The sequence below is a fragment of the Peromyscus maniculatus genome, chromosome X (genome assembly GCF_049852395.1).
Source record: "Peromyscus maniculatus bairdii isolate BWxNUB_F1_BW_parent chromosome X, HU_Pman_BW_mat_3.1, whole genome shotgun sequence".
NCBI classification, from domain to species: domain Eukaryota; kingdom Metazoa; phylum Chordata; class Mammalia; order Rodentia; family Cricetidae; genus Peromyscus; species Peromyscus maniculatus.
In genome coordinates, this window is record NC_134875.1 from 41240919 (window position 1) to 41385097 (window position 144179).

At 37.9% G+C, this 144179-nt stretch overlaps 1 protein-coding gene across 3 annotated transcripts; it reads right to left on the bottom strand.

Moving 5' to 3' along the window:
• Window positions 1-7932: 7932 nt before the first annotated feature.
• Slc6a14 (solute carrier family 6 member 14) lies at window positions 7933-75358 on the bottom strand. 3 transcript variants are annotated; one of them, XM_076562602.1, is made up of 15 exons: window positions 37843-37995; window positions 37519-37730; window positions 36617-36782; window positions 34001-34132; window positions 31004-31165; window positions 30123-30258; window positions 27880-28012; window positions 25661-25801; window positions 20919-21147; window positions 18431-18556; window positions 16286-16404; window positions 15678-15777; window positions 15297-15406; window positions 10289-10456; window positions 7933-9302 (listed from the first exon to the last, which is right to left on the bottom strand). In XM_076562602.1, exons 3-15 carry the CDS (start codon window positions 36684-36686, stop codon window positions 9156-9158), a joined length of 1773 nt encoding a protein of 590 aa, XP_076418717.1. In that variant the 5' UTR covers window positions 36687-36782; window positions 37519-37730; window positions 37843-37995; the 3' UTR covers window positions 7933-9155. The 3 variants fall into 3 exon arrangements, with proteins under 3 accessions (XP_076418717.1, XP_042125299.1, XP_076418716.1); XM_042269365.2 differs by lacking the exons at window positions 37519-37730; window positions 37843-37995 and adding an exon at window positions 74959-75358; XM_076562601.1 differs by lacking the exon at window positions 37519-37730 and having other exon boundaries at window positions 37843-38078.
• Between the last annotated feature and the right edge of the window lie 68821 nt (window positions 75359-144179).

A 144179-nucleotide genomic window follows, 5' to 3' on the forward strand; every position in this document is an offset into this window, starting at 1 on the left:
TGGTTGTAAGATACAGAGATAACAGGCTGGTACTGGGCTCTAAACTTCCTCCATGTTGGCTAGCACTCAAACCACCCAAGGGTACTGAGTGGGTAGCTGTGGGGGGGGGGAGGGGTAAGACACCATTGGTCTTACTGAGCTATGAACTCTTAGAACCAGAATTCCAAAAGGCTGGGGAAGATATGCCCACCGGCGTAAGAGGTTTCACTGTGGTGGGTATAACTAGCTGTCCTCTGATTGGCTTTGAGGCCTGCTCCATGGGGAAGTAAGGCAGGCAGCACATGTCTGGTACTGTGAACCCTAGTAATAATCCAAGCCTGGGCAGGTTTTAGGTCCAGAAAGGGAACTAATTACTGATATTTAACAAAATTAACAAAGCACACAGAAAAAAAACCTGCATTCATGTTTTTTCTTTTTATTTATTCTTCTTTCATACAATATATCCTGACTGCCCCTCCCCTTTCTCCATTCCTCCCAACTCTCCCTCAACATCCCTTTCCCGAGATCCACTGCTTCTCCATTTCCCTTCAGAAAAGAGCAGGCTTCCTATAGATATCAACCGAACAGAATATAGCAAGATACAATAAGACATGGCACAAACCCTCATATCAAGGCTGGGCAAGGCAACCCAGCAGAAGGAAAAGGGTACTAAGAGCAGGAAAAAGACACCCCACTCCCACTGCTAGGAGTCCAACAAAAACTCCAAGCTAAACAACCACAGCATGTACCCAGAGAACCCATGTATGCACAGACCCATGCAGGCCCTGTGATTGCTGCTTCAGTCTCTTTGAGCCCCTATGAGTCCTGCTTACTTGATTCTGTGGGCACCGTTCTCCTGGTGTCTTTGACCCCTCTGGCTCCTTCAATCCTTCCTTCCCTTCCACTGTGGTGTTCCCTGAGCTCCACCTAAAGTTTGGGTGTTGGTTTCTGCATCTGCTTCCACTTGCTGCTAGAGGAAGCCTCTCTGATGATGATTGGACTAGGCCCCGAGCTATGAGTATAGAACATTATTAAGAATCATTTCACTGATTTATTTTTTCTAGTCGTGTTTGCTTCTACCCTAGGTGTCTGGGCTATCCAGCTTCTAGTTCCTGGTCATCCAGGCTGAGTTGGGCATGGGCTCCTTCTCATGGCATGGGCCTCAAGTTAGACCAATCATTGGTTGGCCACTTCCCCAAGCTCTGAACCACCATTGAGACTCATTGATCTCCCTAGGAGGAGGAAATAGAATGGAATTTACTAGCGGACTGGGACAAGATGGGGGTGGGGTGAGAGAGATGGCTGGAATTGGGGAAGCATTTCAGGGTGTGTGGAAACTGTGCAATGTAAACTTCCTTGAATCCATGAAAGTAATCCTAAAGAGGACTCGTGGTAATGGGGAATGCAGAGTATTAGCTGGCTATCTCTTGTAGCCAGGCAAGGTTTCCAGTAGCAGGTCTGGGTTGCATTCAATTAAGTTGTTGGCCAAGGGGGTTCCATGAAAATCCCCCACAAAACCCAAGGTATTGCTAAGGCAGTGGTTGGCTCTCTGCAAATCGACAGCAAGCCCCACTGCCAAGGACAACACCCACACAATTCATTGAACGTGGAGTGTTTCTGTTACAAAAAAAAAAAAAAAATTCGTCAAATGAATGATGAATGTTGCAGCAAAAGCAAGCATCTTTAAAGAATAAAGGGATGAATGTTTTTTACTTCACACGATTGATGTGTTTATAATCTGTGCTTTTCTCAGCATCATTGTAATGAAGTCCCACCCTCATTCTCTCTTTCTCTCCAACCTAATGACCTGATCCTACACCCAGTCAGGCAGTGCTGGGATGCATCCCCCTTCCAACTAGCCAGGAAGGTTCTGCCGGCGGAGAGCAGGGGTGGATTATGAGGTCTCAATGAAGAGTGCTGACCTCATCTGCAGTATATAAGGCAGGGCGGCAGGCAGCTCATGCCAGTTATCGCCAGGAGATGAAGGAGTTGTAGATCCTTGATCCTAGACTCTAGCACCTTGCCTGCTAGATCCAGCTGCTGGGGCTCCCTCCGCCTGGTGCCTGCTGGCACCCGGAAGCAACCATGAACATCGTATTCATCCTTGTGAGCAGTGTTGCCATCACTCTTGTTCTTTCATTATTAAAGATACTGCACCAGGTAAGCCGCCTAAGATTAGACTGTGCTGAGATTAAACTGGCTGAATATTTGGATGGGCATGTGATTGTAAGACACGCAGAGAGAAAAGGAACCCAGGGAAGAAGCTTCAATTGCTGCTTGCGGCCTCCAAAGAGTCCCGGCATTTGTTGTCTCTCCCGCATGAGCTTCTCAAGCTTTCAGCGCTGTACTTAATAGTGTGGTCAGTTAGAAGATAGACATGGGTCACTAATGATGTGTTCAACTTTCCAGGGGCCCTCTCACTAACCATGAAAGAACAGGAAAGCTGTAAGTGCCAGTCCCTACCATCACCGTCTCATGTTAAAAATTGGCCCCTTCTCTTCTATAGTTTCTCCCTACACCATCCCACTGGGAACTTTATGGGTACTCATAAAGTTTTCTTCTCTAAACTGAAGTGTCCTGGTATTTAAAGTCATAAGTGAAGTGTTTTCACATAGGATTAGTGACAGGGATGGTGGCTACTACTATACTTTCTAAGGCAAAAACAAGGCTCTTGGGCTTTGCAAGGTGACCTCCATATTTTTTCCTTGAATCCGTACCTGCACAAAACACACTTGTGAATCAGTTTCCTTTCAATGTATTTCTTTTTTCCTTTTATTTTATTTTATAATACCATTCAGTTCTACATATCAGTCACGGATTCCCTTGTTCTCCCCCCTCCTGCCCCTCTCCCCTTCCCCCCAGCCCACCCTCCTTTCCCACCTCCTCCAAGGCAAAGACTCCCCCAAGGACTGAGATCAACCTGGTAGACTCAGTTCAGGCAGGTCCAGTCCCCTCCTCCCAGGCCGAGCCAAGCAACCCTACATAAGCCCCAGGTTTCAAACAGCTAACTCATGCAATGAGCACAGGACCTGGTCCCACTGCCTGGATGCCTCCCAAACAGATCAAGCCAATCGACTGTCTCACCCATTCAGAGGGCCTGATTCCAGTTGGGGGGCCCTCAGCCATTGGTTCATAGTTCATGTGTTTCCATTCATTTTTAATTAATTTATTTTACATCCAGATCACATTTTCCTCCCCTCCCACTGTCTCCCCCCCACCTTCCTTCTGTCCCCACCCCTCAATTCACTCTTCCTTTGTTTCTGTTCAGAAAGGGGCAGGCCTCCCATAGGTATCAGCAAAGCATGGCATATAAAGTTGCAGTAAGACTAAGCACCTTCCCTCTGTATTCAGGCTGGGCAAGGCAATCAAGTATGAGGTGTAGGTTTCCAAGAGCCAGCCAAAGCACCAGGGATAGCCCCTGCTCCCATTGCCAGGAGTTCCACAAATAGACCAAGCTACACAACTGTCACATATGCAGAGGGTTTAGGTCTAGGGTCGAGTCCCCATGGCATTCATCCTCTGCAGCCAGTGCCCCCAGTGGAGCCTGTGCAGGTGGCTTAAAGTCATGGGCACTTGTCAATCACTGTCAGACAGACAAGCAGCCCTCTAGGCCCAAAACAGGAATGAGGAGACCCACACATTCGTTCCCATGCAGACTCCCTGGTTGGTGGTTCAGACTCTGTGAATTCCTATGAGCCAGGTTAGTTGATTCTGTGGGGTTTCTTGTGATATCCTTGACCACTCCGGCTTCTACAAGCCTTCCTCCATGTCTGCAGCAGGATTCCCTGAGCTGGGCCTAATGTTTGTTTGGCTGTGGGTCTCTACATCTGCTTCCATCATTTACTGAATGAAGGCTGTCTGATGACAGGAGAAGGCCAGTTCAGGCTACCTATCCACTATTGCTAGGAGTCTTAGCTTGGGTCATCCTAACGTATTTCTAATTTCTACGTATTAGTATGAACCAGTGAATTTGTCTAACTAGATTGTCATGAGGTAGGATTTGGAACTTGCCTGGCTGCAGTAAGCTACTTAGGTATAATAAATAAATGATAACCATATATGAAGCCACCACAGACCCATTTATTTTATTTCATTTTTTTGTATCAGCATGCAAAGTATTGGGTATCATTGTGGCATTTTCAAACAAATCATGTTGCAGTTAGTTGGTTCACCTTAGTTCTCCTCTCTCTTCCTCACCCCCATCTCCCTCCCTTCCCTGCCCCCCCTACTTTCAGCTTTTCTGTCACATGTATTCTCTTTACTCCCCTCTACTTTCCTGGGGAATCTCTTTTCCCTCCTATCTAGTTTTCTTCCTAGATGTTTTGACTTTACCTATGTTTACATACTAAGTTCTGCTTATGAGAGATAACATGCTATTTTTGTCTTTCAGAATTTGGGCCACATTAGTTAGTATTTAACCTTCTAGATACATTCATTTCTATGCAAATTTCATTTTTCCTTACATTTGAGTGACACTACTCATTTATTTCTTAGTGGACATCTGTGGTGATGTATTGTGTACCCTAATAAATTTTGCCTGAAGATCAGAGAACAGAACAAGCCACTAGATTAAACATAGATGCCAGGCAGCACACACCTTTAATCCTAGCACTTGAGATCTCATGCCTTTAATCTCAGTATTTGGGAAGCACACACACCATTAATCCCAGCACTAGGAAGGAAGTGATGCCCGGATGGAGAAAGGTATATAAAATGCAAGGAAAACAGGAACTGAATGAAGCATCCCTTTCAGTTGAAGCCCTTTTAGCTGAAGCTTTTTCAGCCCGAAGAGTTGGTGAGGTAAGAGGTGGTGCATGTGGCTTGCTCTGCTTCTTTGATATTTCAGCTTTCACCCCAGTATCCTGAATTTTTATTAAAAGACCATTTAGGAATTCGTGTTACAGACATCTATGCTGGTTCCATTTCTTAGCTATTGTGAATAGAGATAGCAAAAAGCATGAATGTGCAAAAATCTTGATGAGATATGGAGTCCTTCTGGAAGTATACTAAAGAATGGCACATCTAGGTCACATGGTATTTTAATTTTTAGAGAAATCTCAATATTGATTTCTGTAATTTACAAGTGTGCATGCCCACCAGCAGTGAACGTGGGTTACTCTTTGTCTTTGGAATTCTGTTCTTGTTTGTTTTCTTGATGGTGGCCATTCTAACTGGCATGAGATGGAATCTCAAAGTTGTTTTACTTGCACTTGCTTTGTAGTTAGAAAAATGAACTACTTTTTAAAATGCCTGTTGGCCATTTGTGCTTCTTCTCTTGAAGATGATTCATTTTACTAGCCTATTTGTTGATTCACGGGAGACTTCAGCAGTTTAAATTTGTAGTCTTTTGCAAAATCTGGATATTGGTTCCCTCTTTTAGCTGGCAAAGATTTTGTCCCATTCTCCTCTGATAACTTACTTTCTGTGCAAAATCCATTTTCATTTCATGTAGTTATATCTGTTAATTCTTGGGGCTCTTTCCTGTGTTATTGCAGTCTCGTTTCAGAAAGGTTTCTGTCTATCCCTACATCTTGACGTGTATTTCCTACCTTTCAACTTGTACCAAAAAATCAATCCAAAGTGGAATGAATATCTTAATTTAAAACTACAACTTCATTTTAGGAATCAATTCCTCTTCTCTCATTTTCCCTATTACACTCCAAGCCACCCCATCCCATAGCCAAGTTCCTATTTGCCCTATTTTGTTTTTCTTCTGCCATAGCTCCACTGAACTACATAAGTGTAATCAGGCTAATGCATGAATGGCCACCATGATCCCATTTATTTTATTTTTATTCTATTTTTTATCAGCTTGCTAAGTGGGAACTTTATGTATATTCAGTTATTTCAGGTCTAAATGCGGGTTGTTTGGTGTTGAAAATTTCAAGTGAAGTGCTTTTACATAAAAGTCAAAGGTTGCCGGGCACTGGTGGCTCATGACTTTAATCCCAGCACTCTGGAGGCAGAGCCAGAGGGATCTCTGAGTTCGAGGGCAGCCTGGACTACCAAGTGAGTTCCAGGAAAGACACAAAGCTACACAGAGAAACCCTGTCTCGAAAACCAAAACCAAAAAAAAAAAAAAAAAAAAGACATGGGTGGAATGGGTGGAGGCTACTACTAGAGTTCCCAGAAAATTTCTGTAAAAATATAGCACTTTCATATTACAAAGAAACTTCTATGGCATTTTTCCCCTCAGACTACACATAAGCAAAGCATACTTGTGAGTCAGGGTCACCCTTCAACACATTTCTAATCTCTAGCTCTTAGGGTGAATCAGTTGGTTTTTATAATTAAATTGGCATGAGGTGAGATCCAGAAATTGCCATGCTCTGATAAACCACAATGGTATAATTTCTAATCCAGATAATCACGTATAAAAGGCCATCCAAGCCATCTTCTCCAGCACCAAGTAGAAGCACTGCTTCATCCTCCCCTGGAAACAACAAGGTATACATTCCAGTCAATGCCTTCAATCACAAAATTTTAACTGGTTCCATGCAGACACTTGCTGATAAATAGAAGATATTGTTCAACATGAAAATATTAGAATGCCAGCTTGACAAACTGGATCACTTCATGTTGATCAAGGGCCTATATGGCTGTGTGAAAATAATTAAGAATCCCACTGCAAGAGTTGTGAACGATGATAGTGACAGTAATGATTAAAGCTGTGATGGGATTGAACTGATTATGTTTCTTGCAAAAGAGATATTCTTTAAAGGAGTGTGGGCTGTCCGATACAGATTCCAGATCCTTACTGCTTTGCTTACATTTTATTTCAATAATCAATTACATGCATTGGCTAGTATATTGTAGGGAAAGGGTGTAGAAGCATAAATTACAGAAAATGAAAGCCAGTTCAAAAGTTTGTAGCTGACAAAATAGCAATGATAACTTCAAGTTTAAAAATCTTCATCTACTTGATTGCAGCCTAATACTACATATGTCTATGAGTTTAACCAAAGTGAGGAGAATTACATGGAGCTGTTGCCTATTATGCAAATGACCACTTACTAGTATTATAAAATGTTTAAAATGAAAAGAAGAGCTGTCATTTGCCACCCTGCAATATATGTTTGCAATAAGTTAAGATGGTGATTAAGATCTATTTTTTCACACTTAAAGGTAGTGATACAAGTCTTTAACTACTCCTTTTGGCTAGATTTTGAAAAGCATTTATTTCCATTATATCCTCTCTCTGCCCAAATTTTCTCTACAGATTCCAAATGTCACCTGTAAAATTTGCACGCACATATGTAATTAGTGAAAACCCAACCCTCAAATAGCACCAAAAGACAATGGGAGGATGTTTTAATACAATTTGAATTACGATGAAGAAAAAAATTTCTAAGCTTTAGTCTCTCATCTATCTCACATAATATTCTATAAAATAAAGTGTAACTAAAACTTAAGCTCTTTTTTTTTGCTCATACCATTGGATCTACCCACAAAGAGCCTTCAAAATATCAACACAAGTTCATCTTATATGTGAATTATTGAGATGAATTACTTATAGGCCCATTGTTATGCCTTCATACCACCTCCTTTCAGAATCACTTACTTGTACTAATTAAAGAGACACTTTAATCAGTTTGCTCCTTTGATCTTTAATCAAAAGAAGAAGGAAGGAGGAGATTTGATGTATGAGAAATTCCCTTTTGGTACTCAGTTGCCAAGTACAAATTAGCTAGCAGTATATGGTTCTTAAAAGGCTTTTGTTTTTTGAGTCACAGGTTCCTTTTACATTTCATGAAAACAATGGATTCACTCTCCCCCAAAATGCAAATGTACATCCACAGAAAATGATACTTACAATTTTAGTCTTGTCATCTGCTAATGCTCAGCATGACTCTTGAAATGTTCCCTATCTATTTAGAGTAGATTTTGTTATCTTAAGCTGTGATTTTTTAAATCATATGTCAAAAATACATAATAAAGTACAAGGTATCATCATTTGTGAGGAAACCAGAGTATAAAAATTTTATTAATGACAATTAGTTAACAATTAACATCAATTAATATATGACTACTTTATTACTCTTAGGAAAAATTAATCCATAAAAGACAAGATTATTGCCCTTGATCTGTTAGACATATATCATTATCAAAAAATGCCAGATCAGTAATAATTTCATCCAAATCTACAATTAAATCTAGAATTCAGAGAATATAATGAACTCATTATGTTTTGAAACTCTAGAAATTGAATGAGCCATGGTTTTATTCCAAATATAACCTAAAGAAGAAAGATATTATGAAGGGTAAAATGTATTCAAAATTTCAATATTTCATTTTCTAGACTTATCCCTTTCTGGCCACCTGTTCCTCATTTTTTGTCTCATTTCACTCTAAAAAGAGTATAACTTTAAAGTTTACATAGAAAAAATTGAACTATAATAAATGGATGACATGTTTAGACATATTTGGATCGTAGGTATTCAACAGTCCTCATATCATATACAGTCTTCTCCCTACACATTTGTGACATTTCTTTTAAAAGTGATTGATTCATTTTATTTTCCATGTATGGGTTTTTGCCTGCATTGTAATACACCATATGCATACAGTGTCATGGAGATCAGAAGAAGACACTGGATCTCTTGGAACTGGGGTTACAGACAATATTAGTCACCATGTGGATGTTAAGAATTGACCCTACACCTTCTTCAAGAGCCATTGCTCTTAATCACTGAGTGATCTCTCCGGGTCCCATTTGTGACTTTGATACATGAGGTCTTTAATTGTGTAACACTTGGCTTTAACTACATAGACTTATTGTATAAGAAAAGTGCATATTAACACTACAGAAACAAATAATATCTTTAAAATCACCAAATACAAAGCATGACTATTTCCTAAGTAATCATGTCACAGGAAACCTTCAGTATACTAAAAAAAGAAATATTACAATCATATTTACAAAATGTCATTTTAAAACAGTACTGGGTGTATGTATTAACAAATAGCTAATCCTAAAGGTACACAAGTACATTATTAAACATTCATAAATTCACATTTTTATATTTCATTTTTGATTAGGTGAAAAAATACTTACAACCCTGTACTGAGCATGGCATGTACATTTCCCTACTTGATTAACGCACAAATAAATTAAAAAAGTTCCCCTACCCTACAAAATCACATTATATAACAATCATATTTTCAAAAGAGACATTTTATTCTGGTTTTCTACTGCCACTGATAGTAGGTATTTCATGGTCAGTCTCCTTTGCAGGTTCAGCCATGTCTTTATATCTCTCTCCACGATGTTTTTCCAGGTATGGGCCCCAGTTAGAAGCTGGTCTACAGCAGCTTATGATACGCTGAAATGCAACAACAACAACAAAATCTTGTATTAGAACTTAAGTGTCATCCATTTAAAAAAGCAAATATTAAGCTACACTTCTATTGTAAGTGCCTTTGCTAGCAACAATGACATAACAATCACAGGAAAGTAAAGAAGTGATAGCCTAAATTCTTAAAACGCCATCGGATAAGAAATTGTAGTCAAGTAAATTGTTATTAATTGTTAATAGAAGTATACGACTAAACCAAACATAATGAATGATTTCAGAAAAAAGGTATATGAGCCCATTAGAGTAATGATGTCACTCTAAGCAGCTTTCCTGAATTTATTTGCATCCTTGTCACAGAGGGTCAGATGGAGAGCTAAGCTATTGTGCACTGGAATATGTCTCAAAAACCGAGATAAGGGACTTCCAGGTACTGAGCCATTTATTTGGATCTGTTCTTTGATCTGCATAGGAATTTTTTGAAATTAACTCCCTAAGCCTATCTTGTCATTGTTCTAGTATGAATACTTAGCTCTATCATCCTAGGCCTCCATAGAAAAAAGATGACTCAAGGGCTACACAGGATGCAAGACAATTTAAGCTCGTTCCATTTAAATACACTATTAGTGCTTGCATTATACCCAGATAAAGATTCAAGGAAGGTTACATATAGAAGTAAATCAGTCATGTGCTTTTTGACATACACAAGGGTGATTGTACAAACACAGAGCTCACCATTGCTACATGGAATGTAATAGGGCCTGAGGATACAGTAATGTGCTTCTATAATAAACTTATAGTAAAATACAAATAGATACACAAATTCATATATATATATATATTATTACCATTTATAATATATATAATATGTCAAACATGATACTATTGGGTATAGAAGTAGTTAGAGGGAAGGAAAAGTGATTATTTTCAACCCATGTACTCTCTTATCTCTCCTGTATAATTAATCTGCATTTTATCACAAGTGCTTATATAAAATAAGAATTGAATATGCTTACCTGAAAGATGTTTCCTTCAGCCTGAACTATTTTTATAATCGCCATAATTGGTATCCAAATAATGCAGAAAATAATCATACACCAGCCTAGAGCAACTCCCCAGTCAGGATATGGAATGTCCCCATAATCAGGTCTGTGAAATTTCACCAGTGACCAGATGAGAATGGCCTAAGAAAATAAATCATTAAAAAGACCAAGTTAAAAATTAGACTTGGTGTAATAAATGAGTCATAATTTGAAATTGATCAAACAATAAAATGAAGCCACAATTAAGGATCTAAAATAAATGGTAACAAGCCAGAAGACAACAATATGAAGTGAACCAAATTTCTATTTTTGCTTTAATTTAAAGCCTTGATTTATTCATACACGATCTAATATTCAATGTATAAACCTGAGGTGTGTTTTACTGTTAAGCCTTTGATGTTTTTCTTTTGTATTATTTCATGTGTGTGGCTGTTTTGCCTGCATTTATGTCTGTGCACCATGTGTAGGCCCGGTGCCCAGAAGAGGACAGCAGATGCCTTGGAACTCCAGTTACAGTTGTGAGCTGCTATGTGGTGCTGGGAATGAAACCTGGTTCTTTCGCAAGAGCAGCCAGTGTTTTTTGGAAATAAGTTCCCCTTCTATATCTCTGGCTGACCTTGATGTAGACTAGGCTGGTTTTGAACTCAGAAATATATTCCTGCTTCTGACACTTGAGTGCTGGAATTAAAGATGTCTACCACTGTGCCCAGCCATTCCCTTTTTAACAGATAATCAAAAGTATAAAAGTTGACATAAGTTGAGTACCATATTAAGTTTTCATACATGAACATACTGTATAATGTGTATACCAGGCTAAATATTGCCTCAAACTTTACCCTTTATGGCAATTATTTTCTTAATTCCTTCTATTATAAATTTTTAAATTATATAGTACATTATTGTCCATTGTTTCCTTCCTATGCAATTATATAGAAGAATGCCTTGCTCTAATTGAACTGTAACTTAGTATCTACTCATCAGCTCCCATCTCCACTGTTCAAGACCTCTGACTATAGCCATTCTATTCTCATTTCAACTAGATAACTTATTTAGCTTCCTCATCTGAATGAGTTTCTGTAATATTTCCTTTACTATGCTAACATTCTTCCCTCCCATTCACATTAAAATCGTAATGATTTAATTATTTATTATATGGCTGAACAGAGTTCAGTGTGTACATGTACCACACTTTCTTGTTTTGATATATAGTCTCACTCCGTAGCCCAGGCTGGCCTTGAATTTACTGCAGCTTTGTTTGGTTCTGAAACCAAAGAAACCATTACACTTTAACTTCCTGAATGCATGCATTGCCAGTGTGTGCCACCAGGCCTGGTATCTGTACTAAGTACCTAATTTGCTTCATCTAGTTATCATTTGGCAGACACTTCAGCTGTTTTCATTCCTTAGCTTAGGTGAATAGTGCTGCAACATATTGACTTCATATCTTTGAATATATCCAATAGTGGAATTGTTTACATGGGTGTGGAAAAAAACCCTTGCATACCATTTTTGGAATGTAAATTTAGATCACAATCACTATAGAAAGCATTACAGAGTTTTCTCAAAACTAAATAAACAGCTACATTATCCTACACCCCTCTTGTTAATACATATATAAGGAGATAGAATTATCTTATCCAAAACCCTTTTGTGGGTATGTATACAAGGAGATTGAACTGTTAGCATGGCTTCATTCTAGGCCATAAGTTTGCCAGCATATATGTTAAAAAGTCCATTGAGAATGTACAAGTACACTTTAGAGATACATTTCTATCCTTCCTTAGCAACTGTTTATTATTCATTGCACAAGACACTACCCCCCTATAACTCAAATATAAACACGTAGTACTGGCACATGTTTACCAAAGCACTATTCCCTCCTAGGCTCTTCTTGACCAAAAACGTTTGATGTAAGTTCAAGTAGTGTGGCAAAATTGTGAGATTTTGTCTGAAATCTCAGCATTCAAAGGATGGAGGCAGGAGGATCAGGAGTTCAAGGTGATGCTCAGCTACATACTGATTCCAAGGCCATTCTGAAATACAGAAGACGCTCCCTCCAAAAAGGTGATAAAATTCAATAAGCACTTCTCAATCTGTGGGTGGTGATGCTTTGCAGTCGACCAACCCTTTCATAGGAGTCACCTAAGAACATCAGAAATCACAATTATTTGCATTATGATTCATAATAATAGCGAAATTATAGTTATGAAGTAGCAACAAAAATAATTTTATGGTTGGGGTTTACCACAACATGAGGAACTGTATTAAAGGGTCAAAGCATTGGAAAATTTGAAAAGCACTATTTTAAATGAGTTTTAGATATTTTTCAAAATTCACTAAAAATAAGTAAGGCATTTAGGAGAAGTTCTGATAGCTAATCTCTGACTTATACTATTCTTTTCCAAAAATAAAGGTATATTTTACTGTTCAGTGGATACACATCCACACATATGCATGTAGAACACACATTTAAATATTTGAAAAGAAGAGAACCAGTTGGAGCTGGCAAGGGAATTACTGAGAACAAAGTAAAATCATACATGTATACACACATACAAAGACTCATGTATTTGCTAACTTAAAATCAATTTTTCAAAAGCTACCAGTCAGGCCTTCTATGGGGAAAATCTTTTAATCCTAGCATTCAGGAGGCAGGGGCAAGCAGATTCTTGAGAGTCTGAGGCCAGCCTGATCTACATAATGAACGCCAGACTAGTGAGGGCTACATAGTAAGACCCTGTCTCAAAAAACAAACAAAACCTGTTACCAACCAGTGCTCAAGGAGTACTAGGAGTAGTACTCTCTTTGCTTTAGTCTATTTGGGTTCTCACCCAAGGAGACACAGTCTGCCAGAAGTGCTCAATGCTGTAGAGACTCAGTTCTTGAACTTTCAGAGATACATCCAATGTGAGTACTCCCCAAAAGGTTGGAGTCTAACTTCCATGAGTTTGAGATATGTTTTTATTATGAGTATATCTGCAGCTTTGGGGGATCACTTGGGAAACTGAAAGAAATCTCTGTTTCAAGCTTTTCCAGTGTTGTATAAGGTGGTTGAATTAGAATAGTAAGTAAATGAGAAGAGTAGATTAGTAATAAATGTACTCTATTCCAAAGAGAGGGAGATTAGAATGTTATCAGAAAATTGAGAAAGAAAAAATGACTCCTCTCAAGGTTGCTTAGTGGGTAAGGGAGCTTGCCACCAAGATTAAGGACTTGTGTTCAATCCCTAGAACCTAATGGTGACAAGTTGTCCTCTGACCAGGAGCACTCCTTCCCTCCTCCTCTCTCCCTGTAGGTTAAAAACTAAGTGATAGAACAGATAGAATATGTATAGATTCAGAAGATAACATGGTGAAATGGAGTGGGCTATACATAGCTACCCAGTGTGGGGAAGAGAAACAGAAGCCCAATCTAAGTGGCAAAGCACATAACTCTGATGAAAAAGTCGGGCAATCCTAATCATATCACAAGCCAACCATTCTCACAAGTCTTGTATCTGTTTATAGCATCTGGTGAAACAGTGACTCACCCTGTGTCAGCATTGGAGAGGAAATCTATTTGTTATTCCCCAAGTCTTGCAGGGCCATGACTAGGAACCATCTAGACTTAATCACCCCTCTGCAGTGTCATACAATTGACCCCATTCACTTGATAATTGCTGACACAGCCCCAAACCAAGTTCAGTGGACAAAAATGATGTCTGTGTGCCATATGGGTAACTGCAGGCAGGGTTGAAAGCTTCCTGAGGCTCAGGCCAAACTGGGTTTTCATCATCTACCCCTTTCTACCCACCACCCAAGGTGTTTGAAGTTTAGCAGGATTTCAAAACACTGAGTATACAAACTAGAGATTCTGCTCCATAGTTGAATCTGCCCATGGGCTGCAAAGCTAAGTGTAGTTAGCAAAGGCTCCTGGTACACAAAGAAGGGAAGGTTCTGAAAAGAAAGAAGTACTACTGGATGTTTCTCCCTGAACTGGCTCAGAATAAGCATACAAGGAAAGAAAGACAAGAGACTCCATTGAATCCACACCTCCAAATAGCATACTATAGATAAAAGAAAACCAGAAAAAAAGGGTGTTCTAATACTTTGTAATCTTTTGTGGTAAATATAAACAATGGAGATTTATTAAGCCATAAAAAAGAATGAAATTCCAATATTTGCAGAAAATAAGTAGAATTGGAGTTAATTGTGCTAAGCAAAATAAACTGGACTCAGAACGACAAAACATCATAATTTTCCATCATGTAGAAGGGAATACCACTCAGTGGTAAACTGCTTCCTTAGATAACATAAAGGCTTAGTTGCAGTCACCAATAGGGCCATAAACTAAAAAAGTACACATTAATATCTGAATGTTGTTTTTTAAATAATAGTTACTTAAATACAACATATGGTTGCGCAGTAGTGGTGCAGGTCTTTAATCCCAGCACTCAGGAGTCAGAGTCAAGCAGATCTCTGTGAGTTGAGGCCAGCCTGGTCTAAAGAGTAGGTTCCAGGAAAGTTCCAAGACAGCCAAAACGACACAGACATGTCTCAAAAAACAAAATAAAAATAAGAAAAATAAAAAAAATCATCTTGTTCTTACCTGGGCTTTGTATTTTCTGGCAGAGAAGTTAATAAATGGCTCACCATATCTTTCAGAGAATGAGTAAATTTATGATTTGCTTTTGTTTATCCTACTGATACTTTTATTCTCTCAGTCATTTTAAGTTGTTGATACCTTTAATTCTATAGAGAGCTCTTTATTGTCTCAAATGGACAATGTTCAAACTCATGGTGTCAAAAATAACACTACAAAGGGCATTTTAATTCAGACAGCGTGAAGGCACCAGCAGTGAAAACTACAAACTTGAAAACTATTCATCCCCCAAATTATTTACTTATTTTCCCCAATGGGAATTGTGCTCCAAGTTCTTTACTAGCATCTAAAGGTATGAGTTAGAGTGTCGATACAAAATTCATTGTATATTGGTACTTACAGACAAGAGGATGGGTGTGATGACAAACCAGCAAGCTCTCCACCAGAGCCAGAATATCCATCTCTTTGCTCCAATCATCATTTCTATGTCTTCAATGAATCTATTCCCTCCTGGAGAAAACAGTTGCAGACTATGAGCCCTTTCCTACAGGGTTCCATGGAGATTGTCATACATATTATCCTTCTTCATTTAAACGTGTTGCTAAAAGCCAACAGTGAAGCACACACCTGGGATTCCATTTCACTCTTAATGTGTTTTGCTCAACAGATCACAATTTACTATTATGTGTGTAATTAAAATTGGATGATGACATAATCTTGATGAAAAGGAATCAAATGTTACTGTATGAGACTTTTAAACCAATCTTCGATCACCACTTACCATAAATCCAGATGATTCCTGCAATTTCCAAGATAGCTGCAATCAAAATCCCCCATCCAGCACAGAAGTGATCAATCAAATGAACCCAGTAAATTCCAGCCTACCATAAAACAAAATCAAAAACAGAAAAACAAGCTCACACCAGTTATTTACAACTATATTTTAACTATTTTTCATTTTTGTAAAGTATTCATGTAGAATACATTTTGAAACAATATATGAAAAGTATGTTTCATGTATAAACCCAAATATGGGTTTAATTATCAAATTTTTTAAATAATGTACTAGGACATGGACAAAATATAAGCATTTAGAACAGTTGATTATGTAAATGGAATGTAGTATCTATGAGCTCCGTACTACCCACCAAGAAAAATACAGTTTATAATAATTTTGCTACTTGGAAAATTGTCATTACTGGGCCTCATCCTCTGAAAAATGTGTACTAGCAAAATTACAAAGGAGAAGATGGCTGAAATGTGGAAAGCATCCTAAATAGAAATAGGACCTGTCACAAAACACCCCCTTGACCCTTAGCATATTTTTTTTAGATTTAAAGGTATATTCCAACTAACATTTGTCTACAAAAGTTAAACGCTATACTGTACCTGAGTCACACAGACGAGACCAAGGAGAAACAGAACCAAGCAGCAACCCAAAGTGATGGGAACCCTCATGCGTTTCATTGCTTTGGGAAACAAATCTTGAATTGTTGTTGTAATTGTTTCTAATGGAGGGGAATATGAATTGTTACATTTCAAGTGGGTAACACTAATCACAGAATTCAGTATCTATTAATCAAATTTACACACATAAACTGGGAATATACTCTGAGCATTGCTCTTTTCTATCAGTCAAGAAGGTTCTCTCTCACACTGTTTTTTGTTTGTTTGTTTGTTTTTCAAGACAGGGTTTTTCTGTGAAACAGTCCTGGCTGTCTTGGAACTCACTCTATAGACCAGACTGGCCTTGAATTCACAGAGATTTGCCTGCCTCTGCCTCGCAAGTGCTGGGATTTAAGGCGTGCATCACCACTGCCAGGCAAGGGTTTTTCTCTTAGCCCCTGGGTTTAGTTCCCAGCAGACAGGGGAAGGGAGAGAGCAGACTGATTGCAAAACAAGGAAGAGGAGGAGGCAGGGAAGCGAGGAGGAGGAAGTGGAGGATGGGAGTAGGAAGACAGGACAGAAGATAGAAGGGCAGAGAAGAAGAGATGGGAAGAAAAAGGAGGGGGAGAAGGAGGAAAGAAGGAAGAAATAGTGTCTTCTAAACAAGGGCTTATCTAAAGGTAGAAAAATATGTAAGCCAAAAGATTTATAATAAATATGTTTGACATTTTTGAAGGCTTTGGAAATCAAGCAGAGGAACCTTGATGACTTCTAGATGAGAGTAAGATTCAGTTTTCTGTAAAGGTGTGGCAGTTAGTGGGTCATCCATGCTCCTATGGATGGCCCCACACCCACTATGTATATGGGCAGGACAAATTGGACTCAGTGGTTTATTAAGAAATGAAATTTGGAAGGATATAGAAGTGAGGATGGATCTGGGAGGAGTCAGGGCTGAATTTGACTTAAATATATTATATGAAATTCTCAAATAATTTTCAAACTTGCTTCAAATTTTCTCATTGTATACCTTCAGGAAATTTCTTTTGTATACACAGAATCATACATAAGAAGAATGCATTCATTGTGTGAAATTTGTGTTTGTGTGTGAGAGTATATACAAGCACATGTGTAGGGGTGCATGTGAACACATGTGTTCCATGTAAGTGGGCAGAGATCAATCTCATTTGTTGTTTCACAAGTGCTTTCCACCTTGCATTTTTGAGACAGTTTCTCACTGAACGTTTAGCTCACAAATGGACTCTACTGGCTAAGCCGTGACCCCAGCTCTCCAGGGATGATCCTGTCTCCATCTCTCCAGCATTGGGAATAGAGGAGTATGCCACGTTGCCCAGATTTTATAAGGATACTGGAGATCACACTAAGGTCATGATGACTGGACAGCAACCAATTTTCCAACTAGGACAACTCCCCAGCTGCAGTGTGTAGAATTTTAAAAAGAGGAAACAAAATACCCACCAATAGGGTAATATGTTATCAATTAAATAGATCCATATATCTAGTTAAAATAGCATATATAACCTTCATACTCATATGAATTTGTTACCAATGGTCATATATATATATATATATATATATATATATATATATATTCACACATCTATATATATTCATATATGTGTATACATACACACATACACATGCTCATGTGTGTGCATTCACATGGACAAAATTATTGCCTCTCAAGAAATGAGGAATTGTTAGTAAGAGTTTTGTTAAAACTCTCTAAGCAAGAACCAAGTTTTCAGGGAGAAATGAGGTTGTCCAGGGAACCGTCCCCAGGTATAGAGGGTAGGAAAGAAAAAATGGTAGCAATATTTTCATTGTTTTGTATAATGTACATTGAATTAAGAAACAAATACAAAATTCTGAATAAAGGGACCAAAAATGATTCCCTCTAAAATATCTATCTGGAGCAAATATAATAAAGCATTAACATTTGGGTTTTTTAAGTGCCAAGTCGTTAAGTATATTGTATTTTTATGTATTTAATTTTTAAGTTTAACTCATAAGATTCATTCTGTTAATAGTACCTAAAAGGAGATACTATGATAATAGAACAGGATGTTTTCAAATAAATGAAAAAGGAACAAAATATCAGAGTCATTTAACACCAGAAGTATTACTTACCAATAGATGCAAACTGAGAATCCAGACCCAATGTTAAAAGCATGAAGAAAAATAATATGGACCAAAATGGACCACCTGGGAGTTGGGCTAGAGCTTCTGGATAGGCAATGAATGCCAAATCGAAACCTAAGAAAAATGTGTGATATTTTAAATTAATTGCCAAGAAAATTTCATATTTGAACATTTTCAGAGTAATATACTTTTATAATTCCATCATGATTTGACATTGCAACCCATGACATACACACTTTACCAATTGACTTCTTGAAATGTTTTACTTGGAGGCCAGAGAGATGGCTTACTGGGTAAATGCACTTGTCACTCAAGCTTGATGACCTAAGATCGATCTCCAGAACCCACAGTGGAAGGAGAGAACAGATTTCTGAAAATTGTACTCTGATCTCCACACAAACACTGTGACATGCACATGCCCTTGCTCACTCCCTTCCTCTCTTTCTCTCCCTCTCCTCCACTCCCTCTCCTCCACTCCCTCTCTCTCCCTCCTTTTACCCATCCCTCCTTCTCTCTAATACACAGTAATAATAAATAAATATACAACATATTTAAATTGTTACACTAATGTGAATGTGTGACAAGAATTAAGCTAATAATTTTTTCATGAAAGTTGTTTTAGATTTTTTAAATCTTTCAATATTTTAATGTTTTAATTTATCAGCATGTGTGTGTCTGTGTGTGCGTGTGTTCATTCATACATTCATTTAGGAATTCAAATGCCATAGTGTGTATGTGCAAAGAATGGCCTTGGATGTTGGTCTTTGCTTTCTGTCTAGTTGAAATGTGGGCTCTTTGTTGCTTTTTTTTGCTGGATATTCCCAGATAGCTGGCCCATGAGCAAGGGTTATCTTATCTTTGCCTCTCATCTCTCCATTGGAGTTCTAGTATTACAGATTTTCACACTATACATAGATACATTACACATACATGGATTGGGAGATTTGAACTCAGATCTTCATGTTTAGATAGCAACTGCTTTTATCCAGTCCCTAATCAAATGATTGATGGAAGGTGTGATGGTACACACCTATTATCCCAGGACTTGGGATGTGGGGGGAAGGGAGAATCAGGAGTTCAAGGTCATCCTCCACCTCATACAGAGTTTGGCACCAGCCTGGGATCCATGACACCCTGTCTCAAACAACAACTGTAGCAAAAATATTGGTGAAGGAGAAGAATTTCTTAAATGACAAAAGCTTAAGTTCACCCTATTGTAAAATTTTTTTTAAAAAAATGAAATGAAATGAAATGAAATGAAATTGAACTATCTAGAAAAATACAGGTATAGAATGGAATTTTGTGGTTGTTGTTGCTTTTTGAGATGGTCTTTCTATGTAGCTGTTCTGGAAATTTTCAGGTAGACCAGATTGGCCTCAAACTCACAGAAATCTGTAGTCCTCTGCCTTCCTAGTACCAGGATTAAAGGCATACAATCCCATGTCTAGCTGGAATGAATTTAGTCTTCCACCATCTTGTCATTTGTTTACCCAGAATTATTATGAGTAATACCATTTCAGTTTACAGATACCTGCAAAGTTGTATATAATAAAGTTCTAGATGGAATCTCATTTTCTATTTGATATTACCTTTAAAAGTACTTTGTAGTTTAGTTTCTTCCAATTTCTCTATGTGACCCTCAGTTTTAAGTGTTTTCTGTTTCTCTACCTTCCCAGAGGACAGAAATAGAATTCATAGCTGGCCTCAATTTCTCTCAGTAGATGAGGCTAGACTTGAACTTCTAATCCTCCTAAAACTGTGCATGCTTGACAAGCACTCTACCAACTGAACTTTTTTTTTTTTTTTTTTTTGCGGTGCTCTTGCCCCCAAGGAAAAGTCACAACACACGACAGAATCCACTAACAAGAGTTTTATCAAGACAAAGAGAAAGGGATAGCCGTGATCAGTCCTGTGGAAGGACGAGAGAGAGAGAGAGAGAGAGAGAGAGAGAGAGAGAGAGAGAGAGAGAGAGAGAGAGAGAGAGAGTCAGAGACAGAGAGACCGGGGGAACATGGGGCCCGCCTTATAAAAGGCCAGGACAGAAGCACCTGTGCACACAGGCCCACATGGCTATTCCACACATGCGCATAGATCATGAGGTCAGGTCCGTGACTATGTGACCGTGTAACCATGGGGCATGGGTCACACAGGATGTATTACCCAGAAATGACTAGGCGGAGTCATCTCTAAGTGTCCTGCAGGGCATCATCTAAGTGTCCCACAGGGCATGCCCCACCATGGAGGTGTGGTTGGAGTTCCTATCAGTGTTCCCAATATTGTCTTCTTGAATAACTGTTCCCTAAAATACTCTTGTGTATCCAGATCTTTTAGGAACTATTATATTAAAATACATTATTTCAGATGAACCAAGAAAATACAATAACTCTAAACATAAGTACAGATGACTGTAAATTATACCAGAGTTTCACAAGTGAGCATATTCAATTAAACCTTGGGAGCATCTAGAATTATATACCTGATTTCACAACTTGAGAGACTTCCTTTTCGGATATATGTGCCATGTGTCCCAATATAGAAAAAATAGCAAAGCCGGCAAACACACTAGTGAGGCAGTTTGTCAAGCAAACTACAATGGCATCAGAGTAACAGTTGTTGTTGAACTTGTTGTAAGATGATAGCGCAACTAGGCCACCCCAAGCCACAGAAAGGGAATAAAATATCTGGGTGGCAGCATCTTTCCAAACCTGTAAGAGAAATTTTTTTAAGTTTTAAACATAGACTCTTAAATTTAACTCATATAAAAGAGTTCACAAGTAAATATGAGTGTATAATATAAAATAATGAAATGAATGCCTACATGTCAACCATCAAGAGAAAGAAAACAATGGTATGAGTTTTTTAATGTTTTAGTGTGTTTTTTTCATATTCCAGTAGTAACTATGGGTTGCAACCCCTGCATATCAGATATTTACATTATGATTCATAACGGTAGCAAAATTACAGTTATGAAGTGGAAATGAAAATAATTTTATGGTTACCACAACATGAGGAACTGTATTAAAGGGTGGCAGCATTAGCAAGATTGAGAACCACTGCTCTCTAACATTGGCAATACTTCATCAGAATTTTTCATTTGACCTAATCTAAGGGTTTTGAATTAAGAGTTTTGATTACACTCATTACTTTAAAAAAGTTAAGATTTTCTACAGGATTTTCTTTTTGTAAAATTTCTATTCACATACTTCACCATTTTTGTTTACTTTACTTGATTTCTAGGAAACCAATCTCTTGTTTCTCTCTTCTTTCTCTTCTCTCTCTCTGCCTCTCTTTGTATCTCTCTGTCTCTCTGTCTCTGTCTCTGTCTCTGTCTCTGTCTCTCTCTCTCTCTCTCTCTCTCTCTCTCTCTGTCTTTCTCTCCTTTCTCTCTTTGTTTAATAAAATGGGGTTTGTGTAGACAAGGCTGACCTGGAATACCATACATAGAGCTCACAGAGATCTGTCTGCTTCTGCCTCTAAAAATATGTGGTGGAATTTAAATTATGCATAACACACCACACCCAGGAATTCATTTTTGAAACTGAATTCTAATCTTTTCTGTGTTGTATATCTTGAGGGCTTTTTCCCCTCCCAATCTGTGGCATATTTTTTGTCCTCTTTAATTTGTGTCCTTTGATGATCCAGAGTATTTTTGTTATTGCTGTTTAATGTAGTTGAAATTGTTTATCTTTGCTTAGCTGTGTGTTTCTTCATCTGTGTTATCTGAAAACAAAGCTTAGCTTAAGGTAATAAGGATGCCATTCTGTATCCTCTAAATGAAATAGCTTTGCTTAGAATATCAGAATTTCAATTCCCCCGCAATTTGTGTTACATGTATTAGTTACACATATGCTACACATACTTTATGCTATACTTATTTCCACTTCACATTATTTTCAATTATTTAAGGATAATTGACATTACAAATTATATCAAAGACATCTTTTGCATCATCCATCCTTTCCAGATTGAAATGATTTGTTACCTCTGTTACATACCAAGCTTATTTCTTTATAAATATATTTTTGAGATTACTATTCTGTACCACCTATCTGTATATCTGTTCCTATGCTAAAACCTCATGATTTTAATTACTACAGTATTGTAGTGCTTTTTGTAATACTGTCTTGTGTCTGAAATGAGAATTTCTCCACACTTATCTGTGCTGGGAATTTGATTGGAATTCTATTGATTCTATATACCAATGTGACATTAAAACCACATTAATTCTTAGCAAGGATGTTACTAGAGAGCTCAGCCTGGCTTTGTGCTATTTGTCTAATTACACTCCTTTATCATTACTGACATTACAATTTGCCCCTCGTTCCTCTTTGTTAAAGTGCTACAGTTAAGTCAGATATTTGTTCAGGTTCATCTTTTTTAAGATTGGAATTCTTTGGATATAATATCACCCAAAAGAGAAAAATCGACTCATGTGGATTTCAAATAACAGGGTTGATTTATATTTGGTCAAAAGTGTCTTTTCAGTCCTTGTAACATCACACTAGTCAGTGGAAGGCAGATTGACTAGCATGACTGTATGCAAATAATAATAAAAATATAAAATTAAATAAAATTTAAAAATTTAAATAAATAAAAAATAAAATAACATCCAAATAATTCATCCCCTGACACTTCAATCTACCCTCTTTAACTTATCAGTAGGTACAAGCAATAACAATAATAATTAAAAAAAAGAATTGGCTGTAAGTGAATTTGCACAGTTGGTGAAATACTTTTATTATAGGACCATGTATCATTCAATAAATAACAAGGTTCTTATGTCAAAGGAAATGTTAAATGAATTTCTAAGTTTCCTTTGGATTCTGAAGTAACAGCATCATGAGGGTAAAGGGCACTTCACAAATACTCGTTATGGATTTTTGTCACAGATTTTTGTCTGTAACCTTAATGACACTAAAAATAAATGGCTTTTTATCAGATGAAAAAAAGATGATTCATTGTAGTTATAATTGTTATTATCAGAAATAATCAGAAAGCGATTTTAGTTTATTGTATACATGTCAAAAACAATATTTTTCACTTGAATATATTTCAATAGAAGTAAGTTTTCTAATGAGTAAAATATACCCAATATTTAGAATACACTTTTTATGCTAGATTATAACAAGTCTGTATGAAGGGAGATAGGTGGGTAAACACAGAGATACAGAGAGTCACACATAGACCAAGATAGTTTCATTTAGATATTACAAAATCAGGTTAGAAATAAAATATCCATCTTAGGAGATGAATCTCATGTTTATGTTGGTTTCTTAACCACTGTACTTGATATGTTATGATTTAATAGGACCTGAGGTGGATGAGTCAGATCAGTGGTGAGAAAGAATGCTAATCTGAGGAAAACTATTGTCATCACCAGCAAACCCAAAACACATGGAATGTGGTCATTTGCTATGGGGAGTGGAGGAGTAAGAGGACTAAATTGCATGTTTCACAAGGAGCTTTAAATGCAGGTCTGATTCTTTTTTAATAATACAGACACAGAAACAGAGACAGATATAAAATGCACATGAAAACGTCAAGATAGCTTCAAAGGAGTATAAAGCATAAGTGTCTGAGACTTATAAAAAGCCACTTAAAGGTATCAAAGGGGCTTTTCATCTGTGACCAAAGTTATGAGGTTTCAGGAAAATGGAGGAGAAAATGAAGTAACTATACTGTGATGTATCATCGATAGTTAAAATAATTGTACACCAGCTCACATTTACATGAGTTATCTATTTCCACGGTGTATTAACTTATTTTATCATGTTTAATAACCTAATGGAAAATGGTCTCCTAGTTGGGAATGGGTTAGTAAACAAAGTTAGAAAAGAGTAAGAACTAAGACTAATTAAGAAATGCATTAAGATGTCCTGTTATATATATTATAGTCATTAATCTCCAAGACTATAATAATAAACTATCATGGTTCTAAAATAATTAGTACTGGTGTGTATAATCACTGAGTGAAAATTATTGGGCACAGCAAAAGAAACCAAAGATCAGAAATTTATTTTCAATTTTTCAAAAGTTAAATTATAGATTTCCATGACTGAAACTGATCAATTTGACATTGGTTACCAGAAAAACTCTATAATTAAATAAATATTTGATTTTTAAGCATTTAAAAAGAAAATGTCAATGGCTGGAAGTCAGTATGTTTTTTATTTAAAAGAAAATAGAAACCTGAAACTATCCATTTTGGATAGCACTACTAATGTGCCAGGTAATATTAGCATGATTTTTTTCTCATCACTTTTAATTATTAATTTAATTTAAGTAAGTAAGCTTAATATGTGTCAAGAATTTGATGTAACTACTAAAAACATGTAAGCCTCCTTGGGCTATATTAACAGAAGTGTGATAGCTGTATAAGCTTATTGTTAATGCTCTGCACAGTTAAAATTGTAAAACATTTTATGTGCCCAGCCATTATCTGGAAATAGAGTACATTTAGAAGAGAACTATTCAGGGCCAGAGAGATGACTATGAATAACAACACTTGCTGCTAAGCCTGATGATCCAAGTTCCCTGAAACTGAGATAATGGAAGGAGAGACCTGACTCCTCAAAACTGCCCTCTCACTTCCATGTGTACAGCATGTCATGTGTGTACCATGTCATGTTCATCCCTCCAACACACAGAATAAATAATTGATATTCAATACATGTGTTTCTATTTGTGGTAGAAGTGATAGTTTTATTTCTGGAATACTTAATCCATGTCAAGCTTGTATTCTGATTCTAAAATCCACTGAGCAAAATTTGATCTTACCTTTGACATATTAACTTTACAGGGTAACCAAATGTGTATTAGACCATCAGACTTTCTCTGTTATTCTTTAAAGCTACTAAAAGATTGTCCAATAAGTCCCATAATCCTAGCTTTTAATTTGTAGGTCTTAAGGTATGAAATATTCTTTTATTTAAATAGTAAACTCCAAAAACCTGTGGTCAAATAGAATAAATTACAATAGTACAGTGAGTTGTGAAAATATTGCTAAAATTTACCTTACTTCCAATGAGAGTATTAGTGTTGTTACATACCTTGATAAGATGTGCTAGTGAATAGAAATAATTGTTTGACTGCATATGCTTTCAAAAATTACTATAGTGTAGTGTGTGTGTGTCTGTGTGTCTGTGTGTAACCAAACCTCTTATTTTTGGCATTAAGATTTAACTTCTCAGGCAATTTTAAATTCAAATTAAGTCTTACCTCAGCTTCCTTGAGTTTTGTAAAATTTGACTGTGCTCCAATGTAATATGAAATGCCTTTTGATGCACCCTCCAAAGTTGCACCTCGTATTAACAGAATGAGGAGGACCACATACGGGAAGAGAGCTGTAAAATATACCACCTACCAAATAGAGCAACTGAAAGTTAATGACACTTTAAAATCATGGTATATAATTTTTTATGAGCAAAATTAGTAGCCAGTTATAATTCGTCAAATAATTTACTCCAGGTTTCAAAAGGTAAGTCCAATGATATCAATATCAAATGTTAGCATAACTTCCTTTCTCTGTTCTCACCACTCCAAAAATGGACCCATGTTTAAAAATGCTTTGATGCAGGGAGCAGTATTTGTAAGGTTTGTGCTGTGAACAAACAATTATCAGCAGTGATCACTTGGGAATCTAGATGAAATGCTGTCCTACATGGATCCTTACAAATATCAGAGGAGACTGAATGTCTCCTTTCAGTCAACTTTTGCACTGGGATGAGAAATGTAAAACTGGTTATGTGAGTATACTCAGTTCCCAAGGACAAGGAAAATATCTTCTAGGACATGTCCAGAGCTCATGAAAGCTTCACTAAAGTGAATAGAGAGCACACTGAATACTTGTTACTTAAAGCTACCCTAAAGAGAGGTTGATAAGATAAAAATAAACACACAACTCCTCTCTTAGATAACACAGGGTTTCAGATTTATAGATTGCCCTTGAGGCTGGCTACAATAATGTGTAATTTCTTTGATCCATAGATATTCTATGTTTGATAATATGCCTAAGGAGATGATTTAAATAAGTTACCCAAGAGACCAATAAATTCCAATTGCCTGATTAAATTGCCTTTAATGGACTTTTTGCAAGAAAACTTACTACATCATAAAGGAACCAAGGGTTTAAAAATTATGTAAATGGAGCACATAGGAAAGTTTCCACTGGATTTGAAATATTTGCAGTATTTTTTCAAAGAAATCACATGTGTCATTGCATTCACAATTCAACATGCTATATATTGTACCAGGAAGACAACAAGTGTGTGCAATTATTCCTGCCCTTGAACTTTTATGTAGCCTCACTCTGATCAGTTAAAATCGTGTCAAAATACACTATTCTGGGTAGTATGCAGTTCTTAACAGGAAAATGTTTCTGTTCTTTTTTAAAGTTGTAACTAGGCTCTCTAAAATTTTTTTAAAATATGAAGGAGAAAAAGGAGAATGTTTTTGCAGAAGAGGCCCCTTCAATGACAGAGAAGAATCTTACTCCATTGGAAAAGATTAATTCAAAGGAATGGTTGCATATTATTTTTCTCTGTGTCTTCAACTGATGCTATTATCCTAGAAAACATTCTACAATGAACATCACATCATTCAAACTGCTTATTGTGGGACAGAAAATATTATTCTTTTTTAATTTTATTTTATAATTTAATTTAATTTTACATATCAGCCACAGATTCCCCCTCCACCCACCTTCCCCCCACCTCACCCCCCATTCCCATCTCCTCCATGGCAAAGACTCCCCTGAGGATTGAGTTCAACTTGGTGGATTCAGTCCAGGCAGGTCCAGTCCCCTCCTCCCAGGCTGAGCTAAGTGTCCCTGTATAAGCCCCAGGTTCCAAACAGCCAGTACATTCACTGAGGACAGGTCCTGGTCCCACTGCCTGGATGCCTCCCAAATTGATCAAGCTAATCAACTGTCTCACTTATCCAGAGGGCCTGATCCATTTGGGGGCTGCTCAGCTATTGGTTCATAGTTCATGTGTTTCCATTCGTTTGGCTATTTGTCCCTGTGCTTTTTTCATCCAATGACTGAGGGAACCGGATGCAGAGATCCATGGCCAAGCCCCAGGTGGAGCTCTGGGAGTCCGACTGACGAGAAAGGGGAGGGTTTGTATGAGCAAGAATTGTTGAGACCAAGGAGGTTGGGACAGAACATTTTAAAACACACTCTCAAGCCCCAGAATGCTGTTATCAGCTAGTAGAGTCTGAGTTTTAAGTAATTGCACAAGGCTTGTATTCATTTTTGCTTTACTTTTAACAATAGCACTTACCCTATGTATATGTGTAAAACAAGAATGTCTTATGTAGAAAGGCTTTAAAGGGTTTGAATGTTCCTATTATACAAAACTCTATTAATAATTTTATATTTGATGAAGCTACAATGAAGTTGGAGAGCAACTGCCTCACTAATATGACTTCCAACCTACCTTGCCAGATGACTTGATTCCTTTAAACAGTGCTGCTCCAACTATGAGCCAAGCTAGAAGAAGACAAAGTGCTAAATACCACACAATTACTCCAGTTTCATCCATTCCACTTGACCGCTGAAGTGTCACTTTACTGAAATACATAAGACCTTTTATAAGCACAGAATCAATTGTCTTTGTTAAAAAAAAAATCAATGGGCTTTGTAATGTGTTTCATCCAAAGGGAAACCAGTATTGTAGCTTAGTCTTGTAAGCCTCTTATTGATAGATAATGTTGTGTGAAGGGACAAATATTATTCCCTCAAAAGTCAGGCTTTGAACTTCAAGGTTACCCAAAGGCAGTCCAAATTTCAAGCACCTTGAATAAAGCATTATTTGTAATTTTTCCCAACATTTTAATCTCCTTTATGTAAAGAAATTAAACTTTTATCTGGTAGCTTCATGTGACTCAATATGGGATTTTCTAAAAATAAATTCATAAGACATTTAACATTACATTATGTATTTACTTACTAAAAAGTGGTACACAAAATCAAACTGAAATGGCCTGACGCTTCATATCTTCAAAGAATTTCTGTAAAATTCCATGATTTCCCAGAGTAACATGTGTGAAGCTATAATCTCAGTTTTGAAGCTACAGAAATAATTCAAAGTTCATAATACTATCTACTCTTCCAGCGGACCTGAATTGGGTTCCCAGCACTCACAACCACTTATAAGTCTGGCACTAAGGAAGGTCTGATTCCTCTGGCCTTTGCAGGCACACACACACACACACACACACACACACACACACACAAACACACAAAAACACACAAATAATACAAAATAAACTTAAAAATTCAGAACCCCAATTTTTTGCATGACATTTGGAAAAATATAAAGACTGAAAATATTAAAGCACCATGCTAGAGAGAAAAATTATTGATCTCCATATATATATATATATATATATATATATATATCTCCACCACATCATCTAGGAGTCTCACTATTTAGTGTATATTCAATAGAAATGATATCAGGATGTCCAAGAGACAACTACACTGCCAAGTTTATCACAGTACTATTCATAATAAACAACTTAAGTGTCCATCAAATGATGAATGGATAAAGAAAAATATAATACACACACACACACCTCACTAGAATACTATTCTTCCATATATATTTGTTTTCCTAAATTTACTCAGTTTCCTACCATTCTTTGTATAGGGTTGAGGTCATGTGGGCTTTCCCCCATCCACTTGGGCATGTCCATTGGTGTCATCCTTGTTCAGCTCATGTTTTGGCAATCATGTCATTGAGGCTTTATATGTGCAGTTTCTGACTTTATTAGGAGACATACTCTCATAGCAAACTACCCAATCCTCCTGCTTTTTACAGTCCTTTGACCCCTTTTCTGAAATGTTCCCTGAACCTTGAGTATGGGGGTGGTGGTTGATATTTTCACAACACATTCATTTTATGTTATATGTATGTGTGTTTTGCCTGCATACATGTATATGAGCATATGAGTGCTTGGTGCCCATAGAGGCTAAAAGAGAGCATTGGATGCCCTGGAACTGATGTTACAGACAGTTATGAGCCACCATGTAGGTACTGAGAACCAAAATCTGGTCCTCTGTAAGAATAGTGAATGCTCTTAACCTCTGTGTCATCTCTCCAGACCCTAATTGCTTATTATTAGAATTTTCTTATTATATCAATTTTTTGTGTGTATGCACATTCCACTGCACGTGGGTGGTAGTCAGAGGACATTTTCAGAAGTCAGTTTTTTTCCTTCAGCCATGTGGGCTCCAAGAATCAAACTCAGATCATCAGGCTTGGCAACAGGCACTTTCATGTGCTGAGCAGTCTCGCAAGCTCTATAATTCTCTAACTTTAACTTTTAACTAGTAATTATAAATAAATCACTACTTAAGAGCTATATGCACTGAACAACTAACTTGTAAAAGATATGTTGTCAACAATGAGCTAACTTTTCAGGTACTTCAATTCACCTATGATAGGTAAACATTTGAACCAAGTGAAGTATTTTTCTGTCACGGTTCTCCTTTCTTCTATTTATGGGAGTTAAAAAGAGGGAAGGTATATAGATAAAGAGAAATATGCTCAACTTACAACATATACTCATATCAAAATTATAAAATAAAATAGATAATAAAAAAGCCGACAAATATTTTACTGTGGTTCATAAAGCCTTTCAGTATCACCTGTTTAAGAAGTCAATCAATACTTACTCCCAATACTGTTCACTGGGAAGTTGTCCTGGCCGAAAAACTTCGCTACCATTCAAGCAGGTCAAGTTGTTGATATTTACCCAGCTTATGTTCATAAACATCTCTCCTGCTCCTGTACTCACATTACAGCCAGTTACTAAAAAATGATAGACATATAGATAAATAGATACACAGATAGATAGATAGATAGATAGATAGATAGATAGATAGATAGATAGATAGATAGATAGATAGATAGGGGGATTTTAATGGAAATATTTAATGGAAAATATTTAAGTTCCCATTTAAGTTGTTATTTAGTAAAGGTAGAATAAATACATTACAAATAGAATAGTGCATGTTACATTCAATGCATCAAATCTTCTCTATCACCAACTGGTAAAGCACATAATACTAACTATCCATTTAAACTGTGGTCACATTTACAGTAATAACTGCTATAGAATAAGAGGTATTGCAGTTGAGATTTAAAACTTAACAGAACTTTCAGTAGGGAAACTTAGCTAACCTGTATAGATATGCTAGCCCCTTTAAACCCTTCCAAAGCATTAAAGCTCTATCTGATGGGTATGGATAATCCCAATTATAATATCCTCCATTATTAATGCTAAGTATCTCTTATTGATATTAGCAGCACCCAGTCTTTATAGTCACTATTTAATGCTGTAAAAGATAGCACTTAAAAAAAAACACTCTCTTATTTCTTACTATCTCCTGCTCAGAACACAGGCTTCCAAGAATTATTTCTGGCTGTGGTTTTGCCTTTCATAAAAGTATACTTAAATTGGTTAGAAAATTATTTAATCATTTGAACTTATGTAGAGAATATAACAGAATTATATAGTTAGTAATATTTTAAAAGTTAAGCCAATGGAATTTACCTATTGGTGATCTGCTACAGTTATTGTCTGCCCAGGAAGAACAATTGGCCCATGGTAGTACACTTTGAAAAGAAGCAAACAAGTAGTACAGACTGTAGGCAATTATGACATTATAATAGATTGTCACAAAAATGGATATCAGGACCATCGTGATTCCCACACCTGGAAAACAAAACCGTTAGAAAGTGAAATTTGTTTTGCTGATCCATGAAAAGAGCTGAGTTGTTTCCACAAGAGCCATAATAAATGAAAAGACTGTTTCACATAACTCTATGCTGTAATTCATAAAAAAGTATGTCTGAGATGGAGGGCTGTTTCCCTCTCAATACATTTCTTCCAAAATTTAAAAGAATCTGTTGTTATTATTTTAACTGTATTTGTGCATGTGCACACCTGTGAGTATGAGCACACAAGTGCAGGTGCCTGCAGAGGCTGGAGACATTAGATACCCTGGAGCTGAAATGCCCAATGTTGATGCTGGAAACCAAACTTGGAGCCTCTGGAAGAGCAGTGAGTACTATTAACTGCTGAGTAATCTCTCCAGCTCCCTCTTTCCAAATGTGAAACAATTCTGATGACTGGCTTTTGGAAAATTTTTTCATTTGGTGAGAAAAGGTTACTATAGTTAAGGGAGGAAGACTTAGATTTAGCCATAAAATTCACAATAATCCTGTGTCAGTTATTCCACCTTATTAAGTCTTCAAATCCCTGTCATAGCAGGAAATGCAGGTATTAAGAGTTCCAATGCTAATACCCTATGGACTCATCCACCAAATTTCAAATCTTATCTGTAAAACAATGGCCAAATAGTAAAGGAAGATTCTAATGTAACATCCTTAAAGGACACAATCCACTATTGTGGATATGTTCTGTATGCTGTGAATGTGTTGCTCTGACTGATTAATAAATAAAATGCTGATTGGCCAGTAGTCAGGCAGGAAGTATAGACGGGACTAGCAGAGAAGAGAATTCTGGAAACAGGAAGGCTGAGTCAGGAGTCACCAACCAGACACAGAGGAAGCGAGATGTAAAAGTACCAGTAAGACACAAGCCACGTGGCAACTTATAGGTTAATAGAAATGGGTTGATTTAAAATACAAGAACAGATAGCAAGAAGCCTGCCATGGCCATACAGTTCATAAGAAATATAAGTCTCTGTGTCTTTACTTGGGTCCAAGAGGCTGGACACAGGGCTACAGGAGCTGAACAGAACCAGGAAAACTTTAGCTACAATTCACTATTTCTATAAGAAAGTATGGAGAAAATGCACAAATTCAGAAACAATCTGCATTTAAACTTCCAAAAATTCTGTAACTCAGTAGGTTCACAATGGAGCTTAGCATACTGATTATTCTTAAGACTAACATTCAAAGTAGCTCTCCAATCTTACAGCAAAGCATTCTATTCACCTCATTATTATATATTCCCAGTGCTTTGTTGAGACTTTTATAAATAGTTTGCAGTGACTAGTGAATGCTAAAATGATAATTAGTCTTCAGAGATAAAAGAAGTTCAATGTTTAACAATAATCAAGGCATTTTTCATCTGGACTGTTCTCCTATCAGAAGTATCCAAGAGAAAATAGTGGCCCACCCTCCAGCTTTCCTCAGTGAGGCTTTGTAAAAGATATGCAAAGATAGCAAAACGAATCTGTACAGGAAATATCTTAAAAGACAGAGCCTTGGGACTGACTTTGTGGTTAAGAATATGTGCTGCTCATCCAAAGGACAAGAGTTCAGCCCCCATATTGGGTGGCTCACAACTTCCTGTAAGTCCAACTTCCAGGGAATCCAATGCCCTTTTCTGGCCTCTACAGGCATTCACATACATGTGGCATACACTCATGTGCACATACACATAAATTAAGTTGGAAATAGTACATTTTAAAAGCAGTTGCCTTGAAGCTAAGGCACAACAGGATTAGTGACAAAATAAATCAAAAAGTGAAAATTGTCAATCATCTTTTTAGTGTCCTTTCCTAACCCTTCCTATATGTGCATCCAGGTAAGAAGAAAAGTTAACATTTGAAGGCTGAGAAGATGTCTCTGCAGATAAAGTATTTGTCATATCTATGGAGGAATAAATACCTGAAATTAGCACTTGTGTTTAAAAAGAAAAGCCTGCTGTAACAGAGTGCACATAAAATCCCAGCACTGAAGAAGTAGAGACAGGGTCTCTCCAGTGCTTGCTGTCCATTTGATCTAGCTAAACAATGGGCTCCAGGGTCAATGAGAGGCCATTTCAAAGTAATTAAGGAAGATACATGGCCTTGACTTTCATATGCTACATGCATGCACACACATTTGCATGCACACGAATATGTATATGTGTATGCACAAAATATATACAAAAGAAGCAATGCCATCTTTGCCATAGCATGTCATTTTTATATTTTAGTTGAAAGAGAAAACTGTATTTTTCATGTACTGTGTGATGCTTGAATTGTATACATATTGTGGAATGAATTAATGTTCTGATTAGCAAGCATATTACCCCAGGTGACTATCATTTTGTTGGTAAGAATACTTAATGACCACTGTCTGTATGTATGAGGTTAAAATATATGAATATAATATATTGTCTGTCATCAACTATAGAAACCATGCTGTAATTTGTTCAATTCTCCAATTTATAGATCTATAGATTATAGCTTTCTTAAATTATTTTTTCTGAGACAGGGTTTCCCTGTGTAGCCCTGGCTATCTTGGAACTCACTCTGTAGACAAAGCTGGCCTTGAACTTTAAGATCTGCCTGCCTTTGCCTCCTGAGTGCTGGGTTTAAAGGGATACACCACCATATCCAGCACATTTATTTCTCTTAACTATAACCATATCTTTTTTTTTTTTACCAATATGGCTTCTTCCTTCCTGTCCACTTCTGCCTCTGAGCATCTTCTGCTCTACTTCTATGAGGTCAAATGTGCCAGGACTTTAAGTTCTCTTTTCTTCCACAAAGTAAAAAAACAGTCATGATGATGAGAAGTCTTAAATACCAACCTTGAAACAATGGCAGAATCCTCCAAACTGAAACTGGACCTAAGCTAGCAAACTGTCCCAGTGAACACTCCAGGAAGAACAAAGGTAAACCAGCCAATGCTAGCATAATTGCATAGGGTATCAAGAAAGCACCTAAAAAGCAAAGAGATAAATATACTATTACATTTGAAAGTCTTGGGAGCAGTTTGACAAGGAGCATAATATTTTAAAGTGCCCTAATACAGTAGAATTGAAGGGATTTGGCTTGAGGTCCAAGATTTATTACTTTTTGTGAGAAAGTACTTAATTGCATTAACTGTGGGTTTCCCATTAATCAGACAGGAATGGGAAATGTTACCCAGTGAAGTTTCTACAATTACTAAAGACAATAGCTTATAAAAAGTCTGCCAGTGAAGCTGAGCGATCAGAGAATATAGAGCCAAATAGATCTGCATTAAAATGCTGGCTCTATCATCTATTAGTTATTTTACCTAGGGCAATTTACTAACCTGTGAACTTTCCCTTCTTAGAAAAGTAAGACACAATACCAGCACATCACTTTCTGTTACAAGTTCAAATACTGGGCCTCTAGCAATTGCTAATCAAATTGACTAATTTACTGATCAAACAGTGGCAACACTACAAGCATATGACATGTTTTTAGTGTTAGTTCCTCTTCCTCTCTTCCTTCCTTCCTTCCTTCCTTCCTTCCTTCCTTCCTTCCTTCCTTCCTTCCTTCCTTCCTTCCTTCCTTCCTTCTTCCTTCCCTCCCTTCTTCCTTCCCTCCCTTCCTCCTCCCCCCTCAACAATACATGGATTACTTTTAAAACTTAAGATATAAATGGTAAGTAGTGTTCAGAATGTAAATTATTGCAATTAAGTTCACAATTCTTTTAATAGTCACAAGGCTCTTTAGTCAATGTTAATAAGAAATGTGTTTGTTAGAAGACTGACCTTTTGAGACTTACTCAGTTAACTTCCATTATCACAGGAACTAATCTCCCACATAAGAATATCCAGCTCCTCCCCTTCTTTTAACTCTTTTCTTTTACTTTTTTGCCCATATTTGGTTTGTGATACTGTTCCTTAATATATTTACCAGACTACAAGCTGAAACAGAGACATAATGTTAAATGTCCCAGCTAAACAATCTAGAAGTCTTGGCAAAAGTTAGTAAAAGCAAGATGGAACTCAATGAATGAAGACGGGCTTTCCGATTATGTACGCTTTATTTATTCTGTCACAATTATCCTCAATTATTTTCCTTGCTACTCATGAATTTAAAAAGCATTTAGAGGATGTACATTATCTATTATTTAAATGGCATGATCTTTAAAATTTGAGAACCAATGTGTCATACTAACTTTTGGAGGAAACAGGAGAGAAAGAGGCAATAGCATAGGAAAAAAATAAAATATTTCATTTTCATTGTACTTAAAAATTCTCTATTAAAATTAGTTTAATTCATTTCCTAGAAAGTTGTGGTGATTATTGAATGAATGTATGATGTCAAGTTACAGGTTATGACTTATTGTAAACACAACTGTAAGGAGCTCAAAGGAGCCTTAGGACATAGACACCAAAAATATCATGATTATTGACTCATTTTCCTGCTAATTCTTAGATCAAAACCACTATCAGATGACTTAAGTCTTAGATGAGGGAATTTAAGCTACCCACACTTAAGGTGTTTAATAAACAGAGCTCCTTTCTTGAGTCTCTGAGGGCCAGTGTGAATGTTTTAATACACTCAATTAACGAGAAATGTGGTTGAAACATCACCACACACAATCCCATTGTGCCAAGAGAAAAATAATTATACTGGCAAAATTTCAATGGTGTCCAATTATGAAATACAGGCACATGTCACCTCTATCCTTCTAACAGAACCTGTAAGCACAAGTAAGTTAAAATGGTGTAAGTGAAAAGTTGTTTCCACATTACTAGAATATTGTGCAATTCATTTTCTTTCCCTTTGTGTGCCGCCTTAGTTATTTTGTGTTCTGACTGAGCCTACCTTAATGATCTACAAGGTATAAAGAGTATCATTTTTGCAACAATAAAACTACATAGCCTTGAACTAAATTCTTTTGTGTTTTATTTATATTCTACATGGCCAATAGCATTTGAAATATATGTAACTGAATAGTACAACTTAAAAAATTAATCAATAACCATTTTTGTTCACACTTAAGTTATAAAATGTCTTATTCTAACTAAACAAACAGGTTCCTTGAGCTTTAAAAAAAATCTAGATTTTCCTCCTTTTTCATACTTCTAACTCGAGCAAAGCTCAACTTGAGTCTGAATATATTTTCGAAAGTCCTAGTTGAAGACTATATGGTATCTCAAATCAACTCAGAAGAATTGCATATAACATTTTTTTCAAGTTTATGTCAGAGATTTCTGAAACATTTTCCAAACTTGAACTAGTAGCTCAGAGTCCATCAATAAATGTTTTGCTTCTTTCTCATCCTCTTTACTAACTCAAAGTATCATATACCGCTATTATATATGTATATATGTATGTGTTGTATTACATAAATATTTTCTATACATACATACACATATATGTATGTATATAAAGAAGTTATACAACATCCCACTGGAGGAAACAGAAGGGAAGGAAAAGCCTACCTCCACCGTTGGTGTAGGTCAGGTATGGGAATCTCCACACATTTCCCAATCCCACTGCATATCCAACCATAGATAGAAGATAATCTGATTTTTTGGACCAGTTACCACGGTCCGTATTTTCATCATTTTCACCAACATGGAAGTTCTCCGATGAAGCTGTCACTTTCTAAAGGAGGAAAAATTATTAGTATCGTCCCTTTCTGTTACAAATTCCACAGAAGAATATTTTCCCAAGTCCACAGACTTATAGGGAGGGTGAAAAAACACATGGGGAATTCTTCTCAAAATCAAGATTTCTCCCATCCAAGTACTAACCAGGCCCAACCCTGCTTAGCCTCTAAGGTCAGATTGGGAACATTCAGAGTGGTATAGCCATAGACAAAACTAAGAAGATTTCTACTTTTACTTAGCATTTGCATCTTAAAATTAAAGAAAGAAATCTGTAAGTATATATTTTACTGCCCTTTCAGCTAACATCATGCAAAGTTTAATGTCACCCCAACATGAAGGGCAAATGTATTTGACAAGTCAAGTGTCAAATACAAAAGTTTTGAGTATAAATTAGGAAGAGTCAACATTCCTGAGATTATAGCAGGTCACTGAGGTGTATGAAACCTAGCTTGTAATTAAATAAAATCACTCCATACACTTTTTATGTGCTGATAGCTTCTCTCCGTGTAGTAGAGCACATACATAATCAGTGTTTTCCTAAAATCACAGAATAGTTTCAAGAGACAAATTTTCCTGTCCCACCAGGTGGAGCAACTCTCTCTCTCTCTCTCTCTCTCTCTCTCTCTCTCTCTCTCTCTCTCTCTCTCTCTCTCTCTCTCTCTCTCTCCTCTCCCCTCTCTCCCTCCCTCCCTCCCTCCCTCCCTCTACTTGGGGAGGGATTCTCTTCCAACCTGTTAGCTGCTTGAGTATGGAATGCTCCTAGGGTCAGATAAGGACAGTCCATTTTTGCATTTCCCCGCAGCATATGAGCACAGTGTAGAGAAAGACAAAGAACAGCATTCTGTATGGTTCCCAAGGTACAGGGTGAGGTGCTCCTAAGTATCCTAACTACCAGCACAAAAGTTGTTTTTCACGTCGACTTTGTGGGAACATAGCAGGCATACTTGAAAAGAGTTGAGGAGAAAGAATATGCAAAATAAGAAACAGCTACAGAAAGCAAACCCCCGTTTTCCCACTCTGTTCCTCTACACTTCCAGAAGCTTACAGACCCATACCTCCTTCTCTCTGCACTTGAAGAAGCTCGGGCACTTCAATCTGTCCATGGTTCACTCACTCCCTTGACGTGCTCCGCCTTGCCTCTTCTCACAGTCTGGCTGAGCTCTGCTGGTGGCAGGTGCACACTCCCCGGTTGCTACCTGCCAAAGTGAGCCACCTTGCCCAGGGGTGGGACCATTTATGGAGGGAAGCTCTCTCCTCCCCTTCCCTGTCGCCCAGTCCTTTCAATTACCGGAAGGGACCAAAGTGAGCCTCTGGTTTTTCCCCCAGGTAATCCTGAATGTAGCAATTTCTGCTAAAGGGCTGGGCTGTGTGTGTGGTGAGTGAGCTGCGCCGACAACTTTTGGCTCTGAGCTGTGCAGGTGGCTTAGCAATCTTGCCTCCTTTCCTGGATACCTGGCTTCCTCCTAACCTTGCTTCTCAGTCAGGTCTCTGTCCTGGGGCCAAGTACTGACCTCCCCTGGTGCTGGAGCTGGGAGAGACCCAACCCATGGGGTTCAATTTGTTTGCTATGATTTTTGTGAACAGACCACACAGCTCTGGGCCTCTGATTTCCCCATATTTTGCCCCTCACTAGAAAGCTCTTCATCACGTGGGGCAAACGCTGCTCCCAGAGGGGAAAGCCCCTGAATTGGGCACTTTGAAATGTAGCCAGTTAAGATAAGATTACCCAGCTACCTCTACCTGAAAAGAGCGACTTTGAATCTATGTCTCGAGCTCCTTTCTCAGCCTTCGGGACAGTTTTGCCTTTTACAAGGATTGCTTTGTGCAGTATTTCAAAGAAGCCAAACACAAACAAATTATTGAGCAGGTTTACGGGAAATTCGAACCCTAACAAAGGACTTCACTCGGCCGAGAAAGGTGAGGCCTAGAAAGTAAACTGCAAGGAAACAGCCCAGCTTACCACAGAGGAAAGCCTTACTGTAATTCTGATCACGAGTGCAGCATCTCTTCATCAGAAATTCAAAGAATCAAGCAATAAGCCCAGGACCTGGTACCATTGCCTGGATGCCTCCCAAACAGATCAAGCCAATCAACTGTCTCACCTATTCAGAGGGCCTGATCCAGTTGGGGGCCCCTCAGCCTTTGGTTCATAGTTCATGTGTTTCCATTCGTTTGGCTATTTGTCCCTGTGCTTTATCCAACCTTGGTTTCAAAAATTATGCAGGGACGCTTGGCTCACCCTGGGAGGAGGGGACTGGATCTGCCTGGACTGAGTCTACCAGGTTGATCTCAGTCCTGGGGGGGGAGGCTTTGCCCTGGAGGAGGTGGGAATGGGGGGTGGGCTGGGGGGAAGGGGAGGGGGTCAGGAAGGGGGAGAACAAGGGAATTTGTGGCTGTTATGTAGAACTGTATTGTAAAATAAAATAAAAGGGAAAAAAAAGAAATTCAAAGAATCTACACTCAAGCTGTCCATGCCAGAGATGGTGGCAGTTCTACCAAATTGTATAAATTCAGGCAAACCGAGGAATCAGCAGAGAGCCAAACGTTCATCTATGTATAGTGCCTTTGTTCCACACTGGCTGACAAGAATTTTCCATTTGCAATAGAAATATGCCCTCAGGAGTCCAGGTGGATAGAGCAAAGTATAGGGGCCTGTAGAGAGGTTGTGAGCAGAATGTATCAATGCCTTGACCTTGGTGGTGACTATCACACAGGCTGGTTTGGGATCTTATATACACACGTGCTTACATCACACATACACCTAAGTATATGTGGAGAAATAGAAAAAGATCACACAAATGTCCCCTTAATAGTATTCTAGACTACTGGTGTGACCTAAAGGCTAAGATAAAGGAGTTATTAGCCTACCTTAGCCATAGAAGAAAAGGTGGTGTTGGGACTTTATAAAAGAGACAAAAAGCAAATCAAAGTTCACTGAACGAGCAAAATCTCCTAGGAAGGGAAGTAACCCACCATGGGCCAGTGTAAACAGCTGGTAACTAAGGAAGTAGAAGAAGAGAAATTCCTGATGAAGGGCAAATTGTCGGGAACACAATGCATATAGAATAGGCAACACTACACAGTAGAGAGCTTTCAGTCAGTATTGAGATTAGAGTAACTAAGGCACAAAATTTATGGTAAAATGTATTTGAGCGCATATACACTTTGTGGTCTATTGGGAAAGAACATTTGTCCCATTACCAAGCATGGCATTCATGACCTGGTTAACGCCTACTACATATTTGCATGTTATCATCTCTTGCCAGTCTTTGACACTAACTCTTAAGCTTGTGTGTCCTATTCTGTACACGGTGTTTCTCACCTATGTGACTTCACTTGCATTAATTTTTTCTTCTGGGAAATTCCCATCCTCTTCCATATTTGGTGAACTACTACTCAGTCATCCTTTAAACTCATGATTAGGTGTCATCTTCTCTGGACCTTTCCACAGAGATTCCCTCTGTATTACAACAGACTCTATTTAGATGCTTCTCTTCTGTATTCCTACGCTACCCTACATTCGTGTGAAATTGTGTCCTTTGAGTGCAAGAAGAGTGTCTTAAGCCTCCTTGTATTCTAAGCACTAGTGCCCAGTGCAGCTTAGCAAATTTATGTCATCTGACTAAGAGCTGTGTGTGGTAGTACAGAGAGAGTGAGGCACCAGGAGCGGGAGTTTAACGTCATCTTTTCCTACATAATGAGTTCAAGCCCTGTCTGGGTTACAGGGCACTCTATTTCAAAACAAACAAAAATGTGATTCAGGTAGGCCACTTAATGACTTTACTACCAAAGCAAAGGAAAGCAAAACTGGTGTGAAGAATTCACTCTCCAGGACAAGAGAGATGGCTCAGCAGTTAAGAGGACTTGTTGTTCTCAGATGACATAGGTTCGCTTCTCAGAACCCATATTAGGCAGCTCACAAGTCCCTGTAACTCCAACTCCAGAAGATTCAATGCCTTGTTTTCCTCTCCTAGGGCACCTGTACATACAAGGTGCCCACCCAGAGAAGCAGGCACAAACACATACATAAAACAATATGTATATTTTTAAAAGAATTCACTTCCAAGACATTGTGTAATGGAAGACGAATATTTTGTCTCCTTTTGGGTCTATCATATCAACTGATGAACAAAACACATTTGTGAATTGTGTGTTTGAAATTAGAAGGAAGATAGAAGTGGAGCTGGTGACATGTCTTGGAGGGTGAAGGTGCTTGCCAACAGGCCCGATGTCCTCAATTAAATCCCCGGGACCTAGCTGGCAATAAGGAAAGAACAGACTCCTGTCTTCTAACTTCCATATATGCATAGTGTCACACACACACACATGTATGAGCACATGCACTTGTGCATGAGTACACACAGACACACACACACACACAGATAAATAATATATGTCATGTATACAAAATGAGTGGACAAAAGAGACGGAGAACCATAGAAACTCATTTGCAGGATTATGAATGAGTAGGTGTGAGAGCTCTTAACAGTAGTATGTTTATAGTTGGAGTAACAAGAAATAAGGCTGGGGAAAGAGTGGATGGACATGGACTGTGCAAGGAAATTTTAAGCTGTAGTCCAATGGGCAATAATAATGTGATAATTACCTTAGGAGTGGTACAAGTCAAGCTCTGCTTTGGCTGTGAAAAAAAAAAACCCTAAATGAAGGTAATGACCCCTATTCACTGGGTTATGCAGGGATGAACTTTCAACTAAGGGTCAGCTCTTCCTTAACATGTACAAACCACAGAACAGAATATAATTGGCTTTTTTAAAGACTTTTTGTCAGAAATAGGAAGGTTTATTTAGAAGTAAGTTACCAGCAAGTAAAGATCAGTTTCTAACTGTAATTTTGTTCAGGAAACAAGGTTTATTTGTCTAAGAAACAAAATTTATTCACAAAAGATGGTCACAGGGCTAGAAATCTTGTATAGCATGTGAAAGGTCTTGGATTAAATTTTCAGAATCAGACTTGGGGAGAGAGAGAGAGAGAGAGAGAGAGAGAGAGAGAGAGAGAGAGAGAGAGAGAGAGAGAGAGAGAGAGACTGTTACCTAGAGCTTACTGTCAGAGAAAGTGCTATATCAATGAAGAAATGGATGGAGAATTCACACAATGCCCTCCTACAGAATATGAAGGCTAGCATGCCAGAGAAAGTTTGAAACAAAACACTAGCTAGTGATGTCCAATTCTTTACCGGTTCTTTCTAAATTCAGAAGGTAAATCTGTAAAGGTGATGATTTTTATTTTTCCATTAGCTATAGCATACCACAATCCTTTCTTAAAGTTCAAACTCACTTTGTATTGAAGTGGACAAACTACTGTCCAACTGAAAACATGTTCAAGAATCAGTAATACCAGCATATTAGAAGACTCTACATTACATTTGCAAGGTTAACCACTATCTTGACTTTTAACATTATAAATTACTTTTGACAAATTGTAAGCTTCAAAAAAATGAAAAATGATAATATATAGACTTCTTGAAAGATTTATCTTTTATTTTTATTTTTAGAACATTTCTTAACTTATTTTTATGTACATTGGTGTTTTGCTTGCAGATATGTCTGTTTGAGAGCATTGAATGCCCTGGAACAGGAGTTACAGATAGTTGTGAGATGTCATGTGGGTGCTGTCTTTATTCTTAATTATGTGTTTATGTACAGAGAGGTATGTGCATGTGTGTGCATGTACCTATCGTATTGATAGATGTTCAATACCCTTAGAGCTGGCGTTTCAGATCAGTTAGCATGTTAACTGTTCTACTTAAATAAGAAGCTAAGGACAACAACATCTTAGATTTATTGGGCATCCCTGAGGCATAGAGCTTGTTATTTTATTGGTGTTAATGATAACATGAAATAATCAAGCATCATTTGATTTTTCCATATCAAATAGAATATTACACATGAATGAAATTATATGTAGCCTCTTTCTCAGTAAGACGTAATATACTTCTCTGTGTGTAGTCTTTGAAGAAGAAACAGTTTAGTCCACACCTGTGTCTCTATCCTATGTGTGTCTCACATTGAGAATTTACAGAAGCCAACTATGAGAAGTTAAGATTCAGCTGAGGACAGTCAAATGCCTCATATGAGTGCTGAGTGCTCCAGGACAGCTAGATTTCAGCAGCTATAGCCTAGATCCAAATACAGACACATTTTACCTAAAGTACACAGAGTTTGATACCTAAGAAACACATAGATGTGCAGATAACCATCAGACACAACGCACCATTTTCCTAAATCTCTTTCTCCAAACTAAATCTTTAATGCGACCTATTTGAATTAATTCTGACAATGGAGATGATTCTGCTTTGGGGGTATTCTTTAGTAAATAAACTAGAAAGTTTCTCTTCTGTGATAGGAAAGTCCTTTTTCAGTGCAGCAATACTCATTCTTTCATTCACACTGAAACTGAATATATTCACTCTTTTAGTTGTTAGTACTAGTAAATACTTTGCCTTGACCTGGTAACTTGATGCTATTGTAATGGGGCATTAAATGCACCCCAGAAACACAGGTATTTCTCCTTTTAAATTCATTGCTGTAAGAGATGCTTGTCTCTGGTTTGCATGCACAGTACTTAACTCTGTCAGAAATATGTGCTGTGGCTTTAAATCTAGGTCCTTAAGAAAGTAGGAGGCTGAATCTCTTGATTTCCCACCTAAGGAAATCATTCATTTCATAAGTTCCATAGAAAGATTGCTCTTGTGACCTATTTGAAAAATAAACATGAGACTTTCACCATGGAACTTACTTGTAATCTTTCTACTACTAGCTTAATATGAAGAGACGAGAATAAACCAATGGATATGAGTTGCTAATATTGCATTCATGTACAATCGTTTTCAATATCTTTCTATCTGATTAGAGTTAAACTGTACCACTACATATTTTAAAGCATTGTAAAAGGAAGTGCTACAAACCAATCATGTGAAAAAACTATAGCTTTAATTTTTCATGCTTCACTGAAGCTCTTTAATGCGAAAGTGACATGCAGTAGGATGTGAATGTGGTCTTATATCTTGTTTGCCATGCCTCCAAACATCCAAGCTTCTTTTGCTACAATTGACCCCCAGAAGGCTATTTGAGGCATTCTTCATTAACGCACTTTCTGTCTTAATTAACATTATGACAGTTGATTTGTTTGTGCTTTATCACAGTCAGGCAACATTGCACCTGACAGTAACAATGTGACAATCTGTAACAATAATAACTAACTATAACCACCACCATACTATGAAACTTTTTTGAACACCTACCATATACCATACCCTACATAAGTGTTATTTTCAATCACCAGAACAGCTCGCCTTCCCAAAAGTACTAGCATTATTCCTATTTTTACAGATGAGAAAAACAGCCACAGAGAAGTGATGCAACTGTCTAAGATAGTAAAAGCTAGAAAATATTGGGCTGGCGTTCAGATCAGGTAACAAACCCTGATCTGTTCCCAAATAATTATATTGTGGTGTGTGAATGTGCCTCCTTACCATTTCAGCATTTTCTGATTATTCTCTGGCTTCTTTCCTGCCTCTCAACATTCCTCCCTGTTGTTTACTTCTTCTTCTACTGAGCTGTGCCTCACCCAGTCCTTGTTTCAAACTATTTTCCCCTTCCAGGTAGGCTTCCCTTTCAGTCTCCCCCAAAACACAAACAAATGGCAATTAGCATGCCCCACTAGACTGAATAGATTAACACCTTAATGCCTGCTAAAGTCAGGGCATCTTTCTTGGGAAACTGCTGAGGGGCACAAGGATGATCTCATGTGTAAATCCATTGCATCCATATCCTAGGTTTTGCTGTCTACAGTCAGAGATTAGATTATGAAAATAGCAGCAGGACTTCTACCTATACCCATGGGAGAAGTTACAAATAAAGTGAAGTTCAACTCTGTTACTGGCATTCATACTGTTCTTAGTATGAGTGAGATGCACCAATCATTTACTAGTGCTCTGGGTGCCCATGACCCTGTGTTACTGGGATATTGTTGTTTTCACGCCTAAGAGCTGTGATACACCTGTCCTGTAATTACACAACACCAGCTAATGCCTCAGTGTGGGTTACAGCCTGACTCACTTGTTTAGAGCTTTTGTGTCTAGAAACGAAGGAAGCTGTGTGATTAAAACTTACAGGAAAATATTACCTGAAAATACGGAAAGTTAAAAGACAGCCTCTTAATACTTTGCCAAGTCCTTTGACTCACGAGAGTCACTCATTCCAACCAGGGGCACTGAGTGAAACAGGTACCATGTGCACTATGTCTATTTGTCTAAATTAAGAAGAAAGCACTTATATTGCTATTATGTAACTTCTTTATGAAAAGAAAGCTAGGGATTGGTAAAATGCAAATTTTCTGACACAGCGCTTATTCTAACTAGATAGCCTCTAGGAAACAGGATACTACTGATACTAACATCCAGTCTTTCAAGCAGCAGTAGATACAAATACATGCTTTTTTGCTTTTTTTCTAAGTACTTCCTTAACCAGAGTATATCCACTTTCCATTTTTTTTTCTTGAGGCAGGGTTTCATGTAGCCCAACTCACCAGGTAGGCAAGGATGACCTTGAACTTCTGATCCCCCTGTCTCCACTCCCAAAGTGCGGGGATTACAGCTAGCAAGTCTTGTTTGTTCCATGCCACAGTGTTATATATTCTAGGCAAGCACACTAAGAGCTGAACTATATCCCAAGCATCAAACCCCATGTCTAATATGTAAAACACTTGCTCATCTTGACACTTTTATGTATACAGAAAAGTCCAACCTAACTTTTCCTAGCCTTTTGTGTTCCCACACCTTCTGCTCATCCCAGTCACTATTGTCTACTGGTCCACTCTGTTTTCTGAGATTGCCAGTTCCGGCTTTCCACAAAAAAAATAAGGTAACTACTCTCTACAATATGTATGCATATGGACGTGTACAATTTCTTGAGTTTATAGGGTTTGAAATCAAGCAGAGGCTTACATATACTGGGAATGCACTGCTGAGCTAAAACCTCAACTCTTCTTATTACTTAAATTTGAGACAAAGTCTCACTAAGTTGCCCAGGATGGCCATAAATTTGTTTTGTAGCCCAAATAGGCCTTTCACTTGCAATCCTCCAACTTTCCTTAGTACTTGAGATGGTAGGCATCACCACTAAGCCCAGCTAACAGTAAAACTAACTAGAAGAATATTTAGTTTCTAGTGCTTAGACATGGTTAACATTAGAGGAGAAGGAAGTACTCCATTATACTACTTTGATCAGTATGTGCATATGTGCATATTGAATTTTCAATCTGCATCTCATGGGCATTCTTTTTCCAGACAGGCTTTCTCTGTGTAGTTTTGGTGCCTGTCCCGGATCTTGCTCTGTAGACCAGGCTGGCCTCGAACTCACAGAGATCCACCTGCCTCTGCCTCCCGAGTGCTGGGATTAAAGACATGCACCACCATGCCAACATGGGCAATTCTTATAAATCAATGAAAAACACTAAGTAGCCAGACGTGGTGGTGCATACATTTAATCTAAGCACTTGGGAAGGGTAGGTGGGCTGCCCTCTGTGAATTTGAGGCCAGCCTGTATCAACAACAACAACAACAAGGTTTGAGAAAAAAAAAAAAACAGGAAAAGTTTAGCCTAGCATCACCTATAGATTAAAATATCTATCCAGGCCAGTGAGATGACACGTAGGGTAGAGGTATCTGCTACTCAAGTTTGAGAGGACTCAGGTTCAATCCCTGTGCCAGTGGTGGAAGTAGAGAACTGACTCCCAGAGACTGTCCTCTCATCTACACACGTACACTAACATTGCACACACAATGATGATGATGTTGATGATGATGATGATGCTGTTGATGAAGATGATGATGAGATATTAATTTTCAAAGCAAAATATTCAATATAAAAACCTAAAATTTTAAGTGAATGCAGTTCACCGTTTGTCCTGCTAACCCACAGCTACTGCCACAGTTCACATCTAGGAGCTTGGCAAAGTAAGGGAATACAAATTTCTCTTTGATTTCTTACTTGTCTTTTGAGAGACTCTTTCTTCTCTGCAGGGTCAGAGGTAGGGAGAGTTATTGGTACAACCTGCGCTCAACTGTCACCAAATCACTGGCTATGAATGGCTGCTCCTCAATGCCCACTGCGTGACAAATGTTCAAATAATTGGTGCACGGGAAAATTTGGGAGGGGTGTAAGCATGTAGCTTCTGCTGCATTGTTCTAGGACATCAACTTTCAACCTCTTGGGCTGGAGACAGAGCACAAAACAAACTTGTGTTTGAAAGCATTGTGAACTCTTTGAAGTTTCTCTCAGCTTCCTCATCTTATAGTCTTCCAGAGAATCTCTGACTGCTGAGAACACGTTCATTGATTGGCATCCCTCTTGGGTTACATATTAGCCAGAAGACTCAATCCTGGCTCCCTTTGGTAATCTACTGGGCCAATAGGAAACATGTGCGTGCTTTTGATGCCAAACTCAAGTTCGGGCTGTTCTGCTGACACCCCCATTCTTTATTCTGCCATCTAATATTTTCCTTTGTTTTTAATTAGCCATAGAGGAGAACTAAAAGGTCCTACTAGGTAAGCAGTGGTTAAAACAAAAACATGCCAATATCTCCTTTTATCCAGGAAAGTAGTTATCTTGCAGTTCCCTTTACCCTTGCTTGGCTTTGAAATACCAAGAAGAAAGGAAAAAAAAAAAACTATAACACATTTTACCATATAAATTCTCATATGCTCTTCCTAATAACACCATGAAATATATAGCAAAGTGGTCAGTGTCTCCTTTTCCACAGGGATAACTGAAAGTACAAGGAATCTAGTATTCTACAAGGTGCTGTGTTTTCAAACGTCCTCTCCTCAAGTGCTAAACGATGGCTCACTAACTGAGCTTACTTGCTGTTCTTCCTGAGGACCAGAGCTTGGTTCTTAGCACCTGAGTCACATTGCTCACAAAAACCTGTAACTCCAGCCTCAAGGGAATCCAGCACTCTCTTCTGGATTCCTAGGACACCTGCACATACACATACCTACACACAGACACACATATATATACATAATTTAAAATAAAATATTTCAAGTCCTTTATATTGAGTAGCAATGCCAAAAATACACTCAGATTTCTTGTCTCTATATGCCTTTTGCCTTTTGTGGGGGGAGGGTGCCGGGGGGGAGCGGCAATGATTAGAAACAGAAGTTCAAATTATACCAGTCCACTTTCTGATGTCCCTAGGAAGAATGAGGCTGATGTGTGCAGTTCTAAGTAACAGAATACCCTAGAATCTATCCGTCTAATTCTTCTGTTTCCTCAACATAACATTGTTTGGAAACTTATTACTGTTTTATTAAAATTTGATTTCATATGGTATATTTTGATCATATTGCTTCCCCTACCCCAACTCCTCCCAGAACCTCCTCAACTCCCTACCCACCAAATTATAGTCTTTCCCTCTCTCTAAGGACCAAAACCCCAAACAAACAAAAACAAATAATGTAAAAACTAACAAAACAAAAATGCACACACACACACACACACACACACACACACACACACACACACACACACACCAAACCACGTAGTCCATTTTGTGTTAGCCAACTACTTCTGAGCTTGAAACCTGTCCTGGAGTGTGGATAATACACCTCGTGACAGACACTCCATTGGAAAAAAGCTGATTTTCCCTTTCACAGAAGATATCAATTGCAAATAGCTTCTTGGTTAAGGGTGGGACATATGTCCACTTTCTTTTCTCAGTGCTGGGATTTTGTGTGTTTTGAACTTATGCAGGACCTATGCATGCTGTCACAGTCTGTCAGTTCATATGTTGAATCAATCCTGTTGTGTCTAGAAGCACTGTTTCCTTGAAGTCATCCACCATGTAGAGCTGAGGTTCTGCATTCAAGGAACTGGTACCTAGGAGTGTTGAGTATTTGCTGTACTTTCTGTCACTTGGTGATTGGGATGATTAGGAGACATCCTCAAGGGAGCACGTCTTTGCTGGCTGACTTTCTGTGGACATCATCCAAGGCTATGACTGGGGAGCTGAAGGAAGAGTGGTTCTTTTGTGGACTCTGTGCCCTACAGTCCATACCCTTTCGTTCACTCTTGCTTCCATCTCCTGTACTGCCAATTGCTCACAAATAGTCTAAGCTAGTTGGAGCATGAAACTACTACAGTGTGGCAATTTCAGGTTATAAACTATATGTCAATTAGATAAATTGATAATGTACAAACTTATTATTTAAATTAGTGAGACATGGCTTGTTGTTAATTTGTCTATTCACAAAGCTGTTGCTTTAGACTTTTCTCCAAGGCTAGATAGTTCAGACATTTGCCCTCTTCCTTCTTAATGAGCAACTATGGGAAAACTCAGTTTTTATTAAATGTATCATGGCAGACATGATAGCTCATGCCTTGAATCCTACATAATGCAGAGGGATTGCTGTGAGTCTGAAGCCATTGTTGGTCAAACTAGGCTAAAGATTGAGATCCAATATAAAGCTTATTCCCGAGTACTTAGTGGAGGAAAAACATTTCATATTCAAACAATCTAACAATCAACTGGATTTTCAATGTATCTCTCAGTTTCTGTTGCATTGTCTGTCAAGCTTCTATATTCAAAATGCTTGACTAAACTATTTTAACACCAAGCATACAGGAAAACTTTTAATTGTTGGCAACAGGGAAACATGGGTATTAGTCTTGAAACATACTTGTGTAAGGAAGTTTTAAAAGAGCCTGGCAGTGCTTCATAGCATATAGTATGTGCATTACATACTATTAAAGTTATCTTTCTGTTTATATTTTAATAAAGCAAAAGCTCAGAGTAAAACAAAACCCTCTGTAACCTCTTCACCTAAATATCCCCACTAGTATTTAGTATATATACATATACTTATACAAAATTGAAATTGTAAAAATGTCTTAGGAATGATTTTTTAGTTAGTATTATTCTTTGAGCCTTTTTGTACTTGTGGGAATTTAATTTATGCCCTTATATATGCTAGACAAGAACCCTACCACTGTGCTATATCCCCAAGAATTTATTTTTAACTTTTCTTTTGGAGAAGGGCTCTCTAAGTTGCCTAGGCTGGCCTTGAACTTGTGATTCTCCTGCTTCAGCCTTTTCAGTAGCTTAGATTACAAATTTAGACCAACTGAGAGTTCTGGTTTGAAGCTTTTGATATGTTTATATATTTTAAAGTGGATTTAAAGAATTCAATCAGATGTGTATAACATAATTTACTTGAATTATTTTTACTAATCTAGAAATCTTTCATTTTCTCAATTGATATAATATTTAAATCATTATCTTTTTAAAATTTCTATTGATTATTTCCTCAACATGTATTTTTAGAAATTTAATTAATTATAAAAATATGTGATTATTTTAAGGTTTCAAACATAAATGTAAATTACCATCCCAAGTTGTGGAAATTCCCACCACCAAAAATGCATATCAAAGTACATTGACTATTCATCACATATGAAAACTATGGGGCAATATTTTCAGTACAGTTTGGAGAAATCTTGACCATATCTCAGATTTATAAGTATTATATCAATTGGTAGGCATCCCATACTTAATCCAATTTACTACTCAGGACCATAAAGATTTTCTGCATCTCTCTCTATATTTATGGAAAATAAGCTTTTGCTGTGACCCTGAACTCTAAATAGTAGTTTTGTATCTAATGTCTCTTAGTTACAATACTGGACAACTATACACACACTCTAAATTTTCCAAAAATATAATAACAACTACAGCTCAAATTTTCTGTGAAAATCTTTACAAATGGCTATTGTGATCCCAGCATGAAAGACAAACTGCCAAAAATTATGAAAAGGGTAATGGCTTAAGTTCTGTGTACTAGGTTTGGTAAATTAAGTGAGTTTCCTTGAGTGGTAACAAATACTAAAGAGCAGTGCTTCTCAATTCACATGCATAACCCCATTTAATCTCCCCAAGGCTGTTAGGTGGAATTCCCAATACACTGCTTTGTTGATGGTGTAACTGATTCTTAGAGAACCTAAGTAACTCTAGTACAATAAAAATTACAGAGTCCCTGGTAAGATCCAAGTCAATCAAGCCCTACAACAAAACTCTTTTGACTTCAGTATAGAAAAGCTAGGTTACAGCAGAAAGAAGGACATGGCGACAAACCCCTCTAATGCTAGCACTTGGGAGGCAGAGGCAGGTAGTCTTTGTGAGTTCAAAGCCAGCATGGTCTTCAGAGTGAGTTTCAGGATAGTCATATCTGCACAGTGGGAGCCTTACTTTATAATAAAAAATGTAGAACAGATATTATATCCTATGATCAAAAATTTACTCTTCTTCCAAAATATCATACCATGTTTTGTTTGATATTTAGCCAAAACCTTTCTTCCATGGGCCAATAATACACCAGAAATATTCTAAAGATAAACTAGGGACAAGAGCAGTCTAGTCACCTAATAACCCAGTCAAAATATGTTAAAGCTGCTCTGGAAAGGATGGGATGACATATAACCAGTAGCCCCAACTTCCATGTTTTTATTAGGTCTATCTTTAGATGTGCACTTTCTTATTTTACAGCATTAAGTAAGACTATTTCTCCACAAATACCTTTGCCACAACTCACTGATGTCTAAAGAGTTCTCATAAATATCTGGAGGAAGAATTTGTCTATCTGTACGTCAGGGCATGGTATAGTAAAGATGAGGTCATAATTAATGTAATGCATGAATCATCTCCTTACAGAGCATCTCCCTTCCTCCTCCTCCCTTGTAAGGAGTGGTTTGTTCTTCAGTTGTTTGCTCTTGTTTATTTGAATAAATTATTACTAACTACTTGTTTGAGAATCCTATAAATGTTTGTGAAACAGTCTTTGAGACAACTCTTTTTTTTGTTCACAGAAGCCATCTTAGGTACACTAAAGCTGTTGGAATTTACAAGAGAGCAGCCTAGTTACAGAACTGGTATTGTCCCAGCGAAGTTCATATAAAACCATTTTGTGATGTAATTCATAATTATCCCTCCAAGAGACTGTCTCAATACTAGCGTTACTAATATTTGGGCTATTTTCCATTTATTAGTTGATTAAAATAAGTTTCAGTTTTATTGAGGTATGATGAGAAAGGGCACACATATTTGAAGTGTACAGTACTGTAAAATGATTACTTCACAAGTCAATCAACAAATTCAACACCTCATATAATGCTAATTTTCAACATGTCCTTCAAAATTCATGTATTGGAAACTTAAACCCCACACTATCAGTGTTGAGAAGTTGAAAATTAAAAGGGTGATTAGATCAGGAGAATTCCATTAGGAAAATTCTCTCAGGATTTTTTCCCTGTGAATTGACCTTTAGACAAGAATTGCAGGTAAATGAGCTCCAGAGGTAGAGCATGATGGTAAGTGCAATGGTTTCAATATGGCTTCCAAAGTTTACATGTAGGAAACATAAACTCCAATGCAATTAGGTGAGATCTGTAAGAAGAGGTTGGGTCAGGAAGTCTCAGTCATCATAAATTAATTAATGACATTCTTGTGGGACTAGGCTCTTCAAAGGATTAATTTGGCCTTGTTTCCTCTTCTTCCTCCATGTCTGATCCATCAATAAGACCTTCAGAAGATTCTGACTCCCCCTAATCGTGGACTTTACAACCTCCATAGCTGGGAACTAATAAATCACAAAATTCTGTTCATTAGAAAATACCTAATCTAAATAATTATAATAAAAATAAAATAAATCAAGATGGAGTAACAAAATAAGTAAGACATATAGTTCTCTCTGTCTCTGTTTCTGTGTGTGTGTGTGTGTGTGTGTGTGTGTATTGCTTAGTAAAGATACTTCAGATTCACTTTCAGCAAAGTTCTAGTATACAACATATAACCATATTAATGATGCTGTATATTAGTCCCTCATCATGTTTTCACCCAACCCTTGGCTATTCTATGGAAGGGATTCTCATGTGCATGTGTGCATAGGATATTTAGGCACTCTTCATTTCCCTGCCCAAAAGATACCAGCAATGCTACATCACCATCAAATTGCAAACATTGAGGTTTTTTCCATATACTTGCAAACATATCTGTAGAAAGGAGACAATGGTCCTTAAAATCTCCTCTCCCTGACTGAGAAGTAATGATCTATATAAAGAGTCTTCAGTATGTTTATGATGAGGTGTTGCCTTGGATTTCCTTGAATTTGGGTATGAGGACAGAATCAGCTGCAAAGAAGAAAATTCATGACTTGAAAAGAAAAGTTTAAGAGGTTGGAGGTTGGGGTGCAGGAGTTTCTGCTCTTTATTTAAAGTTTGAGATTAGGGGTAAAGAAGAGAGAAAGGAGTCTGTCATGATGGCACACATTTTTAATCCCAGCACTGGAGAGTCAGAAGGAGGCAGAGCTCTGTGTGTTCAAGCTAACCTGGTCTACATAATGAGTTCCAGGACAGCCAGAGTTACACAGTGAGACCCTGTCTCAAAAAAAAGTAGAACAAGAAAAGAAAAATGATTGCAAAGAATGAAAGCCATAATTCAGATAGAAGGGTTAAAGTGGGTAGGGTATAGAAGGGTTGCGTCTTACAAACTAACGTGAAATAGTTAACTCAATGCCTTACTAATATAACTGACTGGCGTTCAAGACAGACCAGTCGGAAGTTCCCTGTACTACATCAGTGAACAGGTTATTTACTGTCTCCTTTGCCTGTATTCCTTTGTGTAGGAATATTCAAGTTAACGATTTAGGACAATATTCTTGTCCTCGATTTCTTCTTCCATAAGTGGATATGAAATCACTTTCCCAAAAGATTTCATTTCTCCTTGTGTGGTTACACATGCCTATAATCCCAGAACTCAGGAGGCTGAAGCAGGAAGATCAAGAGTTCAAGGGAAGAATGGGCCACATAGACAGACCTTGTCTCAAGAAAACATACGTACATGCATGCATACATACACACCTAGTATATCTGCATTATTAGATAAAAATATATCTGAACTATATAGGAATGGTCATAAATTCACTTTCTGTAATAGTAGGAGTCTTCGTGGGAATCTCAGAGCTGTAACTTACTAACTGTGGACCAATTACTTAAGCAATCTGCTTCTTAGCTTTCTCATATGTAAAACGAGAACAAGGACATGGTACTTGTTTTACCGGATTGTTGAAAGGATTCCATACAAAATTCTTTATAAAATCCTAATCAGGTCAGATATCTCCAGTCAAGTCAACAACAAAGAAAACGTTTATTTAACTATCTTTTCCCACCTTAATGCTTTGGTTTGGAAAAAATAAATCATGCCATGATGTCTATTTTTATGAGGTAAGCCACAGAAATAAGAGCTTTCCTGGGTATTCTTTTTAATAATCAGCCCCTGTCCAAATCGAATTTAACTTTGACGTTTGCATCAGGAAAATGGCTTCCTGAATTTTTAATTTACGCACCAACATCTGAGGCATAAGTCACCGATACAGCCCAGAGTAGTCGTACTTCATAAGTGCCAGTGTACCCGGAAGCAGAAAGCCCCAGCCACTTTGGAACCACTACAAGGATTATTCAAATCTTGTGAGGTGAAAGACAGTGTAGCTGAGTCTAGCTGGCCTTTGGCCAGCAAAATCATGTTAGACCTGTTTGGTTCATGTGTGGTTGAATTGGCTTGTAACAAAACATACAATTATGAGGCCAAAATGTTGACCTTTGGGGACCACTGAGAAAAATCAAAATAAATTTAAATATCAGAGTTGGAGCTTATGTCCCTACCCTTCAAATTACAAAGTATTTATCATCCAAGGTCCAACCACAAAGTGGGCAGTTAGGAATCTGAAAGGAGAGAGAGAGAGGAAAACACCAGTTTCAACAGTATACAGATTTGATAGTGGCAAGCCTTCTTATAAATATCCGGGGTGGGGGTGGGGGGTTGATTCTGCCTCAACTTTGTTACTCCCCAAGGGAGGCCTTACCCTCTCTGATGGGATTGGGGGAGTTAGAGGGCAGGAGAAAGGGAGAGAGGGGGAACAGGAATTGGTATATAAAATGAAAAAAAAAAAAACAACTTTACTCTTGGGCAAATACCTAAGGAATGTTCAATCATACCACAAGAACACATGTTCAACTATGTTCATAGCAGTATCATTTGTAATAGCCAGAACCTGGAAACAACCTAGATGCCCCTCAATCAAAGAATGGATTAAGAAAATGTGGTACATATACACAATGGGATACTCTTCAGCAGAAAAAAAAATGACATCATGAAAATTGCAGGCAAATGGATGGGAATAGAAAATATCATCCGGAGTGAGGTAACCCCGACTCAGAAGGACAAACATGGTATGTACTCACTCATAAGTGGATACTAGATGTAAAGTAAAGGATAACCAGACTACAACCCACAGCTCCAGAGAAGCTAGCTAAAAAGGAGGACCCTAAGAGGGATGCATGAATCATCCTGGGAAGGGGAATAGATGAGATCTCCATGAGTAAACTGGGGATGGGGGTGGGCAATGGAGGGTAGGGGATAGGGAATGAGAACATAAGGGAACAAGATGGTGGAGCTGGAACAGGTGGAGTGGGAGAACAATGAAAGAGATACCATGATAGAGGGAGACTTCATGGGGTTAGGGAGAAACTGGGTGCTAGGGAAGTTCCCAGGAATCCACAAGGATGACTCCAGCTTAGACTACTAGCAATAGTGGAGAGGGTGCCTGAACTGGCTTACCCCACTGATCAGATCAGTGAATACCCTAACTGTCATCATAGAGTCTTTCTCCCATAACTGATGGAAGCAGAAGCCAAGATCCACAGCCAAACACCAGGCCGAGCTCCAGGAGTCCATTCAACGAGAGGGAAGAGGGATTCAATGAGCAAGTGCATTAATGCATCATGATAGTAGGGCTTGGACCTGCCTCTCCTGAATGTGCCTCCCCTTCTTGTAGGAGGGGAATGGAGGGTGGGTTGGGAGGGGGAGGCTGGAGGGGTTGGAGAAGGGAAGAGGGGAATCTTTGATTGGTATGTAAAATGAATAAAAAAGTTTTCTTAGTAAAAATAATGATAAAAATTAATTAAAAAAGAATAAAATATATCCACTATATCATTCGGCCCTCCTGTTTTCATTCTCTTAAATAATGGCATTACATCTAAGAACCCTTAACGACTTTGAAAATAAAGTGAGAACATTCTGTTCCTGACTCAGCTTCCCTAAGCCTCCACTTCTTTGCAGACAGTGCTACAAGAAAAATAAAACACGTTGTACTAGCAGAGAAGACAAAACATATACTGAATCTTTGACAGTAGACTCCTGGGCAGATCAAAAACATCCAGAAATTTCTGATGATGGATTAAGTAATTATAACCCGAGGAAAACCTGAGCTATTTCTCTGCCATTAGCCTATCTTGCTGGCCTGTTTTAAATCAGTCTGGGTTCTAGGCTTACTGCAGGAATCTATACTATTTGTTCATGATTTTCAAGCATTTCTTTTCTCATTACTCTCACACTCAACAATTACAAGCAGAAAAATCAACATTACCAAGAATCTCACCCACCAAAACATAACAATTTATTACATAAATAATTTAAGAGTTTTCTGGGTAGGCATCCATTTTAAATAAACAGAAAGTATCTTTAAAAATATCTGTCTGGGCCATCACCAAGTATCTTTAAAAATATCTGTCTGGGGCCATCAGGTAGTATCTGCTGCCAAGCTCGATGACCTGAGTTCGAGCTCTGCCACCCACACAGTGGAACCAGAGAACCAACTCCCAAAAGTTGTACTCTGACCTCCATACTCATGCCGTGACACATATGAGAGAGAGAGAGATAGACAGAGACAGAGACAGAATAAATAAATTAAATGCAATAAAGTATTTTTTAAACCTTAAAGTTTAATACAAAAAAAAAATCTGTGCTTGCAGTAGTGACTCATGCCTCTAGTTAGCACTTAGGAGGCTGAGGTAAGGCAATTGACATGAGTTTGAGGCCAGCCTAAACTACATAGTAAGTACCAGGCCAGCCAGAATTTCATAAAACATCCCCATTTCCACCCCCATTCCCAGGATTTTAGGTATATGCATATATGTGTGTGTTGTTGTTTTATTTATGTTATATATAAGTTTTTGAAATTCAGGATACTTATGGGGAAACACAGATTAAACACACAGCTCATTGAATTTTCTCAAAGTAAACATACTCCCATGTATTTATCATTGAGATCAAGAAATAAAATATCGTGAAATAAAACACCATGGCACCCTAGTGCTTTGTACATCTCTCCATGGCTCTGTACCCACAAAGTAAAACACTACTATGGCTTCTTTCACTGTCTACTTCTCTTATATTTCCAGATTTTAAGTAAATGAAATTATGGAATATATATTTATTTTTCTATCCAGTCTTTTTTATGTCTAATTACTTTTATAAGATTCATCTAAGTGATTGCATAGAGGTCCATTGTGTGGATGTACAAATTACTTATTCATTAAAATTTTGATGAGTATTTGGGTTGTTTCCAATTCTTGGGTATTAGAAGCAAGGTTAGGAGCATTCCTTTATGTATCTTTGGTATGTTCATTTTCACATTTTCTCTTACATCTAATCAAGAGAGAAAATAGTGGGAAGCTAAGCTACATTAGGTTGAGTATAGAGTTCAGCAGTTTCCCAGAGCAATTGCATAAATGTATACCTGTGCCCCTAGCAGTTCATGGAAGTCCCTGATATTTTGACTCCTCATGAATACTAGTTGTTATCTGCCTTTTGACAGTAGCTTTCAGGATAATTGGATAATTAGTTTAATTATGTGTATGTATATGTTGGTATGTGTTGTGAGAACAGATGCCCACAATAGCCTTGTGGATAATTTGTTTAATTATGTATATGTGTGTGTTGGTATGTGTTGTGAGAGCAGATGCCTACAAAATCCAGAAGAGGGCATTGGATGGCTTAGGGCTGAAGTTACAGGCAGTTGTAAGCCAACTGACATGGGTTCTGGGAGCCAAACTCAGGTCCACTGCAAGAGCAGCAAGCACTCTTTATCACTGAGCCATCTCTTCAGCCCTTCCAGATGCTTTAATTTCCAATTCCCTGCCAATTGGTGATGTTGAGAAGGGTTTCTTGTATTCAATGGCTATTTGAATATTTGCTTTTCAAAAGTATTTGATAAGGATTGGACGCAGCTCAATGTTTGAAAGTTTTCAAACACTTGCATTGCAAGGCTCCGGGTCCAGTTTTCAGCACCACTAAAACCAATGTGGAATTATACTGATAATGTTAATATTTGTACAAGGGCATGTGATCCAGCTAGCTGTGGTGAATTAAAAAGACTGAAACAAAAGGATGTCCATGAATTTGTGAGTATCCTGGGCCACATAAAAATTTGTCTCAAAAAGTACCTGATCAAGTAGTTTAGTCATTTGTCTGTCTTTGTTGATCGGTAATTATTGATATTCTAGTCTCATCTGAAGCTTATCGTTTTACTCTCTATGATATTTTGACTAAAACAAATTCCTAATGCTCAGTTTTATATCATCAATTTTTATTAATAATGACTTTATTGGTCAGTGAAATGTCTCAGTGGATAAAAGGTATTTTCCTCCAAGCCTGATGACCTGAGTTTGATCCCCAGAATCCATCTGTTACAAGGCAAGAACTGATTCCTTCAAGATGGCTTCTGACTTCTACATATGTGCAAAATATTAAATAAATAAATAAATTAATTAATTAAAATAATGATTTTGTATTCTATTTCTAAAGCATTGTTACTCAAAGCCAACACACCACTTTTTAATGTTTTTGCCTTACACATTTAAATTTTGCTCCATTTGTAATTCATCTTTATATATTATGGTCTAGAAGTGAGATTTCATATTCCCCATTTCTAACAATAAGCTGAAAATTTTGCAACATATATTGAAAAGCTCATCTTTTCCTTATAAACCAAAGCGCTGCTTTTTAAAAATCAAGTATCTAGATGTGCCCATCTGTTCTGAAGTCTCTGTTCTCTCTCATTGCTCTATTTAGATAATTATGTGCATTAATGTTACATATTTCATTTTCCCTAGGTGTTTGGTTTTTATTATGGTATTATAAATATCAAGTATTGCTTCTATTATATTGTTGGAGAAAGGGTCTCACTATGAAGGCCTGGTTAAACCTGAAACTCTCATGTAGAACAATTTGTCCTTGACCTACCTCATAGAGATCTACCTGCCTCTGCCTTCCTACTGTTGGGATTAAATATGTGTACCAGTCTAGAGAGAAGGCTCAGCAGTTAAGAACACTTGTTATTCCTACAGTGGACCCAGGTTTGATTCTCAGCACCCACATGACAGGTCACAATGATGCATAATAACTCCAGTTCAGGGAAGCCACTACCCTCTTCTGATTACCATGGGCACTGGGCACACACATACACATGAAAGCCAACAGTCATATGTATAAAATAAGTACATATAAAAATAAGGTGTGTACTCTCACTCCCAGGCTTCTATGACTGACTCTGGTATATATAAATTAAGTTGTATGTCTCATCTTATGTAATCTTAAAGTTAAATTGTTTTACTTCAGTAGCCTGTTGATTCTGTTAGATTTTCTCCATACACAGTCTCATTTGCAAGTGACAGTTTTGTTTCTTTCCAACTTCCTGCATTTTTTTTCTTTCTTGTTGCACTGTCTAGGACCTCTGGTATAATGATCAAAGAAGAACCCTTATCTCTTCCTCCATTGTGGTGTACCGAGGGGAAGGTTCTTTAAACAGTCACCATTAAACATGTTTTCTGTATGCTTTTTGATTAAACAATCAGATTGCCACAATAACTTCCTAGTTTGTAAAATGTTTCATCTTCTTAATTTTGAATGGAAATCAGATTTTCTCAAATATTTTTTAGCATCTAATGATACTAATATGTCCTTCACCCTACTAATTAGATCTATTGACTTTTAAAAAGCTAAATTATAATTGTATTTCTGAAATAAACTTTTCCTAACCTTTATGTTATATGTTATCCTTTTTAATATAACTTAAGAGTTTATTTGATGATATGTGAAGACTGCCCATTATTGATCCCTTTGAAAAGTTTTTAAATTTAATATGAAAATCTAACTGTAGCAATAAATCATGGGTCTGCATTATCTACCTTAATCATAGAAATCTTCTCCATAATGTTGTGTCATAATCTAAGCTCATTATTAAATATGTGTGTTCCTTTCAAAAATTCTATGTAATACGTTCTTATGTGCACAATTATCACATGTGTATCTGTTTGGCAGAGCACAAGTCATCACTGTGTTCTTCATGTCATTTCAACCCAACTGTAATTTAAGTATCAACTGACAAGACATAGGAACTCAGATGTCCTGGTTATTTTCTGTAAGTTTTAGTGTCACAGAAGCTCCCTAATAAACTTGAACTTGCTAGCATGGTTCTGACTGAGGAGTGCTACCTATTAAGAAACAAGATAGAATGTGAGAAATAAATAAATAAATAAATAAATAAATACACACCTGAATGCTAAACTAGAAAATAACCTGAGAAAATACTTCCTGAAATAAATGAATGTCCTAGGCAAATTCAGATGACAAGAAAAAGGCAAGTGAAATCACAAACACGAGATTTCAAAATCAGCGGCTGGTTCAAGTTTAATGTTGTTTCCTGATGTAATCATGTGTTTTTTTCACCAATAAAACAGGGAAAGTAAACAAACAAAGTAGAAATGTATCACTATTACAAGGTTTGTTAGAAGGACAGGATCAATAGATCCTATTAGTGTGTCCTTTACAGAATTAGCTAATAAGTGACAATTTCCTTAATTTCCCTCTAGTTGAGTGTGACAGAAGTAGAGAGGAGGAGAAGAAAGAAGGGAGGAAAGAGGAGGAGAGGGGAAGGGAAGGGGGAGGGAGAGGAGAGGAGAAGAGAAGAGAAAGGAGGGGAGGGGAGGGGAGGGGAGGGGAGGGAAGGGGAGGGGAGGGGAGGGGAGGGGAGAGAAAAGCTGAGAAATTTCTTTCCTCTACCAGGATCTTCCCTGGTAGTATTTCTCTAGTGCATGGACACTGAAGACTGCTGCCTTGGTGGGATATATAATATTAAGGAGACATTCTTTTTTCATTATCATCAATGGTCTATGCAAATATGGTCTCTGTGTGACTTTTCCACTCCTCATACAAAGCATGTAGAACTTAGTCACTTCAGTTAGAGGTGACGAACTAGGATCAGACTAGGTATCTCTTAGTTAGGAAATAATTGAGTCACATGTTCAGGCTACAACTTTTAATCTGAGAGTTCTAACATGAAATAAGCAGAAAGCACTTTGGAAATAGTGCACTGGCTTGTGGTTTCAAGTTACTGGCTGCTAGGTGGGAGATGCCTTATGCCTGTGTGCCTGGTTCTGGTTCTGTCTTCTAAGGGTGCAAGACTTAGTATAAAACTTTATGTTACAACCCTTCAACTATGGTAAAGGAGTGTTCAGTTTTACGTGCATAATTTTAATAGATTATTGTGTAAATCCAGTTTACAAACCTCAGACCTAGCATATTTTCAAGAAATAATTCATGACCTTTGGTCCTAAAGGATAAGGCCAATCACAAGTTTATCAAACAATCTAAGTTAATACTGTGGAACAAATGGCTAATTTGTTTTGTTGTTTCTTACAGAGACAGAGTTACTCTGTTGCTGAGGCTGTCTTTGATCTCACTATGAAGCACAGGCTGGCTTCAAACTCACAGTAATCCTCCTGCTTCAGTTTCTCCAATGTTGAGATCATAGTCACAAACCATGACACCCTTTTTAATTTTAAAAATGGATGAAATTGACTATTTGTTAATGTCTTTTGATATAGTATTAGCATTTGAATATTAATAAAATTTTGAGATGCTTTACTAAATATTTGACTCATCAAAATAGCTTAGGAAAAGGAAAGAAGGTATTAATGCCTTCATTTTGAAGTTTTGTGTGTTTTTAAAAATCTTTTCTATAAAGAAATAAATAGTTTAGGACTATAGAAAAATTCTAAAGAGCTATTGGTGTTGGAGTAGAGATCTCTGTATGCTCAGTTTTCACATCTGTGATTCAATGATAGTTCAAGAGGTACTACATCTGTACGCAGCCTTGCAGACTTTAGTTTTTACTATTATTTCCCAAACAGTTGAGTCTGATAACTACTTAAAAATCATTTACAACTAGAGGATACCTAACATATATGGGAGGGTATACATAGGTTTCTGAAAGATTTGATCACATAAAAAAAAATAATAATAGGCCGGGCAGTGGTGGCGCACGCCTTTAATCCCTGCACTCGGGAGGTAGAGCCAGGTGGATCTCTGTGAGTTCGAGGCCAGCCTGGGCTACCAAGTGAGTCCCAGGAAAGGCGCAAAGCTACACAGAGAAACCCTGTCTTGAAAAAACCAAATAATAATAATAATAATAATAATAATAATAATAATAATAATAATTTAAGAGAAAGGTCTGGAAATATAATTCAGTAGCAGTGTTCACTTAGCATGGGTCAGACCCTCGGTCCAACTCCCTTACAGGGGAGAAAAGCCAGTTCTTGTGGCACAGACCTGTAATCCCAAAACATTGGAAATAGACGCAGAAGAATCAGGACCTCAGGATTTTTTTTTTTTTTTTTGGCTGTATACAAAGCCAGACTAGGCTAGACAAAATCCGGTCTTGGAAAAAAGGCCAGATGTTTAGTGTCTCCTTAGAGGAGTGGTTCTCAACATGTGGGTCGTGATCCCTCTTGAGGGGGTTGAATGACCCTTTCACAGGGGTCACCTAAGACAATCAGAAACACAGATGTTTACATTACAATTCATAATAGCAGCAAAATTGCAGCTGAATTGCAGAAGGTTGAGAACTACTGAAATAGAGGAAGACAACGGCTTCATGTACCTTACATGACAGGGCTTAGGGCTTTTGGTGGCAAGTAAACAGTAGACATGCTTCCTAGGAAACCTAATCTCTACCGCTCTTTCCATCAAAATGCCCTGGACTTCATTGCCTGTATGGAAGGATAGAGTTTATGAACTCCCAAACTGACAACCAGGCTGCAAGGTTAACTCACACACACTTGCCTTGACGGGGTTGCCTAGAAAAAGAATTATTTTCCAAAGTATCAGTTTACAAAGACATTGTTTATCATCTGGCATTTCCTTCCCAAACCTGTTGGACTCCCTTCTCTGTCCCATGAGAGAGCATGAGCAGTAGAAATATTCTTCTGTAAAGATTGTAAAGATAGTTTTTCCCTGAGAATCCCTATTCCCTTCCAGAGAGCCAACTCTCCCACACCTAAGTGTCAGGGGGTTCTATGCCTGCTTATCTCACCATACCTTCTGGGTTCTCCTACCCTTGCCCATACTTGAATACATAGTTCCTTCACTAAATTTTAACCAAAAATCCAAGGTGAGTATGTATTCCATTTCCTAGTAGAATCGAGGCTGACATAAATCTCACTACATATCTTCCCATTTAATGCCTTAGGTGGAATTGAGACTTGTGTTAAGTTCTTTGGAAGAATAAAATAGGTGGACTGTGCTCCACACAGAGTGAGCCTCTTAAGGCTTTGGAATTCATCAGTTATCACAGTTTGCATACCTCTACCTCAAGTGTACTGTGGTTGACAAGAATAAACATCAAATATTTGTTTTACAGAAAGAGAAAGAAGCTGGGCTGGTGAGATGGCTCAGCAGGTAAAAGGTGCTTGCTGCCATGCCTGATGACCTAAGTTCAATCCCTATACTCCACATAGTGGAAGGAGAGGACCAATTTCCACAAGCTAGCCTCAGACCTCCACATACAGGTCATGTAACACATGTGTGTGTGTGCGCACACACACACACACACACACACACACACACAAATAAATAAGTATAATAAAGAAATCAAGATATGAGATATTCTAAAAATGCTAACAATTATGTTCATTGTAACAGGATTACATTTTATCATTGTACTTTTAAGTGATGCATAAAAATGTATACATACAGGTATACATTGTAAAATACAGGTATACATTGTGTAATATTCAAAACAGAGGGAAATCTGTCTGGGTATATTGATCACTTCTTTATGATAAAAAATGATAAAAAAAAACCATAGATTTTTCTTTTGACTTAAAAAACTCAGTACACTAACATTATCTACAATCACTGTAGGGAGCAAGCAAACACCACCACATGAATAGATTTGAAAGAAATGTGCTGCATATACACAACAGAATACTATCAAGCTTTGTTTAAAAAACAGAGCTAAGGCTGTAGCCTAGTGGCAGCATGCTCGCCTTGCATGTTCAATGCCCTAGATTCAATCCTCAGTACTGGAGAAGAAAAAAGAAGAGGAAGAAGAAAGAACCAAAATATCCTGCCACTTTTATCAAATTTGATTAACCTTATCTACGTGGAAAACAAATATCACTGGATATGGTGGTAAAAACCTTTAATCCTGGCACTTAAGAGACAGAGGCAGGAGGATGTCTGAATTTAAGGCTAGCCAGTGTTACATAGTGAATGCTTGTCTTTAAGAAAAAAGAAGAAAAGGAAAAATAAAGCAAAGAAGCCATGTACAATAAATTAATATAAAGAATTAATATAGAGAATATTTTAAAAAGGTATTTTAAAGAACCAAAACCAGAGTAAAATGGTGGTGGATAAAAGAGTTGAGGTAAGGGTTGAAGTGTGGCTCAGAAGAGCACCTGCCTAGCATCTGCAATGCCCTGGATTCTATTCCAGAAATATTAAGACTAAGGAAGAGAAAATATGTTGGAACCATACAGTTGTTCAGCAGGCAAAAGTCTTTGCAACACCTGAGTCAGATTCCTAAGAACCCACAGTGAACAGAATGAAGTAACTCCCAAAATCTCTCTTCTGACTTCCACAGATGTGCTATGGCACGAGCACACCCACACTCATACACACATATCACTCACACAATAATAATAACAGTAATTTTTCATAAAAAGAATGGAGACTATAGAAATGAAAACCTATTAGTCAAAGGATACAGTTTCAGAAAGATGAGATGGCTCAGTACATGAATGTGCTTGCCACCAAGCCTGATGACCTGAGTTCAGTTCCAGGAACCCATATGGTAGAAGGAGAGAACCAACACCTACAACTTGTCTACACACACACACACACACACACACACACACACACACACACACACACACACACACACTGTGGCACAGGCACATACACAAAATAAATAAATGTGAAAAAAATTATTTAAAAATACATGTTCTGTCTCATAGGCAGAATATATAAGTGTGTGTGTGTGTGTGTGTGTGTGTGTGTGTGTGTGTGTAAAGAGGGGGACCTGTGAGATGTCTCAGCAAATAAAGTTGCTAGCTGCCATGCCTGATGACACAAATTATCTATCCCTCTCTACAAATAGATGGATATAGACAGACCGACCGAAATAAATATGACATGAAAGCAGAAAGGTGAATATTTGGGGACAGGAAGGAGACTAGTAGGAGAGGATAGAATAGACCAGAAAAAGAGTTGAGGAGGTGAATATAAAGAAAGTATAATATATACATGTATGAAAATGTCACATCGGAATTAATTGTTGTGTACATTTACCAAAATGAAAAAATATAATTTGAAAATCTACTGTCAGTAACACTGCATTATATATTTAAATTTACTAAGAGAATATACTTTAAGTAACCTTACCACAAAGGTATGCTTTTTAAATATGTTATGTTGAAAAATAAAAGATGCTGTATTTCATAAATGCATAGAGAATATATTTTATAAAAGGTAAAAGCATGGTAGAAAAAAGTCATAATCATATAAGGTAACAAGAACCAAAGCAACCAAATATGGCTCATGACTGAAAGCCCAGCCCTTAGGAAGTTGAGGCAGTGTATAGATAGATATGGGTATTCATGGACAAGCCAAGAGATACAGACAGACTCTAGAAGATGGAAAGGGCACAGAATGAATTCTTCTCCACAGCCTACCAAAAGGAATGTGATTTGAAACTTGTTATTGCAAAAAGAAGAAATAAATGGGCAGCAGTATGGGTAAGAAAAGGGGGAGGTTGTGTTGAGTCCGTCCTAAGTGACATTACTGAATTTCTGCAGTACCCTAATATTATCTTTGAGGAGAAGATATCTGTAATCCAGAAGTTCCTCTCCATATGGGAAAGCCAAACTTTGTTGGATCCAAAATGGCTGCCAGACTGATCACCTAATAACCTCTAACTTCATTATAATGCTATCTACATACTAAATGACACACCCTCCAGCACCATGAAGGTTGACAATTGACCTGACAATAACTGGAAGGAACAGTAAGTGTGTGTGTGTGTGTGTGTGTGTGTGTGTGTGTGTGTGTGTGTGTGTGTGTGTGTTTGATGAATAAATAAATCCCTATTGGGAAAAGAAAAAGAAATTGGGTAAAAAGAGGTGTTATCAAATTTCTAAGCAAAGAAAAGACTTAAATGTCAATTTAAGACATGCTTGAGATACTATATGACCTTGGATTGGAAATGTCCTATTGATATATATCCTTGGAAGGAAATTAGATTTTCTAGATTTTTATATGGTCAAAGGAAGATAAATGATCATCATCAAAAATTACATGAATAGTCTTTCCCTTTATTAGCATATACCTACCACTTAACTTATTTCACCATACAGTTATAACCACCCTAGTCCCCGAGTGTTGAGCAGGAGATTTGTAGTTTGTGAGTATATCTCCCAATTATCTAATTCTTGCTCAAGAAGAAAAGTCTCCTTAAGTGTTTGAGATAAGAAAAGTAAGAAAGAAAGAATATATTTAAAATTAACACATATATAATAATATATAACTTTGTTAACAGGTGTGTCTGACGCAGCCTAATTTCAATGATATGATGTTCATATCAGTAATAAGTAGAGAATGAAAAAAAACTTGTCGAACTGAGAAGTTTGACTGAAACTTAAAGGATTAACAGGGTTTCAGATAGTGTCTGTGTCAAAACTACCCAATGCCCACAGATTAAGGAGTTAATAAGCAAATTGTGGTGCCAGGCATGTTGGCTGTTACCTATGAAATCTAATGGAAGGAGGTAGAGGCAAGAGGGTCTGGAATTCAAGATCATCCTTGAGGAATGGCCTGGACTATAGAAAATCCTGCTTAACACACACACACACACACACACACACACACACACACACACACACACCACGAATCGCTAAATGGTCTTATTAATAAAAAACCTGGAGCCAGATATTGGGGTAAAATCTGAAAGATGAGAGGAATAGTTAACCACAAGTTCTTGCTGCTAGGAAATCCTCAGCCTAAGAGAGCTACTTCCTGTATACTCATGCCTATACACCTTTCTGTGCCTTGCCATTTTAATTCTTCTCTGCCCAGCTACATCACTTCCTCTTTCCACCCAGCTCTATCACTTCCTGTCTGTCTGTATAGGCTTCCAGCCCTCTATGGTTAACTAGTGCTGGGATTAAAGGAATGGGCCACCATGCCTGGCTCTGTTCTCAGTGTGGCATTGAACTCACAGAGATCCAGATGAATCTCTGCCTCTTGAATGCTAGGTTTAATGGAGTGTGCTACCACTGCCTGACCTCTATGTTTAATATAGTGGCTGGCTTTTTCCTTTCATTCCTAGGGAAGCTTTATTTGCTAGAGAAAAAATAAAATATCACGAGAGAGAGAGAGAGAGAGAGAGAGAGAGAGAGAGAGAGAGAGAGAGAGAGAGAGAGAGAGAGAGAGCAGCAGCAGCAAGGATAACAATCAAACAAAAACAAAAACCTGAAGCTAGGCAGTGTGACTCACCTTTAATCTCAGTACCCAAGCGCCAGAGGCAGGTGGATCTCTGTGAATTTTAGGCCAGCCTGGTCTACAGAGCAAGTTCCAGGATAGCCAGGGCTACACAGAGAAACCCTGTCTCAAAAACAAAAATGAAACACAAACACAGGGCTGGGAGATCATTCACCCTATAAAAGTGCTTGCTGCCAAACCTGACCACCTGAGTTCACTCCCCATGATCCACATGGTAGAAGTAGAAAGTCAGTTCCTGCAATTTGTCCTCTGACCTCCATTAAAGTTCAGTGGCACACACACACACACACACACACACACACACACACACACACACACATATAATATATATATATACATGAAATAAAGAAATATATTAGTTTAAACCACAAATACAAAAAAATTATAATATGTTCATACAACAGGATGTTTCTCAGCAATAAAAGAGCCAACTACTGCACATAGATTTACATAAATAAAACTCAGGTATTTTATTAAGGAAAAAATAGGGAAAACAATACATGCTTTTTATATACAAGGTTATGATGTCCAAGAACAGATAAAACTAATCTATACTGTTGGAAGTCTAATGATTTCTGGGAGGGAGTTATATTAATTGTGAAGAAATATGTTTCTGGTTGATGAGAATACTCTTGCTTCAAGTGGCAGATACAAGAATGTGCACAATTTTCAAAATATGTCACATTGAACATTAACATTTCTTTATTATACTCTTTGTTAACTAATTCTCCCCAAATAATATGCTAATTTAACAACTGACTCGGCAAAAAATAAGATCAAAGAATCAAGATGCACTTTAGAAAACAAAAGAAGTGCAGTTTGGACAGATGTTCTCAATGTGACTGGCTGTACATTCCAGTCACCTGAGGGAGCTTTTAGAACTACAGATCCCAGTACCAACTCAGAGACCCCAATATTTGATGGGTTTGTGGTGAACACTGAGCATTAGCAATTAATACATACCAGACAGCTCCTATATAAAGGCCCACTAGAGAATCTGGAATGAAGAATATGGAAACGATTAAGATAGACAAATAGTGAATGCTCTAGACACATGTTAGGAAAGTTTAGTTTGCATGGATAGAGATCCAGATACACTGAAGAATTTTACACAAGACAATGAAAATAAGCAGAGTTGTGAGAACAGTAAGACTCATCTCACACCTGTGTTTTCTGGCAAACAGACCTAGAAGAGGAGCAGGAAAAGCAGGGTGGCCTAAAGATTCAGTCAAGAGATAATGTGGGACAGATCTAATGCTGTAGCCTTGGAAATTAAAGATGACATTGATGCATTTTCCAGCCTGCAATTTTATTAAGGAAATTGATGAGTGGACTGATTCACTCAGGTAATCTGCTTTTGTTTGTTGAGAACTAGTTTGTCAGAGTCTACAAACAACACAATGAAAAGTTCCAAATCTAAGAATAGTAGGAATAGAGAAAAGAGAAGAATTCCAGGTCTAAGGTGCAGAAAATATTTTCAACAAAATCATAGAATAATATTTCCCAAACCAAGAGAAGGCAATGCTTATCAAGGTACAAGAAGTATATAGAACACCAAATAGACTGTACCAGAATAGAAATTTCCCTTAGGACATAAGAATCAAAACACTAAATGTACAGAACAAACAAAGGATATTAAAAGCTGCAAGGGGAAAAGACCAAGTAACATATAAAGGCAGACTTATTAGAATAATACCTGACTTTTCAATGAAGCCACTAAAAGCCATAAGGGCTTGAACAGATGTCCTGCAGACTCTAAGAGACCATAGATGCTAGCCCAGACAACTATACACAGCAAAACTGTCAATCAAAATTAACAGAACAAGACATTCCATAATAAAATTAAATCTAAGCAATTTCTATCTATAAATCCAGCCCCACAGAAGATATTAGAAGGAAAACTCAAATCTAAAGAGGTTAGAAATACCCAGGGAAACACAAGGAATGAACAACCCCAGCCCAGAAAATCAAAAGAGGGAAAATACTCACACACACACACACACACACACACACACACACACACACACACAAACACACACACACACATACACACACACACACACACAAACCACCACCACCACCACCACCACCACCACCACCACCACCACCACCACCACCACCACCACCACCACCACCACCCACATAACAGCAACAACCAAGCTGATGACAAAATCACAAGACTCCAAAAATACTGTTCATGGATATCTCTCAACATCAGCTGTAGCTAGAGTTTTCCTGCCTTGCCCACAGTCAGGACAAATCTCTGTCTACCGCCAGTCCCACAGCTGTTCAGACCCAACCAAGTAAACACAGAGACTTATATTACTTACAAACTGTATGGCCGTGGCAGGCTTCTTGCTAACTGTTCTTATAGCTTAAATTAATCCATTTCCATAAATCTATACCTTGCCACGTGGCTCGTGGCTTACCGGCATCTTCACATGCTGCTTGTCATGGCGGCAGCTGGGAGTGACTCCCTTTCCCTTCCTGTTCCCTTAATTCTCCTCTCTGTTAGTCCCGCCCAAACTTCCTGCCTGGCCACTGGCAAATCAGTGTTTTATTTATTGACCAATCAGAGCAACAAATTTGACATACAGATCATCCCACAGCACTATCTCAGTTCCCCAGTAAAAGGACAAAAACTAACAGAATGGATGTAAAAACAGGATCCATTCTTCATCCTTCTGCTGTATCCAAGTAATACACCTTAATATCAAAGATCAGATAAACAATTTGAACAGACCTATAACTTCTAGAGAAATAAAAGCTGTCATTAAAAGTCTACAAACTGGATGCAGTTCAAATTGCTTATCTGATCTTTGATATTAAGGTGTGTTACCTGGGTGGAGCACCAGGAGTCTAATTAGTGAGAAAGCGGAGGGTTTATATGAGTGAGAATTGTTGAAACCAAGGTTGGATAAAGCACAGGGACAAATAGCCAAACGAATGGAAACACATGAACTATGAACCAAAGGCTGAGGGGCCCCCAACTGGATCAGGCCCTCTGGATAAGTGAGACAGTTGATTGGCTTGATCTCTTTGGGAGGCATCTAGGCAGTGGTACCAGGTCCTGTGCTCATTGCATGAGTTGGCTGTTTGAAACCTGGGACTTATGCAGGGACGCTTGGCTCATTCTGGGAGGAGGGGACTGGACCTGCCTGGACTGAGTCTACTAGGTTGATCTCAGTCCTCGGGGGAGGCTTTGCCCTGGAGGAGGTGGGAATGGAGGATGGGCTGGGGGGACGGGGAGGTGGGCAGGAGGGGGGAGAACAAGGGGATCCGTGGCTGATATGTAGAACTGAATGGTGTTGTAAAATAAAATAAAAGGAAAAAAAAGTCTACAAACTAAAAAGAGCCCAGGGCCAAATGGTTTTAGCACATATTTTACCAGATTTTCAGAGTTAATGTCAATAATCCTCAAATTATTACACAAAATAGAAATAAAAGGAATGTTTCCCAGTTCATTTTATGAAACCACAGTCACCCTGACACCCAAACCACATAAAGACTCAACAAAGAAAGAGAACTACAGACCAATTTTCCTAATGAGCATAGATGCAAATATTCTCAATAAAATACTTGAAAACCAAATCCAATAGCACATCAAAAAGACCATCTACCATAATTAAGTGGGCTTCATCCCAGAGATGCAGGCATGGTTCAACATACATAAATCAATAAATGTTATCTACCATATAAACAAACTGAAAGACAAAAAAGCACAGGGTTATTTTATTAGATGTAGAAAAGGCCTTTGATAAAATCCAACACCCCTTCATGATAAAAGTCTTGGAGAGATTAGAGATACAAGGAACACACTTCAACAAAAAAGGCAGTTTAACAGCATAGCCCATAACATCAATTTAAATGGAGAGAAACTCAAAGCAATTTCACTAATATCAGGAACAAAACAAGGTTGCCTAATGTCTTCATATCTATTTATATATTACTTGAACTCTTAGCTAGAATAATAAGACAATTGAAAGAGATCAGGGGAATATAAATTGGAAAGGAAGAAGTCAGAATGGCTAAGATCAATAACAGCAAATAACAGTTCATGTTGGAGAAGATTTGGAGTAAGGGGAACATTCATTCATTGCTGGTGGGAACACAAACTTATATAGCCACTATGGAAATCAATGTGGCAGTTCCTAGGGAAGATGGGAATCAATCTACCTCAAGGTCTAGCTCAAGCAATCTTGGGAATATACCCAAAGGATGTTTTGTCCTACCAGAGCGTGGTGGTATATTGTGTACCCTAATAAAGCTTGCCTTAAGGATCAAAAGACAGAGTCAGACACTAGATTAGACATAGAGGCCAGACAGTGGTGTCACACACCCTTAATCCTATCACTCAGGAGGCAGAGATCCATCTGGATTTGAGTTCAAGGCCACACTGGAAAGAGAGCCAGGCAGTGATGGCACACACCTTTGATCCCAGTACAGGGAAACACATATGCCTTTAATCCCAGGAAGTAACCACAGGATGCTGAAAGATATATAAGGCATGAGTAAACAGGAACTAAGGCAGTTCAGCTGAGACCTTTTTGGGTGAGGACTCAGAGGCTTTCAGTCTGAGGATTCATGGAAAAAGGATTGGCTGAGGAGTTGGCCAGGTGAGCTTGGCTGTGGCTTGCTCTGCTTCTCTGATCTTTCGGCTTTTACACCAATATCTGGTACTGTTTTTTTTTTTTTTTTTGTTTGTTTTTTTTTTTTTTTTTTGTACTAGATGTCCCTCGACAGAAGAATGAATAAAGAAAATATGGTACATTTACACAATGGACTATTATTGAGCCTTTAAAAATGAGATCATGAAATTCACAGATAAATGATAGAACTAGAAAAAAGATCATCCTAAGTGAGGTAACCCAGACCCAGAAAGACAAAATATGCTATACATTTGTTTATATGTGCTATTAGCTGTCAAGTCAATGATCACCAAGCTGCAATATACAACCACAAAGATTAGGTATAGAGTTAGGGAGTAGGGGTTGAGGGGGTAGAACAGATAGATCTCCCTAGGAAAATGAAATAAAATAGATAGTTATGTGTGGATGCAGAGGAGACTAGAATGGGAGGATCAGATGGGGAAGAAGAGGAAAAGAGGGGGATAAGGGAGAAAATACAGGGAGAGACAGAAAAAAAAATTTAGGGTTATTTAAGAGATAGTGTGGAAACCTATTACAGTTAAAGCTTCCTAAAATATAAAATATATGAAAGTGATTTAAATGAAATCATTAAGTAAGAGGGGAGAGAGAGCTACATCTGGACATCTCTTGTCACCAAATGAAGCTTCCCCTACCAGGAATGGGTTACATCTAATTTTATTGTTGGCCAAAGACATCCCATAGGAACAACCAATCCACCTAGGCTGTTGCCAAGAGTATAACTGCTCTCCACAAACTGACAGTAAGGCTCTATTGCTGAAGACAACACCTACACAACTCATTGAACATAAAGAAGTATAGCTAGTGCCTACATAGAGCCTTCACCCCTATGTTCTAGCATCTTTGGTACAAGAAGGTACTCTGAAGGCTACCAAAGGATGAACATAAATACCAACCCAGCTATAAAACCTTTGATCTACAATGGTCTTGTACTTGCAATGTGCTAATACAATTGTGACACAAAGCTTGTGAGAGTAACCAACAAATATCAGCTTTTTCTGGGAGTCCTGAGTGTGCAGATGAGTGAGTATCTATGTCTCTGTTTCTTGTGTCTTTTCTTGGGCTCTTTTCCTTCTGTTTGTTTGTCTGATTCCAATGTGTTAGTTTTTGTTTTATCTTATCAAATTATATTATATTTTATTATTATCTCTAAGAAGCCTGTTTGTTTTCTAGTGAGAGGCAAAAAAAAGGAGTGGATCCAGATTGAAGGGGGTGGTGGGGAGGAACTGAGAGAAATAGAGGGAGTGGAAATCATAATAAGCATATATTTTGTAAGAAAGAATTCTATTTTCCATAAAAGGGAAAAAAGGAAGAAAGAGAGACAGGGAGTGAGGGAGGAGAGGAGGGAAGTAGGAAGGGAGGGAGGAAGAAAGAAAAGTCCTCATAGTCCAAAGTACTGAGTTCTCAAGAAAGACAGTGGCATTGTTTAATGCAATGGGTATTTTGGGCTATGTGGGAAAGTTATGGAGGAAAATCTGAAGCATGTAGCTTTTGTTGTTTACTTGTTTATATTTGTGTATCCCCAATAAGTTAAAAATGTGGATTGGATAATGGTAAGCAAAGGAGATAGCTAGAGAATAAGAGAGGGTTCTGGAATAGAGAAAGCAGTTGTTAGAATACTACAAATCAATGACACTGGATAACTTTGAAAGAATACAGAAAGGTAGCTATGGTGGCTCACTCAAGGCTATAAACACAATACTAAAGCTGATGATTTCCATGTGAGTTCACATCTAGTCTGCGCTATATAATGAGTACCAATTGGCCTAGGCTAGACTGAGAGAACTTACAGAAACAAAGACAGAAATAGAGGAAGAAGGGGGGGGTCATGAGAGAGGGAAGAAGGGGGATACAAAACTAAACCTCAAAAGTTTCCGTTGACTCAGCAGGTAAACATGCTTGGTGTCAAGCCTAATGGACTAAGTCCCATCCTCAGGACCCTCATGGTAGAAGTTGTTCTCTGACCTCCACACTCACATACATACACACATATGCACACTTTCAGGTCTTCAAATGTGCTATTGTCCCTGCAACCAGAGAATGTTTCTACTGTGCACTCTTCCCTTCGGACATGGACAAACACACACACACACACACACACACACACACACACACACACACACACACACATGCACACACACACATTTTTTAATGTTACAACTGAATTTTGGCAACAGCAAAAGTAATTCATCTATTGCATCTTACAGGAGCCCCAACTGCAGAAAGGTGGTTAAACATTGCATTAACATTGAGTACCAAACAGATCCATACATTTTAAATGATGGGATTGTTTTGGCTGTGCTGTGATTTGAACTTTAGAGCTACAGCTACAGCCATGAGACAAATTCTTATGTGGAAAACATTAGTATAGTATACATTGTAGCTTGGGAGAAGCTATATTTGAAAAACTATAGTCATTCCTATATCCTGATCATCACCACCATGATTCCAGAGCCCTGCATTCCCCAAGCCACTCCAGCCCAGAGATGATGATCTTTCACAACAGCCACAACTGCCTGCCTCAGCCTACTGGAAAAAAATCTAATACCCTTCAGACATTTTCCAGATCTTGGAATTCACAGGAGATTTCTCCAGTATGCTCCATAACTATCTTACAGCACACATTCTCTCCCTCCACACACACCCAACCCTCCTCCCTACTTCAGCTTTTCTCAACCAGGTGCACTATTACCAACAATGCCCAAAAGTCACAAGTATATGGCTAATTCCCAGCAAAAGAAGCAACAATTCTGATACCTGACAGAAGCACTGTCTCCATCTCCAGCAGAAACGAGTATTGGCACCAATCCTGCCCCTATCCATTTTGGAAGGAGCTGATGTCCACAGTGAGGATACTGGCTTTTGTTGCTACTGAAATCAATAGAGCTGTCTATGGGTCTCTGCAGGAGCTACTGGCCCCACCACTGCTGACGCAGAGCATTCTGATCTAAGAGATTGGCTCAAACCAGTCCTTTTAGCTTTCGCTTATGCCATGATCCCCTCAGGGTAAGACTCAGGCAGAATACCACATAGGCTGATCCTAATGACAGCGTGAGGAATCGCTTAGGAAACCTCCTTTCTCACCATGGCCGGCAGTTCCTTTATCCAAGGGAATGTGCCTCTCACCTCCTTTCAGTTAAAAGAAACATTATACTCTAAAATCTCTTTCAAATCAGCCTGTCAGTAAATACTTGAGCAGGACATCATGGCACTTCTGTAATCACTGCTGAGGGTTATCTATGTGAGCTCAAGGCTAACTAGAGCTACAAAATTTCTCCTACCTCAAAAAGAAGCCACTATTCCTTCTACATCTCTAGACGTAGGACTTGGGGGAGAAAAACAGCAGGCAAAAATCAGTTACATATATTGAAGTAAATACACTTTCATCATAAAAAAAAGCCAGTTTTGGGGGAAATGTATTAATGTATGCAACCCATTATATTGTGAGACAAAATTATTATATTATTATTATTATTATAAGTAATAAAATTAAGGCAAAAAATAAGCAGGGGTTAGAGAGATGGATCATCTGACAAAGAGTTTGTACTGCTCTTGCAAAGGATTGGAATTTGATTCCCAGCACCTATGTCTGGTGGCTTGGCACCATCTATAAACTCTAACATCAGGGGATTTAATATCATCTTCTGGACTCCTCGGGCAACTGAACATATGCCCCAACACACATACAATTTATTTTAAATCTAAAAAATAGTGTACTTTTATACAAACTCACAAAACTCCCACTCTTAGCTTTAATCTAACAATATTCACTGTAGGAGAAGGAGGAAGAATTGAGTTCAAGACTATCCTCAGCTGTACAGTGATTTCAAGTCCATCTTGTGCTCCAGGAGACTGATTCAGAAACAAAGAGGTGGAGGATGAAAGTAATGTACAAGTTTCTTATATGAAATAACCCTTCTTATGATTATACTCGTGCAAGCTCTATCTACAGCTGCTAGGATTGGCATTTGTAGCTCATATATACCCAAATTCAAAGTACTTGCCAAGCACTGTTATGTGTTTTAGTCTCACAAATCTTCAAGATGTGTTCTATGATTTGCCTCATATTGCAGATAAGGAAAGAATTACCTGGAAAAAAAACAAAGTGACACTCATGGGAACACAAAGCTTGGAAACAAAGAGGTCAGAAATGAAGGCCAACTATGATCAGATCTCAGAGTCAATGCTTGTAACCATCTTCTCTTACTGTTGCTGGTTACCTAAAATGCCTGAGATCGGACAAGAGCTGAACATGACGAGCTCTTATTGTAATAAATAGGACTGGTTGTTGTCTATACTTCCCTGGGCTGCTATCATGGACTATTAGGTCACAGATTGATGCTCCTATGGAGAGCTATGGGGGGCAGGGGGCATGGAGAAACCTGGAACTTGAGTGCCAAGGCTTCAGCAGAGGGAAGTACGGGAAGGTGAAGCAAGCTCTATGAGCAGTCAATTTGACCACTCAAAACATATGATTTGAGGAGACTTAGAAGCAAGGCAGAGCAAATTTTTGGTTAAGAAACTAAGAAAATTTTCTGCCAGTTCACACGGCTAGAAATGAAAGAATAAGTGTTAGTGGTTTCTAAGAGAAAAAGGAACACTGAAGGCTAACACCCCAAAAAGAAGAGCTGCAAAGAAAAGTACTCCTGAAAATGTTCTTTTTCACCCTCTAGAATTAATTTGCACTAGAGGTCAACAGGCTAAGAAGCTGAGGAGAGCTGATGAAATGTGAAGCCAAATTTTCAAGTAGTTTCTTAATCCTGCATTCCCATAAAATATGAGAGGCCCTAGTAAACACAGCTGCTCTCCACTGAGTTCCCTAGAGATCTACAGTTTCTGCCCAGGACAAATTATAGACACTCAAAACTATGTCCCACAATCCACTCTAGATTCTGCTGAGCCCCTGATTACATCAATGTGATCTTTTATTTCTTCTTAAAGGAAATTGTAAAGACTTATTTATTTGACTTTATGTGTGTGAGTGTTTTGCCTGCATGTTTTTACAGAGAAAAAGTACTGGACATTATGAAAAATCTATGAAACTTTCTCTCTCTCTCTCTCTCTCTCTCTCTCTCTCTCTCTCTCTCTCTCTCTCTCTCTGTGTGTGTGTGTGTGTGTGTGTGTGTGTGTGTGTGTGTGTGTGTGTGTGTGTGTTTTAATATGAAATCTCCTGGGGCTCAGACTTGCCTCAAACGCTCAACAGAATGGAGGATGATCTTGAAATTGAGATCCTGCCATTCTCTACCTCTCAAGTGCAAGGGTTACAGGTCTGTTCTACCACATCGCACTTTTTCCGGTGCTGAGGATCCAGCCCAAGGATCAGGGATCCAGATTATTGAATGTTAAACAAGCACGCTACTAACTGAGTCGTATCCCCAGGCTTATTCAGCAGTTTTTCAAACATACAATCCAACATACAACCTGGTAGCATAGAAATCATTCCTATCCAAAGCACCAATGTTTAAGACAAGTTAGAGAATGATGGAACCTGTTACTATATTAGTAAAAACAAATAAGTATTGACTATGATGGCATGTACTTGTAATCTCAACATTCAGGAAGCCAAAGAAGGGGGATTTCAAATTTCAGGCTAGCCTCGACTTAACAATGTGCGACCTGCTCTTGAAAAAATGTTACTTCAGTATTTTTACCCATTAGTTTTTTTCTTTATTTCGATCTCATAGTGTACACTGGGAGATCAGAGAACAACTTGTGAAAGTTCTCTGCTCCCACCATGTGAACATGTTCTGAGGAACAAACTCAGATTGTTCCTTTAGCTGCTTAGCCTTTATCCACAGGGGCCTTTAGCACCTGAGCCTTTATCCACAGGGGCCTTTAGCACCTGGGCCTTCACACCAACCCTAAAATATATACACAGATCCTGTGTCCACAGTACACAATTAAAATTTTTAAATAAAATAAAATAATAAAGTCAGGTAAAATGTGAGTGAGTCAAGACTGGATGTTGTAATCCATAGGGTTCTCAAGACCTTTGTCACTCAAAAAATTTCTTGAGACTCCAGTGAACGTGAGCTTTTTGCATTATACTTACAATATGTATCACATTAGAAATTCAAGCTGAGAAACCAGAAAGAATACTCATTGAACTCCTTTTAACCAGATTATATGTTAACACAACTGATACATTTCCGTGAGAAACTATTGCAGGATGAAGGGGCGGGGCCAGGCGGGTGTTGGAGAGGGGGAAGGCGTGGAGGGGGTGTGCATAGACTCTTTCCTGCTCTTAGGTGCTTCAGAGCACTCTGCAGGCTCCAGCCTGGCGCCATTCACCCAGCCCCACCCGGTAGGCTCCTGTCTTCCTGGGTCTCCTGTGCTTTAGGTACACTGACCTAGGCCTCTCAGGAGCCCAGCCCCAGGCAAGGGTGTACATTCCTTGTACTGTCTTTCCAGTTCTGCTCAATATTTTCAAACAAATTCCTCGAGCCATACATGAATGCTCTGATTCTGCCCCCCCCCCAGCCCCGCCCCTTTGCTGGTCATGGAGGGTGTAGAAAAACTGCACAAAAATCCAGCAGTAAAAATAAGAGTTGAGTACACTGCATGGGTGCAGACATTTGTCTTTAAAAGACAAACATGAATGTGGTTTTCTCTGTTTCTCAATTATTTTCCTAGTGCATCCGGTAGTGTGAAGTGCCTTCTTTGTAATTCTCTTTTACATTTTTTTCCTCTGAGACCAGAATTCTGAATAGACAGTTTAGACCTTTACCTGATGTTAGCCAGCAAATACAGGGCGTCTGTATTTAAAGTGCAAGTAGCTACCTTTAATGACATCACCTGTAGCTGGAATAAATACAAGGTTTGTGTCAGTGTACACTCACTACTAAGAATCCTTGGGTCTTAAGCCTCAATTCACATGACGTTGACTCCTGCTTGCTCTGACTGTGTGGGAGTCTCTCAGTTGAATGGAGTAAATTTTACTGTGGAAGGAACAGTAGACAAGGATGTGTTACAAATATAACTACAGCCCAACACAATGCAGCAATTTATCCCTAAGAATACAAACGGCTATTTATTGCTTTGAGGAAGATGGAAAAGCAAAAAATGAGGCATGGCAGGGTGGGGGGAGTTCTTTTAGAAATTAAATGTGTTGGATTAATTTTTCTTAGCTTCGAATACAAACTAGATACAGCTCTGTATTTTTATTGACACAGTGTGTCTTAACAGACAGGTTCTTTCAAAATTTACTAAGGAGGCCTTGAACTCTGACTTGCCTGCCTCAGTCTCCCCAGTGTGGGAGTCACAAACACTCACCACTGTTCTCAGAAAGATATCTTTTGAACAATGCAAGTTTTAAAAATATATGTTTTCCAGTTAAAGCCATCTTAATCTACACAGCAAGGTCATGTCTCAAAAACAGAGAAAATATATAAATGTTGAAACTGTAAATGCATTATGCTTAGAACCAGAAGGTATTTGACTTTGAATTAAATTGGTTTGTTTGTTGGTTTTGAGATAGCATCATGAAGCCTGTGGTGGCCTCAAACTCTCTATTTAGCCATAGACTCTCTCTAAGTTCTGCCTCCATCTACCAAGTGCTGGGATGATAGGTGTGATATTCCCAGTTTTGAGGGGTGCTGGGGATTAAACCCAAGACTTACAGAAGTCTACCAACTGAGCTACCTTCCAGTCTAAGTTTAATCGTACCAACATTTCTCTGTCATACCTAAATCTAAACACCAACTAAACAACTCTTACAATTTTAATGCCAAGTTTAATTTAATAATCATGAATAATAATAACATGCTGTAAGTCTTCATCACTTGAATACATATGGAATGATAGTAAGTTTTAGTTCTCTTTATTTTTGAGAAATTCATATAGACATACCATGAAATATAATATATACCACTCATTTACTCTCTACGTATCCCCTGTCAACTTCATGTTTTTTCTATTAAATCCAGCTAGTACCTACATGTGAATGGGTGTGGGAGCAATCACTAGTGCATGGAAAATATACCAGTAGCAATATCCTCAAGAAAGAATGATTTTTTCCTCTCACAGAGATTATCAGCTGCAAATTGGTCCTCATTAAGGTGGGTTTTTTTAAGTAAGAATTTTCTTTTGCATTTAGTATGTGTGTGTAGTGTGTGTGTGTGTGTGTGTGTGTGTGTGTGAGAGAGAGAGAGAGAGAGAGAGAGAGAGAGAGAGAGAGAGAGAGAGAGAGAGAGAGAGATGAATGCCCAGATCAACATATAACTTTTAGAGTCTGTTCTTTCCTCCTACCATGTGGGCTCACAGGATTGAGTGCAGGTCAAGAGTCAGGCTTGGCCTTTACCTCCTAAGCCATCTTATAAACCCAGTATTTTATTTTTTTATTTTTTAAACAAGACCTCACTATGTAGACATTCCTGGCCATACTTCTTTGTAGACAAGAGTGGCCTCAACCTCATGGCAGTCTGCTTACCCAGTCTTCTGAGTGTTAGGATAACTACCGGCCATCACCATTCCTGGCTAAGGATCTATTGCTAATTTATAAGGTTTGGTTTGGTTTGGTTTGCATTTGTTTTGTTTTATTTGTTATGTTATGCTTTTTGTTTTGTTGGTTGTTTGGGTTTGTTCGTTTGTTTGTTTGTTTGTTTGCTTGTTTGTTTGTTTGTTTTTGAGACATGGTATGTATGTAGTTCTGGCTGGTCTGGAACTCACTATGTAAACCAGGCTGGCCTCTAACTCACATAGATCTATCTGCCTTCACCTGCCGAATGATGATAACAAAGGTGTGCATAACCAGCTAGTTTTGTTCAGATCTTAGATGGTCTTTTAATAAAGACCATAAAAAATAACCCAGAGCCAGTTATAAGGGTGAAAGCTGAAAGATCAGAGAAGCAGAACAGCAACATATTTTAGAGATCAGCGCTCTATCTGATGTGGGACTTCTGCTACTCTTGTCTTTACATCCCAAGTGTTGGGATTATAGAGATGTACCACCACACTCAATTTCATGCAGTGCTGAGGAAAAGAGCAAGAGCTTTGTGAATTCTAAGTAAGTGCTCTACAAATTTAGCTACAGCCCCAGAATCAACATGAAATCTTACTTGTCACTTCATTTGTGGTGATGGAGAGGGAACCGAGGGCTTTGTATGTACTGGGCAAGTGCTATACCGCTAAACAATACCCTAGACCATAATTGTCAACTTAAACAAATAAATTCTTTGAAAATCATACTAAACTAAGTGCAGGTGAAATAGTATCTTAGTTTCTATGCAAATTATTAGGGAATAAGAATAGTGGATATTATTACTGATGGTATAAGATCATACAAGAGATAGTACTTATTGAAGGGGACTGATGCCATAGTACATTAGGGATCATGGTGCAATTATCTCCAAATTGCATATCTTGAAATCCTCTGTCATACATTTTTGAACACTCTTTAAATCAAGCTTGATAGAGAAACAAGTTCTTTACCAAATACACCATGTTATCTGTGTTTGTAGGAGTTCAATGCCTTTTAAATAGCTTTCTTTCAATTAGAATGAAGCATAGAGACTTCAAGTGTTAGTGGTTTACTTTTTGCTTCAGTGGTCCAAGAAACTCTCAGTGAATTAATTCAGAATTCCATCTCATTCACCTTAAGCCTGGATCTCTAACAGGGAAATTCTAATCTTGCATTTATATAAATTGTTTTAGTGAGTGAATTATTCAGCTCTTCAGTAGAAGACAGACAAAATGTTTACACAGGGATTGCTACAGATATGTATTTATGGAATCAATGAAGTGATTGGCTATGGGAAAAAGATAAGTGGACATCGTCCTTGCTTCTCTGGAAGCTTAAAATGTAGAGATGAAAACAGGAACTATAAAAGATAATCAGAATACAAAGTAGCAGTATAGAGAATGAACCAGATCCAAGTGAGGGGAATTTGCAGGAAGGAAGACTATCTCATGGAGTAAAGCAATTATCTCATTAAGGTGTAATTAGATAGCTAGAAAGATGGCTCAGTGATTAAGAGCACTTGCAGCTCTATCAGAGGACCAGAGTTTGCACCCCAGCACCCACATAAATGGTTCACAAATGCCTATAACTCCAGCTCCCAGGATATCCAATGTGCTCTTCTGGCCTTCTCAGGCACCTGAATACACACATAAAGAAAATAAAGCTTTTAAAACAAAACAGATGTATTTAGATTCTATCTGATCCCTAGAACAATGATAATGATTAATGGATAGAAAGGTGGCAATTGGCCCTCACTCAACCTTACTTTCCTTGAGCCACCATAATCACATGATTTAGTTTCTTGGGTTATTTTGAAATTTAGTATAGCTTAATGTATGTAGCCAACATCATGACCAATGGTGATCATTTTGCTTTGCTGAAAAGTGGCTAAGTAGAGAAACACTCCAGATCCAGAGGCAAGACTTTTCCAAAAGCGTAATGAAGGTAGCTTTCCCCAGGTATAAGAGGCATGCCTATAATAAAGTAGCTCCATATTTCAGTCAAAAGAGAGCTTATAACAAATGGTGAAGTTCGCCTGGTCATTAAGAGACTATCAATAAAAACATCTATTCAAGTAATGTGCCACTGTGGGCATCAGTAACTGTAGAAATTAATAACTGGTCAAAATGCTGAAAATAAGTGACCACTGAATGCTCAGCTGTAAATTGGACATCTGTATCACCCCCTCCAAGTGTCAGGAAACATGAAAGAGAGAACAGAAACCATGATGTTAAGATCCAGATGATGGGAAGGCGGGCAAAGTGAGTATAATAGAGCCTTACCATCCTTGATTTCACTGCAGCTCTGATTACCTGCAAACATCTACACAAGAGTGGGACTGTCAATATCCTGTCATGGAGAGGAGTGGATCTCATGAAAACTCATACCTCCCTGAGGATCTAGAAGCCACTAATGGTTGCTGGAGATGGAGAAACATTTTGCTCATTTCTAAAGTGACTATGCACCCATAAATACACGGTCCACTTAGAAAATGATCAAATGTGCTGTTTTAGAATATGAAGAACAATCACACAAGTTTTTCCTACTCATAATCTGTTAATGAGTTTCAGAAGGCAAGAGGTTCTATTTTTTTTTTGAGACAGGGTCTCATGTATCTCAATCTTGCCTTGAACTTACTATATAGCCAAAGATGATTTTGAACTTCTTGTCCCCCTGTCTTCATATTCCAGTTCTGGTATTTCAGGAGGTGTGTGCTTCCATACCTAGTTACACTATTGGCTATCAAATTTGGGTTTTGTGTATGATAGACAAGCACTCTACCAACTGAGCTATATGCCCACATCAAAGTAATGAAATCTTCAGTAAATATCCTAAACTGTACAGAAATGTAATGTCTAAATAAATAAAAGCATTTTTCATCTTCAAATAAGCCAATAATCAAAATAAATATCAAAAGAAGAAATACAATATCCAATAAACATATGGAAATATGTTTAATATCACTAATTAACAGGGAACTTACTCAAAATTATAAGCCCTGTTAGACTATTATGAAAAAGACAAAGAACAAGGGTGAGAAGGTGAGAAGTGAGCTCTCAAACACTATTAATGGTTGTGTCAAATTTCACCATAGAATACAGCATAGGAATTCCTCAAGAAACTAACATTTGAACTACAATATGATTTTCCTACCCTACTGCTGAGGATATATCCAAAAGGAAATAAGAGTATGAAAGAAACCTCTACTGTCATGTTTATTGCAGCATTATTCATAATATCCAAGCTATGAAATCATTTAACATGTTCATGAATGAAAGAAAGAATAAATCATATATATGGAATATTATAAAGCCACAACAATAAAATTTTGTCATTTGAAACAAAATGAATGAAACTAGAGGCCATGGTGTTACATGAAGTAAACAGACACAAAAGTACAAGTGGCGCTTGCTCTTGATCATATTTAGAAGCCAAACATAGCAATATAAGTGTAGACAAGCAATTATTAGGAACTGACAAGAAGATAAGATAGACTCATACATTATTAAATCCAAGATAACAAGTACTAAAACAGTGTAAGAAAGTATTAAGTCTTAGTGTTTCCTGTAACAGTAGGGTGACTACTATTTACAGTAGTATATTATATATTTTATGGGCCCAGAATGCTTAAGCTGCATGACATTGCTATACTAGTCATTTTATGAATCATTAAAAATAAAACTCCATGTATAAAGAAATGAGAATGAAATGGAAATTGTAATTATCCTGATTGATCACTACATACTTTATAAGTGTATTAAAATATTACACTATACACAGCAAAAATATTAAAGGGTAATAAAAAGCCAACCTTTTTTCATTACTTAGAGAATATTAATTATTGCAAGCAAACACACGCAGATAAGACCTTATGTAGTTAATAGTGTGTTACATATGTACAAAGAGACATTTTAAATTTTAATGTTTCTAGACCATTGTAACTGTTCATTTCTGTACATGCTTACTAAACACAGTAAAATAGGATATTTTCTTCCTAAGTTAACAGTACAATTAAAGTTTGCAAAATCTCAAATTATATATACATTCATTTTAAAATATCAACAATAGCAGTATGTAACGGGAATGAGCAACAGCTTTTCTAGCTTTTGGAGTCAGCTAAATAAAATTGTAGAAACCCTCCACCCCACTGAGAAAAGTAAAAGTAGGGCTGGCAAGATGGTTCAGTAGAGAAAAGCACAGGCTGAGCAAGCCTGACCATCGGAGTTCAGATGCCAGAACCGAAGAGGGTGGAAAATAATGGACTTCCAAACACTGCTGTCTAATCTCCCCATGCATACCATGGCACATGAGGGCCTCTACTCTTAGACACAATAATAAAAGTAAATAAAATCTAAAGTAAATAAATGAATAAAGAAAAAAAACCAAAATTATACAAAACAATACAGTTGTAAATTCCAAAACATTTTCTAAAATCTTGTTAGCAGACACACATTCATACTAGATACAAGTTGGCTCAGGGAGCGGCTCAGATAAATGTCTGTACATTTCAGCATATGGACTCTATATTTCTTACAGAATAACAGGAGTTCAAAGACCATCTCGGACTAATCAAATTTGATCTGTAGATATGATCTGAGAACTTGTATAAATGAAGACTCACAGGCTACCAACCCAGACCCAAAGCATGAAAAGTTCAAGAAATACTGGGGAGTCCAGTGGGCATCTTTTGAGATCATCAGTTGTGGAGCTTTTTTGAACTTCAGTGTGAATATGAACTAGTTGAGCATCTTGTTAAAATTCAGGCACCGATTCAGTAGGTCTGGAAGAAGGAGTGGCATCCCCCAGGGGAGCACCATTAAATATTTAAGAAGGACTTTTATGTTTTGTTGGCACTGTTGAGAAGGAAACCTTTAGTTGGGTACCTCTGAGAAAGTGCTTTTTATTTGCCCTTCTGTAAGCTTGCTGTTAGGATGTACTTGAGGCAAAGCATCCAGGACATCTCCGAGTTAGTAGTCATGATGAGTAAATCTGAACCAAGAAACAGAAAAGTGTCATTTGGGATAACTGTGACATGAACTTTGTATAATGATCTGTTTATTCAGCATATTTATACACAGTTTGAACAGTATGAATACTAATACTCAGATGAGAATACAATTGGTTGGAGGCTCACTGACTAATGCTCAAACCACTACAATTATCACATTTGTCATATTCCAATTTTGCTCTTCTTATTCATTGCCTTTGTCATAAACAGTCTTCTAAAAGATCCAAAATCATTTAAAAATGGATATCAAGGAAAACACAAAATATATTATCTGGGTAAAATATTGATAGTATGAGAACTCAAATCTAACCTTTCAAAGTTTAAAGTTAGAATTTCTCTTCACCCAGGCTGGCCCCACCATCACGCTGGGTAAATCAGGGGTCAATACTAGTAATTATTTACAACCCTGGCTGTAATCTAAAGATCTCTGTAGGCAGCAACAAGCCTTCATTATTTGGTCCATGTTGCACTGATGTTAGATAACTAAGGCTATTGATTTCACTAAATATCTCGATAAAAACTAGACAGCCCTCAGCAAGCAATATCATTTCTCATGACAGATGCTTATTTTTTGACATCTATTAGGGACAAGAAATATACATCTAAGCTACCCACATATACAGATAACTAAAGATTTTGCTGTTTCTATGATGGATTTATTCTCTATAATACTGGTATTATGGCTATACTCAATACTTACATACAGATCACAGTGTAAAAGACAAACCAACTTTGCTAAAATTGGCGGTTATGAGCCTCAGAGAGGAAGGATCCACTCTTGAATGTTAGCTTATGATACTCTCTAAATAATTAAAGGTGTTTGTGTGATTTAAAAAATTGTGCTTTATCCCCACAGATGGATTTGGTGGTGGATAATGAAAATGTTCTGAAATTTATTATAGTGTTCACTATACAAGTCTTGAACACACCAAAATGCCCATTATATTATATATTCTGATTAGGTAAATTGTATGGTATGTGAATTATATTAACAAAAACTGTCACTTATCAAATCTCCCAATATTTTCAATCACTCATCTGCTTATATTTCCAACTTCTCCTCCTCCTCCTCTGCCTCCTCCTTCTTCTTGGTTCTTTGAGAAAATCTCAGGTAGCATAGGCTGAAATCAAACCTGCTGCTACGGATAGCTTTAAACTCCTAATCCTTCTGCCTGCATCACTCAACTGTTGTGATTACATGCATGAATCAACTTATCAGGCTTTTTTCCTTGCAGAACTGGGGATCTAGCCCAGGGCTTCACACATGCTAGGCAACCACTTTACCAACCAAGCTACATTCCCAGGACTCACTTAAAAATACTTGAAATACTCTTTTTCTAAATCACAGTTTGAAAGTACTTGAAGATAGAAGTTATTGTATATTATCATCAGCAGCAACAGAGGTAATTAAAATACTTTGAAATTGACTTTGAGAAAACTAATTTTGTATATATATATATATATATATATATATATATATATATATATAAACGACAATGTTTTTAAATTCAAAAACTAATGGATATATCAGTATCAAAATTAGGTATGGTGGGACATATATGTAATGCCAGTACTAGGGCTAAAGAAGGAGGACCATAAGTTTAAGGTCAACCTGGAAAACTACATAGGAAGGCCCTATTTTAAAAACAAAATACCCACACCAAATTTCTAGACATAAAATTCCTATGTGTAAAATAGAAAGTGCATTGGATGGTTTTAGCAACAAATTATGCATTGTAGAAGAAAAAGTGGTGAAATTGAAGGTGCACTAATACAATGTATGCAAAAGAAAGCAGAAAGAAAGCAAAGAAAAAATAAAGGGTTGAGGAGAAGGCTCAGTGTATAAAGTGCTTGCTGCACAAGTATGAAGACTGGAATTTAGATCTTCAGGACCCAAGCAAAGCTCAAGCATGAGCACACATCTGTAATCCCATTGCATTTGTGGCAAAATGAGAGGAGACAGCAGGTTTCCTGGAAGCTCACAGACCTCCTATTCTGATAGAGCCAGCATTCGAATATGAGGCCCTGTGTCAAACAAGGAGAGAGGCAAGGACCTCTGCAAGAAGGTGATCTTTGACACAGGTATGGCATAGTACACACACATTAATTAAATAGTATTAAAATTGAAAAATAATAAAAAGGAAAATAGAGTTAAAGAGTCGTTTTGTCTGGCCTAAGATACATGATTATAGTCACATAAGTAAAGGAGAGACATGAATAGCAGAGAAATTTCTGAAAAGCATTCAAATTTTATGAAAGCTACATATGTTGAATATAAGATATTCAATGAACTTAAGTATGGAAAATCTGAAGAATGGTATATTAAGATATATTTTGATAAAGTAATTCAAAACAATGGTAAGGAGCGAATATCAAAAGTGGCTAGAGAAAAGGATTTGTTACATACAATGACACAAATATAAGGATGACAACATGAACAAAAGTATGAGCTAATACAAAAACAAAATTGTAGGTCCATATATTATGAAGCAACATCTTCAAATTGTAAAAAGAAAAAAAAAACTTGTTTACCTACAATTCTACACTTGGCAAAATACCTTGAAAAAACACAAATAAAATAGATTTAGACATACAAAAGGTAAAATAAGTCATTTTCAGAAGCCTCTTACACTATTTGGAAGTGTTGAAGCTCCACATTTACCTTTATCCAAGAGAAAAATGATATTATATAGAAAGATAATTCCCCAGGGAATAATGGATGTCATTGCAAATGGTACTACATGGGTAGAAACTGATAGGTAGTTGGTAGATTAAATAGATAGATGATAGAGATAGATAGATGCAGATGACTAGATAGACAGATTGTTGTGGAATATTATTTTAAGATGTGTTACAATTGTTTATGCTGTGGAATATTCATTTAATGATGCAAAGATGTACTGCATTCTTTTACGTTGAATTTGTTTAACTCTGTGAAGCTGTGCTATTTTGCCTGCCTAAAACATCAATTGATCTAATAAAGAGCTGAATGGCCAGTAGCTAGGCAGGACAAAGGATAGGCAGGGCTGGCAAACAGAGATAATAAATAGAAGGAGAAAAAGAGGAGAAGAAGGAGGAACAAGAAAAAGAAGAAGGAAAGGAGGATGCCAGGGGCCAGGATACACAATCAGCCAGCCACAGAGTAAGAAGGAAAGAAAGGAATATAGACTAGAGAAAGGTAGATGGAATAGTTTAAGTTAAGAAAAGCTGGCTAAAACAAGCCAAGCTAAGGCTGGGCATTGAAAATAAGTCCCCATGTATTTATTTGGGAGCTGGGTGACAGGCCCCCAAAGAGTAAAAGAGTTTTTAAAAAAGTAAATATAATAGATGATTTATTGATAGATAATAGATGAATAAAAAGAAAGAACTCTGCAAAATATAACTGACTGCTTAAACAAAAATCATCACTATGTGCTCTGGAAGTTAAAAGCTGGATAATAGTAAAATATAGCAAAAATAGCATAAAGGCCCAATAAAAGAAATGAAGTTTCAGAGCTGGAACAGTCTTTTTTAAAAAGTGTTCATATATTGTGGCAGTGTGTGTGTGTGTGTGTGTGTGTGTGTGTGTGTGTGTGTGTGTGTGAGAGAGAGAGAGAGAGAGAGAGAGAGAGAGAGAGAGAGAGAGAGAGAGAGAGAGAGAGAGAATGATCTCTCACAGGCGCAGTTTTTTTTTTGTGGTTTATTTTCTTTTCGCCCATGCTAGCATAAAACTCCTTATGGCAGCTGAAAATGATGACCTTGAATTTATGATCCACAGGCAGGTACCAGCATACCTGGTTCTCTTCAGTGCTGAGTATGAAACATGGAACTTTTCACATGCTAGGCAAGCACTCCAACAACCGTGTTCCACTTTTGTCCTATAAGATTCTTGTCAATATATGAAATAATTCAAAATCAGAATGTGATGAGGACGTATACTATGAATCTTAAGACAACCACTGAAATATCAAAAGAAAGAGTTGGGAGGCCAAGAAAGAGATAGAGAGTGGTCATCAAGATACTGAATCAAAAAGGAAAGGCAGAAAATGAGTGAAAGGGGAACTGGAAAACATGGAGCAAATAGAAAACAAGCAACAAATGACAGACCCAGTCTAATTATGCCAATAATCACATTAAATGTATATAATCTAAGCACTCTAATTTGATTGTGAGATTGTATTTAAATATGTCGTGTAATTATAACTATACTCTGCTTACAACAAACATTATTTAAATATAAAAACACAAATAAGGTAAAAGTAGAGCCATCAAAAAAGATATTATAGATGACCATGGTGGTTCATGCCTATAATCCCAGCCACTCAGGAGATGCAGGCCGAGGGATTAGGAGATCAAGGTCATCTTCAAATCAAGCAAATTGGAAGGCAGCCAGGGTGAAAGGAAAAAAAATATTCTTTGCTAACCATGTTTATGAGAAAACCAGAGTGGTCGTATCAATATCAGGTTAAGCAGATTCTGAAACAGAAAGTTTTATTTGCTTAAGGTCACATTTAGTTTCTACGCAGTACTGAAGTCCTGCTCTGTCTTATTTCAGAGAGCCTTCTCTTTGTGTTGTGCTATCCCAGGGAATCTTCTGTTAAGTGTATCTTGGAGAATTACAGTGGAACATTCTCAAGAAAAGCATCACCCCTATCCAAAGAACACCTAATTAGTGGTCGGAAAAGTGACTGGCTTTCTCATCCCAGCTCTAATTCTTATTACCTATACAAGCAGAGTACATTGTTTCACCTCCCTGGGCCTCAGTGATCTCTCCAATTGAGTTATGATCTTGGATCACATTTTTCCCAAGGACACATGTGCAGTCATTGTCCCAGCCAAATTTGACCTTGGTCTAAAACTTACATTCCCCATAGGACAGGGCTTGGCAGTAGACACTAGAAAGACTACGTGCAGGAGACTGTACTATATAAGAGGTTCTTAGAAACAGTTCCCTGGGCGATGAGGTGGAGCTGGTAATGCACAGGAGGAATTGAGGGATCTGGAGACAGAACTGGAAAAAGCCAAGTTTACAGTCTTGGCAAGTGAACTGTTAAGGTTGTGCTGAGGTGATGCTAAATCCTGCCGTGCAGCAGGCCTTCCCTAGCCAGGACGATGACGCATTTGCAGCTCATTTCCTGAGGCTAAGCCAGTTTCAGACTTGGATCAATGGTCTCCCAACCCCCTTCAGTCCCAGCAGGCAGTTCAGAATTAGGCTGAGGATGTTGCAATATCCGTGGAGAAAATTCAGTTATACACATTTAATAATAGTTTTGAAATATGTCACTGCATCTGTCTTGGGCCATTTGGGTACTTTTCAGATATGTGTACAAAAGACATTAAACACATTTGTTCAGCTGAATAAGTGTTCGCTTTAAGCACAACACAAAGTTCCACAGAAAGGCTGCTCAAACATAATATTTTGTGAAGAAAATCATTTCCCTGCCTGGTGGACTTGATTTCTCTTCCAGGATCCCTTTCTTTTCTTTTCTTTTTTATTAAGGAAATTTTTATTGATTTTATATACCGATCACAGGTCCCCCTTTCCTCCATCCTTCTGCCCCTCCCTCCTTCTCCCCCCAAACTGACCCCCCATTTCCTCCTCCAACAAGGCAAGATCTCCCATGGGGAGTCCTAGTGCATTCAGTAGAGGCAGGTCCAACCCCCTACCCCTGCTGTATCAAGGCTGTGCAAGGTGTCCCCCCCCCCCATAGGTAGGAGGCTCCAAATAGCCAGCTCATGTACCAGGGATGGATCCTGATCCTACTGCCAGGGGGGCCCTTAAGCAGATCAAGCTACACAACTGTCTGGATTATGCAGAGGGCCATGGAGCCAGGATCTTTTTAATTATCTATTGAACAGCTCATATTTGTGTTTCTTATTTGTGAGCAGTCAACACCACCTTTCTCAAGTCTATGCTGCTTCTAAATTTCCTGGCTCAGATATCCAAGGTATCTATTGTCACCTATTCTGCTTCTAGGCCTTTCACCTTCCAATGCTCATGAGGGAAAAAATGTCCTGTACTTGTTTTGTTTTTAGCATTTTTTTTCTCTAAAATAATGGGAGGATACATAGAGAAGAAATGGTGTATTCATTGAGAATCACAAATCCAAATAATTTTAGCTCACAATGGCCATGCTCCAAATTGTTTTATTTTATTTTATTTTATTTTATTATTTCAAGACAGGTTCTAAGGCATAAAAGACTGGCCTCAATTTCAATACATAGCTGGAGATAGCCTTGAATTCATGATCCTCCTGCTTCTGCCTCTGAAGTGCCAAAAATACAGATGTGTACCACCACACCAGGATATGACTTTAGGTCTTACCTAGCCCAATTTGTTTATTTTACAGATGAAAGCCCAGGGTGGACTTGCGCGGAATCATATACTGAATGTGAAGTTGAGCTGAGGCAGAAATTCAAGTGTCTGAACACAGAACCAATAAATGTGTGGGTTGTTATCCACTTCATCCTCTTAAATGATATTTTTAAAATTATTTTAGTGGTGTTCATTTAAACAGGCTGAAATAGACCACAGAAACAGAGGGCTAAGTAACTATAGATATCACAACACAAAACTTGCAATTATTAAGTTTCATCATCAAGCAAAAGTAACCAAGCAATGTGACTGTCAGTCACCAGATATCATATTTTTGAAGAGGGAAAAATAATCTACTTCAAGAAGATATCTGAACCTCCTCTATGGATACCAAGCATTATAGTTTTCAAAATGAAATCAGTGTTCTGATATAGTCATGCTTCACTTTCTCGTTGAACTCATTCTCACCCCCAAAAGTGAGTAAAATTAATTGCAAATGTATTACAGTATGCCTGTAATTCAAGTACTACAGAGGTAAAGGCAGTAGGATCAGAAGTTCATAGTGAATTCAAGGCTAGTCTGAGTATAGACCTTTTCTCAACAGAAAAAGAAAGAGAAAAGGAATATTCCTTTTTATTATGTTTTTAATATGTGCATATATGTTGTCATAAGTATAATATATGCACATAGTTTGTATATGTATGTATATGTGTGTGTTATACTAAATAAAATACAATAAATCAAATGTCAGATAAAGTCTACAATTTAGTGCCATTTATAAAAATTAAAGATATATAAACAGAGAGATTTGTTTTAAACAAAAAATTTAAACTAATAATATATTCAGGTGGCTGAGGATATAGCTCAGTGAGTAACAGCATTTACTATAGAAACAGAAGGAGTGAGTTCATATCCCCAGTACCTACATAAAAGGACAGGCATGTTTCACACATCTGTAACCCTTGTGACATGGAGCATGAAGACAGAAGGATCTCTTGTATTTGCTTGTCTTTCTGGATTCACTGAGAGACACTGTCTTAAGGGAGTAAGGTGTAGAGTGATACAACAGAATATCCAATGTCCTCTTCTGGCTCATGAACATGTGCATGAGTACACATACCCCTCACATATACACAGACATTATACACACACATACACACAAAACACATGCACAAAATATAATAGAGATTTTGAAAAGCATAAATAAGGTTATCCACATGCAAAATACATTTGAATAACTGTCTGTAGTGAGGTAAAGTGAAAAGATGTGAAAATAGGGATAAAATTGATTGAGTAGACAGTTGATTGCTTGGTAGAAGATAGTCAGATAGGTGATAGATAGATAGATAGATAGATAGATAGATAGATAGATAGATAGATAGATAGATAGATAGATAGATCATTGGATAGATTATATATATGATAGACACAGAATATATAGATAAGGAGATAGATAATTATATGATAGATTAGATACATGATGGATAGATGATAGGTAGATAGATAGATGATAGATAGATAGATAGATAGTTATATATGAAGATAAATTATAGATGACAGTAGAGCTTTTCAGGGATTAGTGGTGATGATGGGCTGTAACTAAGGCACATGTTGTAGTCAACTCTCAGCCTTTGAACTTCAAGGAGCAAATTAAACCAAAGCAAAGCAACTTCTTTTTGATTCTCAATCTAGAAAAGAAACCCAACAACAGATGTTTTATTGTTCCTTTTGTATTAAACTTAGATTATTAGGTTCAGAGACAAAACTGAAACAACTTTAGGTGCTGCAGTTGTGGTGGGTACCTTTTTATAACTATGGACCCATCAGTGGCCCCTCAACCATACATGACTAAGAGCATTCAGTTAAGCATTCACCTATCATGAATATAAAAGTGATAATCTTATGTCAGTTCCAATTTAGACATGAAATCTTTAATCAGCTGCACGTGTAAAAGATTTCACCAAGAAACAAGGTTCAAAGTTGTCTTTGGGTTTGCTAAATTGTGCTTTAACTAATTTTAGTCTATTTTTTTTTCATTTGGGTCATTGTTTTCATTTACTTTTTTTCTTCCATTTGAATGTTTGGCCACACTTCTGGTCCATATTGCATCAATAATGTGTTTCATTCTGCAGTTATTAAGCACAGAACACATTTCGATTACAAGCACGTAACAGTGTAAGTTTCCATCCTGTGTTCTGAAACACATCAGAAAAGGTCTCATTACACTTGGTTAATTAAATGTGTAAACAGATCCTTAGTGAAGACAGGCATCTTCTTTTCCTCGGCTTCCCAGCAGTGCAGTCCTCTTGACCAGCATTTGAACTCTCTTTGGTGAAGAGAGGAGGAGGAAGAAGTAGGGCAAGGGGGCAATATCCATCCACCCACCCACCCTAGCCACGATTCTGTTTCTAATTAGATCACCAATGAACTATAAGAGAAAAAAGAAAAGGAAGTATATAATGCAGTAGTTAAGCACGGGGCTTTGGGATTTTAAAAAATAATAGCAAACTTGGGACTGAATCCAGCTCTAGCTGAGTGACTAGGAAAGCTACCTAACCACTCCGAATCTCCCGTCATATGAAGATAATGAAAGTACCTATCTCTCAAGCTGGCTGTAAGAATTCGGCAAGATAGTTATGCAAAGCACAGCTTCTGACACACTTAAATGCTCAGTGTGTGCAATGAAGTAGTAGCATTAGCAGTAATACAAATTAGAGTAAAATAGTGACAGCCACATAGTAAAAGTCTCTGCCATAAACAACCTCATAGCATTCAAAATTCAGTCTTGCAAAATATAGAGCTGTATCATTCTGAAGTGAAGTGTGGTGACCAGGTGAACTGGGAAAGTGAGCAAGATTCTTTTCAAAGGCCCAGCTGTGTTAATGAAACCCATCTGGCTTCCAAATGTCATTTGGTACCTCTTAGTGGAAGTTGTCTACTCTGCTGAAATGAATTTCCCCTTCTTTTAGAGCCCTTAAGCTCTCCTTCAGAAAATAACCTACCTCTACTTAAGTATGTATTAAGATGTGATATGTTAACCAATCACTAATTATGTTATGTTCATGACTGTTGCAATGTTTTCCTGTAATAACAGAAAAAGGCTGAATATCGTAAATCTTTAAGCAATTTGACTTTCTTAGTCTACCTTGTTTAAGGAAGATATGCAAATATGAAAATGTGTCTGTCTGTTTACACTTGGCTACCTAATAGTCACTGACCTAATTACATCACTGTTATGTTTGGCTTACTAGCTCTTGCTTTTGATTTAGAGAGCAGGCAGGCTTGAAGTAATAGCAGCAATGCTTTTGAGTGTAGTCAGGATGGCTGGTAATATCACTCTTTCTTTCTCACAGTAGGGATCAGCAGCAACAGCGTAAAAGGTACAGGCAGTGCTCTAATACTTACAGGATGCTTAGAGTTAGATGATGCCTCTCCTCAGCCACCAGGACAAGGCTTGCCAAATTTATTACACTGTTTTAATCACCTTGGACGCTTGCATAGATCAGAACAGAAGTAAATTGACAACTGATGCCATGTTGTAATACAGAACAACAAGAAGCCTAAATATCTTAGCCCATGTTTTAGGTGTGAGATAACTAGATTTCAGTTCCTCCAAATGGATCCATGTAAACTAAATACCCTGCCACAAATGAGATCACCTCCATATATAAACAGATTTCTTGCTTGACTAATCACCACCTGTCTGGCCAATTCAAAAACACAGCAGCATGATATCTTTGTGTATAAAATGCCAACAGTATGTGTAAGTACATACCCAAGTGACTGTTTCAAAGTTCAGTTCACATATTATGAGCAACAGTTAAAGCACTAACTCTTAGAAAAAGTGACCCGCTTGTCACATAGTGTGTTGGCTTCTGTAAAACTCTGTGCCTTTAAAAACATGTTACCTACTGCTAATGTGTCACCACTTCAGTTCTGTTAGTCCCACCTCTAATCTGACTAAGCTTTGGAATTTTTTAGTGGGGAAATGAATACCATGATAGCAAAGCTGATGCAGAGTGTCTCTGTTTTGTAGTAATGAATTGAGAAGGCCAAGGGTGCAGCGCAAAGTGAGGCAACTTAGTCCCATGGGGCTTGTAGAACCATGACTCCTTGACTATGGACCCACCACATATACACCCTATACACCCTTCACTTCCTACATGAGTCTGAATTTATGTCCAAAGTTGTACTACATTGTTGTAGTACTTACCACTTCACTTTCCTCATTGCTCTGACAAAGTATCTGACAGCTGCAAGCTAAGTAAGACTTTATTGTGGCTTGTAATTTAAGAAGGAATATAGTCCATCATGGAGTGAAATGTGTAGAGACAAGAGCAGCTCCAGCTGTGATAGTGACAGTTTGAGGTGCCTGCTCACATTTCATCAGAGAGAGAGAGAGAGAGAGAGAGAGAGAGAGAGAGAGAGAGAGAGAGAGAGAGAGAGAGAAATTCTGGTACTCAGCTGGCTTCTTCATGTTAACCTCCTTTTTAGCTAGTCTTGGACTTCAGACCATCAGAAGATGCTACTCATATTTAGGGTGGGTCTTCCTTCACAAACATGTTCAGCAATGTGTCTCTTAGGCGATTTTAAATCTATTTAAGTTGACAATGAAGATTAATCACCACAGTTGGTGAGGAGAATTAATGAAATGTGTCTTTGAGCTATTCCCCCAAATTCCCTTTATTAAGAAGCCATCTTGAACTCCAATTTGCTTTCTGGTTAAATGGGCCCTGACAATGAAGATTAGGGAGTGGGGAATGAGAAGATGGCATAAAAAGTAAGAATTCTTGCTACACAAGCATGAAAACCAAATTCAAATACCTAGCACACTGTACCCACAGCACTGTCAGGGATAGGGTGGATACAGAAAGATCGCTGAGACTGGCTGGTTGCCAATCTAGCTCCAGATTCAGTAAGAAAGCTGTCTCAAGGCAGTAAGGTGGAAATGATAACAAGATACGCAATATCCTACTCCAGCCCCTTTGTGCATGCATGGGCATACACAGACACATACAGAGGGGGGAGGAAGGGAAAGAAGGAAGGGAAGAGAGAGAGAGAGAGAGAGAGAGAGAGAGAGAGAGAGAGAGAGAGAGAGAGAGAGAGAGAGAGAGAGAATCAAACTTGGAACACTCAGCCATAAATAGGATATCAGTGAACTCCTGTACAAAAGGAAAAGAGTGTAAGAGCAGGAGGGAGTGGAGGACACCAGGAGAATCAGGCCTTATAAGTCAACATAAGCAAAGCTCATATGAACTCACAGAGACTGAGACAGCATGCTCAAGGTCTGCACCAATCTGCACCAGGTCCCCATCTACATATTATAGTTTTCAGCTTACTCTTTTTATGGCATTCTTAAGTGTGTGAACAAATGGGTCTCTGATTCTTGTGCTGTCTCTGGGGTTCTTTTCCTTCTGTTGGTTTATTTTGACCAATTTCGATGTGATGGCTTTTGTTATATCTTATTATATTTTATTGTGTTATATTTTATTATCTCTTAGAAGTCTCTTCTTAGCTAATGAGAGAAAGAAAGAGAGAGGATCTGTATGGAGATAAGGTGGGAAGGAACTGGGAAGATTACAGAATATCTATAGTCAAGATATATTATGTAGGAAAAGAATCAATTTTAAATAAAAGGGAAGAAAACAAACAAGTGTGCCACCATACCTCGGTTATGTGGTGCTAGGAATCAAACTCATGTCCTTGTGTAACACATCTTAAACTAATATTCTACAACAGAAACTTTATTGAGAAATTAAAAATTTCTCTTCCAATGTCCAAGTAAAGTAACTCCACATGGTAAAGGAGAATATTCCTAGATGTAGGTGTCTAATAGTTGTTGTCCTACTTGGTAACTATGACAATGACTACTCACTTAACATTATACATCTGAAGCTTGAACAACCTGTGAATACCCCTAGGCTATCCTCTCAGCCAGGCAAAATAGTAAGACAGGTCACTCATTTCCTATGGATGACACCTATTTTCAGAGTCACTTTCTCCTTAGACACCACATATCATTTTGTTTCAAATTTGTCTCATTGGAGGAAGAATAAATGTGATCAGTTCAAACACAGGGATACAAACACAAATAAACACAGCAATCTATTCATGTATCTTGTCTTTAACAAATACAAATACATATTATGTACCTAGTATATGCAATGCACTGATGCTCTTCTACAAGAAAACTTACTTGTATTTATTAAATTTTCATGTATAGTCAAAAATTATCTGAAATGCTTTCCTCAATCCCAGCTGAAAGTTTTTCTTAGTTCCCAAATACCTCTCTTTTCTTTCATTTATAATCATTGGTGGGCTCTGCTTAGATACTCAATAAAATTCTAGCATAAGGGACATCATAAGCAAAACATAGTGCCAAACACATACATTATATGGTTCTGGGGAAATATATAGATTCTTGGGTTGGAACAGAATTTCTCATAAGAAACAAAGGAGAATGTTTGCATGTTCTTGAGGTCAAAGATACCACTAGAATTTTAAAGAAAGCTTTTAAAAGATCAGTAGTATTCCAACATTCAAAATTCAATAGTTTTAGGTGTTTCTCACACAAAGAGGCAATGACAAAGGTGTACAGTTCAAATACAAGTAAACCACATTTGAGAGGAAGCAAATAATCCTGTTTGTCTTGAAAGAAAGGTACACATTTATAGCAGTAAGGAAAAATGAGTTCAGAGAAAAAGTAAGAATTCTAGTGTCGATATCTTTGAAAAGATAGCTGGGGTATTTAGGAATCATTGGAGAAGAATTATTTATGGGTACAGGAAAAAATGCCATTGTGACCATTTGTGACTTAGGCATCATTGGTGTTTATGGTAACACAAGACATGAGTGGTTATAGTGTGAAATTAATGTAAATGGATACAAATGGAATTTGGTGTTGTTTCATATTACCGCATTACAGCTATCTCTTTATAGCACATTTAACATGATGGTTTTAAGGTTAAAAGGTACTTCTTTTGTCAAAAAATTTTTTAATGATTTTTTGAGAATTTCATTCAATGTGTTTTGACCATAAGCACCCCAAATCCTCTCCCAAACTCCTCCCAAATCAAATATTTGATTCTTTACATAAAAGGAATGGTGAATATAGAACCTATTATTTCAAGAGGATACACAGAGAAAAGCAAAGTAAACTAGAAAGCTATGAGTAATAGAACCATAGGAGAGTTTCTGATTATGACATAAGGTAGACATTCTCTTCCCGTAGGTTCTGCCACAAAAATCCAGAGCTGAAAAGGAGGGGCCATAAGGAGACCCTGGGGAAACTGAGGTTAGAGAGTCTAGAAGCAGATGAAAATTCAATATTTCTTACTAACAAAATTCAGAGCTAAAAAACATATAGTGAGTGACCATATATCACATAGAGAAACTGAACCAGAATTGTCACTGGACGGTGTCTAGAAACTGATGTCAGGAGCAAACAAAGGATCCCATTCATTGGAAAGTTTCAGCAATCACAAGAGAATCAGCTGAAACTGTAACAGAGAAAAGACAGGACACACACACACACACACACACACACACACACACACACACACACACACACATGCACAATGAGGAAGTTTTTCATAGAGCTATTTCTAGTAAAAAGCCTTAGAAAAACAGCATTGTAATCTTCCTCCTCCCTAGGCTAAGATGATTAAACATATCCAAAGACCTTGAAAAGTAAGTTAGTGACAAAGGGCAACACATTTCTTGAAGGAAGTATGGGGAAAAGCAGAGGGCTAAGTCTCAAATACATGTTTACTTTTGAACACAGTCTGTTGAACTGTTTTTCTTCCTCAAAGACTGTTATCATGGGTCAGTTACTATCCACCCCTTGCCGAACAAGCTTCTAACATGTAATATGAAAAACTATGTTGAAGCTGGGAAAATGATGGCTCAGTGGGTAGCACTTGCTGTGCAAACAAGAAGACCTTAATTTGAATCCTCAAAGGCCAGGTAAAGCACATGTCTGTAATCCCAGTACTTCTGTGGGGAGATAGGGAATGGAGACAGACTCCTAAGAAGCTCACGAGCCAGCTGACTGGGCATAAGCAGCAGAGAACAACAGAAATCTTGTCTCAAGCATGATAGAATGAGAAGACAGACACTGAGGGGTTCTCCTTTGACCTCCACATGAGTGTGCTTGTGCATTCACACAATCAGAAGACAGGTAATATGCATAATTCAGAAAAAGAAGTCAAAGATCTCTAGCACTGCCAACAATAGCCTGATTTAGAATATTCAGATGACTTGGCCCTTTAAATATCTAGTCCTTTTTTCAACCCCATCTCCACAGAAACAATGGAAGAACCAGTTTAATGCTACAAGCTATTAATCATCCACTAAATATTTTTACACAGTTCTCTATTCCTTTTCAAACCTTAGCTGCCTAAATTAGTAACCCTTCCAAAAAACTCATTCTCTCTTTTGCTTGTGTACACTCATATTTTATCTGTAATCCAGACTGGGTTTGAACACACAAAAATCCTCCTGTCTAAGCATCCTAAATTCTGGGATTACAGACATAAAGCCACAATATAATGTTAAAAAGGATAGTGTCTATTGTTGTAACCTACTTTATTTTTCTTCAACGTGATCTTTCTTTAAACAAACCAAAACTGTTTATTGGGAGCTTGGCTGTAGGTAAGTCAATACTTCTCTTTATTATTGGGTTTTTTTGCTTTTCTATTTATTTTTTATTCATTTTAATATGTTCTAGTTGAAATAGAATTACATAAATTTCCCCCTTCTATTTCCTACCTCCACCCCAACTCATCTCCATCAAACTCCTCTCATAATCCCCAGTCTCAAGTTGGTAGCTTCTTCTTTATTGTTATTATTGTTGTTGTTACATAGATATACATGTGTGTAAGTATGTATTGTACAAAGAAATATATATATAAATACATCTTGCTGAGTCTTTTTCTTATTTGTGTATATGGGTTCAAGACTGACTAGTCTGCATTGAACAACACTCCTCCCTAGGAGAACCTAAATCTCTGTCTCCCAGCAGGCACCAAAAAAGTATGAAGGGACCATATGTGGAAGGAGGCCTTTGGAAGAGAATAGCAAGACACAGGCCATATGAAGTGGGAAACAAAATAATGGGAAGGGACCTCCAGCTGAGAAAGAGGAAAATCAATACAGAAGGAGCACGAGAGATGAGGGATAAATTATACCAATGTTGTTGGATAAAGCCTCGAGGAATCATGATATTTTATATTTACCTAAAATTATACACAATACATATAAGTGTATACATACATATCTTAAAGGAAGTTGAGCCACTTGGGTTGAGAATGTTCCCCACAAGAACTCCAGACTAACAAAAACTCCAGTACCAGGTAAGCGAAACCTCACTTTGAATGATTGGTCAGGGTAACTCAAGTGACTCCCAAAATACTATATATTATCAATGTAGCCCTTATTGCCTCTCATGAACTGAGGGTGGGCCTCTGTTGCTGAAGACAACATATGCTTGGGACACAGGACTCAGATGTTTCAAGCTGTATCTGACCTGAAAGCCTCTTCTCTGTGGTCTACTTCCATGATTCCAGAAAATACTATGCATGCTGCTAGGGGTGGGGCTGAGGTAAGCAGTCCCACCCAACTGTAACACCTATGAACCATGACAACTACCAGCATGGCAACATGTCCATAAAGTTGCAATAAGTAGCACTCATATGTTGTTGGCAACCAATAACTGTCTAAATTGGATTTAAGGTCCACTCAACAAGAGGAAAATCATGCCTGTTAGTGGAAACCTAGCCAGGTTCACAGGCCTATTGAGGTCATAGACCTTAGAAAATAATCAGCTGCTGCTACTTTGCTAGGTCAGAATAACTCTTTACCACATTCTAAATCTTATTCTTATACTCACAGATAAATGTAGCTACTACTGCTAACAAAGAAACTTGTTTTTGAAACAGACAGAGATCATCTCAGGAAACCACAACTGGACATAATGTAGGTCATAACCCCCAATGAATAAATCTGCAGCAGCTTCTTCACCTATGGCTCAGAGAACATTGAAGAAGAGGGTGCAGAAAGATTGCAAAAGCCAGAATGCCAGGAAGCCTGCTGTGAATGTCTTTGTTTGCATAAACAAGACCAGAACACTGGCAAAGTCAATGGACATGTTAACATGGCAGAGGGGAAATTTCATGGGTCCCTGTCTCTGGACAAAGTATTTCTTTAAAAAATATTTTCAAGAATTGCATGCACAAACACAACGAATTTTGATGAAACCCACTTATATTCTGTCATGTCTTCCACTGCCTCTCTCAACAGCAAGTGATTTTTTTTTAATCCATTGAGTATGCTTAGTGTTCCAGTACTCTAACCCAGCAGATTCCATTTGTTTATCCAGCAGAATACACTTAGCACATGTGCAATACCAAGTTTCCTAACTATAAGTTTACCTCTTTCTTATTTCCTCAAAAAGATATAACAAAATACAGAAGAAGGAAATGGTGAGACAGCAATCTATACATGGAGAAAAGAATATTTGCAATATATGTGGTAAAAGTTAATACACAGAATATACAAAGTATAGTGATAATTTAATCACAATAAAACAATGTAATCCAATTTAAAGGTAAAAAAAGAATTTGAACGGACATTTCTCAAAGAAGTTATACAATTTACCAACAAATGGAAATGAAAATGGAAGTATAAATTATGATACATTTTTTTATTGAAATCTTTCCTTACTTGTTTTTGTGGTGCTGGGGATCAAACCTGAGGTTTTGTATATGCCAAGCAAATACTTTATCACTTGGATGTATTGCCAACCCTCTATCATGATACTTAACTTCACAATTATTAGGGTGACCACTATCAAAGCAACAGGAAATGAATGTCTGCAAGAGCATAGAAAAATTTGAACTCTTGCATACTGTTGGTGGGAACATAAATTAGTAGAATCAGTATCAAAATCCTAAGTATCTTACAAAACTGAACACAGTTCCTCCCTATGGTTCTGCCATCCTACTTCTGGATGTATATCCTACAAGAACTGAGAACAAGATCTTGAAGAGACTTCAGTACTATCCACTAGAGCTAAGAAGTAGAAGCAACTCAAATGTCCACCCATCAATGAATGGATTACAAATGTTGTATATACACAAACATACAAACAAGAGAATATTTGGAAACTTATAAGGAAGGAAATTTGGGATTGGGGTTGATTTTTTTTTTCTAAGATAGGATCTTACACTCTGTAGCTCAAGCTAACCTGGAACAACACATTGTGTAGCCCCGGTTGGCCTAAAACCCATGGCAAATCTCCAGTCTTTCAAGGGCTGAGGTTACAAGTGCATCTGCCACCATACTCAGCCAAGACATGCTACAACCTGAATAAAACTTAAGGACATTAGTATAAGTTAAATAAGCCAGTTACAAAATAACAAATGCTTCCTGATTCTACTTTGAGGAGATGTTTAAAGTAGTCAACCTCTAAAAAACAGAAAACAGAATGGTGGCTCCCTAGAGCTCAGGAGACAGGGAGTTAGAGCTTTGGCTTTCCAAGGTGGATTTCTGGATATCTGTTGCATAATAGTCTTTGTATAATTAACAAAAGTGCACTGTACTCTTACAAATGGTTAAGATGACAAATTTTATGTTATACTTTTATTACTATAATAAAAACACGAAAGAGGGAAGGGACGTTATTAAAGAAGCAATCTTGAACGCTTAATAAAGTAGTTAAGTAAATCATTCCCAAACTTCAGATGTTCAAATATAGTTTATAATAAGTGAGCAGAGTAAATTTCTCACAGTTGTTTCTTTTACCAGTTTGGCCAAACAAGAGCAATACAGAATATTCCGAAAGACTAAAGTCACCAGAGAATAAAATAGGCCATTGAGCATATCTACCTTGTGTTCATTTTTACACTTGCCTTAGTCCATATTGATTGGAGTAGCCTACCTCACTTTCACCTATGTCTTTAAGAGATGGCATTCTTAGTGAAAATGAAGGTTAGACATAATATTTGCATGTTTATAATATATAATATATAATAAATATGCATGTTTACTAGGAGCATTAGATGAGAACATTTTAAAATTTGCCTTCTTAAGACTCATGACACTCTATATTGACTTTACATGTATTTTTAAAAGATGTTTTTAAATATAGCTTGAATTAGAATGTTTAGCTCAGCCAGGCAGTGGTGGCTCACACTTTTAATCCCAGCACTTGGGAGGCAGAGCCAGGAGGATCTCTGTGAGTTTCAGGCCAGCCTGGTCTACAGAGCAAGATCCAAGACAATTACCTAAACTACACAGAGAAACCCTGTCTTGAAAAACCAAAAAAAAAGAAGAAGGAGAATGTTTAGCTTTTTGGAAGCATTTCTTTCAGTTTTCCTGGATTTGAAAAAAAAAATCTTGGCGATCCTTGCATGTCTTTTCTTTGTCCACCAGCAATTTTCTAAATTACTAATTTAGAAAGTCTAAATTATTAAGCATGATAAGAAAACATTTTCTTTATTAAATCTCATTTGGCAGAATTGACATTAGAAGCTTGTAGAGGGTATACTTCTGTGAAAATCTACATACTACTAGCTAAGAATTTTGTAGAGCTTGCATTCTCAGGAAGTACCCACCCAACTATTCATAGTTTCTTCTTCCTTGTAGCAATGGTAATCATCTCAATGCATTACATCCAACTATTATGGATGAGTTATTATTTTAATGCATGCCTTGTACAATCTCTGAGCTAATAGTGCATCTGAACACAACACAAACAAATGGTGGGATAATCAAGAAGTGATTCTGCAATCCATTTGTTGAAGAAGTTTCAGAGTCACCCAGTTCTGCCTGCTGTACTACAGGTTGGCATTTCTAAGACTAATTTGAAACTTAGTGTACAAAGTCTGAGACCAGGTGCTTCTTCCCAAGACTCTCATCTAAGTTTTCATAACAGTGGAAACTCAGAAACGAGGCAAGATCATTATTTGAAATAAGCTTGTTATAAATTCACCACCAGCAGTTCCACATTGATCCTTACTCCAGCTAGAAACTGGCTACTTTGCATCATGTAGTGTCCCTTGTTCAAGGTCTTTTCCTGCACTGGAAGACAATGGAGCCCAGTGATGAACAAAGCAGTGTTGTGTGCACATGGCTACTTCTGTTTCTGTCTGACCGTGACAAATGCATGTGACTGCTCAGAGGCACACTATCTGCCCTGTTTGAGCAGGGGAGATGATAATAGTATACGCCTGATAAACATGTGAAGGTTTAGTTGAATCTTCAAAGTGAGGTGAACAGTAGCTACCAGGAAAAAATGGGAGCAATTTAGAAAACCTTTATTTATTTTTTTTAGAAAACCTTTAGAAAGGAAACTAGGTGAGAAGAAATAACTGTTTTATTTATGGTTTCTCAAATGTTTATCATGGTTTTAAGCTAAATAGCCTTGCTGAGACTTCTCTGATCATTACAAGATGATCACATTCAGAAATAAATAATGAAAAAATAAAAAAATCCTCCACTTAGACAAAGGCAGGCTTTAAATATTTGAGATGAACAGATGATGTGACAGCACAGATTTGCTTGAAGTTCAGTCCAAAGGAATTCATATCTGAACCATCCATATAACACAATATTAGGAAACACACTTAGTGAAGCAATAGAATGGAAATATTTTCTATTGTGCAACACATTCAAGATTGATGTTTTCATATATTGGAGCATCTGGCCTTGCTGCAGTTTGAATCCTCTCTTGAGAGGAGTTCGAGTGGGTCATCTGGGATGGGCCTGCTGGAAGGACTGTTTAAGACTTCAGTCATAAAAGGCTGAAGTAATGTCAGAGTATATTCCTCGAGATAGCCAAGAGAGAAAAAGATAGACTAAATGGGAACCAGAGCTCTTCAAGAGCCAAGACACTGAATCAGAGCCATAAGATTGGGTTCAAAGTCCTGAGAACTTGGGAAAATGTCGAGTTTCCACAACAAGGAAAAACTAGAACAAAACAGGAGAAAGCTGTGAGCAAATAAAGAAAGGCCATTAGTGATTAAACACAAAGTGTAAGGGGATGTGATGCTTGGTCAGATTTGCTGGTTTGAAGAAGCAGGATTTGGATGGATGTCTTCAGATAAGTTTCCACTCTAAGTCATTAAAAGGACTTGACCAGAACTCCCATTTAGCCATGTGGTTAGCATAACTGGTTATGAAGTTTTATTTATATCAGACTTGATCCTTAAACAATAACTGATTTTCTAAAGTTCTTGATATTAATTCAGTACACACTGTATGACAGGAAAATAGTGTACCTTATCACATGTGATCTTTATTAAACCCTACAAAGTACAGAGTATTATTAAATAATATTTTATTATATTTATTTATTGGCTGATTGATTATGCATGTAAAGGGATGTACTTGGGCAACAACTCAAGAATGGAGGTCAGAGGGCAACTTTCTCAGAGCAGTTCTCTCCCTTCACCATGTGAGTCTAGGAGTCAAACTCAGGTTATCAGAATTGACAGCAAGTCCCTTTACCCACTGAGCAATCTCACTAGCCCTACTTAATAGTGTTTTAGACATGAGGAAATGAAGGATTAGAGAAGTGTCAAGTTCAAGTTGTTGCCTCAAGTCAAGCAGCAAATAAGAGCCAGGTTTTTAGGCCTGGATTGTCTGACTTCAAAGCCCATGATTTTAGCTATTATGTATAGAGATTTTTTTTCCTTTGATTCACAAATTATAAGCATAGCCCAGGGTGAGTTGTTTTTACAAATATGTATCATTAGCAGGAACTGAATGTGGGTGGCCCAGAGCAAAGCCATCACCACCCAAGGGGAAAAACACAACAATTAAGGCCAGGTCTTGATGAGGGCCTTCTTGTTGGGCACATGCTCTTTAGGCTGCCAAATTTCACAATAGAGTGCCAACATTAAATTGTCATTTAAAGATCTACTTAATTGGTGATTTGGAACAGTTACCACGCAATCGCTATTAAAAGCTCAGTGGAAAAAAAAAAAAAAAAACACTGATGGAGGTTTATATGGCTTTCTGGAATGACATGTCTGTTGTTGTTTTTGTTTAAACATTACTCAGTGTCCTTTTATTTTGTTAATATTTCAGTGTTCTTTTAAAGACTTTGGAGAGACATTTCTCCCTAGTATTACCATCAGTAACTGCTGAGTTTCTCCAGGGAAAGTTAGATTTTGACTACTTTTAACATTACCTGGAGAGATTCTAAAAAATTCTAATTACATATATACACATTCGTATACACATGAATGTTCAGGTCCAAACTCCAAACACTAAGGTATAATGTGTCCATTAGGCATAGGAATAAATGTAATTTCAAAACAATTTTTTAGATTTAATTTACACGTTTGAGCATATTGTCTGCATGTATGTATGTGTACCATGTGCACACAGTGCTCACAGAGGCCAGACAGGAGAAGGTATCAGACCCCCTTAAACTGTAGTTATGGGTGGTTGTGAACCAGCATGTGTGCCTGGAACGAAACCCAGAATATCTGCTTACGTTCTGGCTGAGCCAAATCTCCGGCCCCAGAATGAGCACTTTTTATATCCTCAGGTGATTACAATGTTCAGTGTTGAGTTTGCTAATGTACTAATCAGGTTTCTTTGAGAAAATGCTAAGAAAGCTCTGAGTCGATGGATAAGTACTCTGAGACATATGTTATTTGGGTTAACCTCACTCTTGGCTGCATTTTGTGTCCTCCCTTACTAGTCCTTCATGTAGCCTGTCAACATACTAACCAGAATTTGTGGTATTTCACTATTGTGTGTGTCTATGTAAACTGCATTTTAAGAGCCTATCACTTCAGGTATACTATCAATAGATTGGTGTGAAAAGTTACTACATTCATTAGCAAGGTATAAATTAGGAGTTTGCTTTTTTTTCATTTGTTATGTTCTTTTTGAAAGAGGATTTCACTCTGTAATTCAGTGGAACTGATTTATGTAGCCCGGGCTGACCTGGAATTCATAGCAATCTTCCTGTCTGAGCCTCGCACAAACTAGGGTTATGGGCATAAAGCATATCTCCCAGCTAATATAGAATTTAAAGAAGCTGCTTCTGTTGTGCTCATTTTCTGTGTTCGTAAAATTTTAATGGCACAAAGCTCCAACCTTCCAATTTGCACTATTATTTTAATGGTAACAAATGTCTAAATAAATATAAACATCGCTGGCTCAGATCATTCTTGATTCATTTTTCTGTTCTTCAATAGCACAACACTTAAGAAACCAGGCATATTGTTCAAATATGTTATGGCATATCAGCCTAAACACTGGATTCAAGAAATGAAGTTTTGGCTTCCTACTAACTGAACTGCCCCTGTTAACGACATAGAGCTGTAAATATTTTTCAAGTCAGCCCCTTGGGACCTCATTTATAGATCGGTTCCTTTTTTTCCACCTCAAATAAATGGGAAACTAGTAAGAATTTTATTAAGTTGTATTTCTCTAATTGCTAAGGATGGTGAACACTTTGAGGTGTTTCTTAGCCATTTTTCTTCTTTTGAGAACTTTCTGACTATCCCTGAAAATATACATATAACATTATACAGACCAAGCAGATTGTATTTAGGAATATATAGGTATATTTTTCATATATATATGAAAAGTTAATGAAAAAGAGGTCATAAATTTGAATAAGAACAAAGGGGGATGTGTGGGAGAATTTGGAGGGAGGAAAGAAAAGTGGTAAATTATGTAATTATATTATAGTCTTAAAAACAAGAAACTAAGATTTAAGAAGGAAGGCGCCTTATTGGAAAGATGAAGGGTTTATGAAGAGAGAAAGGTGAGTGAGAGTAGGAAGTGAGGGACAGAGGCAAGTAAGTTTCCTTATATGAGCTATAAAAGTGTCAAAGAATAAAAAATATGAAAACAATTCAAGGTTAATATGGCTTATATTGAACCAATAAAATAGTCAGAACCCAACAAAAAGTGAATTTAATATTAAAAACTCTCTGATGTTAATTGTTGTTGTCATTGCTCAGGTATTGTTTGAGCAACCATGGTTTTTGAGATTTCATGGGTGTAAATTCCATGTCATAAAATTTCACAGGACCCCACTAGATGAAGTGCTACACTAAATTAACACTGCTAGGAAAGGAGGGGGATTAGTCTTCCCCAAGGATGAGCCCCGGGATATCCAATACTGAGTGGTCGGCCATAGAAATATGTACATGAAGGGAACACTGAATGGACTCAGTATGTTTTATTTATATATATATATAACAATGGTTAAAGAAGAAGAGGTTGAGTTTGGGAGTAAGGAGAAAAGGGAAGGGTAAGTGGGAGGATCGTGAAAGGTGTAATTGCATTTTACATAAAATTTTAAAAATAAAAACAATCTATTGAATATGTGAACGGGCAGAAGATAACATTAACGTAGTACAAACAACAGTAATATTAGGAAGTAGGGGACAGCCACCAGTGAACTTTGAAGAAGAAACACGTAGTAATAATTATTTTCCTTGCAGAGTTGGAAATTGAACCTAGGCCCTCACAAAGAGTAATCTGATAGTATTTTGAAGGGAAAAGAATTTGTCAATAGTGGGATAGAGCAATTTGTTTTAGAAATTTCTCTGGTGTATACCTTCATTACTGCCTCTCTGGCTAAAGCCCCTATCATTACTTGCCTAAACTAAGAGACTACCCCCACTCATCTACCTGATACTGAGGTAGCTCTCTTTGCACATTTACACACAAATCATTCTCTATTCATTATGCAAAATTATATATATTTTAAAGTTTTATTACATGAGAGGGACAGCTTGCATGTAGGATCCAGGAATCAAACTCAGGCCTTTAGATTTGGTGGCAAGTACCTTTACACAGTGAGACATTTTGCCCTCCACAGATTATTTTTTTTTATTAAGAAATTTTTTTCATTCATTTTACACACCCTCTTCCCTCCTCCCACCAGCCTCCCTGTCTCAATCCACCCCCTACTCCCACCCACAAGAAGGTAAGGCCTCCCATGGGGAGGTACATTCAGTAGAGGCGAGTCCAGCCCCTTTCCCCTGCCTCAAGGCTGCAGGAGGTATCCCATCATAGGTAGTGGGCTCCAAAAAGCCTGCTCATGCACCAGAGAGGGATTCTGAGCCTACCACCAGGGGTCCTCCCAAACAGATCAAGCCGGACAACTGTCTCACCATGCAAAGGGCCTAGTCCAGTCCCATACAGGCTCCACAGCCATTGATCCAACTTTCACAAGTTCCCTCTAGTTTGGCTGGTTGTCCCTGCATGTTTTCCCATCATGATCCTGATGCACTTGCTCATAGAATCCCTCTTCTCTCTCAGATGCAGAGATCCACAGCCAATCACTAGACAGAGCTCCAGGAGTCCTCTACAAATTATAAAATTTAGATTTTTTTTTATAAGAGAGCAGATGATGATGTTTGCTACTTGAAACTGGTTTTGTTTTGTTTTGTTTGAGTCAGGTTTTTACTGGTTATCCTGAAACACACAATTCTCTGATCTCTGCCTACTGAGTGCTAGAATTTCAGATGTGCATCTCCATATCCATTTTGCTGTTTGAAACTCCTGAGTAGATTCCCTCTCCAGAAAGAAAAAATTAGCTTCTTTTCCATGATTTAAAAGGGTCTGTGTGACTTGATGTGTGCCTATCTCTCCAACCTAATTTCATTGAACTTTTCTTCCTGATCTCAGCATTCTAAGCACACTGACCCTGTCCCTTCAGATACGCTATCACTCATTCTGCTTCAGAAGGTTTGCACACGTTGTTCCTGCTGTATGGCAAGAATCCTGCTCTTTTATCTAGTTAACTTAGCTTTCAGATCTTAAGTCAAATGTCAGTTTACTCAAAGAGATTTCAGATTAAACCGGGTTTCACTCTTACATTTTCTCAGGATACTAAAATATCCTTTAGCTGTAGAGAACATAAGTGTATTTCATATGCTTCTTTGACTAAATCTGTCTCTCCCATTTAGACTCCAAATTCCCTGAAAGCTGAAGTTTGTCCATAATGCTCAGTAACATAGGTCCAATATGAAGTACATAGTGGACAATCACATATTTTTTTTGTGATATATATTTTTTATATTACAATACCATTCAGTTCTACATATCAGCCATGGGTTCCCCTATTCTCCCCCCTCCCACGCCCTCCCCTTACCCCCAGCCCACCCTCCATTCCCACCTCCTCCAGGACAAGTCCTCCCCCGAGGACTGTGATCAACTTGGTAGACTCAGTCCAGGGAGGTCCAGTCCCTTCCTCCCAGACTAAGCCAAGTGTCCCTGCATAAGTTCCTGGTTTCAAACAGCCAACTCATGGAATGAGCACAGGACTTGGTCCCACTGCCTAGATGCCTCCCAAACTGATCAAGCCAATCAACTGTCTCACCTATTCAGAGGGCCTGATCCAGCTGGGAGCCCCTCAGCCTTTGGTTCATAGTTCATGTGTTTCCATTCATTTGGCTATTTTTTTTCAATAATTGAGTAAAACTGAAATTGATTATATGCCACAGTCATCCTAGGGACCTCCATGCTATATATATAGCTCTATGGTTCTATGGGTTGTGGTCTGATTGTTCATTTTATATCTAGAATCCACCAATGAGTGAGTACATACCATAACTGTCTTTCTGGGTTTGGGTTACCTCACTCAGGATGATTTTTTCTAGTTCCATCCATTTGCCTGCAAATTTCATGCTTTCATTGTTTTTCTCTGCTGAGTAGTACTCCATTGTGTATATGTACCACATTTTTTTCATCCATTCTTCTGTTGATGGGCATCTAGTAAAAATGGCAATCTTACCAAAAGCAATCTACAGATTCAATGCAATCCCCATCAAAATCCCAACACAATTCTTCACAGACTTGGAAAGAAAAATACTCAACTTTATATGGAAAAACAAAAGACCCAGGATAGCTAAAAGAATCCTATACGATAAAGCAACCCTTGGAGGCATCACCATCCCGGACCTCAAACTCTACTATAGAGCTATAGTAATAAAAACAGCTTGGTACTGGTATAAAAACCGACATACGGACCAATGGAATCGAATTGAAGACCCTGACATTAATCCATGCACATATGAACACCTGGTTTTTGACAAAGGAGCCAAAACTATACAATGGAACAAAGAAAGTATCTTCGACAATCACATATTTTAAGGACAAACTAAAGAAAGTAAAAGGACTCAGCAAATGGTTATTAGACCATCAAAGTAACTTGAAATAGACATGTTTGAATGATTCTCCTTGTTACTCAATTGTCAGAAGTCACCACAAAAATGTATCTTGAAAGGGGATGGAAATGGAGCTCACTTGGTATAGTGCTTGCCTAGAAGACACTAAACCCTAAGTTTGCCTTGCAAGAGAAGTGTGGTATAGTTGAGTTACGTTTTACATTCAAGAAGCCCGAGGTTTAGAGACTTCAGTAGAGTTCCAATTTAAGTTGGTTTTCTAGTTACAAGCACAGAGAGATGGTGTTACAGCCAATTGGTTTAGTGTTCATGTTCTGCATCCTTTTGTAGTAATGACTTCTGCCTCACCTCTTCAAATTCAATTATCCCAATCCACAAAACAAGGCTGATTTTTGCTTTGCCTTGTCATTGCTTTGGGCATAAGCTTCTCATCTGCGTGACTATATCAAAGTATTACTCTGAACCACTCAGAGACATGATCTCATCATGAATGGATTTTTAATTTCATGTTTTTTGTCCTGCCAAGGCAGTAGATTACATGTAATATTCATGTCTCCTTCAGAGTAAATACTTTAGAAAAAAGAGAGAACAGTGTGGTGAGTGGAAAAATTTCTATGTCTGGGACTCTCTTTCCTGATCTTGTACAAGCTACCTTTATTGTCTTAGGCAAAATATTCAATCTCTCTACTCCCCAATTTCAGATTTGAACAAGCTGATTTGCTTCTACCTAACTAGCTCCAGACTGATGGTTTTCTTAGAACTGAAGCCAACATTTGAAACTCAAAAACAGGTAAAAAATGAAATTCTTACTGACTTACTCTGTGTAGTGAGTGAAAGAAAGAAAAAAAGTTGATTCCTTTGCTAAGACCATCTATACATATATCATAGAGGGCATATAATTCCAAAATATTAACAGTGAATAACATATCTTTCTTTTTACCTGTGTTCTGTTGCACAATAAATATGTGGTGGCTTTAAATGGCAATACATGGAAGCATCTTCATGTATTTTTGTTGAACTAAGAAATGGGTAGTATGGAATCATCCTAACATGTGTCTATCCTATCCTAACTGAATCTAAATGTCATTATGTTCTCCAAATTCAAACCTGATGACAGACTTCTATGCCATAATCAAGCATAAGAACAGCACATTTCCAGCATTGTCCATGTCTCTATTTTAGACAAAGGTTTATGAAAAATGGTGTATCGTGTTGAGGAGGAGCTTTAGCTGTAATTGCAAAACAAAACAAGATTAAGATCCACAAAGGTAAGTATGTACTTTTTTTCAATGTAAGATGCCTGTCTCCTTTTTATTTCTTATTTTTAGAGACAGTGTCTCACTATGTCTCCCTGGCTTTTTAGACAAATCTGGCTTCTAATTCACAGAAATCTGTTTCCATCTGCCTCCTGAGTGCTGAGATTAAAGATGGGCACTACAATGCTCAGCCCTAAGATATTCATTTCTTTACAAAACACCTACAACATAATAGATAAGTATTTATTGAATGTTCATGCGCAGTATAGCTATATTCTCTACTGGAAATTAAGGTCTACATAGCATGTTTATATAAGGATGACATTTGAGTGAATCAAATAAGATAAATGCATTTCACTTTAGGTAATTCAACAAAGCAAATTTGTATTGTAGAACACTATCAAGAAATTCTTCCAATGAAAGCCCACATATTAAATATTTTAACTTTCATAGGAAATATAATCTGTTGTTTTAACCACCCAGTCTCCCATTATAGTAAGGAAGTAACCATAAATAATATGTAACCAAAGATGTTGTTCTGTTCAAATTAAACTTCATTTAATAAAAACAACAGTTTACAGTTTACAGTTCACATTTATTTGCAAAGTAAGTATAACTTTGCACTACCTGTCCTGGGAGAAGACATTCCAAGACAAAATCAGATTTAAACAATACCTATCCACAAATCCAGGCCCAGAGAAAGCACTAGGAGGAAAACTCCAACCTAAGAAAGTCAGATACATCCGTGAAAACACAAGAAGTAGATAACACCACATCAGTAAATCCCAAAAAAAGGAAATACACACATACTACTGCCAAAAGATAACAGGAATTAACAATCACTGATCATTAATATTCCTTCATATCAATGAACTCAATTCACCTATAAAAAGACACAGGCTAAAATAATGGATATGAAAACAGGATCCATCCTTCTGCTGCATACAAGAAACATACCTCAACTTCAAAGAAACACACTACCTCAGAGTAAAAGGCTGAGAAAAGATTTTCCAATCAAATGGACTTAAGAAGCAAGCTGATGTAGCTATCCTAATGTCTAATAAAATAAATTTCAAACAAATATCAATCAAAAGAGATCAGAAAGGACATTACATACTCATCACAGTAAAGATCCGGTGAGATGAAGTTTCAATTCTGAACAATTATGCCCTAAACACAAGGGCACCCACATATGTAAAAGAAACATTACTAAAGCTTAAATCACACATGAAACCCCACACATTAATAGTGGGAGACTTCAACACCCCACTCTCACCACTGGACAGATCTGCAAGACAGAAACTTAACAGAGAAATAAGGGACTTAACTGATGTTATGACTCAAATGGATGTAATCGATATCTAAAGAACATTCCACCCTAACAAAAAAGAATGTACCTTCTTCTCAGCACCCCATAGAACCCTCTTTAAAATCGACCACATACTCAGTCACAAAGTAAATCTCAACAGATACAAATTTTTTTGTATAAATTTTTTATAACCTGCTGTATCACATCAGACCACAGTGGTTTAAAGTTAGATTTTAACAACAACTAAAATTACCGAAAGCCTACAATCTCATGGAAACTGAAAAATGCTCAACTGAATCACCAATGGGTCAAGGAAGAAATAAAGTGTTCAGTGAAAATGAATGTACTGCATACCTAAACTTATGGTACACTATGAAAGCAGTGCTAAGAGGGAAATTCATAGCACTAAATGCTCACATAAAGAAGTTGGAGAAATCTCACACCAGTGACATAACAGAACACTTGAAAGCTCTAGAACAAGAAGAAGCAAACTCACCCAGGAGGAATAGACGCCAGGAAATAATCAAATTGGGAGCTGAAATCAATAAAATAGAAACAAAGAGAACAATAGAAATAATTAATGAAACAAAGAGTTGGTTCTTTAAGAAAATCAACAAGATAGACAAGCCCTTATCTAAACTAACCAAAAGACAGAGACAAAGCATCCAAATTGACAAAATCACAAATGAAAAGGGAGACGTAACAACTGACAATGAGGAAATCCAGAGAATCATCAGGTCATACTTCAAAAACCTGTACTCCACAAAACTGGAAAATCTAAAAGAAATAGACAATTTTCTGGATAGGTACCAAATACCAAAGTTAAATCAAGACCAGATTAACTATTTAAATAGACCAATAACCCCTAAGGAAATAGAAACAGTCATTAAAAGACTCCCAAACAAAAAAAGCTCACAACTAGATGGTTTCAATGCAGAATTCTACCAGATTTTTAAAGAAGAGTTAACACCAATACTCTTCAAATTGTTCCACACAATAGAAACAGAAGGAATATTATCAAACTCCTTTTATAAGGCTACAGTTACACTGATACCCAAATCACACAAAGATGCAACAAAGAAAGAGAATTACAGACAAATCTTGCTCATGATTATTGATGCAAAAAAACTCAATAAAATATTGGCAAACCAAATCCAAGAACACATCAGAAAATTATCCATCATGTCCAAGTAGGCTTCATACCAGAGATGCAAGGATGGTTTAACATATAAAAGTCTGTCAATGTAATACACCATATAAACAAACTGAAAGAAAAAAACCACATGATCATCTCATTAGGTGATGAAAAAACCTTACCAAATCCAACAACCTTTCATGATAAAGGTCTTGGAAAAATCAGGAATACAAGGAACATAACTAAAAATAAAGGCAATTTCTATCAAGTCAACAGCCAACATCAAAGTAAAAGGAGAGAAACTCAATGTGAGTCCACTAAAATCAGGAAGAAGACAAGGATGTCCACTCTGCACATATTTATTCAATATAGTACTTGAAGTTCTGGCTATAGCAAAAAGATAACAAAAGGAGATAAAGGGGATACAAATTGGAAAGGTGAAGTAAAACTTTCACTATTTTCAGATGATATGACAGTATACTTAAGTGACCCCAAAAATTCCACCAGGGAACTCTTACAGCTGATAAACTCCTTCAGTAATGTGGCAGGACACAAGAGTAACTCAAAAAAGTCAGTAGCCCTCTTATATACAAATGATAAACGGGCTGAGAAAGAAATCAGAGAAACATCTCCCTTTACAATATCCGCAAGTAATATAAAATACCTTGGGCTAACTCTAACTAATCAAGTGAAAGTCTTGTATAACAAGAACTTTAGGTTTCTGAAGAAATAATTTGAAGAAGATATCAGAAAATGGAAAGATATCCCATGCACATGGATAGGCAGGATTAGCATAGTGAAAATGGCAATCTTACCAAAAGCAATCTACAGATTCAGTGCAATCCCCATCAAAATTCCAGCACAATTCTTCACAGTCCTGGAAAGAACAATACTCAACTTCATATGAAAAAGCAAAAAACCCAGGATAGCTAAAACAGTCCTATACAATAAAGCCACCTCTGGAAGAATCACCATCCCTGACCTCAAGCTCTACTATAGAGCTATAGTAACAAAACTGGCATAAAAACCGGCATGTAGACCAATGGAATCAAATTGACGACCCTGACATTAACCCACACCCCTATGAGCACCTGATTTTTTATGAAGAAGCCAAATCTGTACAATCGAAAAAAATAAAGCATTTTCAACAAATGGTGCTGGCATAATTGGATGTCAACATGTAAAATGTTGCAAATAGATACATATCTTTTGTCAAGCACAAAACTCAAGTCCAAGTGGATCAAAGACCTCAATATAAAACTAGTTACACTGAACCTGATAAAAGAGAAAATAGGAAGTAGTCTTGAATGAGTTGGCACAGGAGACCACTTCTTAAATATAACACTAGTAGCACAGACACTGGGAGCAACAATTAATAAATGGGACCTCCTAAAACTGAGAAGCTTCTGTAAAGCAAAAGACATAGTAAATAAGACAAAAAGACATCCTACAGAATGAGAAAAGATCTATACAAACCCCACTTCTGACAGAGGGCTTTTCTCCAAAATATATAAAGAATTCAAGAAACTAGACATCAGAATAATGAACAATCTAATTTAAAAATGGGCTACAGAGCTAAACAGAGAATTCTCAACAGAAGAGGCTCAAATGGCTGAAAGACATTTCAGGAATGGTTCAACAGCCTAAGTCATGAGGGAAATGCAAATCAAAATGACTCTAAGATACAGTCTTACAACCTGTCAGAATGGCTAAGATCAAAAACACTGATGGCAGCTTAAGTTGGAAAGGATGTGGAGCAAGGGGAACACTCCTCCACTGTTGGTAGGAGTGCAAACTTACACAGTCACTTTGGAAGTCAGTATGGCAGTTTCTCAGAAAATTGGGAATCAATCTCCCTCAAAACCCAGCTATACCACTCTTGGACATATACCAAAGGAATGCTAAATCATAACACAAAGACACATGCTCATCTATGTTCATAGCAGCATGATTCATAATAGCCAGAACCTGGAAACAATCTATTCAGCTGAAGAATAAATAAATAAAATGTGGTACATATACACAATGGAGTACCACTCAGCAGAAAAAAAAATGACATCATGAAATTTGCAGGCAAATGGATGGAGCTAGAAAATATCATCCTGAGAGAGGTAACACAGAGAAGGACAAACATGGTATGCACTCACTCAGAAGTACATACTAGATGTAAAGCAAAGGATAACCAGAATACAACCCACAGCTCCAGAGAAGCTAGGCTAAAAAGGAGGACCCAAAGAGGGATGCACGGATTGCCCTGAGAAAGGGAATAGATGAGATCTCCATGAGTAAACTGGGGATGGGGATGGGCAATGGAGGGTTGGTGATGGGGAATGAGAACATAAGGGGATCGGATGGTTGAGCTGGAACAGGGACAGAATGGAAGAACAATGAAAGAGATACCATGGGGATAGGGAAAAATTGGGTGTTAGGTAAGTGCCCAAAAATCCACAAGGATGACTCCAGCTTAGACTACTAACAGTAGTGGAGAGGGTGCCTGAACTGGCTTCCCCCACTAATCAGATTGGTGACCACCCTAATTGTCATCATAGAGTCTTTCCCCCAGAACTGATGGAAGCAGATGCAGAGATCCACAGCCAAGCACCAGGCCGAGCTCTGGGAGTCCAGTTGAAGAGAGACAAGAGAAGAAGGGGCATCAAGATCATTATGGGGAAACCTACAGAGACAACCAAACCAAACTAGTGGGAACTCAAGAAATTTAGATCAACAGCTGTGGAGCCTGCATGGGACTGGACTAGGCCCTCTCCACAATGAGACAGTTGTGTAGCTTGGTCTGCTTGAGGGGTCCCCTGGCAGTAGGATCAGAATCCATCCCTGGTGTATGAGCAGGCTTTTTGGAGCCCACTACCTATGATGGGACACCTCACACAGCCTTGAGGCAGGGGGAGGGGCTTCAACCTGCCTTGAGTAAATATGTACCTCCCCATGAGAGGCCCTACCTTCTTGTAGGAGGGAATGGGGAAGTGGGAGGAGGAGGCTGAAGGGGAGGGAAGAAGTAAGAGGGGATCTTTGATTGGTATGTAAAATGAACAAAACATTTTTCTTAATAAAAAAGTAACAGTGAAGAAATTACCTTGTTTCACATATTTGAAATTTTCATGCAAGTATGGCTTATAGAAGACAGCTATAATTTCATTATCGTGCCTACTTTTGCATTTAATAAGTTGTTTGCCTAAAATATATTTTAAAATATCCAACTTTGTATATGTATATGGATGGAAAGGACATTGTATATTTCCTAAAAGGGCTACAGAGACTCCTGGAACTTTTCACCTTGTAATGTGGCAAATTCCCTTTTAACTCTATAAATGGTATGTGAAAGAAAAGGTCAACAATTGACTTGAGTATAATTTGTTCTTAATACTTCTAAAAAGGAGTCCATCATTTCTCATATATACAGTTACTGATCATTTTGCATTAACAGTGGCACACCTCACCCCTTACATCACTTCAAGGATTTTAACCCACAGTATAGCAAGGTCTTTTAGATAATAATGGAAAAAGCAAAAGAGCACAGGTCTGTGAACAGTAACTTCAAGCCAATCCTTGTCAGTGCTTTGTTTGGTTTGGTTTGGTTTGGTTGGTTGATTTTTTAAGACAGGGTTTCTCTGTGTAACAGCCCTAGCTGTCCTGGACCTTGTTTTTTAGACCAGACTAGCCTCAAACTCATAGAGATCCCACCTGCCTCTGCCTCACGAGTGCTGGGATTAAAGGGTTCCATGGATAAAGTGCTTACTATGCAAATGTTAGTGCTTGAGTCCACATAAAAAGATGAGCATGGCAGCACATGATGTACCACAGTACTTGGGGCAGAGAAAGATGGATCCCTGGGACATACTGGCCATACACTCTAGCTCCAGGTTTATGGAGAGACCCTGTCTGAAAAGATTATATATATATGGTATAGATTCTGACTGTACTCTGAATACTTGCCCTTATACCCACAGATAACTGTAGCTCTCAGCATTCATCAAAGAAGTTTCATTTTATGGCAGACAGAGGCTATTTTCAGAGAGCCATTACTGATCAAATGCAGAGAATAAAAAGCATTTTTAAAAATAGTTATTATGGCCGGGCGGTGGTGGCGCACGCCTTTAATCCCAGCACTCGGGAGGCAGAGGCAGGCGGATCTCTGTGAGTTCGAGGCCAGCCTGGGCTACCAAGTGAGATCCAGGAAAGGCGCAAAGCTACACAAGAGAAACCCTGTCTCGGAAAACCAAAAAAAAAAAAAATAGTTATTATGATGGTCTGTAGCTAGAGTTTTCCTGCCTTGCCCACAGTCAGGACAAATCTTTGTCACCCGCCAGTCCCACAGACGCTCAGACCCAACCAAGTAAACACAGAGACTTATATTGCATACAAACTGTATGGCCGTGGCAGGCTTCTTGATAACTGTTCTTATAGCTTAAATTAATCCATTTCCATTAATCTATACCTTGCCACGAGGCTGGTAGCCTACTGGCGTCTTCACATGCTGCTGGTCATGGCGGTGGCTGGCAGTGTCTCCCCGCTTCAGCCTTCCACTTCCCAAAATTCTCCACTCTCCTTGTCCTACCTACTTCCTGCCTGGCCACTGGCCAATCAGTGTTTTATTTATTGACCAATCAGAGCAATTTGACATACAGACCATCCCACAGCAATGGTCTGGCATAACTGGGCCGGTGGGTGCCATTATGATGAGCAAGTGTATGGTGGAGAAATGGAAGAGAAAAAGAGGCAGAATGGCTCACGTGCTGTGGTAAGAGGCAATTCTGAAGAAGTGAGTACAGTGAAGAGTGGGTTGATGTTGGTAGCCTGCCTGTCACCAAGGAGAGGGTGGCATCTGTACCTGTGCTGCTGCCTAGACCATGTCTGGGTCCATGTTCCTACCTTAGCCAGGGCCTGTTTTAATGTCCATTATGCATGTTGCTATTAAGGCCACAGTATGCTCTGGGTCTCGGCTGCCAACTGTGGCCATTTTGGTGGCCCAGGTTCATGCTACCACTGAACTCATGATGATCTGAGTGGCCTGTGCTGCCACTAGAGGATGCAATGACACCTGGCCTGGGCAGACCACTGCTGGGGGCCATGTCTATGTCCATGGTCCTATCACAGCCAGGCTCTGTGTTGATATCTGTGGCCTATAGTACCACCAAAGGCCACACTGATGCCCAGGGTCTGGACCACAACTGTGCCCAAGTTGGTGTCTGAGGGCCATGCTGTCACTGGGGCCATGCTGATCTATGTGGCCTGCACTGCCACATGGGGACATGGTGTTGTTGGCCTGGGCTGCTACAATGGGCTATGTCTAGATCCATGGCCCAGCAGCAGTCAGGGTCTGGATTGATGTCTGTGGCTCCAGCTGCCACTGGGGAATGAACAGATGCCCAGGGTCTGAGCAGCCATCTGAGACATGTTTGTGTCTAAAGCCTTGCTGCTGCTGGGGCCATACTGATTTGGGTGGCCTGTGCTGAAACCAGGGCCATGGTGACATCCGGGTCCAAGCTCTTGCCAAGTGCATTTCTGGGTTTGTGTCCCTGCTGCATCTGGGGTCTTTGATGATGTACATGACCCATGCTACCACAGAAGGCGATAGAAACCATGTGTGTTGAAATCCAAGATCTATGCTAAGCCAGCCCTGCCCCTCATTGCCCCTGGGATAGCTGGCCCTATCCCTTGCTGGACACTGCAGTAGGAGAGTTGGCCCTTTTCGCCCCATGGGAGAATTGGTCCTCCCTGCAGTTGGGAGAGATGGCCCCACCTTTCACCATGGATGTGGGAGAGCTGGCCCCAATGACATGGGCCTAGGAGAACTGACTCTACCCCTCTCCTGAGGGGATGGTCCCAGTGGCCCAGACAGACTAGATAGCTACCACCTAGACCTTTGGTTGGCTCACCCTAACATCTACCCCATCTATGACCTGCTGGAGTGCCTGAAAGGACTGGCACTGTCGAGCTATAACCACAGGTACTCCATAATTGGGGCAACAACAGGATATCTTAGAAGAGTTTTGACGTGGGTCCAGTGATTATAGTGTGCCAGAGGCCTTGAACCAGACTAATGACTCATCGCAATAAACATTTGTGGGTGGGACTAATTGGACAAAAGAGAATACTGCATGACATACCACAGCTCCCAATGCCACTAAGATAAATGAAGAGGTGTTGGAAAGACAAAGGAGTGAGGTGGGGTTTTGTTTGCTTGCTTATTTGTTTAATTTTGTTTTTAATTAATTTTTGGGAGCATCTTTCAGAGGTGAGGGCCAGATAAGAAGGGACTTAGAGATGAGCAGAATTGGGGTGCATGATGTGAAACTCCCAAAGAATCAATAAAGAATTATGTTAAAACAAAAAATAGTGATTATATGGACTGAACAGGTTATATTTCTGAATATATGCATATGACAACAATTATTGAAAAAAGAGGGTATGAACTTGAAGGAGAGAGAGGAGGAGTATATGGGAAGGTTTGAAGGGAGAAAATGGAAGGGAGAAATGTGGCAATTAAATTATAATCTTAAAAAAAGAAAAAAAAGTAAGATTATCCCAGATTATTGATATGAGTCTAGAGTAAACACATATACCCTTAAAATCAAAGGAATAATAAGGGACAGGCAAAATAGAGACTGAAAAATGGAGTGTCAGATTGCAAACAAGAAAAAGTTGACACTGAGAAAGTTTTGATACATGGGAGTATATATTAACAGGTGTGTACTGTGTAATGTTTAAAACAGGACTACAGACAGAGGCTTCTGTACTTCTGTATAGTTAGGAGATAACAGCAACAAAGAAGTGAAGACCTTTTATCAGTCAGCTTTTCTACAAAATATCTGACAAAAATCAACACACCAGAGAAATTCCATTTTAACTCACTGTTTCAGAGGTTTCAGTCCATGGTTACTTGATCCAGTTGCAAGGCATAGCAACATGGTGGGGGAGTATATGTAGAACAAAGCTACTCACCTCACAGTGACTGGGAAGCCAAAAGAAAGGAAGCAGCAAACCTTCCCTATGACGTACTTCTTCCAAGTACGTTGGCCCCACCTCCTAAAGTTTCCACTGTTTCCCAACAGCCCTGCCAGATGGGGTCCAAATCTTTAGAGCCATTCCAAACCCCAACTTTAACAGACTTCATCCCGACAACCATAGTGAACTAAAGTTTGCACACAAATGAGAGTAGAAGTAAGTTTTTCCAAGTCACTTTATAAGAACTTGGCCAGCTAGTACTGTGATTTTAGCCTTGCGGAAACCAGAGCAGAAAAACCAGTCAAGCCAACCTCCACTCCCAAGGCACAGAACTGGGAGATAATAACTATGTTGTTTCAAGCTGCTAAGTTGTGATTTGTTGTAGTGGCATAGAAACAACCCCTACGACAAGAAGTGCATTTGTTGACTCAGGAAATAACTTTCATAGGTTAAAGGAAGATAAATAAGGAAGATGCAGAAATGCAGTACGACAGAGTGAGGAATGTGATGCCTGTCAGCAAGATTGACTCTCCACTCTTTGTAAGGGCCACACATTACAAAAGGCTTTTTACATGTTTAGCAAAATAAATTACTGACATGGGAAAATATACAAAAAATTTAAAATCTGTGTCATGGATGACATTTTATTGGAGGATCTATATTGAGAGAGGTGGGCAATAAAAAGATAAAATGAACTTCAGAAAAATTAAAAAACTAAAAGAATGAAAGAAACTATTAAACTACAAACACTGAAAGATTTAAATTATCTGGTAAAATTTTTCCTATGGAGTTAAAACAAAAAGACAGAAGTGGAACAATAGGCAGTAATTACTGGATAAACCACCTACCATGTTTGAAGCAGTGTGCAGAACACTGTGTGCCCAGTAAACTACATACCCTTTCTAAGTTTAAAATATGAGGAGCTGATCTCAATGTAATAATGAAGAACAAAAGGATGATGCAATGTGTGTATGAAAAATCAGTACATAGTAAAATCAGATTCTTAAGTTCTGTCTGTCAAATATACAAGAAATAAGAATGAATATTAAAAATAGTAATAAAACTTTAATAATGTGATTTGTTCCTTAGATATTGAAAACTGTTCTTATGCAATAAAGCTGTAACTTCCTTATCATTAATGAGATTGTGATTGTTTCCCAAAAAGCAAAGTATACAAATTAATTTCTCAAACTTCAGTGCCATTAAAGGAAAAAGAAGGACAAAAGCCAGCCTTAGCTATATGAGACCATGTCTCATATAGAAAAATATAAATAATAAAATAGAAAACATGCCACAAAATAAGCAAATTGGATTATGACAATAATTAATTCATTTCTAAATAACTTATTGCTCACAGAAGAATATGTGACATGGTATATTTACTAATTACTTATCAAACTAATAACCAATTGTATTAAAATGTTATGATTTAAATAACACTTCAAAGCATGGAATAGCCCATTGCTATATTTACAATCATTTATAGCCATAAAGTCTCTTCCTATCTAATATGAAGAATGAAAACATGTTACTCCTAGTCAAACTAAGAAAATCAACAGAAAAAGAAAATTATTACCAAAGATTAAATGATAAATAATATAAATAAAAAACAATAACTACCCAAATAAGTCATTCTGTGAAAATTACCAAAAATATATCCCACTCTCTAGTACATAATATAAACAATAAAAATACCAAATATACAAAATAACTAATTAAAATATAAATATAGCTATGGAGACCTTTAAATAAAATATAAAGCTTTCAGAAAAAATACAGTAAATTAACAGGAAAATTTTAATTACTGTGGAAATGAAAACATGACAAACACAATAAATTTAGAGATATATCTTGCTTATACATAACAGTAAATCTCTAAAATGATCCATGTGTTTATGTAATCTCAATAAAAAACTGTAGTGATTGTTTTACAACTATATTAACTATCTCTAAAAATCAAACAATTAAAAAGGATGTGAGAGTAACCAAGAAAATTCCTAATATAATATGCACAAAGATTTGGGCCAGCCTTACCATGTATTATAAAATTGTAATTTTTCTGAAGCTGCAGAGCTACAGTACTGAAAACTTTGTCATGCTGAGGGTGAAGAGAGGTAGTAGTAGAACTCAGTTAACAATCCACAAACAAATGTGAATGACAATCATTCTGGGACAATTTACTAGCCTTGAGAAAATTAAAAAAAATATGCATTACAAATGTAAGTTTAAATTTTAATGTATGTAGAGAGATATCAAGCTGTAAAATATGTGATATCCATAAAAGACAAGAGATTTGTACTAGACTGCTTTACTTATCCCACAATGTATGTGTGTGTACATTGTAGCCAATGAATTTATGTAATTATTTTTCAAGAATAGTTTCAAACTTATCTTCATTCTTTGAGTTTCATGCTGCATATTTTAATCATATTCACCCCCACTCTTTCTCTGAACTTTTCCAAGATCCACCTTCACTTCCCTAATCCCCCAACTCTTACATTATCCTATTAGATCTGATTTGTGCTGCCACATACTCCTAGGTGGTATGGCCATCCACTGGAGGATGGTTGACATACCATCAACTGTCGATAGCTCCTCAGCTAGGCATTGGGGCCTACCAGCCTTTTCCACCTCCATCTGTGTAGGTCTTGGCCAGGCAGCCATACCTGCTGTGAGTTCATGAGTGCAGTGGGTCAGTCATGTCCAGAAGACAGTTGTTTGTACCAGTTCTCCACTTTTTACAATCTTTTACAATCTTTCTGCCATCTCTTCTGTGACGGACTCTGAGCATTTCGGGAGGTGAGGTGATAAAAATGCCCTAATTTTGGGTGAGAAATGCAGTCACTGATTTTCTTCACTTTGACCAGTTATGAGTTTTTGCTTTAACTTTCCACTACACAAAGAAATGTTTCTTTTTTAAATTAATTAATTTATTTCTTTGACTTCCTGACTGCAGTTTTCCCTCAACATTTCCTCCCAGTCCCAGAGCTGCACTAAACTAGGGGCAGACAGATAAGAATTCACAGAGCAGTTTGATACTATGTCTGGTTAGCAGAACAATAATAGTTTATTCACCCGTGAGGCCTGTGAGCTCCCCAACAGGCATCCATTTCCTTCTGTAGAGTGGCCATAAAACCAATCAGAAAGCAGTTGGTTACCTCTATAACATTTATGCCACTGTTTCACCAATGGGCATCTCTTCCCTCCCAGATCATTAGTGCAATTCACAGGGTTCACTGATGGATAAGGCTGTTGATGAATTCTCCTCCCAGAAACTGAATAGCACTTACCAGTACTGTGAAAGCTAGTAATCAGGGACAAAGCATCCTGGTCCATAACAACCGGGTTTTTCCATGTCCTGTGACCAATGTGTATGGTATCTGCTACAACAGGACAATGGTGTCTTACCATCAGATTTTTGTGGGAATCAAGAGCAATGGCAACACCATGTATTGTTTCAGGAGTCTCCAGAATACCTCTGACCAACAATTTAATGGCAAGTATCCTACAACCTCCTGGTGTGAAAATTTGTTCCTTTTGTTTTGTTGTTTTCTTTTTTTTGAGAACACTTGGTTATTTAGCTGTATCTGACCTGGAACTCGCTGTGTAAACCAGGATGGCTTTGAACTCATAGAGAAACATCAACCTTTGATTCCCAGTTGCTAACATTAAAGGAGTGAGTCACCATGAGTGGCATGTTACTCATTTTTAAAAATAATAAATAATATTTGGTCTTAATGTTTATTTTAAACTGATAAATATGATTAAATTGTTCATTTGGTGGTATATCATGTGATATTTTGATAGATGTACATTATGGGATGTTTAAATAGGATAAATGGTAAATATATATGCTCAGCAATTATTTCTTTAGTGAAAGCATTCAAATTTTTATACAAACCTTTAAAACTGTGTGTGTGTTATATGATTACTTCATTCTTTCTCTCCTTTTCTGTCTTTCTGGTGCCAGGGGTCAAATCTAGGGTTTTGTGAGTGCAAAGTACATGCTCTACCAGAGTTCTGCTTTGAGCACATCTTTTCTTGTTTTTAATTAAAACATAAAATCATAAGCATGATACATATATATGTAATACCATGTAATGAATTTGCAATACTGTATAGATCAGGCTAGCTTCGAACTTGTAATAATACTCTTGTCACTGCCTCCTAAGTAATGGGATAACAGAGATTTGTCAGATTTCTTACTTAACAAACTTATTCTGTGCACACTTCAGTGGGTAGGTGATATTTGATCTGACAGAAAACTTTCAAGCATGTAATCAATCAAATAGCAATCAATACAGTTACATGCCTAAACACACACAATTTGTTATTAACATGACAGACAGGGCAAGAGAAACTGGATAATTACCAATATTCACCTTCAGAGAAGCAGAACATTGAATGTAAATTTACAATCAATACTGAGTTCAACAAAGACTTTGTAAAGTCAATTTGTATGACATCTGATTGGAACCATCTTGCATAGTTCTTCACAGGCATTCACTATTTTTGATTCTTCTGTGAGTACCATGATTGCATTAGTTCTGTGGCCTCTTGTACAGCTATTATGAATTTAGGCACTATATTTACTCTCATAGCTTTAACTTTTATTTCCATGTGCATACTTATTTTTATTAATTTAATTTTTATTTTTTGAGTGTTCCCTATATTAATCATGTAATTACATCATCTCCACTCTTTTCCCACTCCAAATCTTCCTGTGCTCCCCTGCCACTTCCTCTCAAATTTATGACCTCTTCTTTAATTATTGTTTTAAATACACACACACACACACACACACACACACACACACACACACACACATATATATATATATATATATATATATATATATAATTTACACCTGCCAAGTCCATTTGACTTTGTTAGGGATGACTGTTTGGTATTACATGATCAGTTAGGGGACTCTAAATTTTTGGATAAACTGACCCTTCTCTCAGCAGTTGTTAATTTCCTATAGTTCTCCATCTAGAGCTTGGGCCAATAAGATTTCCCCTATTTATGTTGGCATGTCAACTAGTCCTGTTTAAATGACCATATTTTGAGATTTTATAGGTGTAGACTCCCTATCATACATAGAAGCACACTATCTCATAGCAGGTTTTCTAGTCTGCCAGCTTCATGTCCCCTCTTCTGCAATGTTCCCTGAAACTCAGGTGCAGGCCTCATATTCTAGATGTGTCAATTGGTGTTGAGCACCCCATGGTCAGTTGTTCCCTGCATTTTGAACAGTTGTTGATTTCTGTATGGAGCAATGTCTACTGCAACACAAAAAAAAGCACACTTATTTTATGAAGGCTGGGAACTAAACTTATCTGTGGGTATAAGAATAAGCAGTTAGGAATTACAATAGTTTAGGAAAGTGGCAGTACTAGGTTCTCTTCTAAGATCCATGATCTCACTAGCTAATTGGCTAGCACAATACCAAGCATGATTTCTCTCCTATTGAGCAGACCTTAAGTCCAATTAGATGGATGTTGTTTATCCTAAGATAGTTTTGTTTTTTTTAATGTTAGCTATTCTTATTAGAACGATATGGTATTGTAGTTTCATAATTCTTATTTGGTTTTGGGTGGTTCCAATCCCACATCTGACAGAGAGCTGATATCCAGAATATATAAAGAACTCAAGAAATTAGAGACCAAAATAACCAATTAAAAATGGGCTATAGAGCTAAACAGAGAATTCTCAACAGAAGAAGCTTAAATGGCTGAAAGACATTTAAGGAATTGCTCAACATCCTTAATCATCAGGGAAATGCAAATCAAAACAACTCTGAGATACCATCTTACACCCATCAGAACAGCTAAGATCAAAAACACTGAAGACAGCTTATGTTGGAGAGGATGTGGAGCTAGCTAGGGGAACTTGCCTCCACTGCTGGTGGGAATGCAAGCTTGTAAAACCACTTTGGAAATCAATATGGTGCTTTCTTAGAAAATTGGGAATCAATCTCCCTCAAGACCCAGCTATACCACTCTTGGGCATATACCCAAGAAATGCTCAATCATACCAAAAGGACACATGCTCAACAATGTTCATAGCAGCATTATTCGTAATAGCCAGAACCTGGAAACAACCTAGAATACCTTCAACTGAAGAATAGATAAATAAAGTTTTGTACATATACACAATAGAGTACTACTCAGCAGAGAAAAACAATGACATCATGAGGTTTGCAGGCAAATGGATGGAACTAGAAAAAAAATCATCCTGAGTGAGGTAACCCAGACTCAGAAAGACAAACATGGTATGTACTCATTCATAGGAGGATACTAGATGTAAAACAAAGATGACTAGACTGCTACTCACAACTCCAGGGAGGCTACCTAGAAAACAGGGCCCCAAGAAAGACACAGGGATCGCACAATGACAGAGAAATGGATGAAATCTACATGAACAACCTGGATGTGAATTGATACGGTAGTGGTCTTGATGTGGTGATGGTAATGGTGGTAGTGTGTGTGTGTGTGTGTGTGTGTGTGTGTGTGTGTGTGTGTGTGTGCGCCCAAAGATTAGTGATAGTGAACACTTTTTTTTTCATTTGCTATTTGCTCTGTATTCTTTGAGGGAAATATCTTTTTGGGTTTTGGAGTATAGAGAAGCTTGGGTTCTTTATATATTCTAAATATGAACCTCTAGTTAGGTGTATACTATACTAAAAAAAAAATTTCCTCAGACTGAAAGCTTCGGAGTCCTTACCCTAATGGATCTCAGCTGAACTGCTGCTAAAAGCCTAAAAGCTTAACCAGCTTCTAGTTTTGGTCCTCATGCCTTATATACCTTTCTGCTTCCTGCCATCACTTCCTGGGATTAAAGTTGTGTGTCACCATACCTGGATGTTTCCACTGTGGCTTTGAACTCACAGAGATCCGGATGGGTCTCTGCCTTCCGAATGCTAGTGTTAAAGGTGTGTGTGCCACCATTTTCTGGCCTCTATGTCTGTCTAGTGGTTATTCTCTGACACCAGATAAGTTTATTAGGGTGCACAATATATTGGGAAACACAATATAAAATAGCAACACACTTCCTTGCCATTAAAATGCTTATTTCCCATATGTTTTGATCAGTAGTTTCATAATTCTTGGTCTTATATTTGTTTTATTATAGTTTTACTTAATATTTTTAAATACAGGTTTTTTATTTTAGGAATTTCATACATGTATACAATAAAATATATTCATATTTATCTCCTATTTGTACCCTTTAGCTCCTCTCTTATTTTCCTCAACATGCTGCCCTTCCACCTTCATATCTTTTTGGTTTGGAGTGTGTGTGTGTGTGTGTGTGTGTGTGTGTGTGTGTGTGTGTATAACAGGTGATGAGGGTCTATTTTCTTTCCTCTGCATGTAGCATCCATTTTTTCCCACTTCATACTTTTAGCACCTTTGAGCAAAGTCAATTGATTGTAGATGTGTAGTTTGGTTTCTAGGCTAGTCATAGTTCATGAGTCTGGTTTTAGTCAGTAATGTTATTTTGATTGCCACACCTTTGGGGTATTTTGTGAAGTCAAGTAGTGTAATGTCTCCTCCTTTGCTCTTTTTCTCATGTTTGCTTTGACTACTCATTTATGTACATGTGTGGAGTTCCATAAAATTTGAAGGTGCTTTTGTTTAATTCTGTAAACAATGACACTGGTATTTTGATAGATACTGCTTTGAGACAATAGAAAATTTTAAAGTACTATTATTTTCTCCAATTGTTGACCATAGGATGTCTTTCTGTTTTTGTGTGTCTGCTTAAAAAGAAAATAGATAATGATTAAATAGTATTATCTCATGGCAGGGATTACTCAGAAATTAAATTAATGTTCTAAAATTATTACATATATTAATTTGTTTCTTTCTCAAATGATCCTTTGAGGTAGATGCTATTTTATTCGAATGGTAAAGATGAAGAGACTTGGGCATACAATGGTTAAATAATTTGACCAACTTCAGTATGCGATTAAGATATGTTCTTATTTATTACCACTATGGAGGAGTGAGGAGGAAAATGCCATGGACAACTTTTTGTAATCTTTTCTTTCCTTCCACTGTCTTCATGGATTCTAGGGACCAAACTGAGGTCATTAGATTTGTGAACCAAGTGCCTTTACCCACTGAGCAATACTACCAGTTTCCAAGATGCTATTAAGCTCCACACACAGTCAAGGAAAGGTAAGTATAAACAAGTAACTTTATTTGGTATATTTTCAAATATATGTATACAAATGTACTTTGAACCTAAGTAGTCCCTGACACATCTCCCTACAACTTCATATCCTCTTTATTTATTTATTTATTTTAATCCACTGAGTCCAATTAATCCAGCCTCTGGGAACATGAGTGTGGGGTTATCCACTAAGGTATGAGGAACCTACAAGTGGCCACTACCCTAAAGAAAATTAACTTTCCTTCCCATAGCAATCATCAACTGCCAATAACTTCTCAGCTAGAGGTAGGGCCTTGGTACACTCTCCCTGTTCCTTGTTGGAATTTTTAACTATCTTGACCTTGTGCATGTCTTGTAGAGGGGACCATGGGTGCTATGAGTTTATGTGTGCAATAGGTATGTCACATCAAGAAGACGCTATATCACAACACCCCTCCTCCACACTCTGGCTCTTATGTTCTTTCTACCCTCCCTTCCACAATGTTCCCTAAGCCTTTGATGATTGAAGTTGCACATAATCTTTGATCTACAAACTTCACCACTGCATAGTCAGCATGGGAAGCTGAGGTCTTGCCACGGAAAAGTTTTAATGACAGGAATTCAATTTCTCACATTCTCTTTACCAGACTAAACTGTAGTTGGGCCTATATGAACCAAGAAAATGGAACCTGCAATTAAAAACAAAGAGAAAAAACTTTAATTCATGGAATTTGAACTTTTATGGACCTATATTACGGCAATATAAAGATTTTTAATTCATATAAACTTCATCATTAAAAACTTACAAATAAAAAATTATGCATGAAAATTGATCAGACAAATATGAAGTTTTATAGCTTTGGAATGGCTATTCTAATTGTACAGAAGTTCACTGAGATATATGGACTTTAAAGATTTTAAGGGATACTTTTGCCTAAGTACAATTTGCATTAAGTGCTGACATTGTTTGATTTTTTTATTTGTTTGTTTGTTTGTTTGTTTGTTTGAGACAGTTACTTGTAGCCCAAGTTGGTCTTGAACCTTCTATTTCTAGATGAGTGTGGCCTTAAACTCCTGATCCTTCTTCTTCTGGCTCCCTACTGTTGAAATTATTACCAGCAAGTATTGCTGTGAGCCTGAAATGTAATCTGCAAATAAAATCTTAAAATCCTGTTAGAATTGATCATTTAAGAACATATACACTACTAAAAGAAACAGAAAAAAATAGGAAAATCTCCATATGAAATATTTATGGAAGAAGAAAAAATCATCCCCAAACTACCTTGTAGAGACTTAGAAGGTATTCTGACATTCCGAGATATCCTGGCAAGATTTATATCAACACAAGCTAAAGTAATCATAAGGACAAACCCTCAATTGAGAAAATGACCATGGTAAATGAAGACCACATGAGAAAAGGAAGAAACAAAGAGCTAAAGAGGCCCACAGAAATCCACAAAGATACCCCCACAAAAGACTGCTGGCAATGGTCGAGAGACAGCCAGGACTGACCTACTCTGGTGATGGGATGGCCAAACACCCTAATAGTTGTGCCATAAACCCATCCAAGGACTGAGGAATCTGGATGCAGACATCCATGGCTAGGCCCCGGGTGGAGCGCTAGGAGTCTAATTAGTGAGAAAGAGGAGGGTTTATATGAGTGAGAATTGTTGAAACCAAGGTTGGATAAAGCACAGGGACAAATAGCCAAATGAATGGAAACACATGAACTATGAACCAAAGGCTGAGAGGCCCCCAGCTGGATCGGGCCCTCTAAATAGGTGAGACAGTCGATTGGCTTGATCTGTTTGGGAGGTATCTAGGCAGTGGTACCAGGTCCTGGGCTCGTTGCATGAGTTGGCTGTTTGAAACCTGGGACTTATGCAGGGATGCTTGGCTCAATCTGGGAGGAGGGAACTGGACCTGCCTGGACTGAGTCTATCAGGTCGATCTCAGTCCTCGGGGGAGGCTTTGCCCTGGAGGAGGTGGGAATGGGGGGTGGGCTGGGGGGAAGGGGAGGGGGGCAGGAAGGGAGAGAACAAGGGAATCTGTTGCTGTTATGTAGAACTGAATAGTATTGTAAAATAAATAAATAAAAAATGCTTTAAAAAAAAAGATCCAGCTATAGGGCATTTTCCTAATTAGTGATTAATGTGAGAGGATCCAGACAGTTGTGGGTGGTGCCATCCCTGGGCTGATAGTCCAAGGTTATATAAGAAAGCAGGCTGAGCAAGCCAGTAAGCAACACCCCTCCATGGCCTCTGCATTAGCTCCTGCCTCCAGAGTCCTGCCTTGTTTGAGTTCCTGTCCTGACTTTCTTCAGTGATATGGAAGCTTAAGCCAAATCAACCCTTTCCTCCCCAACTTGCTTTAGGTCATAGTGTTTCATTGCAGCAATATCAACCCTAACTAGGACACAAACCTTGATTATTGGGATCTCCAAATAGAATTTCTTGCATCTCTAATCACAGTTAGTAGGGTTCAAAAGAGACTAAATCCAAAATAGTAACATGAATACTTGGTGGGGGTCTTCTATATCTTCTATCCACTTGAAGCAATTCCCTGCACAAACTAGCACATGTTTGTTTCCAGAAGTAAGGAAATCTAGCTAGCCTATTACTTGCTAAACTTATCTGGCTGCAGAACTCATTTTTCCCTTGAAACACCAATTAGTATCTCATAGAATAATTATGCCAAGAAATACAGTCAGAACGGATGTTATGAAACATTACTGTGATCCCCCTTAAGGATTGCAATGCTCATTCCCACATCTTATGAGAATACTTCTAGTTGATGATCTTCAGCTGCTAACCTCTTTCAAAGAGTATCATTAGCTGGAAAGAGTTCTCTCTCTCTCGAGTCTGTAACCATTTGTCAGGGACAATCAACATTCAGCATGGCTAAAAACTGAAATATAAAGCCCTGACCACTATCACAATGGGAGGTAACTCCAAATGGATATTCCACTTTCAGTACTTACTGAAAGGTTGGCCTTGGCCTTCCTTGGGACATTTCTAGACTTCAGCTTCTCTCTTTACCCATTCCTGTTTTCTTCTTCTTAGTTTAATTTTTTTTGCTTCCTTTTGTTTCCTTTCAACAGTTGCTAATACTTAGAGGGCTGCCAAATAAATGTCCTGAATGCTTATCTCTATTTCAGAGTTTACTTTTGGAAGAACCCACCCTACAAAGCATTAAGGCATTTAAATGTAATGAAGACTATCAATGCAAGGAAACAATAATCACACGCCAAATTCTGTGTGGGAAGAAAATGTGCCAGATTTTAAAAGAAGCTTAATAGGAAACATGAGTGAACAATGACACTCTACTTATTTCATTTGGATAAGCGTGGAATTGGAGTGCCAGCTGTGGAGTGTTATGCTATGTGAGAATCTAAACTACAGCTGGCTTGAGGAAGCAAAAATAAATAAATTAAAGCTAGAAAATCCTATGGAAAATCACTAGTCTCTGTCATTAATATCAGGGTTACTAACCTCTTAACTCATCTTCCCTCTTCTAATCCTATTCTCTTCAAATCAATTCAGCCCTAGAAGCAGAAGCATTTTTGAAATGAAAACATGATCATTCCATAACCCTAATTAAACCCTTCAAATTGAATACCACACTCTCAAATTTCTTCCCTTGGCATATAAAGTTTTATATGATTTAAATTCTCTAATTGGTCTAAATTCTTAAATTGGTCTAAAACTCAGTGTTCTGTTGAACTTCATTTAGTTCCTCGAAAGTGACATATTATAAAATTCCGCTAAGATCCTATATTTTGTTATTGCTTTTCCCTGGACCTACTCCACACTGTTTCCACTTACTACTCATCTTTAATGTCCAAACTTAAATACCTTTTTTTCTCAGAAAGATTTTCATACCTAGCCTCATTAAGTCAGGGAATCGTTCCTCTACCATATGTTTCCTTCTTAGCCTGTCCTTCTCTAAGAGACTACATACCATCATAATACAATTGACTCCTTAACATTATGTCCCTTTCTCCAAGAAAATGTAAAACCAACAATGGTACAGCCTCTTCATGATTCATAGTGCCTATGCAACTGTGACTACCACTTAATAAGTAGTCAATATATGTGGATTAAATATACAATGAAACCAGTGCTAAAGCAATAATGCAGAAGATGCAAGGAAGGTCAAACTAACGATTTTTTTCATACAATGTATTCTAATCAATCTTTCCCTTCCCCAACTCCTCCCACATTCTCCCCACCTCCCCATTTCCCGAATCACACACCATTTCCTTCTCTCTTTAAAAAACATACAAAAACAAACAACATATCAGATTTAAGAATAATTTTTTCATGACTATAAAAACTAAAAGCTTTGTTCTCACTGGGAGCTTATGATTGTATTCTACAATTCTATTAAAGTGTTGAGTACTTCATTTTGTATGTTTGAGGTAATAATCTCCATCTATCTATCTATCTATCTATCTATCTATCTATCTATCTATCTATCATCTATCTACCTATCTATCTCCTTTAAAATATAACCCATGGTTAGTAAATGGATTCACAAATTATCAGAAGTGCAGAGAACAAGTGATTGTGGAATGCTCAGTTCTAAAAGAACATCTATGTCATCCCACCCCTGCATCCCAGGTAAAATGGCAGAAGAGATGATGAAAAGTGTGAAAGCCAGAGATTTCAAAGGCGTCCTCGAAACAGTGTCTTCTGGACATGACAGGGTCATTGCAATCATGAACTCACAGTAGCCCTGTTTACCTGCACAAGATCCAGACAAGTTCAAGTCAGTCAACATCCACATTGGTGTGGATGTGGAGGGATTCATGAGGCCACACCCTAACTGGGGAACTTTGGACAGCTGATGGCTGCTGAGAGAGGGAGAGTTATTTTCTTTTCAGGGTTGTATCCTCTGTTAGGTTGCCTATTCCCCAGTGAATGATTTCACTCCCACAAGCATATGGGGAACACTAATTAGACACAGTGGCTTATAAAAAAGAGACATGAAGTGAGGAAGGGGATGTTTTAGTGGATATGCAGAGAGCTACATGGGAGAAAGGGAAATTAGATATGGTTATTACAAAAATATATTGCATGCATCTGTGGAACACTCAAATAGTAAATAAAATGTGATTTCAAAAATACAATGTATTAAGCATCATGAGCATACAATCATAATCTCTGCCTTTAGTGACTCTACAGTTTTCTTAAGATTCAAAAAGAAAGAATATAAAATACTATAGGTTTTGATTTAGATTAACGGTTCTAAAAGAGTTATAATCATCTGTAAGGTATGTCAAAAACGTTAACACTAATAAAATATAAATATTTGAAAATGATCTTATAAATAAAAGTGACCTTAAGGCAATTGAACTATTAATATTACTTACTCCTTGCAGTCTAAAATGAATCTTGTGGAGACAAAGGAGCAGAGGTTTTTGCTAACTCACTGGAAACTTTTCATATTCTCAACTCTCTGGAATTTTGTCTTGCAAGTTAATTCATCAATCAGATGAGATATGTGTGGGAACGTGTCTACTTTAGAGTGTAAGTACAACACATTTCAGAGAATGAGGAAATTGGTTTGAACTAAATGCATGCATGCGGGCTACTGATATGGTTTGTCCCACTGAGAACTGGGCAGGTTTGAAGGTTAGTCACAGCCATAAGTTTATGTATATTATATACATGTCGAGCTGAATACTTGAAATGAGGAAAGATTTTGTTAGACTCCATTAACTTTTAGCATAGTATATATGTGAAGATATTTGTAGAACTTTTCATGTTGTGCTAGAACTGGTGATGAAACATTAAAGATGAAGAGGACAATCTCTGAAGATTTACACATTATGATGAGACCCAATATTTGTAGCCAGAGGCTTTCATAAAAGCTTACTCAAAGTATAAGAACGGACCATGTATCCACTAATCACTGTCCCAAAGCCCACACCCTGTCAAAAGATAAGGCAAAGGGGAAAGGAGGGTGGGTTGTTGTCATTGTCAAAACTACCAGTTCACAGTGAAAAGACTTTCCCCTTCCCTTTCCATGTGGGAAAGGATGTGGGCCACTTCCTCCTGAAGTCCAGTGGAAGGTAAAGCCAATAACCAATAGAATATGGCCTGCCTGCAAAAATAGTGAGGTTACTGTTTCATTTCTTCATTGGAAAGTTGTTCAGTTATGAACAACGTGCCTATCTCTGCATATTGTTTAGATTGAAGTTGATTTCAGTGAGATAATTCTTGGAAGAATTTGATGCATTGTTCTATGAATTGAATTATTATGTGATATTATGAACACACAGATGTCTGCTTAAAATCTAAAGATTTCTTAAGAGGATAGTTTTTATAAGCATCTGGCCACAAAGGAGTAATAAAATATCAACTTGTAACCTGCCAAAAAAGAGACTAGACCCTCCCTCTCCATCTCTGAGTACATAGTTGAACATGTCGGTATTTCCTATGGGCTATTATGAGGGGAAAAATTAGGGAGGAGACCCACAGACAAGAGATGCAATACCATGGCAAAGGAAAAACTTGAAGGTGTGCACAATGAGGAAGACCTTCCAAAGAAGGTCCTCATGAAACTAAGCTAATGCTTAGAAAATGACACCAACCATCTATGTGAACCACTGTGTCCATGTACAGTGCCAACAGGAGATGCAAACACATAAAGCCAGATCAAATCCATGGAGGCCTCCTTGTCCATAGTACATTACCAATTACAAAAGGAGAAATCAATCATCTTTTCTATTTCCTATCTCAGATCCAACACTTATAAGTTGAGATCTTAAAAAGAAAATAAATCCCAACATATGTCTACTCTTGCTGTCCCCTCCAACCACATCAAATTCATTCCCCTCTAAGTCTCCTAAGTATAAGACTAGTCAGCAATGGGTGGCAAGGGAGCAATTTTATATCTGGAGATTACTTGGTTAAACTAAATTTGTCTGAGTGATTCATAAACATTCCTACAATGTTATATGACAATCCCAATGAATTATTTTTACAAAAGAAATTAAGTTTTCATGAATGCAATGAACTCATGAGTAGGGAAGTAACAAAAACACTTTGATAGGTATGCATGCTACTCAAACAAGACATATATTTTTCATAGTGATTGGCGTGGTGTAAGACATGTAATAAATATGCCATACATTTGCATTGATGATTAAAGAAGAGTATGTTTAGATGAAAGCAGGGGTCTAGGACACACTCTTTCACCAAGAAGCAACACTCCACTTGAAAATGTTTTATTCACATAAAAAAGGAGGAAGATGGATAGGAACAGGAAAACAATAAAAAGAAGGGAAGAACATTATCTTAGTTTTCTTTCTATTACTTTATAACACCATGGTCAAAACTAATTCGGGAAAGAAAGGACTGACATGGTTTACACTTCTACATCACAATGCATCATCTAAGGAGATCAGAGCAGGAACCCTAGGTAGAAACCTGTAGACAGGCACTGAATCAGAAGCCATGGAGAAGTGCTGCTTACTAGCTTTCTCCTCTTGGCTTGCTTAATTTGTTTTCCTATACACCCCAGGACCACCTACTCCAGGAAAACACCACCCATGGTGGGCTGGACCTCTGTATCAATCACCAATCAAGAAAATGCCTCCACAGGATTGCCCACAGGAAAATCTTATGGGGAGGTATTTTCTCAATCAAGGTTCTCCCTTTTCAGATGGCCCCTTGCTTGAGACAAAACAAAACAAAACAAAAGACAAACATACTGATGTGTATAATGTGGGGATATAGTAGAATGTGCTAAGAGAGCTGATGAAAAAGCACTGATCACCAGAATGAAAGCCATATAAGAGAGTTAAACAAAATAGTGCAGACAAAACTATTGCATGACCATAGCATGTGTATCACCACTGTGGTTAATCCAGGACCACTTCACAGGAAAATATATATGATGCAAATAAATAAATGTAGTGTTTGGCAATTTAAATTTTTTTCTTCTTCTTTTAATGATTTTAAGAGTATGACATAGAAAACAAAGGCTTAACTTAACAAGGAATGTTATCTAATTTGGGAAGGGGTTACACATTTAGAAGTAATACAAACTATGTCTGTTTACCTGGGCAAAAGGAACCAACTGTACAATTTTCCTATAAGTTACAAGTATGTGATTCCTTTTTTGTTATTGTGATAAAATTCCATGACAAAAGCAACTTAATGGAGAAAGAATTTTTTTAGGGTTCCAGAAGGGTGAGGGTGAGGGAGGTACAGGGACAGGAGCAGGACCTGCCTCATTATATCAGCAGTCCAGAAGCAGAGCATGAACAAGAAGTAGGGCCAGAATAGAAAACCTCAAGTTATCCCTTTAGAAATTTCCTGTAGCAAGCCTCCACTTCTTCACAGTTCTTTAACTTTCCCCAACCAGCTGGAGACCAAGTGTTCAAACACAGAAATCTATGAGGGACATTTCACATGCAAATCAGAACAGTACCTCGGCCATGTCACTTGGAGTTGGAATTTATCCTAGAGAGGTACCACACACATGTGAATATGTACCTACAAAAATATCCAGACAACACAGAAAGAATGTGAGTAAGTGATCCAGTATGTAGTTGCCTTGAACAGCAAATGAAGGAATGTGTGAAGCCAATGTGGGTTTTTTTTTGCTGTTGTTGTTTTGTTTTGTTTGTGGGGACAGGATCTCACTATGTAGCCCTGGCTGACCTGGAACTTGCATTGTAGAACAGGGTGGCTACTCATAGAGATGTGGCTGCCTCTGACTCCCTGGTGCTTGAATTAAAGGCACCACCATGCCTGCCTTCCATTAATCATTATTCTAAACAACTAATAACCAACTTAATGCAGGGAAAACAAAGCTTTTCTTGGTGGTGCAAGCCTCTAATCCTAGATACAATGAAGGTTAATGCAGAAAGATCACAGGTTAAGGCCTGCCTGGGCTACAGAGCAACTTCAAGACAAGCCTGGGCAATTTAGTGATATCCAATCTCAAAAACAAGTCCAGAGAAAATAGTTATTAATTCCTGCTTTCCATCTGTTCTTTCCTGTATAGTAAATTTTCTTTAAGAGTGTTGGAGCAACTACATCTTACAGCAAATACTTACCAAGACTCTAAACCATCTAAGCAGATCCCTTGTCTTTGGCTTTGCCTATGCTTGCCAAATTTCAATAGATGAGAATAACTAGTCACTTTCTCCTAGATTGCCCTCAAGTGTTTATTACAAATATAAAATACATATTTTTATTGAATAGAAGAGCTACACAGTGAGTCAGGCTAAAAATAAGATAGAAATAAGAAATGTGAGATTTAAAGATCTCAACAGGGACCCAGTGAGCTTTCTCTATAAGTCTCTCTCTCTCTCTCTCTCTCTCTCTCTCTCTCTCTCTCTCTCTCTCTCTCTCTCTCTCTCTCTCTCTAAATGGCATGCCCCACCTGCCTTTCTTAGATAGGAGACAATGATGCTGGGCGGTGGTGGCGCACGCTTTTAATCCCAGCACTCAGGAGGCAGAGCCAGGTCTCTGTGAGTTCGAGGCCAGCCTGGGCTACAGAGAGAGTTCCAGGAAAGGCACAAAGCTACACAGAGAAACCCTGTCTCGAAAAAACAAAAACAAAACAAAACAAAAAAAGATAGGAGACAATGCATGAGATCTTTGTTCTGTGCCAACCACATAGCACATGATTATTAACACAGATCATTTTTCTAACCACAAATATATCACTTGACACTCCAGACTCATAAGGAGTCTAAGTCTTGGGTTATTTATCTTGTGGCTATTTCTTTTCTACCATATGGTTCTACCATATGAAAGCATCACTGAGATGTTTTCAAGAAACGCATGAGCTCTAGGATGTTTCATCGATTTAGAGCACTTACTGCTCTGAGGGAAGACCCTAGTTCAGTTCCCAGCACCCATTGTAGGGTAGCTCATAACCACTTGGAATCTAATGACTCATCAGGAACCTGAACTCATGTGCACAACCCCACGTGCACACACACACACACACACACACACACACACACACACACACACACACAGAGAGAGAGAGAGAGAGAGAGAGAGAGAGAGAGAGAGAGAGAGAGATTTAAAAATAATAAAAATAAATTACTTTTTAAAAAAGAAATCAGAAGCTCAGGCCCAAGCCCAAACCTACTAAATTATGACTTGCATCTTGATAACGTGACTCACATGAATAATAACAGATTTTGCCACAAGTTACCATGTGAGAAGCACCCTAGATATTCTATCTCATTTTGTCTTGCAGAATCTAGACTTTTAAAAAAAAATGCTCGTAAGATATGCTGAAGAGGCAGAGGCAAGAGGATCCCAAGTCTGAGGCTAGCCTGAACTATATCTAAAATTCAATATATATTTTGAAAAGCATCTCAAGTCATTCCAAGACACATTAAGACATGTTTCTGCTCATGCAGCTGTTTTTCTGACTTCAGACGGCAACTCCAGATGAAAAAGCACACTTTATTTATTTATTTATGTAGTATCTCACGCAGCCCAGTCAAGATCACTATATAGTCAAGAAGGCCTCGAATTTCTGGTCCTGTTTACTCTATCTCCCAAAAGATAGGCATGTCAACACAGCTGGTTTTATGTGGTTCTGGGGACCAAATCCAGGGCTTAGTTCATACTAAACAAGAACACTACCAATTGAGCGACAGCATCAACCCCCCCCCCCCCCGAATACTCTGAACTCAAAAAGAAATATGTCATTATGATCTCACTCATTCAAAAATATTAAATGATTATACTGTTCAAGACAGTAAGGGAGCTCCCAGGAGTCCACTATAGAAATGCACAATGACGTTTCCTCCCCTTTGTGTTTATATTCTAAAAGTATAGAATGGATAAATGTGTACACAATTCAATGCAAGTTGTATTAGTTAAGGTTCCTAGAGAAATAGAACTGACAGAATGAATATATATTAAAGGGGCATTTATTCGTTTGGTTTACATGAAACCATCTGAGTAGTCCAACAACGGCTGTCTTCAACTTGGAGAGGCTGAGAACCCAAAGCTACTTAGTCCAAGAAACTGTTTGCCTCATCACTTTCAATCTGGCTGCAAAGTCTCAGAAGACCCCTGTGCTGTGGGATGGTCTGTATGTCAAATTGTTCTGATTGGTCAATAAATAAAACACTGATTGGCCAGTGGCCAGGCAGGAAGTAGGTGGCCAGGCAGGAAGTAGGTGGGACAAGGAGAGAGGAGAATTCTGGGAAGCAGAAGGCTGAGGCAGAGAGACACTGCCAGCTGCCACCATGACCAGCAGCATGTGAAGATGCCAGTAAGCCACCAGCCACGTGGCAAGGTATAGATTTATGCAAGTGGATTAATTTAAGCTATAAGAACAGTTAGCAAGAAGCCTGCCACGGCCATACAGTTTGTAAGCAATATAAGTCTCTATGTTTACTTGGTTGGGTCTGAGCGGCTGTGCGACTGGCGGGTGGGAGATTTGTCCTGACTGTGGGCAAGGCAGGAAAACTCTAGCTACACCCCTGAAAACTCATTGGTCCATATTAGAATGCTGAAGTACCTGGTTCTGGTGACAACTGAGGATGGCAGTGGCAGCAGCCAAAGGGTAGAATGAACTTATCAACAAAAGAGGAAGGCAAACAGGCAAAAAAAAAAAAAAAAAAAAAAAGCTTTTCCCTTGAAGCTTCTTCTACCTCAGCTGTTACCAGAAAGTGCCTTTAAGATTGGTCTTGTCCCATGGTAAATGAAGACCTCATGAGAAGGGGAGGAAGCAGAGAGCTAGGGAGGCCCACGGAGATCCACAAAGATACGCCCACAAAAGACTGCTGGCAATGGTCGAGAGACAGCCGGGACTGACCTATTCTGGTGATGGGATGGCCAAACACCCTGACAGTTGTGCCATAAACCCCATCCAAGGACTGAGGAATCTGGATGCAGACATCCACGGCTGGGCCCCTGGTGGAGAGCTGGAACTCTAATTAGTGAGAAAGAGGAGGGTTTATATGAGCGAGAATTGTTGAAGCCAAAGTTGGATAAAGCACAGGGACAAATAACCAAATGAATGGAAGCACATGAACTATGAACCAAAGGCTGAGGGGCCCCCAACTGGATCAGGCCCTCTGAATGGGTGAGACATTCGATTGGCTTGATCTGTTTGGGAGGCAGCTGTGCGGTGGTGCCGGGTCCTGGGCTCGTTGCATGAGTTGGCTGTTTGAATCCTGGGACTTATGCAGGGACGCTTGGCTCGGTCTGGGAGGGGGGGACTGGACCTGCCTGGACTGAGTCTATCAGGTCGATCCCGGTCCTCAGGGGAGACCTTGATCTGGAGGAGGTGGGAATGGGGGGTGGGCTGGGGGGAGGGGGCGGGAGGGGGAGAGCATGGGAATCTGTGGCTATTATGTGGAACTGAATGGTGTTGTAAAAAAAAAAGGAATAAAAAAAAAGATTGTTCTTGTCACTTCAATTAATCTAATCAGGAAACTCGCTAATAGGCAGGTCATCTGGCTCATCTCCTAGGAGCTTCTAAATCCTGTTGAGCTGATAATATTAAAGAAAGACAGAGGCTGGAAAGAGGGCTCAGTGGGTAAGAGTTCTTGCAGCTCTTTCAGGGGACCCTGGTTCAATTTCCAGCACCCACATGGTGACTTACAAGCATCTGTAACTCCAGTTCCAGGGGCACTGACACCCTCTTCTGCACTGCAGGCACCAGCTATGGACATGGTACACATACATACATACATTCAGGCAAAAAGTTTTAAAAATGATTTTGAAGAAAGTAAACACAGCAGGCACTAAAACAATTTAGTGTAAAGCTTTTCTCCAAATTTGTATTTCAGAGGACATCCTTATGTTTAAAAAGCTGAAAATACGATTGTTGTCCTCAGACTGATATCCAGAATATATAAGGAACTCAAGAAATTAGACATCAAAACGACCAACAGTCCAATTGAGAAATGGGCTTTAGAACTAAACAGAGAATTCTCAACAGAGGAAACTCAAATGGCTAAAAGACATTTAAGGAATTGCTCAACATCCCTAATCATCAGGGAAATGCAAATCAAAACAACTCTGAGATACCACCTTACGCCTGTCAGAATAGCTAAGATCAAAAACACTGAAGACACTTTATGCTGGAGAGGATGTGGAACTAGGGGAACTCTCCTCCACTGCTGGTGGGAATGCAAGCTTGTACAACCACTTTGGAAATCAATATGGCGCTTTCTTAGAAAATTGGGAATCAATCTCCCCCAAGATCCAGCTATACCACTCCTGGGCATA

Coding starts and splice junctions, on each gene's coding strand:
- Slc6a14 (XM_042269365.2), bottom strand. CDS start 75,024: ATGGATAGGGGCAGGATTGGTGCCAATACTCGTTTCTGCTGGAGATGG. Junction 34,133..36,616: donor GACCTACACCAACGGTGGAG/GTAGGCTTTTCC, acceptor TTTGCTTTTTAG/GTGCTTTCTTGATACCCTAT. Junction 25,802..27,879: donor GAATCAAGTCATCTGGCAAG/GTAGGTTGGAAG, acceptor TCTATTTGGTAG/GTGGTATATTTTACAGCTCT.